This window comes from Varanus komodoensis, unplaced genomic scaffold (assembly GCF_004798865.1).
Source record: "Varanus komodoensis strain SLA01 unplaced genomic scaffold, ASM479886v1 scaffold16, whole genome shotgun sequence".
Classification (NCBI taxonomy): Eukaryota; Metazoa; Chordata; class Lepidosauria; order Squamata; family Varanidae; genus Varanus; species Varanus komodoensis.
In genome coordinates this window covers 4,272,127-4,416,305 of record NW_025335468.1, presented here as the reverse complement: position 1 = coordinate 4,416,305, position 144,179 = coordinate 4,272,127, and the positions used below count along the sequence as shown (strand labels likewise).

Sequence of the window (144,179 nt, the reverse complement as noted above, 5' to 3'; positions counted from 1 at the left end):
TTATTGACTATGAAGGCTACTCCATTTCTTCTGAGGGATTCTTGCCCGCAGTAGTATACCTGATGGTCATCTGAATTAAATTCACCCATTCCTGTCCATTTTAGTTCACTGATTCCTAAGATGTTGATGTTCAGTCTTGTCATCTCTTGTTTGACCACATCCAGCATGCCTTGATTCATAGATCTTACATTCCAGGTTCCTATGGAGTATAGATCTTTACAGCATTGGACTCTTCTTTCACCACCAGATACATCTGCAACTGAGTGTCCTTTCGGCTTTGACCTAGTTGCTTCATTCTTTCTGGTGCTACCAGTACTAGCCCTCTGCTCTTCCCCAGTAGCATATTGGACACCTTCCAACCTGAGGGGCTGATCTTTTTGCCTTTTGGTACTGTCCATGGGGTTTTCATGGCAAAGGTACTGGAGTGGGTTGCCATTTCCTTCTTCAGAGGATCACGTTTTGTCAGAGCTCTCTGCTATGACCTGTCCATCTTGGGTGGCCCTGCACGGCATAGCTCATAGCTTCATTGAGCTACACAAGCCCCTTCGCCATGACAAGGCAGTGATCCATTAAAGGGTAAGACAATATATTGGAGGTTATTTCCCTGCTGCAGTACAAAGGTATCAAGTGCCATTAATGCAGGTTTCTGAACTGATGCCATAATATTTTCCAAGAACAAAAGATAAAAATAAGAATACAGGAAGAGTTATGTGGGGTCATATCAATGGACTGGCTAGTCCAGGATTCTGTTCACAAAGTGGGGGCCATCTTGCCACATGTGGGAAGCCCACTATAAGGACATGAGAGCACCAATAGCATCTCACTCATGTTCATCACTGGTACACAGATGCTTACTACCTCTGCTGCTGATGGCAGCCATTGACAGCCTTACATTCTATGAGTTTGCCGAAGTGACTTTTAAAGCCATCCAAATTGTTGGCCATCACTATATCCTGGGGAAATAAATTCCACAGTTTAAGAAGGCTCCCATTGTACAGGTCAACATAACATAAGCACAGAAGGCTTTCAACAGACTGACTGAGAGAAAGGAATTGTCCCAGCATCTCTGCTGGGTTCTCCAGGCTCTCACTCACTCTTCTGAATAAGATGCTGCTTAAGCATGAGATCACAGTCATTCAGAATTATTGTGATGTGTTGTTGTAAGCAGAACACCAGCCTAAATTTATTTGCCAGTTCTGGATTTTATTTTATTGACTGACCAACCATATTTATTACTAAGAAGGAATTTACAGATGGTTATACCATAACATGCAGTGTGGGAAGTGACACTAATGGACTTCCCAAACCCAACCAAACTATACTTTGGATTTGTATTTTCAAGCCTGCTTCCTCTGCCTTAAGGCTGACCTTTGAATTTCAAGCCAAGAAGCTAGTGCTTTGTCAGCCATTTGTTTGCTTGAGGATCTCCCACATGAAATATCTGTGTGTGGGGGTCACTAGATCACATCTATTTTGACAAAAGCCAAGGGGAAACAGCCAGGAAGGATTCACAGCATCTTGACAACTTTAGTGACATGGGAGCCTATTCCTGCCACACCAGCCCATTTGTTGAGGTGCCTTCGATAACAGAATGATACTATTTGCCAATGTGTATTAATATAAAAACATAAAGTTTAGAACTATAAACTTACTATTTACATGGGCATTCTCCCCCCCGCCCCCCATCTGCATTGTCTTGCAGAAGGTGTCTAAAGGAAGTTTAAGAAGTTATTTCTTTGGCAGATATGTTGTGACTATTGGCCTGTACTAATTTTCATGTTGTAAATGTTCACAAAAATATGAGACACTGTTATAACAATGACAACAACAGAACACTAAGAGGACAGCGGTGTCTTCATTCATTACAGCAATTTCTATTTACAAAAGGAAATTCTGTGCCGCTACTTATATTACACTGTGGTTTTGGCCCCACTACTGTGTGACTTTGTTATGCCTTCTGTACACAGCAGAATACTGAGCAATGGAAAGATAAAATGGGACACTGCTTATATAATTAAGTACTAGACACAGCCTCTGTAGCAAAGCCAGACTCATAATCATCTTCTTAAAGCTGTAACTGGGCCTTTTTGTAGGTTTACCCATTCATTTGCATTTGTCTTGTGAAAATGCTTTGTAGATGTACCTGAGTAACTGATCTGTAGTATTCCTTTGTTTATTATGCACTGTGTGAGAAAGGGGAGAATGAAGCACAACAACAGAGCCGCTTGCTCAAGGGCAGAGTGAAGAGTAGTCTTGAAGAGGTAGGAGGCATTCAAGTTTCTGGCTTCCAGGCTAGTTCACATGCTCACACCCCGTACGTATGTCAAACATACAAAATGCAGAGACTCATAAACTCAGGTTTGTCCATTAGCTGGTTTCAGCTCTTATAAGTCTGAGGAAAAATTCATCATTGAAGAATGAAAGCCATGTTGGGAGAGAAAGAAAGATTATGCAGTGCTGCTACACAAGATAAAGTTTCTTTTTTTAGGCTTACACACAGAATGTTCTGGGGTAGGCAACACTGTGCCCTCCAGATGTTTTGGATTACGACTGATAATCCCTGTCCATTGGATATGCTGGCAGGGGCTGATTGGAATTGTAGTCCAAAACATCTGGAGGTCATTGGGCTGTCTACACTTTTCTGTGACCCTGTTATATTGTTCAACTTTTTTAAAAATGTAGCCATGTATTTAAAAAACCTGAAGTAGAAAAAAGGAACACCCTCTTTGTCTTGTGATAATCAAGCAAAGCAGAAGAGGCCTCAGCACAGAACTGCAAACCATGGATCAATTTACTACAGGGTGTCAGATCCACCTGATTAGCTGTTTCATTGACTAAACTGGCAGCAATAGCAGCTCTTCCGAGCTCTCACAGTTCTCCTTGTTCTGTTCCAAGTTAAGTGGCTGCAATGTTCCAGCATTAGGGGTGTGTGTGTGTGTGTGTTTTTTTTTAAGGGAAGAGGGAAATTTTGTTTGAAGAGTTATTTCTCTACAGGCAACAACAAGCAGGCCTTTCCAGGTTCACAATAGTTGCCCTTTCTGTCCCTGTGTTCCCACTGTGGCCACAAAATTAAAGTAGCCTCTTTAAAAGGTCAAGTTTGCATAAGATCTGCATAGATTCAAAATGTGAATAAAATTTGAATGCATATTCATGCAAATTTAGATGGCCCCTTCCTGCTCTTCCTTCTTATAGTATTTTGTTAAACTTTAAACCTGAATTGGACTGCTCAGAACTGCAAATAGAGGACTGTCCTATGTAGAGGACACTTGGCCACCCAATAAATGCATCCTGACTGAAAGCTCCAGTCCAAATTATTTAGAGTTCCTCTCTTGTGCACATCTCAAGGCAAAATGCTTGCTCTAGAAGGCTGTGTGGCAGAAGGGCTTAGTTGCTGACCTGTTGTAAGGATTGCAGTGGTCATTTTTGTGCTTGTTTGGTGGTTTTAAACTACAGCAATTTATTGGCAGGGTCTTAAGCTGAGTCTGGAAGGAAATCTTGTTCCAGCAAGCCAAACTGCCATACAGGGAAGGAAATTTGATTAAATCTATGAAGTTTTGCAGGGTTGCCACTTTTTCTAGCTAATTGCATCCGATCACAGTATGAAGCAGATTGTTGTTTTTGTTTTTATTTACCTTCCTATAAAAGAGGGGGAAATGTCAGATTCAGAGCAAGAATTTGGGGATGAATTTATCATGCACTTTCTATTTTCTCTAGAAGTCACTGGGAATTGGGGATCAGCTGTCATCTAGGTTCAACCACTGAACCTTTTAAGATATGCTTAAAAATAGGGCAGAAGCCGAGTAAACCTGCTGGGGCCTGAATCACAGTTACTGCAGCAGTCTCAGATGCAGAATATGGAGTTTGCAACACAGATTCGCAGGTCACTTGTTCTTCTGAGGCATCTGTTTCTGATGAAAACATTAAGAGAGAATGTGTTTCCTATTAGAGCTTTTGTCAGGAACTGTAAAGGGGAATATGAGCAGCTGGGAAGAAGAAGCTGACAGCCCTATCTGGGCTTCACTCACTCATTTCAGCTAACAGTACAAGCTTAAGCAAGTTTACTCAGAAATAAATGCCACTCAGTTCAGTTGGCATAAATCACACTTTCAGGCTAACAGTCCTTTAATATTAGACTCTAATCCATTTTTACATTTTTCACTTTCCTGCATACAGGTGCTTTGACTGGTGCTGAGCTAAATGAAGAGGCACATTCTAGCCATTTTTCACATTATTTGACCAAAAAATTTAAAAAATGCAATTATGTCAGAGATGGCACTCTCTCACATTTGGATGTGTACCCAAATATACTTCTGAACTAAATGAATACATTTGGATACACACCCAGATATTGATGTTGTTCTTCTGCACCACATTTCTTTCAGTGGGATGCACACTCAGATAAACAGAAGTGAAGAAGCATTCACATGTTTGTCTCAACAATGGGAAAGAGTCTTCTCTTGCCTCTGCCCCGTGTGCCAGCTGATTGTGGGAAAAGGCATGAGAAACAGGCATGAGGAAAAGTGGAAGGAAAGAAAGTGTTAATGAATCCTTTTGTACCCCCTGAAATAGCAATTGTGACTTATGAAAATTCAAGGTAGCACTAGATTTGGCTTACTTGATTGAGATCTTCTTGTACCAAACCATTTGTTAAGTGTCTTAGCAACTTGCTCATTCCTATGATGAACTGAAGTTACATTGAATCCCTTTAGGTCAGGTCTAGGCAGACTGCAGGCTTGTCAGCAGTACTTTAGATTTTCCTAGAAGCCTAAGACCTGTGAACCAGATCCAAGCACAAGAAGACATAAACTTAATGAACATGTTGTCTCTGAGCACATCCTGAACCTAGGAATATGTTTTCAAAACACACATGCACCTTTCATGCAGAAATGCATTTCTGCTTGGGGTAAACAAAAGCAGTCTAATTTAGATGATATGGGGGTTGGGCAGGAATAAATTGGTTGCTACTATGGTTCAACAGAGGAGAGTCTGAAATCCTTGCCAATCCACTCAAAATCATCCAGAGATCTATGATCTGCCCATCCCTGTTTTAGGTGAAAGTCAGCGTACAGAAGAATGATTCAGAAGAATAAACTTAGAATTTCCAGGGTTGCTTTAGAGGGAAGCAATGATGGGGTGTGGACTTACCTCTGCACATGGAGGATCCCCTTCTAAGGTTCAAGTAGCTGCCCTGCTCTCCAGCCTAATAACTCTTAATAGCAACGTATTTATGCACGCTGCTGCCTTTTTCAGACCATGCCTGCACCAACATTCTTGTACACTATATTTTTTAAATTTCCTTTCTGTCCAAGAATAATCTTTGCACATTCCAATACATACAGAGGCAAGATTTCTGTGTGAATGGGTGCATACAAGCATAAATAATCACCTGCCCCCAGGAAAATACCTCTTATTAACAATGGCCAAGAAGCTAACCTGAGATCCAGGTCCATGCTAATTATGTAATACAACTAGAACATAGTGACAAGTTATAGGATATGGTAGGAAAATTGCTGCTGCAGTTACAGCATAGGCATATCTTACTAAAATAGCACATCTTAATATTCAAAATTACACAAAGCAGATAATTCTGCTTGCTTAGTTTTGACAGTGGAAGTTGATTTTAAATGCTTCCGGCATCATATACTTTAAGGCTGTAAGAAGACTGTCTAGGAAACAAATTCTTAAATTTGTTAAACTCAGTGGTACTCCCAATTTTTTTAAAAAACTAAATTCATGTGGCAGAAATGTGTTAGTAACGTACATTCTGTGCAAAAGGTTATCTCAATGTCTTGAAGAGAGAATGAGCAAGCTTCCTTTAAGCTGCAACACTGCTTTAAGGCTTGGATTTCACAAACATCTTGCATCATAGTGCTGGAAGAACAGCCAATAAAAATGGAAATTAATGTGTAACTATAGACAAGCACAGATATTTATACAACAAGGCAAAACGTTGGTGTTGAGAAACCTGAAATAATATGCTGTGCCACCCTGAAGAATGATTGCCCTGGGACAATTATATTTGTAGTCACATTCAGCTTAAGCTTTGGTGTACTCATTTGCTATGGCCACATTATAGGATCACACCATTCTGAACCTCCTTGTTTCTCCTATCTTTATTGCGTGCATGCCAAATCTATTTATTTACCACAAACAGAATTGCAGTGGAAGGAATACCTATAGAATTTAAGAGATTATTTAACAAAGCACTTGCAATTGCAAAGATAACCTTTAAAGACAGGATTTGCCAATGTTTAAGGAAAGCTTGTTTTCTGCCAGACTCGGACATAGTTACTAAATACTAAAACATTCCAATCAGTGTTTTGAAGTACTTTTAAAAATGTTATAATGATATCTTTTGGGGTAATGTTCAATTAACTTGTTTTCCCCAGTCCCACTAGTTCATCATTACCAATTATACCAGTATATAGCACAGTCTAAACAATCTTGCTACAGATGTACAACCATGAGTAATCAATAGGCTATATCATCATTAAACTCTTTGGAAGCTAATTTGGTACTGTGCACACCATTGTTGCAGTAAACAAACAAACCCAGTGCAGGATTACAAATAACAGTCTTTATTTCAAATTGAATCAATCTCAGTTACTGATCCATAGATTTTTATTACATATGGTCGCCAGGCTTCTTGGCATGAAAGCCTGAAGATACTCTTTCTAGTATTTTCTGTGGCATAGTGCTGTTCCTTTAATAAGTTCAGCCTGACACCTGGTATAAAGGCAAACCCAATGGGGGCTCTGCCAGCTGGAGTGGGTAAAAGGCCCAAACAAGCAATCATGGTTCATGTTATGAGGTCATTAGTACCTGGTCCCTGTAACTCAGCTCTGTAACTTAATCAAGCCACTCCAAGCTAAGTGCCCCACAATTAAATTAGAGGCAGTAATCAGGGTGATCAAACAAGTCTGAATGTACCCTAGGCAAAGTGTCCATACATCCATAATTAGCAATACCTCTGGGGCTAAGGCAGAAGCCCCTCACCCTTAGGCACTACTATCTCAGAGAAGCACAACTATCTCTGAGATGTCTTGATTATATTTAGCCCATCCTGAGTCCACTGAAACTCATGTCCACTCTGAACAGAATATTCCCACTCCTTGTCTACTTTCATAGAATCATAGAATAGTAGAGTTGGAAGGGGCCAGAGGGTCATCAGGTCCAACCCTCTGCTCAGTGCAAGACTCCAAGTTAAAGCATCCCTCTCAGACGGATCTCCAGTTGCATCTTGAATGCCTCTAGTGTGGGAGAGCCCAGAACCTTCCTAGGTCATTGGTTCATTGTCATACTGCTCTAAACAGCAGGAAAATTTTCATCATACCTAGCTGGAATCTGGCTTCCTATAACTTCAGCCCATTATTCCATTAAATTTTGTCTAAGTTTTGCCCAAAACTTGCTGTCCCTCTGTACCCTTGGTTAAAATTCTAGAAGAAGCCAGGGCTTCAAGCCTCAACTGTCTGGCCTGCATAAAGGTACCTTATATTTCTGATTGTGTGACAAGCCTAGTGTCTCTGATTGATCCTGTTGCCTCTCGCTCTCTTGCTGGAAGTACTTGAAGCTACTGGATCCAAAGTCATCCTTCTTTCTGCAAACTCCTGTTCTGACCACCTAGATCTCCTCTTTAGCTAAACTAATGGCCCACCTGCAGACTTTTTTGGGGATTTCATTGTGGTAACCTCAAAATTTCCTCTAAACCTCAGGACTGTCTTCAGGAATGACCAAACATACAGGCATCTTTCTCTTCTATCCCACCTTCTGCAGGTCTTTTCCTTACACATTGTGGCTCCATTCCACTCATCCTGATGGTGATATGAAACACAGGACTTGTCCATGCTCACTCTTCATCTGCACTGCTATTTCTGAACTGAGATCACTGGTATTAGTGGGAGTGGGGAGATAGCAGAACTTGCCTGTGCTAGGGAAAGCAACTGTTCTTTCTGGAGCAGGCAAGTCCCAAAGCTCAGGCTGCCCTACATCTTGGATCAGAGATTGCAGAAGGGATGTGGGGCAGCCTGGAACTTCTCCATACCAGCAAGAGACAAGAGGTAATGTTCTGTGTGTCTTTCCAGCCTAGAGGAAGAAAAGGGGTTAAAAGTGGGGTTGATGTCAGGCATGGGGCTTTACCCATGACATCCGGGCCCATGGAAAACAGGCTCGGAGACATTCTGGCTCTTCACAGAAAAACAATTCTGCATCTCATTCTAGAGGGTTTGGTTGACACAACATAATCTGGGCTGTCACCTCAGTGGGATGGTATAAATTGGTGTCCTGCAACAGCCTTCTTGGGCCCTTCCAACTCTATTATTCTATGATTCTATGAATCTGGAAGCTCTGTAAATTCCTGGGTTGAATGGAAAGATTTGGAAGAGGACATGCAAAGTCACTGGCATAAGAGCTGCTTGAAATTGCTGTGCATGCGCTTAATATACGTACTTCCATCTTTTGTATCTGATAACATGACATAAGGATTTGCTTCTGTGCTTGCAGAGATGAGACAAACCACTGTAGGTCCCCTATTCTCTTTCCCACAGCTTTTCTCTGCCCTATCATCATAAAGGCATAGAATCTAGATTTGCTTATCACCAACTCCTTCAGCACACTCAGAAACACAGATCAGCCCATTCAGGTCCTGAATCACAGCATTTCCATGGCACTTCAGTGCACAGCAATCCTTGGTTGAGGCATTGATGGGCTCTTGAGCCACTGTTCACTTCCCCCACTGTTCAAGCTGCTTACACAGATGTCTTAAAGATTCATTTTGTTTTCTGTCTTGTACGTTTAGGTATTTTTGTGATATGCATCCTCTCTAGAGTTGATGTAGTATCTGTTACTGAACAGACAATTCCCAAAGCAACTATTCTGAATATTTTTTATTCTTGTGTATCCAGTACAAATAACCCATTTTGACATTGACTTGTGTGTGAATATACATCACCGGAACAAATCTGCGAAGTTGTGCTACAACAAATGTTAAAAGATACTTTAGACACATGCATTTCTGAATAAGGGTATATTCAAGAGCATACCTGAGTAGACTGCCTGAGGAGAAAAAGATCAAAGTCCAAGAGAGGAAAGAAGAGCAGTAAAAATGTAAAAACAGGTCCCATGTCAATGGCTGGGTTGATAATGTGCAAGCGTAGACAAGCAGAATCTCACTAATACAAAACACATCTTCTGTTCCATCAGCAATTTACTTTCTCCAAAATGATTCTACTCAACATTTAGAAATGTACAATTTGTAGCAGTTAGGAAAAAAACTGAATAAAATACAGTCCAACAAGACCATCAAAGTGAAATATGGTCATACCAACCAACCAGAGGAAAATCTCTGGAACCAATTAAGTTTTTATACTACGTACTCATTGCAAGATTTCTGATTAGGGTCAGCAAGCTGGATGTACAATGGACTGCAACAATAATTCTGCATAATATGCTCACCAGCTGTTCTATTATCTTTGCAGAAAATTAAGAGCTGGCTCTACAAATACTGCCTATACCTTATTAAGATCATCTTTTGAAGCCACCTCAAATGCCTCTGAATCTAGCAGTCAAACTCCAGTTACTCACCAACAATCTTTAGATGCAACTTATATCCTTCCCTTCAAAGATGAGGATCTCTTGTTTGAATATGAACTTTACTGTGCTGCCCTGTTGTAACTCAGAGCAAGAGGTCTGCTAAGTTTAGGAGGGCAAAATGTAAACATTTGTGTTCTTATTTTCCATAATGTCATTTGTATTTTTTACATTTCAATTTTGCATATTCCTGCAAGCATAGCTTCAACCCTTCAGCTTGTCTGCAATTCAGTAAAAGAACTTCTCACTTGAAGATCTTCAAATTAATTCGCAGGTTTCTAAATTTCTTTGCAGTATGTTCTTCTCCTTAACCAGCAATTCCCTCCTTTTAACTGCCATCTGCCCTGCCCCTTGCATTTCCCCCTTGATGGCCTGAAGGTGAACAGAAAACAGCTTTGCACTAACAGGTTTCTCTTTAGTATTTGAAGGTGGGAGATTATTTTAGAAGCTGTGCACTTCCTGCACTTCCGTATGCTGTTATAATATGTTTAACAGTCCTGGATCAACTTTTAATTCTAGTTCTAATTCTAGTTTTTCTCTTATAACCAAGAGAAGAGTTAAGAAAAAACCTAAACAAATTGATAGTTTTAAAAAGATTTTTTTAGAGGAACCATACTTGACATAGTTATGAAGTGTTATGCAAATCATCTTATAACTATATGGAACAGCTGCTATCCAGTTAGTAAGGTGGGACATTACTGCTAGGTTTGCTGAACTATGGCAGTTTCTATCAGTATCCCAGAACTGTGTGTTAGATTGCAATATCCTATAAGGTAGCACCAAGAAACACTGCTGAGCCTTCCAAATGGAAATCACTGGAGCTCCCAGTCATTGAAGAATGGAGAAATAGATTATAGAATATGCAGTCGTGGCAAAGCGAACTTATTATATAAATAGAAGACCTGTTAGAAGATTTTAATGACAAACAGAAATTTTATTGTGCTTAGCATGACTAATGGAAGTTCAGGGAAGTTTGGAAAAGAAAAAGGGGAAACAGCAGAATTTGAACTGTTCAGAAAATCTGCTGATGTATAGAATAATTATTTATTTTTTTGTAAATTCTCATAGAGCAGAAGATAGGAAGAGAGTCAGTTTTGGGGGTTGCAATACATAGGCTGTATTTGTTTAAAATTCCCTTGGCCACTTTGTCTATTTTGTTCACTTCATTCGGTTCTGTTTATATTAGTTTTTTCTATTCTATATTTTCTTCTATGTATTTGTATATGTTAAGAAAATAAAAATTAAAAAAGAAAGGTTGTTGAGCTGCAGGCACTTTAACAATCTGAGAAAGTGTTCTGGGCACCCCACAAAATGGCTGCCATGAGAAGTGTGGCAAAAGACAAGGAAACTGCTCAAAAGACTAGGGACAAGGCAGAGGTGGAATCTGAGCACTTTACACTAAACAACCCCTTTGAACCCGCACCTTTCAGCACCAACAGAAACTTATTTCACAGCAATGCCAGTTGCCATTAAGAAGTGTGTTCATTTTTTAAAAGTGGGGCAGCTAGGCCACCCTGTCTGGTGCCAAGAAAACTGTCAGGAGCACATGTGTGCTTCATGCACCATATTGCGTACCCTAGCAACAAGGTCACTTGATATAGAAGTGAGGGCTGCAGTCCACACAGGGGTTAAATCACACAGTAGGTCTGACTTCTTGATAAACATACCTAGGATAGTGTTGTGATTTCCCCTAAAAAACAATGGAAGTTGCTTCCAGGGAGATACATTTAGATCAGGTTATCACTGCAAGATCTCAAGGATGCTTTCTCAGTAGTGAGCTTGCCCCTGAGGACCAACATAGATATGACAGAACAGCCACTTGTATTTATTCATAGAATGTAAATGAAGAGGTGAAAGGATTGGGTGTTTTTTTACCTGATATGAAGCAAGCAGTTGAGTGGGAGGAAAATCCATCTTCCCTGCATTATCTTGCTGTTTTCCATTGCTTAAAACAGTTTTCTCCCAGTCCATTTGTGAGACCAGATGAAGCTGAGCTGACAAGGAAAGTGTTTCAAGCAGTAAAGCACAGGTACAGCCCTTTCGTGCAAAACTAAACAGACTCCCCTACATGCATATACATCCTGATTTACATGAGAATAAATAACATGTAAACATATGTATAAATGCATGCGGATGCACCATCATGCTTAGTTTGACATTAGATGACCAAATTTCAGAGGGCATTGCCTGACAATTCAGAGTGAAAATCAAGACTATCAGAAATAAGTTTCTTTTTCCATATGGATAAACCTGCAACACCATAATTGCATCTTTGGAAGCAAATTCCACTGAAATGAATTTTGTTACTTTCAAGTTAGGTGTATCTATTTTGGACTGGGGTATAAATCATATGCCTTTAGGCCACTTCTTACTCTGCTTTGGTAAGTCACACTTCATGGTGCTAAGAGTTAAACTAGTGTCCAAGCAGTCAGAAAAAACATAATGACTGAACTATAATTCACACATAATTATACAGCTATATATAACTATATAAATATAGCTGGGCTATAGTTATCCTTTTGGTGAACTATATACAAACTATTATTTCTATGAACAATGAGATAAAATAATAGAAGCAGGACCATTACTTGCTTCTCCTCCTCTAACAGATGGGTAGTTGGTAAAAAGCTCATCAACATAATAGTGTTCACAGATATTTAGGCACAGGTGCAACTGCAAAGGAAATATCAATGTCTTGGGAAAAACTGTCCTTATAAAGCACAGGGCTGCATAACTTTCATGTCCTTAAGCAAGAAGATCCAACACACACACACAATTGTTTGCCACATAAAAGTTTGACCAGAAAAGAAACTAACAGTGGAACGGTACCTCAAAGAAAGTCCTGCTACCCCATGGGATGGATGCTGTGTGCGGCTGATCTTTCTTCTCTCCGTGCTGCACTTTTCTGGGAGGCCGGGGAAGTATGGCTGGCCTGCTTCTCGTTGCCACGGACACCTAGGCGTTCAAAAAGGAGCCGGTGGCCAATCAGGCCTCTGGGCTGCAGCGGTACTCAGCCCTGGGTCATGTGATCCTTCAGTGTCTGGATGAGTGAAAAGCATGACAATATCCATAAGGACCAAAGGGAAGCTGTCTTTGTATGACTTCAACACTCCCCCCTCCCGCCACAGCCCTCATTGCTGGAATCTTATTTAAGCTGTGCCACAAAGCTGCAAGTGGTGGTGCGGGTTAATAAAGGGGTCCAGAAAAAGAGAATAGGCACGGCTGTTGAGTCATTACCTTGGACTGCCTTGTTCCGTTGCTCAAAACCTTGCTTTAAAACATCACCCTCCCTCATCCCGTCATTTCACATCTGCCTTGAACTGTTGCTTCCTGTGCAAAGTTACTCAGTCAGCTAACCTGATCTGAAATGCAGGGGCAGTTACACAAAACTCTAGGAGGTGAATCCTAGGGGCTTTTCATACAAGGGGTCAATGTGTGTTCCTGCTATATTTTGCTTTTGCAAGATACTTCCTGAAGTGTGCATTTCCAAGAGTGACAGTGCTATTTCACAGCTACATCTACAAAGCTGTATATATGGACACACATCTTTTCTTAAAACTAGGATAGTTATGCGCTCCACCACAGAAAAGGAAAGGTGCATACTAATGTCCAAATAATGCAAATGAAGTATTTGCAGAATGGCAGGATATTATTCAGGATAAAAGGTAGGGCACAGGCTTGCAGATGCTCATCCCCCTCCCTATCAAAATATGGTTAAGTAAGCAGAACTACCAACAGGCTTCTCTGGGCCTAATATAAAATTTGTACTCAGCTCTCCTGACTAGATGCAATTTGTAGCTCCCAGAAGACAAATGGAACAGAAATGTAAAGAGTTAAGAAAAGGATAACAGAAGGCAAGATACCACAATTGCACACACAAAAAGAAAGACCCTGATCATTTCAAGCCCACTGCTGCTAATATGCCATCATGGTTGTTCCACAAAGTGTCCATGGTTAAAGTCTGCATGATAACAGGTGATGGTCTTGGAGGGTGGGTTTCTTACAAGATGCAGAGCCCTACAGAATTCTCTACACAGACCCCACTCTAGGGCCCATCAACAAATGCCCCTACCCGAGAGTGCTACTTCATGGGATTTGAGAAATGCATAGCCTCCAAAAAATTAAAATAAACTCCCAGCCTCTTTAAAATAAGAAAAATAACAGAACTTGGCTAAGCGGGGAGAATACTGTGACTGATCACATCACAAGCAATAGCCAGTTAGGGACCCATGGCACTTAGACAACCAAAATATAGGCACCCACAATTTCAGCATCAACAAGAGTACAGCGTTGAGCAGCATGTACTTGGACACGGTATGAACATTCCCCCAGATATTGCTGTTCAAATTCTGCTGCAACACAGTATCTCCACAATGAAAGTGCATCCTTCAGAGAAGCTATGTAGTAAGCACACAATAAACTGTGGTATGTAGGCAATAAACTGTGTGAGGAAAGGCCCTAATCTTGCCTAACATGATCTAAGAAAGAGAGTGACCACCTACTGTGCATTCACTCTAGTGCCTGCATATGCATTCTGCATCTATATTTGCTCCATCAGCACAGAAGCATATAATTACACTACATGGGAGCTGTACCTGCCTTTCCCGTGGGACAAAGAGGCAGGATGGGTGCAACCAAACAGGTTGCCATATTGCTCCTCACAGTAGCATCAGGACAATGTATCAGGGAGTCTGCCATATTCCCAAAAGGGAGCCAGATGTTACAGCACTGGAATAAAATGCTAGTGTAGAATCAAGGGAGACCTGTACCTCCTGTGCCAGTGGGGCTCCTTATCCACAGAAGCTTTTTTCCTGAACTTTATGGAAGCTATCCATGGTGCTGAACTCTGTCCCTGAATTAGGTTCATCCACGTGCAGCACCATGATAAAGTGAAGTATAAAGTAGGTATGGAACCTTAGTGGCATAAGAGTAATCTCCTGTGAAAATTAAACCTTGGAGACACCCAGCATCAGTTATTTTATTTTCTCACTTTGAGATTCAGTATCAGGTCTTGCATTGAATGGACCAGATAATCTGATCCAAGATTTTTACCTGAACCCATAAGACTCATGGCTCCATCCACAAACCACATTTAAAAAAAAAAAAATCAGAAGCTAGTGGACTTCATTTCACCTATAATGTAGTAACAGCTTTTTCCTTGCATTTCTTAGCCAGCAGTGTCATTTACAACAACCAGGAAGTTTCTCTATATTGCTCCTGACTTGACAACATTTCAGCTTATATTCCACCCATCAGAAACCATGCTGACTAAGCTTCACCTAGAGTTGTGTGGTCTGAGATAAAAAAATAAGGAAACTAATTATCTCATATGATGAATAAAATATGCAGTTTAAAAACTGAAAGGGAGATAAGAGAAACACACAATCCAGTTTCCAAGCTGACAAAGCAAAAGGGCAGGAAAGACAGCAGGGATGCCTGAGGCAAAGGACAAGAGGGCGCTCTCTCCAAATACCATTCCATGCTTATAGCATCTTTCACCGCTTCTGCAGGCAGCTAACTAGCATAGGGGGTATGAAAACAGGTTCTGTAGCACACAGACTGTTGTCCTCTACTGAAAAGTAATGGCTTTCTGGTGCAAGAGGAACTACCAGGGGTGGTGGGACTGCCAATGGAGAAAGAGCACCTGCATATCAGAAACATCATGCATGACATGTGCCATTTAGATCTATTTTTGTGTCATGTGATCTTTAATATGTGTAATGTGCCTTCATGTGTTCAGGATCCTTCATATGTGTGATCTAATTGTGATCCTTACAGCAAGCCTGTGTAAGTAAGTCTGTATCATTATCCTTCATATTGCAGATGGAGGGCTGAAGTTGAGAGCAACTTGTCTAAGACTTCCTTGTGAGATCACAGCAAAGGCAAGATTTAGACAGAGGACTTCCTGATCCATAATGGTACATCAGCTCTTTAAAGGATCCAGATCGTAAAACTGTACAAAAACTGGTCAAGTTACTCTAAGTAGAGGCATTCAAGGAGGCAGTTCTTCAAATCCTTGATCTGGAGCTGTCTCTTTGATTCTGGCCTCTAGCTAAGTCTCAAGCCTTCTCAGCAGCAAATTTCCCTCATACATAGAAATTTTATTCAGACATACTAGTGAACCTAGATGATTTACCCAGAAGGCCTTTTCTCATCCTCCTCAGATCTATCGTGCCAATTCTGTGATCCTGCTCTCTGTGTACATATGCTTGTATGCACTGTTTAAGGGTGTAGCACCATGCAAACTGAACATGGGAAAAGGTTATCCAGGACATGTGGTTAGTCCCACACCCTAAATTATTTATTTATTCTTATCCCACCTTTTTTCCTTCTAAGAAACTGAAGGTGGCTTACATATTTCTCCTCCTCCTCTCAATCTTATCGTCACAACAGCAACCCTGTGAGGTAGGTTGGGTTGAGAGTCTGTTTCTGGCCCAGAATCACCTAGGGAGCTCCATAGCTGAGCACGGACTAGAACCCAGATTGCCTGATTCCCAGTCCTGCGTTCTTAAGCACTACACCACACTGACTCTCAAAGTATGCACCAGCAGTGCAGCTGTGGCCCATGGACATAGTAGCATCTAGAAAGCAGAGCTAGCCCAGCCCTTCTGGATACCCCTCCATGCTTTCAGTACCTGTGTGTGGGGAGTGTGACTACTGCTAAGCACTGCCCACTTCACCAAGCAGAGAAAGTTCGAGGAGTAGTGCTACTCAGACTTGATTTCTTTTGGATGACAGAACAGTAGAGGCCTCATGCTCATTACCTTTGCTTTATTTACAGATATGCAAGCAGAACACCTGCAAAAGTCAGTAACAGGCCTTCTTGAAGGCAGATACCCAGAAAAAGGCCAGGAATCCAAAGATGCCTTCAGCCTATTCACAGTTTTTTGTCTGCCTCAATATCCACCAGTTCCAAACTGCAAACTGCACACGCTATATCAGCAGACGTGGGGAAGGAAAACTACCTTTTTCAAGCTCTGTCTCCTTCAAAACACTCCAGAGAAATCTCCAGGTATCTGTAGACCAGCAGTTAGCTCCCACAGACATAGAAAACTATCAAGCAAGGCAAAGGAAGACAGCCAGAAGATATAACAACACAACAGGATCATAACTGAAGCAAAACAGTATGTTCCTGAACAGTTCCTGTTTTCCTTTAGCTCTCTCCCTGTCACATTACAGCAGGGGTCTCAAACTCACAGCCCAGGGCCACTTGCCGGGACGGGCGGGGCCCGGGGGAGGGGCCCTGCGGCCTTCGAAGCGCCCAGGCCGGCCTCCGGGAGCGACACAGGATGAGTGGCCCACCCCCACCGCGGTGGGTGGTGGAATGCTTGATGCGGCCCGGCCTCACCCAGATGCTACTTCCAGCGGCCCCCAGGTAAGTTGAGTTTGAGACCCCTGCATTACAGCATGCCCTATTACAACTTTCCCTGACCACCTGGTACCTTTTGGACACCACCTCCCACCAATCCCAGTCAGCATAGCCAGTGGTTGGGGTTTATGAGAACTATAGTTCAAAACATTTAGAAGGAGCCAGGTTGGGCAAGGCTGCCCCATTAGCAGTTGTTTCATGTACACAGAGGAAAGAGGGCTATTCCTACAACTATATGTAATGAATTGTGCCATTCATTAGTAAGTCGCATCCATCCGCTTGGTTCCCTTTCTCACCCTTCCCTAGCATGGAAGAGATAGCTTTGGCCCCGCAATGGGTACCCACCTGTCCCAATTAGACTAGGGATTTATAGTTCCGTCAGAGTCATGACCCATTTATGTTGAAGTTGTGTGTCCAGTATGAACCTACGTGAAGACGATATCTAGACATCAAAGAGCAGTCGCGGCCATGCTATTACATACTTGGGTATTATAATAAAACCACCACAATTAAATTATAATTATAATGTTTACACAAAACTGACTTGCAATAACAGAGCAGGTGGGGCATTATGGCTTTATTACCAAGGAGCAATGCATCATAATAAGGCATCTCAGCAAGTGTGAGGTATGAGACTGAATAGCAAATGGACTAGTATCCATTATAAGAATGGGATAAAGAGTTATATGTTTTAGGAATCCAGTTTTGACCATTTTGCTGCTGGGGTGATCATACCTCCATGTTGGTAGATAAAATGTAGTTTCTCATTTTTGAATGTGTATTAAATGAGAAATATAACCCAAGCTACTAACTGATGCAATCAAAAGGTGCTGATGTAACAGAAAAATGTCATCCCTCAGCACCATAAGCCAAAGCTTTTACAAGCTGAACACTGCATTATGTGTGGGTTTGCTTTAAATTCTGCAATCAAGCCAGAGAAGATCTACTTCATGCTACACTGCTATTTAGTGTGGATGATTTGCTTAAGGTTTATATTGCAAGTCTGAAAGTATTAGTTGGCTTATAAAGCTCATATGTGGACCAACCACTATATAATTAAACAGAAGCACATGCTGCTCTTGGGAGGAATTACATTACCATTACTTGTTCATGATTTAAATTTCCTGATTAAACAGCTTTACTTCAGGTTTGTTTTAACTGCATAGTCAATCCAAGGGCATTTTACCCTGTGCCTCTCACTTCTGAGAAAGTGGATCCTAGTAAATGAATAGTTATGCCATATATATGTGCTACAAGATCCTCATTTTCATTGCTTTAGGTTTCATTGCTTTAGGTTACTGCTTTTTGTAATTTGGCTGCATCTAGATCCAGCTTCATACATGCTTCTTACTCTATCAAGGCCACAGAGGTGAGAGAAACACTTATTGATTCCAGATTGATCTCCTGATTGTGTAAATTAATGTGTAAGATGAAGCAAGCCAAAAACTCATGGTAGTTTACTGTGAAAGCAAGCCTAAAAACAGTTCCTAGCTCTTCATCTCGAGTTTGCACTTATAATGGCTTATTAATATCAGAGAAGCCAAGAGAAAGGTGCCTTGCTCACTCTACTCTTCCGATGCTTGCTGTGTGCAATCCAGAAAAGGAATATAGCAAGCTGCCTTATACTAAATCAAACCACTGTTTCATAGATCCCAAATTGGCAGTGGCTCTCCAGGATTACACATATGTGATTTTTTCCTAACCCTGCCTGCAGATGTCAGGGATTGAACCTTAAACCTTTTACATGCAAAGCATATGCTGAACTACTGAGGTACAGCACCACATGGCATGCAAGAAGGAACTTTATATGGACAAAATAAAGTGGCCAAGGAAAGAGAGGATCAGACAGACAGGGCTGTGTCCAGGTTTGTGGGACCCTTAGCAAAGCCATCTCTGTTGGACCCCTCTTGCATTGGCAGGTAGTAGTGCCCTGAATACTCAGAATTTCCCACTAGCATTACTCTGGGGCACTGGGAAATTTGAATGGCAGCTCCAAGCTGCCTGGTTCAGGACAGCACATTGGTGGACCCTACAGGACATGGGACCCCAGCTGTTGCCCAAGGATGCTACCTGTCAATGGAGGCTGGCGATGCCAATGTCAGTGGGGCTCCTTATCCCTTGCAGCTTTTGTTCTGAGCTTTATAGGAGCTATCCCTGGTGCTCTATGGCGGCTAACATATTTTGGGGATCATGGGTAGCTCTTATACAGCTACAGCATATAAGGAGCCCCACTGACATAGGAGTAACCAGCCCTCCTGCTGACACCAGGCCTGGGGAGCACAACATAGTGAAAGGACCACTGGTTGTGCCACCTTATCCCCAAATAAAGAGGTTGAGAGTGAAACCATGAGCCTTATAAAACGCTTCGGCCAGATGAGCTCAGCCTGCTTATTTCCAGTCATTATAGAAGATTGATGTTCCTGCACAATCAAGAGCAATGCCAAGGCCATCACGGATTTAAGCAAGTCACCCAAGCCTGATACTTCGCTTCTTCCCAATTAAGCGTTAAGTGTAAGTTAAGTACTGTTATCACAAGGATGTGCTTTCATAATTTAATCATACTGAAACAGCATGAGGTAAACTTTGTGGTATTTTAGTGCAGTACTGCAGAGTGATTAAAAAAGAAAGATTTGACTTCCAGCAAAAAAAATAAAAAAAATAAAAATAAAAGCAGGTCAACCAGCAAAGTGGAAAAGTGTAAATGGACTGCATGCTATACCTCCAGTCCTGGAACAGGGCCCAGAAGTATTGATTTACTTCTTAGTGCAAGGCATGTTTATCTGGAGTGATTCAAACTTGTTCCATCAATGCAAGTTCGTGTAATATCATGCTCTGACATACTCTTCCCAAATGAAAACCATAGAACAGATCAAAGTTCTTGTTATCATTGGATGCATGTACTGTTGGCTTCACCCATGCAAAGACACTCTATCTACATCCCTTTTACACACTAAAGCTAGAATATACATTGCAAATCCTAATCCTTTGTGCCAGTACTTGCAAATAAGTTGACATTCTCACCAGAGAAAGTAACACACTCTCTTCAATATTGCTCTAGTTGTAGATGTTACAGAATGGTATGGAACCGTCAGGTGTTTCTTCTGTTGTCTAACACACACACAGGAAGGTAAGTACACTGGCAAAGGTAGTCTACTGGCTGGTAATTTAGGGGCTTCTCAGATTTCCAGTCCTTGGGATCAGCACTGTGAGTAGTTCAGCTGTTGATCACAGCCCTTCTCCTAGCGGTGGGTTGCAATCACAGTGCTGACCTGTCACAGTTACAGCACATACCTGGAATGGGTCTGGCTGCTCCCTCCTTTCACAGTTACAGCACATACCTGGAATGGGTCTGGCTGCTCCCTCCTTTCGTCCTCCAGATTGTCAGTACTGCTGTCAGAGTTCTGGCCATTAGAGATTGTTTTCACACAGCTCCAAACTGCTGTGTGCAGGCAGGAGGAGACCTGAGCCCTATATCTAGAAGGCTGCCAAAGGCCTGCCTTCTCTTTGAAGGGCTATCCTGTCTGACTGCAGTTTAAAAATAATGAATCAAAAGAATTGTTGTGCATTGACAGAGCACCTGGATTAAAATGTTTTAATAAATAAATAAATAAATAAATAAATAAAAATGACAGGCTGAGCAGAGGCACACAGGTAACCTGGGGGATAGGGAGATGTATTACATGTACCAGATCTCAATTTACATTGTAATAATTACTTCTAAATTTGCATCTACACATATAAATTAGTATATGCAAATGTGATACAAACCACTGTTTTTCTTCTGGATGATGCATTTCCTCTCTTTTGGTGATTCATAAGTGGCCACCCAAATGGGGTGGAGGCCAAGATGTCAGTCTTAAGCATGGCTTTAGTGCCAAGAGTGGAACCCTCTATTAATAAACTGTGATTGGTTTGCTATGGTAAGTCTAAGGGATGCAGAACAACAACAAAACAAATTCCTACAACAATCAGGTCAGTCCAGAGAAAAAGCTTTGTGCAATGCAGTATCTGCTAAATGGACAAACAACAAAATAAGCAAATAACATATATGAGGGAGGAATCCAGAATCAGCCCAGTCATGCATAAGGGTGATGTTCCTCAGTGAATGTATGGTTTTAAATGGTGGAACACGAAGTAAGAACACACCTAATTCAAGGGCATAGTTTACTTTTGTAAATGGTAAGCTGCTTTAGCTCAAAGCTACCATCACAACAAATTGAATTTAAAGATGGCTTACAAAATTAATGTCTTAGTCTGCACTGATTTAAATAGGAATTTACTTCTGTTTACCCTTCATATAGAAACTCAGATGTAGATCAGCTATGAAATCTAGTGTCAAAGATCTAGCTCTAGTACCAGACTTCTGTTAGACATTCGGCAATGGAGAAAATTGGATATAAACTGGAATGTCTTAATATTTATTTGTTCTTAGTCACATTTTCAAAATGTTCACCTCTCCCTAATATTATCAGGATGATGATGACGACGACAACAACAATAATGGTGAATCTTCTCATTAATTTTATAACACTTTGATTTTATTCCTAGCAACTGCCTTTATACCAACATGCTAACCAACACACACAACAGTATAAATAAATACATGTGCCCTTAGAAACTCCATTCTCTTATCCACATTAACTTCTAACTCCTTAAATGCACATGGATTTCACCCTTCATATATATTTTCAGCAGCTTAACTTTCAGAAAACAGCTCCTCTTTATCCACAGGGGAGGGTCTCTTTCCCTGAAATAGCTGTCATCATTATTGCTAGTAAGCAGAAGGCACACAATGCAAATCACTATATATAGCTACAGTCTCAGAAAAAATAAAAATGCTGTTTTGAATTGCATCCATAGCAACACACCACCAATCTGTGAAGTACAAAAGCAGTGAGGTCACAAAAATACAAAAAAAGCTAAGTACTAAAGCAATGAGGTCACAAAAATACCAAAATGAAAGATATAAAAGAATGGGGTCACAAAGATAGAAAAATGAAGACTTCAGAATCTTATGATGAACGGTTAGATGAAAAACAGGCTATTAAGTATGTTCCAAGCAAATAGTGGGATGAACCCCACTCCCCATCCCATGGGTGACTAAAAGGAGAGGTCCTGTTGTCCAGCAGGTCATGTCTCCTCAGTCCCTGTGCATTGTTGTCACACTCCTTTCTAAGAATGTAAATATGTTGCTATAGCCAGAGTAAAAAAGCAGGCCTTTTATACCCTGGGGATCAGATAAAGGCATGCTGCAAAGAAAAGAGAGAACTGTCTAAAAATAAATGGTACTGCATCAGTGTGGTGGTGGTGACATTAAAAAACACACACAAACAAAATAAGAAACCCACCACCCATCTATAATAAATGTTTGGCTCAGCTGCTTTATTCCTTCTCACCTCCCCACACCATTGTAGGGAGACTGCCGGCTTAGAGTAACGATTTCCAATATCCTTCCCCCACAGTTTGCAGATTCCTTCCGTGTGACCTTACATTCCTTTGCCAGACACAATGGAGTAGGAGTTGTCTGCCTTTCAGCACTTAGGTAAAGTTGCCTGCCTGCCAGTCAGTACTGAAAAGATTTAAGAATAAAGACTGCTTCTGTGTTCACATGGGATGGTTCATTATGACTCAGTGATACAAGGATGAAACCGTGCAAGCTTCCGGCAAGCTCCTGCCATCCTGTTTTTCAGTGCAGCTGTGAGGAGAGTTCAGAAGCTTCCGCTTCTGTTTCTGGTTAACTGCCCCTTGGTGCTACATCTGCATCCAGTCAAATTGCAGTTAATCTCAACATTGGTTTGCTAGAACAAGCCAACTTTAAATTGCAATACTGAGCTGTGGTTAGTGAAAGATGGCAGCAAAGTCTTTGGAATTCCTTGTACTAGTTCAGGGCAGGGGAGAGTATGTGATCCTTCCTGGAAGTGTACTTCCAGATGAGGTTTTTATGGTGTAATTGTTGGGAAAATTTGGATAAATCCTGTCTGAAAAGCATTACTTCTGTGTGCCTTTGCATTGTGGGATCAAATCCTGTCTACCTTCTCAAAACCAAGCTGTCACTGTTCAAAATGGCATTCATCCCCCGCTCCTTTCTCTCACCTTTAGCTGTGGGCTATAGTAGACAGGCCATTCAGTCCAAATATACATTGTAAATAGTCATTGTTGGAATTCAGTTTACAAGGAAGCATCTTTTGATAGCCCAGAGGCTCCATGTGCCCTGGTCACTCAGAATGTCTAGAGTCTAGATAAGAGTCTTGAGCTTATCATGCATGGTTTCTCAGTAGCTTGAATTTACATGTTTTAAGCAGACCTGGAGATGGGTTCAAGCTACTGAACTAAAGTGTCAATATAGGCAATTAGAAATATTGTAATCTCATTGTTACAGTGTGATTGACTGACATTTCTTTATCTGTTTTGTATGTGATGACCTCAGAATTTTATTGTAATCTCTGCATTCTGTCATCAATTACCCTGTACCTGTATGTGACTGGGAGTGTATAAAAACTCTCTAGTTGTGTTGAAGTTTTGCAGCAGAGTTCATCTCTGCCTGCCCGGTAATGCATGCATTATCATGAGTACCGCGGGAACCTTGGGGTAAATACAATAAAGCCACAGATGGTCTGGACGCTTGGTCTTTCCCACGAACCCGAGTTTTATTCCCTCTTCTCAAATTGAGATTCCGGGATTCTGACATCATTGCCTTGCCCCCTTTAATGATGGAAGCAGGACAGGAGAGGAATAAGATGTCATCTTCTGTGCATAATGTTCCCATGTTTTCTCATCACTTCTTATGCCTTTTCCCCCAGTGCAGAAAATCATTTATGGAGAATAAGATGAAATGGATATGCAATACCAGTTGTTACTGCTAAGAGCTTTGTCTGGAAACACCATACAGTTCCTACAGTTTTATCTTTGTAATGCTAGACCAAGACACCTGTCTGTCATGTGGATTATTTATTTACCTTCTTCTAGGCCTTTGAAACACCGATTCAGAACTTCCTTAGAACTCAGTTAGAATTCCTTAGAATTCTATTCTTAAAAATATGAAAGAGAAATTGACCTGACTAACATCAGCAAACTCAGTACTAATCCTTGATAATCTTTCTCAGTGCTTCCATATTGATGTTAAGATGCATGTGGGACAGACATAAATCCTGAAGGCCAATGGACAGAATACAAATCCCTCAGAACTACCCCTCCCACTTAAATTTATCAGTAAGAAAGGACAGGAGCCACTGAAAATGTCTCTCTTTGCCCTATCCTAGCAAAGTAGCCCAGAATATCAAAAGAATATCAAAAACAATGATATCAAAAGTTCCTGAGAGTGTCAGACAAATCAAAAAGGGTGGGATATAAATGTAATTTAATATTAATAATTTCAGTCCCAAAACCAAATCTGAAATCAGATGGAAATTGATCCAAATAATCAGTTTATCCAGGAATTCTTAGAGTGGAGCCACCACTGTGTATTCAACCGCTCTATCCATACACTGAATGTCTGACACTGGATGATAATTATTTAAAAGTGAGTTTTAAAGATGGCTGCAATTTTTAGACAGGATGAAATAGGATCCTCACTTAAGATCAGCTAGCATAGATTCCAGCACCCAATCAGCCAGTTTACCTCTGGCTGCCTTTACACGCTAGGATGGGCAAAGATCATTAAATATGTGGACAACCTCACTAATCCAAGTATCTTGTTACAGAAACCAAAGTTAAACAAACTGAGAGGAATTCCTAATCACTGGACAAGCAACTGCAGAAGGCATAATCATAACTCATTGGTACCTGCACTTATAAACTTTTTTTCTTATTTTGTGAGACCAATTCCCTGTATAATATTAAAGTACAAAATGCTCTTTTGGCCAGATTTCTCAGCTACTACAATTAGTTACAGAATTCAATTAAATTATAATAACTACAGTTTCTATCAATCTGGACTGTCATCTTAAAATTACAAATTAGATGTGCAAAGTTTCAACATGCCAAAATATCACTAAAATATTCAAGAAATCATTGCCAATTAATAACATTAAACACTTGAAGACTGGTTTAATCTCATTGTAACCAGTTGTATATACTCAGTGTACAGAGAACTTTCAAATAGGTGGATATAGGGCAGCTGTTGCTAAAGTGAAAAATTAGAATTCTATAGCATTGCAGTGAAGACATACATGGGTCAAATGTGGATTAAAATACATTGCAGACCAACATTTCCGTAGGAGACCAGGTACCCTCATATCTTTCCTAAGCACCTCTGTCTAATAAGTTTGGCAACTGGACAAAGGAAAATCCAGGGAATAAGACCAGGACTGCAGTGGCGCCAATGTTGATTAAGCAAGCAATAGAGCCTTGCAAGTAGTTATTAGCCTACAATGAGCAGTATCCACTGGGGTTGTTCCATTATGTAAATGATGTGCTAGTATAAGCAACCTCCAGTGTGATGCCAGTAGTCTTAACTTGTACAACAGATTTCCTGGAAATTCCTGTTGGGCAAGCTATTTCTATTGGCATGTGCTGGAGCTTTTACCTACTAGTGTAACTTCATTTGTATTAGCAGAATGACATCACTGGACACTGCCCATAATTTTTACTAGCCTGCCAGACAAATATCCTGTTTTAGGCATATTGGTGGCTAAAACCATGGAGAGAAAGAAAGAGAAGGAAAGAAGGGCAGAAGCCTTCCTCTGCATTAGAAAAACTTTCGTGGATAATTGCCTGAAGAATATTCCTACTTTCCACAGACAATGCTGCAAGCTGATGTTTACAAGCTCGTAGCCAGTCAGCATGTGACACCCATCTAGTGCTAGTGACATGACTCTGTACCGCTTAGGCTGGCACACTGCTTTTGTAGCTTCAGAAATATCATAACATGAATAAAAAGCGGACTTCAGTGATCTCTGTACCATTGCACAGGCTACAAATAGCAAAGAAGATTAGAACAACACAACAGACACAGAATGAATGAGATTAGAAACAGTATTACAGGCTTAAAAGCGCTTTCTTTGGCACCTGTCAAAGGAGATATACACAACAGCAACCAGCAGCCCCCTGAAAAAAAGTTAGAGTAGGCTGGAGAAGCCAGCACAAAGTTCCTTTATGCATGAAGTCAGAGGCTACAGTTTGAAAGTAGTTAGGAACTACAGCAGGAAGGAGACTGCCATAGCTTAAAGGTTCACGTTGTGCACCTATAGGCAACTAAATAGATTCCAAAGTAAAAATCCAATTAGCAAATCTAGCAGTAAGAAGCCAGCAAGAACAAAAGCATTAAGAGCAAAAGAACAGATCAAAACCTAGGGTTGAAACGGCAGCTTTCATGCATGGAGTAGATGAACAAAATACAAACACTGAGGGGTATTCAAAAACCTATACCTTGACTCACCTTAATTGGTCTCAAAACACAGCAAAATGTTAAGAGAGATTCCATCATGATTCAAACTGATGTCCCAACCCTACTGAAACAATGAAACAGCTCTTAAACTCTTTGAACAGTTCCCATTTAAGCTTGCCTTAAAGGAATCAAGAAAAATATATCATGAAGTTTGTCTTTTGTCTTTCCATTTTCTAAATATTATTTTAAGTGAAGAGAGTAATTATGTTCTCCACTGTATTCCCTGCAACCCTCTGTCAAGACAAGATTGACATTATAATGAATTCCTCAGCTTCATATACCTGAAAAAAATACCAAAAAGCCTTAATTACAGGAAAAGCATTCAATTTTTTGTGCTCTGCAGTTACAAGATGGCAAAACGTCTAGACAGCTTTAAAAAGAAACATAGTACATACAGCACCCTTTCTGGGGTGGGAGGAGAAAGAATATGTATGTGTATTACACACAGAATAAATTGCCTACTACTTAAATTTAACAGAATCTTGGGAGCTGGCATGTTGCCAGAATGAAAAAGAAAACTCTGGGCAGGGAAGACTGCAGTGAAGAGTTAACTGACCATATATTTATCAAAACTCAACCATACTGCTTCTAGAAAAAGTTGCATTGCCCAGTTGCAATCACTAATAGATATTCATATATAGAGACAGAGAGAATGAGAGACCAAATGCTGCACACAGAAAATCTAAATTCTGAGCTCAGAATAACTTATTCCTTGTTTGCAAAATTTCAGCAAAGTTGCAGGGTTTAGCAATTCATTTTTAAAGCTCTGTAGGAAAGAAGAACCCCTATTTAATTTTCATACAGTTACCATATTTTCTACACATTCATATTTCAGTAGGAACCTGAGCGCTTGTATATGGCAGACATACATTCGTATGGATAAATTGTCACACTCATGCTTGTGAGTAAAGAATCCAAAATCCCGGGGGGGGGGGGAATACAAAACCCACAATTAGTTGATACTTTTATTAGGACTAACCAAAATGCCAGAAAAGTTTGTGCAAGCTTTTGAATTCTCAAGAACTCTCAATAGGACTAGGAGATGGGGAAGAAACAGAAAAGTTAAAATATGTAGGTCGGTTTTTGTGGCTTTAACATCTGACAGTTCCACAATGGTGATAAAACGGCTGAATAAAGTCATTTAAAGGTGTTGTAAGTATCAGATAGGATAGGGCAATTTAGTTCCATAAGGACATAATGTAAGTAGAACAATGATAGCTAGGATATCTAGCTTTAAGAATAAAATAAAAGAAACCCAATGTACTGTAGGTAGCAAATCAAATGTCAGATTCCTTAGCTAGTCACAGGGCAGAAATGAAAAGCATGCTCTATTTATGAGGTGGGAATCTGTGGTCATTCGAGTGTTAAACATCTATTGTTATACATACAAAAGGAGAAAAGTCTCATTCAAACCAAATGTAAATTAGATGACAAATCTCTACAAATATGCTTTGTTGTACTTTCCCCCCAAAGATTAAAGGCAAAGAAGTATCAAGAGAAGACAACTAAAGTTAAAAGGTCATATTATGTCAACCGACTTCCATTCTATTTTGAGACTAAAAAGCAGGGAAATACCCAAGTAAAAAAAATAATACACGTATTAAGTGGTATGGATCATCCTGCCTAACCCCTACAAACACTGTTAAATGCGCCTGGAATGTTCCAACTGGTAGTTGTGCAATGCAGCAAGATTCAGCTTCCATAGAAGGCCCACAGATTGCTTCATGACTAAGGCAATGATGCCCACATTGCAAGAAATACTATAGGAAAATCACTTCCTCTTTAATAAAGTCCCTGCAAAAATAGCCCCCAAATCAGGGTCACCACCTCAAGATGTCCAGTCTCTTGTGCCAGCCCCCAAATTTGATGTAAGGCAATGCTGGATGGTATTTGTGATCTTAAGCTTTTGGCTTTCTGTAGGCAGCTTCATGGACACTTTGTAAACAAAATGCTGGATGATTCATTTATTTGTAGTATTTTTATGCCACTCCTCAGCCAAATTGGCTTTTGGAACAGTTTAACATATAATCAATTAAACAAGAGAGCTCCTACATGCAGAGCTTACTACATGCAGACAGATGACACAAAAGGAAGAAAGGAATAAGGAGGGAAGAGGAGCAAATTCATTATTTCCGCAGGACTTGCCCCTCTCATTTCCCTCTGTCTCATCTCAAGACTAAGGCCATATCACGTCCTTTACATGAGGCGTATCACTGGATACTTTACTGAGGCTTATTCTTCTGTTTTCTTTATAGGAGGATTAGAAGGATTCCCCACCCGCAGGAGGATTTCCCCTCTGCCTTTCTATATGTTCCTATATGTTTGTTCTATTACAGAACAGAAGTGGTGCTGTCACATACAACAGAATTGCAAAAATACACTAGGATCTGTAGCCATCAAGAAAAATAGCAGACTCTTCTCAGTCTAAAAGAATGCTGTGAAAATGACTGGAAAACATGAGAGAAGTTCTGGAAGATGATGATATCATGAAATGGCCCCACAGACTTCTGTGACTGCGGGATCATGAGCACACAAGAAAAACCTAATGTAGCAGAGCTCTACAGAGGCAACTGGCCTGATCCAGCAGCAGTCCTCTTCTGTTCTGTAGCTGTGGTTTACTGAGAGTTATAGGACTCCCCACCCCTCAAAATCTGCACTGGATTTGTGCCTTAAGCTATTTAAAGACACCCAAGGAAACTCCCTGCTTGTTATTACTCATTCATAGAGCACCACCCATGTTCTTGGCTCTTAAGGAAGAATACAAAGAATGCAAAGGTGAGGAACAAAGATAAAATCGGTGAGAGAAATTATAAACCAAGGATTTGGAGAGAAAGAGAAGAAGAGAAGTTGGGTGGTAGCTGGAAAAGGAGAATGGATCAAGGGTTGGTGGTCTGAAAACCAAGGTATGTTTGACTGTGGAAGATAAGGAGTCAAAGGAGAAAAAAAAGTTGATCTATCCTAGAGCAGGGGTCAGCAACCCATGGCTCTGGAGGCACATGTGGCTCTTTCATCCCTCTGCTGTGGCTCCCTGTCCTCAAAATATGCGTCACAACCGCCAATGTGCGACACCCACCGGCATGCAATTTATTGAGCTTTTTGACCCCCGGTAGGCCAACCTTGGATAAATCCAAGAAAAGAAAAGTTTCAGAAGAAAACAGAACATTTTCTGATGATGCTGATGAGACTGGTTTACCAGTATGCTTAATATGTGATGAGAAATTGGCAAACAACAAAAAGTCAAATGTTACAAGACCTTTCCAGAATAAACAGCCTTTGCTGAAAAATATCCGGATGGAGATGAGAGAAAAAAAGCCATTTCGGAACTGAGGCAGAAGGTTGATCTGAGCAAGAATCATTTCAAGAAGTGGATTAAGTCTGCAAGTTCAACTGCATATGCTAGTTTTGTGGCTGCTCAGAAATAGTCAGGCATGGGAAGCAGTTCATAAATATGAGGAAGACTCAAATAGACATTGAGTATTTTATTTGAAAGTAACCTTCAACCCAGCATTTTTTTTTCTTCTGGAGTTCAAAATGTTTTTGTTGCATGCAGAAACAAAAAATTGTTTTCTCTGTAGCAGTTCATTGATTTCATAAATGCAACACACTTTAGTTTTTTTATACATAGCATAAAGGTAAAAAACGATTTATGCAGTGTTATCTTCATTTTAAATGTCAAAAGGTTTTTGTGGCTCCCGGTGTTTTCTTTTCTGTGGGAAACGGGTCCAAATGGCTCTTTGAGTGTTTAAAGTTGCCGACCCCTGTCCTAGAGAAAAGAGACAGTGGTGGAAGAGAGAGATAGCAATCAAATGTCATGAGAAAATAGCATCAAGAGGGCACATGGAAGGGTTAGAGGAGAATAAGGGGGCAGTCCACATATTAGATGAAATGAAGGCAGGAAAAATTAAGGGCTGAAAGGAATGTGGGAACTTTTACTTTCATATGGCAAAAAGTAAAGTTTTCCCATAAAAACAATGAATTTTGGCTTCATTCTCTTCACTTGGAGAACTAATGACTATGCTTTGATAAACTATTAATAATTTATTGTCTTTGCTTTTTGGTCAATACAACATGCTCCCTTTGCAACCTCAGCAAAATTATGTGCCCTGGGAATCCAGCCAAGTCACAATTTACAAAGGCTGCATCCGATATGGAGAAGACAGCCCTTTATTAAACAGACATCTTACTACACCCTGTCCATGGAAAATCCTACTATCAAAGCCTTGGGGCACCTTGGCATCCTTTCAGAGAAAGTTGCATTTACCTGTTTTGCCAGACTTTGGAGTCTGTGAGCCACCTGCACTAAATTCTCACTTTTACTTCCTTCAACTACCAAACCATTCTGTTTGGGTCTTAGTGTTGATATAGTCCTACTACACAGCAATATGCCCCTCCTCATTTTGTTCCTGACTATACTTATACTTAAATATAAAAAGAGTATTTTTATATTTAGAATAAATTAATGATTAGGTAGAGTTTGTTTGACGAAAATTCTCTTCTCTGGGATGCTCTGCATCTTAGGATGCAGAGGCCAAACCTGGCCTTCCAGCAGTGCCGGTTGAGTCAGCTCCCCAAAGACCAGACCTCCTTCCCCTGACCTCACACCCTTTCCTCCATCTGTCAATCATTACACAATTTCCTGGCTTTTGTGAGGTTTCCCCCTCATTATCGCATGTAGAAATGTCTCTCCTTTGGTTTAGTTTCTGGCAATCAGAGCTTTAAGCTAAAAGAGTTTGTTGTTTTTTTGGCCACATGCATCACTGGAATGCAGCCCCTAGAGTTTCTCCAAAACAGAATTTGGCCCTCAGGCTGAAAGACCTTCTACAACCCTGATTTACAGTGTTAGATGTATAAATCTCAGATCAAACACCACAGACAGAATGTTCAGATCACTCCAAGCACACTATTCTCACTGGCATCCATTCACATATTCAGGTGCAAAGCATCAAGTGTGAATGCTGTGTGGTAATGTTCAGGTGCAGGTGTAGAGGCATGCATGAAGCAAGAATGCACCTCCATACCCCAGTCTCCACTCAACCCATTCATTTTTGTGTGTTTGGTGTCTCTGTCTTTATGTAAGGTATTGCTCATTGTGTGTTCAATTTATAAAACTACTGTCATTATTCAAAACTGTCAAAACAATATAGTTTTAAGAAGTCTTACAATGATCAAAACAAAGTGCGTTGCTCTATAGGAAAGAGAAGGTCACATACACTCCAACCAGCCTAACAGTGCAATGGTTAATTCCTCCTCTCTTGTCTTCCTCTTCCTCCTTAATCCCCCACCCCCTCCCACAAGTTTCATTGGCTCCTCCCTCTCTTTACTATGTTACTATGGTGACCTTAACAAAGACCTTACTGGGCCCCTGGGTCAGAGAGATACACCCAATTGAACTCCAGGAGCACAAAGGCCTCCCTTCGCCCCTTAGCGTATAGCAACACCAGGAGAAGGGCAAGCATGTGAGTTATAGAACTGGGAGCAGGGTAAAGCAGCTATTCATTGTGAAGAAATATAGGCAATTTATTTGCTGGTTATTTGACTATAACAGCCTAGGTTAGGAGTGTCTGTGTGGGGAGGGGGGAAGGATTTCAAAGGGTCAATTATAAGAGGTTGCAATTTTATTGCCACAGCAGAAATGAAGAACTTTTATTTGCTCAGGTTTTTCTAAGTGCTTTATAGATTTTCTCTGGTGACCTTGTAACGATCCTGTGAGAGGACTACTGTTTCTCCCACATTTTTTACATGGGGAATAAACGTGAGAGAATGTGCCTTGCCCAGGATCGCACAGGAACGAATTTTGACCCAGTTCCCCCAGACCGAGTGCGTATGATAACCCGCATGTGGGAAGGAGCCATCTTAAATACAACTCCATTAGCATAACTGCTCATTGTTCCCCATAGAGTCAGTTCATACATTTAGCTGCCAGGCATTGTGCAAGAAAATTAAGTGATGGACCTGCATGCACAGATCCATTCTTTAAGTACCAATGAATTTCTATATTAGTACTCCTTCAGCTATTTTATCTTGCTCCTCTTGCACAGTTGCAGTTTCTTACTCCTCACCCAAAATGAAACTTAACTTTTTTTCTCCAATGTTCTTCCCTTCATTGTCTGTTTTACTTCCTATAAAATTCTGAAGTGAATTCAAACCTTGTTTTACTGAAGTTTTATTACTTTTCTAAGCCACCTTAAGGGGACTCTCTTGTCCTACAGACAGCCTCTAAGCTTTCTTAAATACAAATATACTCTCCATAATATTCATTGGCAAGATCGCCATCCACCTTACTGAACAAGCTTTATTATCTTTGCCCCCTTTCCCTCCATGGCTCTTCATACACAGTTTATTGCTTCTCCCTTTACAGTGGTATAAAACAAGACATTTCTCCCCAGTCCATTAACAAAAATTGTGATTCATGACTTGGTCAACTCTTGTATTGATTATTGACACCCATCTCCATGCTGGTCTTCTGTTGTCTCACCTCAGCCCCCCGCACCCCAGTAGAAATTTGCTTCCAAAATGATTAATTGCTCTTGTCCCTCTGACATTTTTAAATTTTTGCACTAGAGGCCAATGCAGATGTTACGTCAAAGCACTTCAGCTGCATCATTCCCCTTCATTTTTACTCTAGAGTAGGTGTAGGTCCTGAGTCCTAATCAGGACCATAGCATGGAGGGGGCAAGGAGAGGGGAGCATTTAAGATTCAGTTTGGCCCTCCCATGCCTATTCCAAAGTAAAAAAGAGAAACCACTGCTAGACACATCTGTTCTGGCTCAACTTTTCTGTCCACTCCTGGATCCAGCACAAACTTCTTGTCCTTACCTTTGACCCCCAACATGGCCTTGTCTCTTCATGTTTCTCTGCTCTTAATATCCCAGATACATCTCTGCTCAAGACCTTTGCTTCTCCTGCTCTAGCACCCTCAGCTCCTACAGTCTCCTCTTCCATCAAACACCATCCTTTATCATTTCCGGAACTTCCTGACAGAAAGCATGCTTAATTTCACCAACACCCATTAACACACCACTTGTCTTCCCTTCCTTCCAACCCCTCCTCAAACCCATCTCTTCTCTTTGGCACAATCCTTTGGCACAATCCTTTTCTCCCCATACCATGTTGTTGTTAAGCCCAAGTATGTGTAACTGAAACAGATGCATATTTCCGCCCTGTTTACTCCGCCTCCATTTCCATCACCTCCTTTGGCTGCTCACTTCTGTCGAGGAATCTGCCACCTTGGAGTTTGCAAGGCTCCATGCATATTGATGGTGTAATAATAATCGTAACAATGTCAAAGCCTCCAGTGTCACTAGGCACAGAGCACACTGTGCTGAGCAATGTGATGTGGCTTTGCCTGCTATGAGCCACTTTTTGATGTTGTTGCCAGCCTGGTCTAGTGATTATAGAGCCCTGAACTGGGGAGATCTGGGTTCATGCGACATTCATTGTGCACTCTGGATTCTTGACATGCTGATATCTCCCATACTTTCCAGCGATTTTTTCCAACTGCTTCTAGAGAAAGAAAAGTCTGTTAAATTTCAAATCTGGAACATAATGAAATGAATATTTGTGTATTCTCAAAATTCTGCTATGGATACCACCTTGTGGTTGGATAATGGACTATGTGAAAGGCAAAGATAAACGAATTTGGGAAGTGGTGGGAACCATGCAAACGGACACACTCTTTTTCCTGAAAAGAAAATGGAAGAAGCAGCCTCAGTAAAGGAGGGGGTTAAATACTTCATATAGAGAAGTCCCTAGTCCTCTGACTTGGACTCAGACTAACCTACTTCACAGGGTTCTTGTGAGGATAAATTGGAAAGGAGGAGGAACAAGAGGTCATGTGCACCATCTTGGACTTCTAAGAGGAAAAACCAGGATATAAGTAAAACAAACAAGCAAACAAACAGCTAAGGGTCCCAGAGCATTGTTTGGTGTTTCATCAGGCTACCTGAGTGAACCTAAAAGGGGAGCTGGGGAGAGATGAAACAAGCACAGGAAGGAAAGAACATGAGCAAGATACATAAAGGTACCACTTATACTTGCCTGTACAGTGGGCAGAGTCATAGGTAAATGTCATTGCTTTTTTTTTTTTTGGCATGGGTACGGCACTATTCCAGCCTTTAAGTGCCTCATCTCCATTGCAAACCGATATTGCTATTCTCCCCGCAGGCTTTTCTCTCTCTCTCTCTCTCTCCCCATCCAGCATGACTGCCCTTGCAGCATGCTTTCTGCACAAGAGATTCTGCAAATTGAAGTTCATGGATGCTTTAGTAGTATAAAAGCTACAGTGTAGTCAATAGATCCTTAAAAACATTCCATTTTTTAACATCAACAAGTAGCATTGAACAAAAAATATACTGTACAAAGCATTCTAAGTGCCGATAGAATCAAGAAGAATTCACTTTAGGTGGAACACTGTCAGTACTTAAACCTTAAATAACGAATGTTTCTGTTCTTAACCTCTACTATAGAAGCAGAGTTTAACACTGTTTCAACTTAATTTAAAGAAAAATAACCCTGAACTGCTTTTTTTTAGTATGAGTGCCAACTATGAGATTCTATTTGAAATGATCATCTTTAGAATTTTACCTCTGGTGTTATTTGCGAAAACAATTGTTCATGTTATTTGCTTGCATAAAACTCGTATGACATGATACCTGAATGGTTCTTGCAAGAAAGTGGCTTTTTATGCAACAATAAAATAAAAACATGCATTCAATATACTTGTAAAAAGCATTTGGGAAAAAAATGGTTTTGAAATATGTCTTATATTGTCAGCATTCCCATGCAATTGTCAATAATCTCATTTTTGAACATTCTCAAATTGTATCTTGGATTTCCAGTGCTCCTACATGATTGTTAATAATATCAGTTTCTGATGTTTCCTGTAATTGTATTTTGCACTGTTAATTATTTACAATATTTACATTTTATCATGATTAAATGTATATAAAGTCAAATGTTTGATAATAAACACTTATGGTTGCCTCAGTGGTTTTCTTCCTCTTTGTCTTGAGTGGTACACAGCCAATTCAGGTATAACACCCTCCCCCATGGCAAACCTAAGAAAGAAATGGATGTGAAAAATATCAGTATGCAAAAAGATAGTCATGTGGAGTTTGCAGAAAGAGATCAATAAACAGCAGTGTTGGACCAAAGATATTTTGCTGCTAGAGGCAGATTAGCAAATCCACACATCCCCTTTCCACCTTCATAGTACTAGGTCTAGGAAAGTTAATTTGACACTTGAGCTAGAAGAGCCCATAACATCCCTGACAGTTAAAGAGCAACAACAACAACAACAACAACAACAAATTAAGTAATTTACAACTTGCATGACTGCTCAAGTCAACTGTCTGATGTAGCAGCCTCATTCTGCCTAATGGTAGGGTCTGACCCAATAATCAGGAAACTCATTTGTTCCCCATACACATTCTGAATTTTTTTCCTGATTTAGGATGCTTATGTCTTGTTATAAAGACTATTCTTCCCCACTTTTCCCTCCACATGTTTTGTCAGAATCAGAATATTTTGTTTTGAGCTGTTCCTAGAGTTCCCAGCTACATGTACGAGTAGCTATCAGAAATGAGGGGACTGAAAGAATAACGTAGTCAAAAAAATGTCCACTAAGGACTAAGAGGCACGTCACTCATGTTTAAGTCTACACCAAACATCTTTACCAGGTTTACATTAAAATGTCACATGTGACAATGACAAAACATCTTAACTATGTGCTAAGGCTCCTTGTCAAGTCAAGGGTGTACTTAGTACTGAATCGGTCAAGAACATACTTGGTGTTGAATTCAGATTTGCTGGTGGTTAATGTGAAAACATTACTGGGACCAGTGGTCACAGCTGACATGAATAGAAAAGGAGTAGAAAATAATAGACAAACCCTGCACTGCATGGCTTTTTCTTTTCCTCAGGGAACAACGTTCCAGTGTTAAATTTAAGTGCGTGGAAGAAGGAGGAGGAATAGATCATGATTATGTGAACAGCCTGTTCCAGGAGGAAGACCAGAGTGAAGTTCCTGTCATTTCCAAGGTCAGCATGATGTTCAATCCTAAGAGTGACACCAGAAAGTATGACAGCTTCTCCAGTTCTCGTATAAGTCCAAATGAACTCATGAAGCAACAGTAAGTGTTGTTCACACATCAGCTCCTAAAGAGACTTTAAAATGTAAGGTTTTTTGCATGTAATTGTCACAACAGTAATTAGCATGCCTATTAAAGCCCATGGTGCCTTGATAGGTTTGAGTTAGCAGCAGGCTCTTCAAGCCTGGGAGTTTGGCATTATATTATCCTGGTCCAATGGAAATTTGCAGTACAATTTTATCAGTGCCAGCCCCAGGTTTTTGAGGGTCCTTCAGCAGGCCACCTGTTGTGGGTCCCTCCCTCAATGAGTCTGCCTTTTTCACCAGCATTGTCTTCAGGTGCTCTTGTTCCTCATCCTCTTTCTCACAGATGCTCCTTGCTTGATAGTGTTGCAGTTGCCCTAATAAAAGTTACAAGTTTTATACTTTAGAATATAGAAAACTGCCTGTTGTGTCCACAACACCCCCCCCCCCCCGCCGCCCCACAATTCTGCAGGAGGAAGTTCACATGTCATGATAATCCAACCTGGCAATAAGCCAAGATGGAATGGTGTTTTTTAAAATAACCTACAGTATGAGAAACACATCATCAGTCTCACCATGGGTTGTTTTTCCCCTTCTTCCCCTTTGGTCCTTCAGTAAGTATCTCAGGGGACTTTATGGCAGACCTGACTTGTTTCCCTCTCCCTGCCACAATCTTGAACCTTTTCTGGATTGCTCAGATCTTTTTTCCTTTTAATTTATTTTTCTTTTTTGGAGATCACCCTTTCCAATCCTTGATTTGACAGGCAACGACTTCCCTTCCAAAGTGCCCAAGGAGCACACTGGAGGGGCTGTCACTGGTTGGCTACACCTTAAAAAACCTGCCCCAAATATGTGCCACTGATTGATTGATTGATTTGGATAAGCTTTAGTTGGGCTTGTGTAAGTGCAGAGCTTCATACTTGTGGATATGAAAAAGGGAAAGCTTAGCTGAGTCAGTGTCCTGGAGGGCACCTGTTATCATGGTGTATCAGATATCAAACGTAGACATTTACCCAAAAAAGATACAAACAGGATTCTCACCCAACTTTTTGCTTTGTCCTGACAGCTGTCAAAAGGTGAGCTGTCAAAGGAAAGTAGAGGCATGAGTGATCTTTGCTTATGAAATGGGCTTGTGGACTTTACATCCCCTTCATAATGAGATCCCCATGTTTTTCTTTTTTGACCTGATAATCCTCAGGGCAGTGTACGTTTTGCACTTGTTTTCTGAAATTCTAGTTGCCTCGGAAAGTGTAAAATTGTATTTCATCCTTTTTTGGGGGGAGGGGGAGAAAAGTAGTTTTGACAACTAGCTCTCAAAAATCTGATTCCCTTTTAGATGGCAGGTTTGACAGAAAAGGGTTGTTGGGTTTTTTGTCATATGGTACTTGCACTACTGCAAAAGATTTCCATTGTGCAACTGCAGTTATTTTTTTCAAGAAATTAATTTAAAATGTTGTGCATTTTTGTGCACATTTTTGTTTTTTAAGTCTGGGCGGCATGTGCAACTCTTCCAAGTTGCCACTGTCTTAGTTGTCAAACAGGAATTGGGAAACTGGAATCAAGCTTTCCTGACATCTCAAGGAAAGGGGTAAAAAAAAGGGGAGAAAAAAAGAGCAAGGAGTGAAAGAAACCAGTGTCAGCTGTCCCCAGGTGCTGCTTGGGCACTTTAGTGGTGGCTTGAATTAGCTCTCACTGAAAACTGCATGAAAGAATGGCAAGGGTATTTTGTCACTCTCACCAGGGGGCCTGCTAGGCAATTACCCCTACTCACAATGGGGTCGGTGGCCCAAGTTTGAATGATACGATAACCCGTCATAGGTAGAAGAGCTTCTAAAATGAGCCATGGGAGTGGCTTGTTGCCCACACACAAACCACTCTGAAGAAATTGCTCCTGGTTTGTGTGGCATGATATCCCATCATGAGTAGCAATCTGTGCAAGGTCTTTGTGTTGTCCAAACCCAATCTGTGTTTCTTTCCTGCAGTAATGCCCAGAGCTCCTTTTTTTAAAGTAAATTTTATTATTATTTTCTACAAACTAAAAAAAAGAAACTAAAAAAAATCAGTCATCAGAGACATCAGACCTGCTGGGTCAGCCCCTATTTTTTTTAAATAGCAGTCCACAGACATATTCAAATCTATGCATAGTCCCATTTCTCTAGCCAACAATAAAAAGAGTTCCAAGTTTGACAGCAGTATGTATCCTCTTTCTCCTTCAGAGACAAAGTCAGCCTGTCCATTTCAGCACAGTCCACAATCTTTTTTAAAATCAGTTCATCAGTGGGTGGTTCTTCACTCCTCCAATGTTGGCAAATACAATCCTTGCTGCGGTAATTACATGTAGAATCAAATACATTGCTTGTTTATCAACATCATCAGGCACAATGCCTAGTAAGAAGACTTCAGGTTTAAATATTAAAGATTTTTGTAACATTTCCTCAAGCCATTTATGTATTTTAGCCCAATATTTTTTTGCCTTATCACAAGTCCACCACATACATATGATAAAAAGTACCCTGTTTATGTTTGCATTTCCAACATCCATTTGACATATTTGGAAACATCTTTTCTAATCTATTTGGCGATAAGTACCATGTATAAAACATGTTATAAAGATTTTATTTATATGAGGTTGCTAAGGTTACCTTGATATTTCTTTCCCACAACTTTTGCCACTACTGTAACTCAATATTATATCCAAAATTTTGTGCCCATGTTATCATAGTTTCCTTAACTTGTTCATCTTCCATTCTCATATCCAAAAGAAAATTATACAGTCTTTTAATCATTTTCTCATCTGATTTTAAGATCACTTGGTCAAATGTTAACTCCTTATAAAAACTCCACATTTTATAATCTTTAACATATCTCGATTGTATTTGAACCTTATGCCTCCAAGAGATATTAATACCCTGCTCTTGTAATTCTTGATTCAGTTTCAATCCTCCGTCGTTTTCCAAAATATCATCGTATCTCACAATCATATCAAAATTCCATGTGTTTGGATATACAAGAGCTTCCATAGGCGAAAGCCATCTTGGCAACTTAGTGTACAGTTTTGTCTTTAATTTTTCCCACACCGACATTAATGACTTTCTAATATAGTGATTTAAAAAACAACCATGTGTCTTACACTTCTCATGCCACTTATAGGCGTGCCAACCCATTTGTAGATCATGCCCTTCAAGATAAAGGATTCTCTTATTTCTTAAGGTTATCCATTCTTTTAGCCACATTAAGACAGAAGCTTGATAATACAACACCCAGTCAGGAAGGCCGGAGCTCCTTTTTGAGGATGTACAAGGAATAGACAGGAGGGGGAGCCAGAGGCATAGCACAGCTCTCCTGGAAAGAGTGCATGCACCACAGGTTTTTCTCCCAGCAGCAACTAGCCTAGCCAAGGACACAAAAGAGAGAGTGCCAGTGAAAGACTGAGGCACCTGCACCAGTTATCTGTTTAGATAAATTAATTGGGAACTATGATGGATGGTGGTGACACTATTGTAGGTGTGGGAGGGCGGGCACTGCCCTTAGTACAGAAAGAATTGGACCACCAATAACTTGGTCTCAGTCTTTGTCATGCCCACCCTGAGAGAAACCTATCCATGGGTTAAAGAGCATTATATAAACACAGTAGCTGAGTTAACCCTGAAACAATCCAGAGTTTCAGGGTTTGCACATCATGAAACAACCCAGGAATGGGATGTTCCTGAGTTGTTAATCAAAAGCAGAAATTGTGACCATTTGGGCAGCATCCTTGTGGCTTCACTTGTCCCCATCATGACTGACTGTAGCAGAAGCTTGTCTGCAAAGCAAACTTTCCTGCCTCTCCTTATCACCAGGCAGGAAAGAGAGTCTTATTATTTCTGAAGGATATTATAGAGGTGGAGTGGAGGGGGATAATTTCTTCCATCCTTGTATTGCCTTTACCTAGCAGGCAAAGTTGCATATTCTAGTTGTTAATCCCCTTCCCGCCCACCCCATGGCAACCAAAGGAATTCAAACACAAACAAAACCACTCACTTCATTTACTGCTTATGCAATCAAGTGGAAGGAATGGGAGACAGATGGAGACAGGTAAAAGAACCTCCAGATCTTAGAGGAGCCAGGATATCACGGGAATCCCTGCTTGCTGCAGCCAGAAAACCTGACCCCTGGGTTGTGAGGAGGAGGGAGGAGAAGAGATTGGCAGCTGCTGAACAGAGCCCTGCATAGCAAACATTCTGTAATTATTCTAACATATGGAGAGTCAAAATCAATTCTGGGAGGACAAGTGGAATTGGCTTGATGCAAAACACATAGAAAAGGGTCATGCAGAAAATATACGCAAGTTGGAAGAGGACTTTATACTACAGGTGAACAGCCATAAGAATAAGGGATGAATGCATTCATGCTGCACTGAGTTACAGAGGTTGGTTTATATCTAATTTTGTCTGTAAGCTGGAGTAAGAAACTGTTTTTCTACTGATACCTACTTTCGTTTGGGATTATCTACCAGGTGCTATATGCCTGTGGTAGGTTCAGCAAGAGCCAAAAGTGGCCAGGGCCACACCTTCTCCCTCTTCTCTGCTACCTTTCTCTGTTTAAAACTTTCACTCTGTCTACCCAGGGGAGAGGAGGGGAGCAGTCTATCTAAAATGCCTTTTCCAGGAAACTGCCTCATACCAACTTTGATCTCATTCCAGGGTGAGGAAAGAGTTTTTTATTTCCCAAACATTCTGGCATGTGGTATTGTTTCAGTTGGTACTTCTCCTGTTTTACCTTGCATTGCCTTTATATGTTTGTGGTTTCCATCATAAGCCACACTAAGTGTTTTTCTGGAAGGCTAGCATAGACATTCTCTGACTAAATAATAGCTATGAACACAACAGCCTGGGGAGGTAGGCCACTACTATTCCCATTTGAATATGTGGAAACTGAAGCTCAGTTAGTGTCATGTACAATTCACTGGGTGCAGTATTGAACAACTACTGGGCACTGTCTGGGGTCAGGGTGGTTTTGGATGGGTTTGGGCAATTCACTATGCTACCTTTCAGATTTATTGTCAGTAACTTCTAATATATGGCTTCCTGAGTTCCTTGGAAGGGTAGTATTAGAAGCTGAGCCACAGACCTTTTCCTTACCAAGGGTTCTTTATTTACCAAAAGCACAAAACACCCAGAGCAAATCTCTGAGCGAGCACAGAGAGGTGTGTTGAACCCAATCTAGTATTCACCTCCAGGAGCCCTCCTTATGAGCATGCCTGGGCCCCATCCCTTCTGGGCCCCATGGGGCCTTCTGAGAACAAGCACACCGTCTTACTGCATACCAATTCTCTAGTTGGGCTGCCCTCCTCTGCTAACAACACATCTGTGTCTGAGAAACCACTCTGCTCCAAGCCCCCTCCTGCCAACTGTACATCTTGGTCATTTCCAGAGACTGTCTGCCCATCTGGGGAATCTGGCCTTGAGATAAGTGTCTCCACTTCTCCCATCTCGGTGTCTTGGGATGGACCACATCCACCCACCGCCCCGCTTCCCTCCCCCTTCTTCTGATTCTTCTGAAGCCCCGTCAGCAGCCCTGCAGAATATGTGCCCAAAACAGCCATCTTCCTCACTCCCAACTGGTGGGATCAATCTATAATAAACATGAATTTCCCAAAGCAAATAATGCATTTAATCGCACATTCCCTTTTAAGGGCTGCCATATCTACTGGACGTGCACTTAGATAGAGAGCATACAAAAGTCATGTGTACTTTGGTCCTTATATATTAAGGGCTGCATATGAATCAGCGGCCCCATGAAATTTATTTTCTTCCAGCTAGTGCAAATAATGCAATTAGACTGGATTAATTAATTAATTATGAAGTAGAATGAGAAAGAATTAGAACTGAAAGAAAGAAAGAAAGAAAGAAAGAAAGAAAGAAAGAAAGAAAGAAAGAAAAAGGAAGGAAGGTGATAGTATAGAAAGAGGTGTGTAAAAAGAGAGGCATGCATGCAAGCAAGTTTTTGATCAAAGGGTCCCTATATGTGTTTTACTTCCATTTGATGCTTATGGCTACTTTCAACTCAGAACTTCCAGATGTGCAGGAAGATGTATTACACTACAGATAGCAGAGCACTGTAGGTCCCAGGAAAAAAAATCTACATCACCATTGACCAGCCTTGGAAAATTGCATTTCACTGGCTGGAGGCAGCTGATAGTGTGGTAGTGTTAGAGTGCATATTTACTTTCTCTGATGTGTACATGCTACTTTTTTCTTGGTCACCTCTAGTCAAACAGGAATTGTAGGGTTTTGAAAGGATACAAAAAACATTTACAAGAGGCAAAAATGTGCATTCAAACCAGAAACAGCAATCCTTCTCTCGTGCTACTTTCACTTATTTGGGAAAAAATTGTCGGCAGCTTCTCATATAATTAGCTTCCCTGCCATCTGAGCCAAAGTGGTTTTCCTTGAGGTCACAGAATACAAACCCAGGTCTTCTGACTCCTTTGCAGGGAATTTACCATGTCAGAGCAGAATCAGAAGCTGCTGGAAAACCCACGTGCCCTGCTCCTGTTGCTTCATCAGAGGGATCTGGAAATCAAAGGGCTGAAAAGGGCTGCCCAGAAGGATCCGTCTGACAGACTTAGCTGCATTTTGCAGGAGCTTGTGAAGTCAAGGCAGAAAGTATCATCCATGAAGTGAGTCACAGAAACCTGGCTGACACTGGGGTATACTTCAAAACACATATAGGTTTAAAAAACAAGGCCTTGCCAAATTTAGGTGACCACGGAGGAGGGCTCTGTCTTTCCAGTTACATTCAGGGTGGCTGAATTACCTTGCTGAGAAGCGCGGGGAGTATCTAGTGATGGGTAAATGTTGTGTGACTGTTCCCATAGGAACTAACATTCCAGCATGCCTCACAAAAGTGAGATTGTAAACATCTTTAGCAGGTTGATCTGCTGAATGGAAGATCAATGTCCTGTAATCAAGCCAAATGGTGATGTACTCCAAGTGGGTAGCTAGAGGTTGCCATCCCTAGCTGGGAGGGGATCTCCAGTGTCGTGCCTGTGCAGTTCCAACTCACACCAGCATGTCTCCAGTGGGGGCAACAGAGGAGCAGCTGCTATGTGGGTACTTCCTCTGTAGCCCGAGTTCTCATGTCATCCAAGCAACAGGGGAAGGAACTGGACTGCAAGAGACTAGGCTCTGAGCTGGTCAAGAGCTTAGGCTGTGCCATTCAGGCTGTAGGAGTGGATCTCTACCACAGTAGAAAAGAAATATGCACATAAAAGAACTAACTGAAGGAAAGGCTCAGGATAGTGTGCTAGTTTTCTGCATGCAGAGATTTTTTTGCCATGGGGTTCCTTGAAAAAAGCCAGTGATAGGAAACTACCACCTCAGCCCACCACTTCATAAATGGCAGAATCACTGTAAATGAGTCAAACTTAGGTGGTGTAACTTCCACATGAAGAGCTAAGAAGTCTTACTAAATGTCTGATTCCATTCATGTCCCTGGATTGTAAGTCACCTCTTGCAGGAATTCCTTCCATGTTTCCAGCTAAGGTCTTAACTAGATTGGTCCCATGGGGGTCTAGACCCTAATAAATTTACCAGGGCCCCAGCTCTTCCTCCCCCCCCCCCCATCCATGAGTATCTACCAGTACTAAAGAAAGGGTTTTTTTTCCTCCCCTCTCAGTTTAATTGCCATGCAAGAACAATTGTCAAGGGAAATTGCAGCTAAGAAGGGTAAGGTTAACCTTTCCTTCCCTGCAGACTCCAATATCCCCCTCCTCAAATTCCCCCTGCATAGCGGTTAAGTTTAAGAAAAATATTTCTTCATGTGCTGCTAGCAGAGTTCCCACCCCGCTAAACTTAATTTTGTGGCTGTGTGTGAGAAATGTATACATGTATACATGTGTACATTTTATGCAGATTTGTGCCATACAGGCCTGAGCTTCAAGCCTTTTAAGCCCCTAGCAATGTCTGTTTCTAGCAGTGATTCTTAAGTGTCACAGAAACTTAAAAGGGATACCACTTCACAGTTCCTTGGTTGAATGGCTGAGCAAACAATGCAGTTCTCTATCTCTCTGAAGGAAGCAATGGAAACAAAAGCATGCCACCCATTCAGGCTTTGTCACCCATATCATGAATAAACTGATGAGGGCAGCCACCACCGGGCTTGTCATAAGAACGGCCTTCCTTTTACCCTAAGATTCCAAAGTATATATTGTGCCGTCTAGCTGTGGCTCAAGTCCCCTTTGAACTGCTAAATGGCAAATAAATCTCATCAAGTCTAGGGCAGGCTGGGGGTAGGAATGGATAGAACAGGTTCACTATTCTCTGAAGGCCTTCATTATTCAAAATCCTGTTTATTATATAGTTGTTTTAGGAATTGTTCCCTGCTTTTCCATCCCCCAAAGGAAGCCTGAATGGCGTTACTATTTCTTTTTACCAGCCTCTGTGCCTATGGTCTTAACCATGTTTGGCCTGAGAGCATTAATAGGCGAGAATGGATATCTCTGTGTACTAGCTGCAGGAAGAATCATGTTTTCACACACTATAATTCAAGTTCTGGCTGGGAAAATGTGAACCTCTCCACAGCATTTGTTGCTGATAGCTCATTTTCTGTGAAGGAAGACATCCGATTCAACACAACAAATGTGTAACACCTATGCAAGTAATATCCACAAAATGAATCCTGGAAAAACTGTTAAATCATTTTCTCATTTGGCTACCCAATACCGTCAGTCTTGCTGTTTCTTTGCTCCTCTGCTTGAGTTTCTAAACTGAAATTAAAGCTTGAATTTAAGCTGCACAGTGTGAAATGGAGAGCCAAGCATGAGTTCATCATGCCTTGCAGCAAAGTTGCCACTGAAAAGACATGCTGCTATCCTGCCAGAACAATCCTGGGGAGAGGAGACACCAAGAACAAGCAAGCCACAACCAGTGCAGGGAACCTTCAGAGTGACCCTACCAGTGTTCTCAAGAGAAAGAAGGTATTCAGTGCTCATCAGTACTGAGAGAACAGATCTGAGAAAGCACAGGCAAATCTCATCTTTATGGGACATTCATGTAATGGAAGGCACATAGCATCTAGCATTCCTAACCACATGTGGCCTTGATCTGGAGAGCATAACCTATGGCCCCCGTGGCCCAGATGGTGGTCTCCTGTGTGTGCCACGATCCCCTGCTGCTGAATTCTCTTTTCCAACAACCCTGATACAGACTGCTCTGTGTACTAGTAGCAGCAATGAGGAAAAGCAAATCCGTGTTTGGGTTGCAGGCGAACAGAAGGCTTTCCACTCCTTCCCTGGGTAATCTTTATACAGATTGCTTTTGTGACTATACTGTGTGTGTGTATGTGTGTGTGTGTGTGCATAAGCACACAACTCTGCAACCCTGAACTAGCATCAGATGTGGCCCTCCTGCACCCTGATCTAGACCCAGCTCTCTGTGATGGGTGCCTTTCCAGATGTTTTAGACTATCACTTCCAGCATTCCTGAATTTTGACTATGCTAACTGGAGCCAAAGGGAGTTGGAGTTCTAACATCTGGAGGGCAACAGGTTACAGAAGCCTGGTATATGTTGTGTTACCTGATGTTGTGCTTTAACCCCATTGCTCCTTATCATTGTGTGCACATAGGAACAACAACAACAAAAATTAGCAGTTAACTGCATGGTCTCTATATTTCTAGTTTTCCTAAATCTGAAATTAACATTCACCCCTTTTCCCCAGACACCTGTGATGCATAAGTACCCAGTGGAGGGATTGTATATCTTCCGGAGCTATAGCACTGAGTGGATGAGCTGGAGGTGCTATAAAATTTATTGTAAGCTGCCCCGAGGTGTTCTGTAGGGGACAGAATAGAAAAGCTTTTAATGAATATATAATAAAAAAACAAATGTGAAAGCACAAGGGGCTGTCCACCCTTCCTATTTCCCCTGGATCAATGTGACACCCAAAACTCCTTTGAGCATGGGATGATGCAGGAAGAGCTGTAGTTAGCGAGGAGGGGTTTGGGCTTTAGTTTTCATCCAGAAAGCTGGAAGTTGTAACTGATGTAAAACATCTGCTGGGCACCAGGCTGGGGAAGGCCAGTATAGATATAGTACATTTGCTTGGGAAGTTAACTGCATGGGTGCTACTTTGTGTCCATATGTGCAGCCATGCTGTGTGTGGGTTGGGCAGAATGTGACCCTGTAAGTTTGTCACTGCATTCTGAGTCTGCTTTGCTCAGCCCAATCTGCATTTGTTCTGTTTCGCGCAAACTTCTAATCATGCATCAAAATGGCTATCGTGTTGCCAGGATAAAGAAAAAAATAAACCCAGCTGGAAAAATCCATTTGCATTCTAAAGAAAGGAAGCTGAATGAAGTTTTGTTGGTCTATAATTGAAGCTGAAGAAGGTCATCCAATAGTCAAGTTATTTATCTGTCATGCATTTATTGGTTACATTTGCATCCTGTCATTCCTCCATGGAGCTTAAGGCAGCATGGATGATCCTCCTCCTCTTCTCATAACAACTCTGTGAGTTGGTTAGGCTGAGAGTAATTACCGCCAAGTCATTCAGCTATCTTCATGGCACAGTGGAGATTAGAACCCAGGTCTCCAGAGGCTCAGTCCAGTACTCTAACCAGTACAGCACACTGGCTGTCCACAGCAATATGTAGAATTGTTTGCTGTGGTTATTTTTGGGTTGGCTCCAGAGTTTTATTCCTCCTGCAAAGTTCTTCTCAGGATGCTCCCACTGGTGGAAAGACAGTGGAAGGCCATTTTCTGATTCACCCTTTCCTTTGCAGCTTCTAGCATCACCTCCCCACTGCTCTGGAGGTGCCCAGGAGCAAATTTTCAGGGAACATACAGAACTGCAGTGGAAAGTCCATGGCCCAAGCCAGAGACAGCGTCACCTCTCATTTCATATACAAAACCTGAACTGGCAGTTAAACCTTTCTTTCACACAGGTGATAGGACAGCATCTTCACCAGAGCATAGGAATCTGCCTTTTACTGAGACAAGCCATTGTCCCATCTCACCCGGTACTATTGACACTGACAGGCAGCAGTCTTTCCAGAGTATTTCTTTCCAGGATTTCCAGAGTAAAAGGCAGCATTCTTTCCTAGCTCTAGCTGAAGATGTCAAGGACTTATCTCAGGACACTCTGCATCCAAAGCAGGTGACCTCCCACTGAGCTGTGACTTGCCTCCACCACACATAAGGTAGCAAACTAACTTAGGAGCTAACTTCATTGCTGCCTTCCAGCATCTGCCACCTAATGGTAGAGCCGGCAAAGATCTGTTCCTCTCCTGCCTCCAAAACGCTCAGAAATCAAAAGCCTCCAGCCAATGGATGGGTTCCTTCCATTGGCAGGAGGTGTTTGCTGAATGAAACCTGTTATTAGAATGAGACAGCATGCATTTCAGTAGTATAATTCCAAAGTTTATCCTTGTGGTTTTTTGTTCCTGACTGCCATTGAGTATGCCGGTGTCTTTGCCAGTACTATCCCACCTCCCCAAATTCAGGTACTCTTCTAATATTTTGCTTTTTCAAATGCAAGCTCTTATATTTTTTTGTCTCCAGTCACATGTGTGGTTGCTGGGAATCCAAAGAAAAAAGCAACTTCTGCAGAGAGTGAGAATGAAGTTTAGGCAGCCTTCCCAGCCAGATCCTCATATTTTATTTATTTATTTATTTATTTACAGCTTTTATATCCCATCCTTCCATGGAAGTGCTCAGGATGGCTGACATAATATAACATTATGAAATACAATATAAAAACTACAATTATTAAAATATCTAAAATTGAACATTATAAACGAAACAATAGGAAAAATTGAAAGTGCAACTGAAAACAAAAAGAAACAAACACACAAAAAAACTTAACATGTCTAAAAAGCGTATATTCATGATAGGCTTCTTCTAGAAAAGTTTCCTGAAATCTGGGGTCCTCCAGCTGCTGGGCTGCAATGCCTGTTGACCCCCCGTCAGCATCGTCATGTGAGGATGATGACAGCAGCACATCTGGAGGGCACCAGGTTGGGAAAAGCTAAGTTAAAGGCTTCCAGGTATATACAGAGCATAGATCAAAGAGCGTAAGAAACTATAAGTTTTGACATAAACCAATCTGTATGATAGTTTATTTATTCTAGGTTTTTAATTTTCTCCAAACATGGCTTGGATATAAATGAAATGCATGATTCAAGAAGGAGGAAGCCATTAGCGCAGACCTGGGCATTGTACGGCCCGCGGGCCACATCCGGCCCGATGGCTGACCCTGACTGGCCCGCATGAGGTCACTGGCAAATTAAAAGTCAATGCAAATATATATCGTCGCAATATAGATGCGAGCAATACAACTGCTTGGTCCGGCCCTTAACAACTGTCGAAGTTTCTCATGTGGCCCCATAGGAAAATTAATTGCCCACCCCTGCATTAGCGGCAATGAGCCTTGCTGGCTATTTGCTACTCCACTACCGAAGGTGGCCTGCCTGCCTGCCTGCACTGGTTGCTGAGGAGCTTGGGCAGGCAGAGATCTTGCAAGATCCTGTGGGCAGCTGGTTGCCACTGTGTGTACAGAGTGCTGGACCAGATGGACCTCTGGTCTGATCCAGCATGTCTTTTACTATGTTCTTACATTCTTATGACATGTTATCTATATTTATTTATAGAAGTGAAAATGCGCTTCAGAAAGAAGTAGATCAGCTGAGTGCTGAACTGACAGCTGTCAAGGAAGACCACAAACAGGTGAATGACTTATGGATGCAGAGAACGCTGGGTGGCTCTTTGACTTTGGCAGGCTCAAGTATTACAGACACCTAGGCATGCTGACTTACAGACCAGTGCAGCAAATCAGGATCCTGAAAAACTGTCCAAGCCATAGTCAAATCTTGCTGAAACCATTCATTTATTCACTAGAGATGGATTTCAGGGATCATGTTATTCTTTGATGAGAAAAGCTCTTCATCATTTATGATTCTGGAAACCAGAGCTTAAACACCAGGTTGAATTTTGTAGAAATTAGCAGAAGCCCTGGTGGATCAGACTGCAAGTCCATCTAGTCCAGCATTTTGTGTCCCACATTAGCCAGCTAGATCCCTTCAGGAAGCCCTCATGCAGGGTTGTGGAGACAGCAGCTGTCTCCATGACTTTCCAGCCACTAAGATTCAATGACATGCTGCCCTGGTCCGTAATTCCATTTTATTGGTATGATAAGAAATCACAGCTTGTTCTAATATCTATCACCAAGATGGCCTAAACAAGATGGTGGGAGGCAAGCCCAGGACTGCCTGAGCTACCTTTGTGTTGGGATAGGATCAAGGCTCTGGGAGGCATAAGGATGCTGGGTCAGAATGCACCAAGTTCAGGACCTTGGGCAGCAGCTGAGAGCAGAAGGGTGTTGCTGCTGATTTTGCTCAGATTACACAATAACCCATACTAAGGTGTTGAGTTTGGGCTGAGTGTGGGTTGTTACTAAGCTAATGATGGTTGTTAAAATGTGGCTTATCACATTGTCAGAACCCAGTAGTACTAACAAGCCATGGCTTGTTCACTAGAAACAGCCCATGAAGAGAACTTATACTTCATTGTTGGGTTGTGTACTGTGGATTTTTCAGGGTGGTTATCACAGTTGTGTTCAGACAACATGATAATCCTTGCCTCAACAAGAACTCAGTGTTGAGTGACAGCCCACACAATCCAGTGCTTAACCTTCCAAGTGCTTCAGGGACTGGGGATGCCACCACAAGCTCCTCCTGGGCAGCAAGGAGCTGGGTTGCAGGGACCTGGCCCATGGAGACTCTATAAAGCTTTGGTGGTCTTCCAAGGAGATGATAGTCTTTCCCTCAGCATAAATACACACCCCTGGTATCTGAGGGGCTTTGTGCAGAGTCTAATGCTGGAGAATCCCCTCAGGTTGGAATGGGAATTAGGCCTCCTCAAAGCTACTCAAATGACAGATCTCAGGGTCTTGGGAGATAATATTAATTAGGATTGACAGATCCATTCTCTGTAATTTTATCAAGTCCTTTTCAAATCCATCTAAGTAAGTGATGCTTCTTGCAGTAACACATTCCATGCATCAAATATTTATTGTGTGAAGAAGTACCAAACTATTTTGCTTATGTGAAATATCCTGCCGATTAAATTTGCTTGTTGGCCCTGATGGCTATTGCTGATGTTATGAACCTGATACCTGCCAGATGTGTTGGATGTAGATGGGACATTGTGGGCCAACATATCTGGGGATAATGGGATTTGCTGTCACACACATCTGGCAGGCACCGGCTTGAGGAAGGCTTTTCTATCATGTCCTATCAAGTGGCATCAAGTCACTTTTTTCTAAACTAAAACTAAACTTCAGGTTGTCTTTCCAAGTGCAGGTGTCCTTATTTTTGTTGCCCTTTTCTGCAGATTTTTCAGCTTTACAATATCATTTTTGAAGAACTGTAAGCAGCATTTTAAGTAAGGCAGCATCATAGATTTGTTGCATGGAATTATATCACTGGCAGTTTTACTTTTAGATTCTTTTCAAGTAAACTGTAGCATGGAATTAATCCATCATTTTATTTCTCCCTATCCACTGCATCCCTAAGATCTTATTCCTGGTCACTGGTAGTTCAGACCATTAATGTATGTATGAAGTTAGGATTCTCTGCTCCAATGTCTACCACTTTGTATTTACTTACCTTAAACCTTATTTTGCCATTTTATTGCCCATTCGTTCATTTTGGAGGGAACTTTATGGACTTTTTCTAATTGGATTTCATAATCTTGAGCAGTGTACTGTCATCTACAGTCATCCCAGTGCTCGCCTCTCCCTACAGATTACTTATGAACTAGTCAAAAAGGACTCATCCCAGAACAGGTTTGTGGCACACCCAACTCCTTACATGTCTTGGTTGCAAGGACTGGCCCTTTATTCCTACTCTATTTCCTGTTCTTTAAGCAGTTAGTGGTCCATAAAAAGGACTAGCCCATAAACTGGTAGACTCTAAATTTACTCAGGAGCCTTTGGTGAAGGACTTTAAAGGCTTTCTGGCAAACTGTGCATACAGTGTGAACCAAACTGACCCTATCCACATGTTTGCAGACTCTTTCAAAGAACACCAGAAAGCCAGTGAGGACTTCTTTCATACTTTGCAGACATCCTGATTCTTCTTCTTCATTTTATCCTTATTTATGCTTTCCATCAAATTACTTGTGACAAATATTAAGCTTATTAGTCTGTTCTTGGATTCCTCACAGACAGTTTGGGGAAAAGGTGCATGTTTTTCCTTAGAAGACTAGCAATTTCATGTTTGAATTTTGAAAGAACTCTGAGGTGGTTACTGACTAGATGCAGTAATTTGGGTAAATTAAAATTTGAATTTATCAGTAAGTTTTGTCACCTCTATTTGACTCAGTTCTTCAGACTTCCTTCTGGAAAATGTCGGTTTGGGTAACTGTCCTACACGTTCTATAGTTCTGCTAAATGGAAAATTTGGGCTTTGACTGTTCAATAATAATTTCTTCAACATATTCTCCCCTACTTTTCCTTCCAAAAAGGAAATGCAACAGCTAGAAGATAAACTCCTGAAATCAAAATTACACATCCTGCAATTGCAGAAGACTGTGAAAACCCTGTCAGCAAAACCAGAGGGAAAGATAGATTCTGACTCCAGCACATCACTGGATGAAGGGTCAAAATTAGCACGTGAATGCTTTGAGGTAGGAGCAAAAATGCATATGCCAAATATATTGTATTGCAAATAATGATTCCAGTGAATGAAATTATCATAATATAATATATATAACAATAAGCAAATGATCACCATATGTGCTCCTGCTTTGTTTATCAGTTGCTGGCGTTGGCTGGGACAGACACTACTTTTTTAAAAAATCATGAAAGCAAGCATATGCATGCTGTCAAATATTAGAAAAAAGAAAGGTAGTAGAGGAGTTTTTACTCTGCACCACATCACGTAGCGTGACTTGTTTGCCTGCAACGTGCCCCACAGAGGATCAGGCACAGCGGATGCTGAGGCGCCTCCCTCCCTCTCTCCCTGCTTGGCTGTTCCGCAGGTATCCTAGGGAACACTGCAGGGACACCAGGGCTTCCCCCTTCCTCGCTGCTGCCTGATAGTGGTACAAGAGTGGGGAGGGAATGGGGACATATCCATTGCCTCTGTCTGCTCATGGATAAGTTGGGGTGCTGCCCACCATCTTGCCCAGCCAAAAGTGCTGGCAGCTACAGTAGCTAATGGGACAGCCTCTTCCCTGCCACCACCACCAACTCAAAACGGCAGACAGGGAAATCCTAACCAACTGGGATCTGTGTGTCATTCTCTTGGACCTCCTGCTGCAGAGTCCCATGCAAACATGGTTTATCCCCCACCATTGCTTGGCATCTGCTCAGTGGCCATCACGGCAAGCAATGAAGGCATGATGTGCTGGGTCTGCTCTGTGGGGATCTGGCAGAATGCGCCAACATGATCAGCCCTGAGCAGGGGCTTTGAGACAGAACACATGATGGATACTGGTGGCACTTCCTCCTCAAGCCCCAAGTGGGCAGTTCATCCCCTTGTCTTTCAGCACGTTGCCTGCTCAGAAGTGTTGCCTCCCATGGACGTGTTAAGCGGAACCTCTTCCAGTGGAGACCCAGCAGTTTGTGACTCTTCCAGCCCTCACCAATGTAGGCTTTCAAGCTTCCCCGGGGCTTGTTGTGTCATCTGGGTTTAGACAACTTGACAAGCCCAAAGGAAGGTATGAAACCCCACAACACCCTGGAGAGGGGTGCACTGGGTTTGGGCAACACACTGAACCACCATGGCTTTGAAGATGCGGGAATTTAGTGCATTCTGCAAACCAAGCCATGGATTCTTAAACCAGCTTAAGCTGTAGCACAGGTGAACTCTGAACTAGGGCAGTTGTTTCGAGACTGCCAAGATGCATAGATTAAAAAAATAGCTGGACTGGAGTTCTCAACTGTACCACTTCATAATACAGGTGTGTGAGGGGGTCATGTTCTGTAAAGTTCTCACACTTAAAAGCTCCCTGCTTATAGTAAAATAGGGAGAGAGGTGTAATAAACATTCTCCCTTTACCTTCCATACGTAGGAAGGGAGTTGTGTTTGACTGAGCATATAAAAATAAGACAGCCCCCTCCAAAAAAGTGGCATTCTGAAATGATATAGTCTAGTTCTCAACTTTCTCACCTGCCTAATGAATAAAACACCCCTAAGGAAGCATATTGAAAGATGTAGATGGGCATATGGGGAAACTCACATTACTCTGTACGGTGTAACACTTGGGTTGACCAGTATCACAGGAAGCTTGAACTTTAAAAAAGTTTTTATAAGTGCCAACGCCACATAGATCCACCCATTTTGAAAGGACCACTGTGCAACTTAAGGTGCAGCCTCTTCAATGAACAAGCTTGCGTGCTCTTGTCAAGCAAGACATAGAAATTGGAGGGAAGCTCATTTCCCCCCCTTCTTTCTCTTCTTAGCGATTGAGTATGCCCCTTGGCTTATCTGTTACTCCTTGCTGTCCATGCCTGCCTAGGCAGTGCTGAGGCATACAAAGCCTGTGAGAAAAGCTCTAAGTCCAGACTGATTTTTTGTCCCTTGGAGATGTCGATCACTTGGAGACTGAAGGAGTGCCGGAGCAGCTCTACAGTGGCAGCTTAACAGAAAAGGTTAGGAAAGGTGTTTGATTGAATCAAGGAAGAACATTGCCCGTCAGAAGCAATTGCTTGATTATCTTGACATGGTTTCAGAGAACTGGAGAGGAGTATGCCAAGCAGCCAAACTGTCAAATGCAGAAGTGGGAGAAAGGAGGGAACAGGGTGTGGGAAAGCAAAGCAAAACACCTTTTCCAAGTCACGTACCCAGTGACCCTGCAGGCTCATGGGCAAAGAGCTCCCCAGCATCTCCAGAGTAGCTTAAAATGACAGTGATCAAACTAGCTGTCATTTCAGACAATTACAAAAATTCATCCCATCACCATTCTTCTCACTAAGCTTAATTATAGTAGTGGGTCAAATGTGGCTAGATGGAAGCCTCTGAAAGCCCATGTAATAAGAGAAATGAGTTTTAAACTTTGCAGAGGAAAGTCCAGAACTTATGTTAGTACTCGCATAAATAACAGCTCCAGAGATAGGGAGGAAAACAGGGAGGGTTGGCAAACATGCTGAGAATGCTGATTAGAAGGAGCAGAAAACAAAAAAGGTCCCATGGATGCCAGCAGGATGATTCCGAGCAGGTGGTTAAGCACATCAGGTGTGAAGCTGCATCTGAACTTGGAGGTTTGATGAAGCCATTTGGAAAGTCATGGATGCTTCCGCCCCCTTTAAATCTGTTGAATCTGCTTAAAGTTGTTGTTGAGGCTTACAGCATGCAAAAATAGTTTATGTTCAAGCTAATTATTAACAGGATCTAACCAGTTCATACAGACAGAATACTTTGCAAGTTTAAAGAGAAATAAGGTGCTCAACTCTCAGACACTCCGGGCCTTTTTCTGCATAAAATTTCATAGACTTTCACCCTAAATATCTTAACCTAATAGGTATCACAAAAATTCAAATGAACAAACAGTACCCTATCCTTGATATTTCCAATAATTAAGAAATGCTGGGGTTTCATTCATCCTCTTATTCTCCTCCTTCATGTTCCCCGTCCCCCCAGTTCTGCTGCAAATCCTCTGGAGCAAATTTCAGGGATGTGCAAAGGTGGGGGGGGGGGCGTTCTGATCACACAAGGCTCCAGCTCTCAGGGAAGCTATGGATGTGCACAACCTCTTTCAGCCTGGGCACCAAATTCCATTTGGAGGGCCACATTTGGTTAAGCTGGAGGCGAAAGAGGTAGGCTCAAAATACCAGCAAAGGGACACAGTCATCTGGAGAACCCCAGAAAGCCAAATTTACTCCCTGGAGGGGCAGATTTGTCCTCAGGTTCTGTGCCACAGTCAAATTATTTTGCACCTTCACAGAATTAAGTATCTTGTGTACCTCAAGTGTCAAAATGCCAGTTAAATCCATTTCCATGCCAGGTTGGAATGTGACAAAATTCGGCAAACCCGGTGGAGTGTGAATATTTCTGCAAGGCACTGTGTGCTAATCAAATACACAACTGACCAATATAAGCTTTTAAATCCCTGGGCATGCTTAACACATGGTTGATTTTTCAAACCATCTAGAAATAATTTCCCAGTTTATCCCCTGCACATCAAATACAGTCTTTTCAATTTTTTATTATGATGTTGTGATTTTTATTGGTCTTTCTTTCCTCTTTTCTCCTGTTCTTCCTCTTTTTATTGGTCTTTCTTTCCTCTTTTCTCCTTACACTGACTCAGAAGAGATGCACTGTGGCCCAACAGCCAAATGGAAAGCAGGAGCAGCCTGCAAGCGCCCTCCTCCTCTCCCTTATTTATTGGTAGTTCTGGACGATGTTCCATGGTGTTTTTTCTCCCCCTTTCTCAGTCTGTTTCTGAATGGCTAATAACATTGCTGCAACTTCCTACCCTTTCACTCTCCTTCTTGCAGTGTACATCAGAAACTGATTACGTATAAAATCGAACTAAGTCTGATTGCGGTATCTGGCCGCTAGGGGGCACACTCCACTTGCCAAATGCTTGATTCATGCCCTCTTCTCTTCTCTTTTTCTGGGAAGCGAACGCCTCGAAGTCCCAGAATATTTAGCACGGTCACATAGACACACACATTCTACACACTCTTTTATTTATATTTGATTTGATGTAGAATCTGCTTCACTGCAAAGACTCAAAGTCAGATAGTTTAAAAAAAAGACAAACATGTGAAATAACTTCAGCCACAAAACTGTCAGCACAAATTAGATCTTGAATCCTACAGAAGATACTCCATTTTTGCTGTGTGATGGTTAGAATGCCTGACATTTTATGGCTGATTGCTACATCCAAGTATATCCCTTTTCTCTGGCTGAGTTCCTAAACTGGAGTGTCTAGATAGCATCATTAATCTTTCTGCCACTCACCACCTTTCACTGCAGCGTTGCTCCGTGTATCTCCACCAGTACCATAACACAGACATGTTGTGCCCTGCTGGGGTTCTCATCATTTTTAAATTTAAAGAACTACTCAACAAGAATCAACTAACTGGTATCAGTTGTAATGCCCAAACATCTCCACCAGCAGGACTGGTTGACCTCAAGGCTTGTCAGGTATGAAAAGGACAGATTCTGTTTTAGGGCTATTAAGAAAAGAATAAAAAACAAAACTGGCAGTGGTCACAATGTCTTTGCGCCAGGAGTGCCAAATTGTATCCAAGTGGTGCCCCCTGCAGATGCCTTCACAGACCTGGTGGGGCCACTCTATGGTTGTCACAGAAGTCTGCCCCAGCCTCTGCATTCTTCAGCAGATGAACTTTTTTTTTGGGGGGGGGGGTTGGATAAGTGCTAATTTGCACATATGCTAATGCACAGTAGCACTAATGCGATTAGTGAATGAATGCTAGTATGCATTAGCACAAGTGGGTCATAATTATTTCATATAATTCCCTTAAGTTAAGTAAGATTCAGTCAATAAATGAATAACCTGTACTGCATACACCCTGACCTCACCCAGTCCCTGACTGCGGTGACGCCTCAGTCCAGCTTCCCCAACTGGGGAAGGATACAGGGTGTTCAAAGCACTTAGCACGCCCATCCCCTCCCAGGTAAGAGAGGAAGCAGCATCCAGGGGAATCCCCACAGCTGTCCCCAGTGACAATTGAAGGCAACAGTGGAGTTTCCTCTCCTGAGCATGGGGCTTGTGGGGGGGGGGAGGGGTCACCACATGCCCTGTTGGCTGGATGGGCTGGCCTGACAGGGCCAAATTGGCCTGCAGGTCAGTGTTTCCCCATGAGTGCCTTATACAAATCTATGGCATTCTCAGGGCCTTTGGTTTCCTATCCTTAGTTTCATTGGACCAAAAATGGTCTTTTACTTGTCAATGGAAGAAGATGCTGCTCCTTCATCTCCTTTTCAGCCAAATGGAATTGCTTGGAGATGAGATCTGGAAATGGACGGTTCTAAGAACTAGTAGATATAATCAATTCCACTTGTTTAAAAAAATTGGACTTTGAATTCATTCCTGGAAGCATTCTAGGCTTGTTATGCAGGTGAGATATTTAATTGCAACAGACTCCATTGCACTCAACACTAGTCATAAATAGCAGGTGGGGAATCTTAAAATGGAAAATAGAGCCCTTTGGATTGTGCTACCCAGCCTCCAGCTCTGAAGAACAGAAGACGTTCCCTTCTAAATCAGACTATAGGCCAATCTAATCTAGTATCCTATGTCCCATGCTGGACAACAGCAAGATGCTTCTGGGAAACTAACAATCATAGCTTGAAAGCAGTAAAATTCTCTTGTTCTTGCTCTCCAACAATTGATATTAAGAGGCATGCTGCAATTGCCTTCATAACTCATACCCATTGATGGATCTACTCCCCAAGAATGTGTCTAATGCCTTTTTAAAGGTAGTTAATCTCCTTTTGGAGGATTCTTGTTCTGAAAGACAAATTCTAAGCAATAAATTAGCACCTGTCAGACTATATTGTGGCATTAACTTCCAGAAAATTCTCACAGACTGCATGAAGCTAAACTTCCTTTTCACTTTCACATAATTAATCTAAATTCTATACTATCAGAGAATCAGAAAAAGTTTGTTCTATCCACTTTACATTATGCAGAATTTTATAGATCATGTCCTGCTATGTGTTGCCCATTTTAGTTCCAAACATTCCTTGTAGGGCAGACACTCCAATCCTTTGACCATTCTGGATGCTCTTTCCTGCATTTTTCCCAGTGCAGAAATATATACTTTTTCTGATGCTGTAGCAAGCAATGTGATATTATATGTTCTGAGCAGCTTGGGGGAAAGTCCAGATTGTATATGTAACCCCAAAATACTAACAAAATAGATCTCTAATTCTAATTCTGTGTGCTTTTTTCCCTTTCCTGTATAGATGTGGTCAGAGACGGGAAGTAGAATAACATCCACCAAAAGTGATCTAAGGCTTCGGAGAATACCAAAGCACACCAGTTTTGTTGATGCCTTTCATAAGGTTAGTGTCATGAAGACAGAGGTTGTAGCAGAATACGGAAAAGTGTGAGCACTAATTGCCTGAACCTGCAAAGCCCAATAGAGATATGTTGTCGTCTTTTACAGAATTGCTATAATCTACTTCACTTAAGCCTACTTTCCTGGGAGTAAGTCTCATGGAATTCAGTGAGTCTGACTTTTGAGTAGGCACATAAAGTTTTGCATGATGCAATTGCTATGGGCTTATCATTCCCCACTTCATGAGTTCTTTCTATGAAGTTATGACCTTCCAGTTTCACCTCTGTTTTTAAAGAGCACTTTTGGTGAGGATTTCTTAGAGCAGGGAAAACTCAGTATTTGTTAAAAGTGAAAAATTGCTTTTTCCACAGATCTAATTGCACTAGTCCACTATACCACAGTGCCACCTAGTGGTTATGTGGCAGGGAAAAGGAAAGGAAATGCTTTTTGTGGAGTGCTCAGAGCACTCAATTCTGAGACAAAACTCAAACTAAATAGAGCAGATTAATAATCTTGTGTGGAAAAGCTCATACAGATTGTGTTGCAAAGAAGACAGCTTGGAAGCAGAAGTCTCTTAAAGTGAAATTAAACAATGCAATAGGTTCAATTGTTTGCATTTTACCTGTATTCACACTTTGTATCCTGATACTTTTCAGTTCAAATGGGCAGGATGGAGACGAAAATTATTTTAGTGATCATTGGACTGGTGCTTGAGAATTCTGGGTTCTAATTCTCATTCAGCCATGCTGCTCAGAGGGTAACTTTAAGAAGGTCACTGACTCTCAGCCTAACCTACCTCACAGGGTTGTTGTGAGAATAAAGTGGAGAGGAGCCACCTTGGGTTCTTTGCAGGAAAAAGGTAGGATAATATATTAAAAAAAAAATAAGAAGATCTGCCATTTAGAGAGTCCTTAATTTCAAAAAAGAAAAAAAAAATGTTGCCACTTCTGCTGCAGCTGGGGTACCCAGGTACCAGGTGTCTTATCTGGAAAATCTGCTCCTTAATTCATTCCTAAATATTACGGGGCTATCTGGTCACTCAGTGGGGATGCCTGAAATACACACTTCTCTGTAACTTCACATGTGCCTTGCCTAGTTCCCTCACATTCAAAGTGGGTTCTGAAACTGAGTTTTCATGAGCCCTGTCTCAAATTTAGGTAGCTCAGGAAAGAAGTCAAATGTGCAACCCCTCAGGTGCACAGGCCCTGAATCAGGTAGGGCTTGTTCTGACTGCGTAATATAAAACCACTTTACAAAGGTTTAGTTATGCTGAGTCCATGTGCCCTGTGGTCCTGGAGTGGATGGATGAAAGACACGGTGCACCCAAGCTCCCTGGAAGGCCCACTGGGTAACATTCTTCTAGATGTCAGGATGTCAATTCCCAAAGGACAAGAGCAAAATGAAGGCAACCCTTCCTATTTCTGGGCGTAGGTATAGGCTTGCACATGGTGACTGGGGTGTCTAAGAGTGGGAGAATTTACTGAATGGGTGAATATCTGCTTGAGTTTGTGGTGTACAACACCGGAGCCAAAAGCTACTCTCCCCAAGTTTCTGCCCCTGCCTTTCTGCAGCATTGTCCCCGGTCTACCTACAGAACTTGTAGTATCCTGCAGGAATGCTTCTGGGGCTGAGGCTGTCCTCTTGCTGCTAGTCCACTTTTAAGTCATGCTCAGCACCCTAAAGGAGCCTTCCCCAACTCCAGCTGCTGTTGGACTGCAGTTCCCCTCTCCCACAACCAGTGCAGCCCATGAGTTGGGTTGATGAGAGCTGGAGTCTGAAACATCTGGAGGACACCACTTGGAGGAAGGCTGCCACAATTTTCTCTCCCTGATACTGATTGGTTGCTCTGGTTGTTGGTGGGACTGGGAGATTGCCTTTTCACCAGTCAACATTGGTCAGATGCTGGATCCAGAATAAGCTTTCTTACAGGCACAACCCTGGGCATGAGTAGGCAAGAGAAAGGTCTACATGAGAGCCAGTGAAGCTCACTCTCAGCCTGATCTACCTCACGGGGTTGTTGCTAGGATAAATGGAGTGGGGACGGATTATGTATGCCACCCTGAGTTCCTTGCAAGAGGAAAAATGGCAGGATAATGATGCAATGTAGTAAGAATAATACAGTTTCCAGCATGCTTCAACCAGCCATGCTGGGGCATGACTGCAGATGCACACCCCTTTGTATTCTAAATTTGCATAGGATTGCCCCTAAATTAGTGATTGTCTTTCCATGCATTTAAATTATTATATTCCTTATAATCTGTTATGGAGATTTCCCTTTAAACTACATGCAGTTTATCAGCTCAACATGACAGAATGTAAACATGTCATAACTCAGCCTTAGAATCTGAACATGCTTGTCTTACTGGCTTTATTACTCTATGTTCTTTTCTGTCATTTATCTTTTTCATTCTGTGTATTCTCTCAGGTTGGGACTGTCTTTCAGTACTTACATGAATAGTGTCTGGATCAGTGAAAGCCGGTTTGTGTGTGTGTATGCGTGCATGTGTGTGATATTGTATTTGCTTGCCAATGTGCACAAACACAGATTGAAACATACACATGCCCACATACTTCAAAACATTATTTTTCCAAAATAAATAGGCAGTTTCCTGAAGAGGAACTCAAGCAGGCAGACACATAAAGTGACGGTAATTTCAAAGGACTGTGGGTCTTACTGAGAAGTTCTATGCACATTGTACTGCGGGTCCACAGTTACTGCCTTTCAGACCAATTGTTATCCTTTGCATGTGGTGTTTAACAGCTTTACCACCTTTCTCTGTTTTAGTTTGGGAGTGTCACACAGCAAGAGAAAGATGAAATAATCACTCAGTTGGAATCTGTAGCTGGAAAAGCACAGCTTCATCATCCCATAGAGGGAAGTTCACAGGGAAGGTAAATGCAAATCGTAAGTCTTCTGACAGAAGGTGTCCAAAAGGGGCGTGGGGGAAATGAACCAACCACTCTGAAATGAGATGGCACAGAAGGCACCCAAGAACATACTTAAATACAACAGATAATGCACTCAGCTCATCCTAGAACATCTCCCCCAAACAGGTGCCTTCCAGGTGTGTTGCACTGCAGCTTCCTTCATGCTCAGTATTCCAGGTACATCCAGCATTTGTAGAAGACTACGACTTGAGAAAGCCAGGCCCACAAAGGCCCAGTCCCAAAGGACATGTTCCTTTCTGTCCTGCCACCTACCTTCCCACTTGGAAACCTGCACTGGTGCTGCCTCTGAGAAATAATTTAGAAAAAGATATTCCACTTTCACAGTTATTGCAGTTTCTTCAGCTCTTTGGAATAAGCACTAAACAAAATGAGCATGCCTGAAATAGAGGCAGCTGTCAGTAAGGAGGCTGCAGTTTTATGTTTGTCATGTTCAGAAATGGATCACTGTGGTGATACACTTAGTCCAACCCTTTTTAAAGCCCCATGATTTCCTCAGTCAAGGCAAAGGAAAACCATTTATTTCAAGTTGTAGGTAATTGGTGTCCATCCACTAGTGGAAAGCTCTTTGATCCAGCCAAAGCTTCTGTCAGCAGAACGGAGAGGAAGGTGATTCCCCCTCTGCTAAATCAAAAGCCTTCACTCGGTGGAGGGGCAACAATTGGTTACAAGCCATTGTGTCTAAAGTGATTCTCGCACATTAGCTCTGGTATCTTAAAATAGCTCAGTTAAAGTATGCCGGTCATATTATCCTAGTATTGTGGATGGGGGTTGGAGGTGGGCTGAAGCAGAGAAAGAGCCCTTTCAGCAAAATTGGAACTAGTTATCCAGGGGTGGCCAGACTTGTTCAGTGGAACAGCCACATCCAGTAAATGTCAGATGTTTGAGAGCCGCAAGTGGGTGCCCGTGGGCAGTGACCGCGGGTGGAGACCAGCAAGCAAGCACCTGTGGACGCCCACAGTAGCGAGTGGCGAGCCCCAAAATAAACTCGAAAAGCCGCATGCAGCTCCTGAGCCTCAGTTTGGCCACCCCTGCAGTTACACACCAACGGAACTGCACGTGCTATAGACTCCCTGCCACAGTTTTTAATAAAGTTCTCAGTTTGGCCTCATCACTAGGCAGCACCGCCTCAGCTATTAAAACCTTTTAAGTGCTGCCACAGGAAAAAAGCTGCTCTACCAAAAGAATCCCAGTAGCCCAGCTCCTATAGCATAGGCAGGCATAGGATTGTCCTTCCCAATAGAAACTACCTTCCAAAATAAATAAAAGATGTTTGTTGGCCTCTTCGCTCGGACCGCTGCAATGATGAGATTATGCACTACCTGCTATCTCTCCTTCAGTCCTACATTGCATAGAGTCTAAGATTTCAGAGCATGTGTAGAGTGCTCTGCAGGAAAGATGATTGGAGAAAGCATGGGAGCATCTTTGGAGAGCATCACTGTTGGTTCCAAGGAGAAAATATAGTTGTTCAGACCAATGGCAAGAGAAGTCATGTATCTCTTATGTACATGGTTTAGTTAACCAGTCATAAATGTATTTAGAGGTTGATTCTTCTTTCATAATTATTCTAAACTTTTATTACAAAATACCCAGCCAGTTCCAACTGTGAAAAAGAGATTAACTTTGGAATGTGTAATGGGGACAAAACCCAGGCAGCTGCTTCTCGAAAGAGATGCTGAGTTGCTGTCTAGGTGATGTTGTTGGTCTATATCGGAATATAGTAGCATTTATTACAAATCGTTTATCAAGAAGCCTTGTGAGACATACTATATTGGCATCTAGAGTTTGCCAGTTTCTTGCCTAACAGTAATCTCAGTGCTTGTAATCTCAGTACCAGATTACTGCAGTGTGCAAATGCTGGGCTTTAGGCTGGTCTGGAAGCAGCGGCCATGCAGGATGCAGCAACTTGACTGCTGTTAGGAGCTGGTCATTTTCCAGATGTACCTCCTTCAATGAGGGTATTGCAGTAGCTGACTATTTGCTACCTGCCCAAGTTTATAGTTTTGCTATTACTGTATATAACCCTAAACAACCTGGGACCACATTATCTGAGAGAGGAGTTTCTCTTTTGCCAATCTACCTGGGCAATAAGATAATTAGATGGGGTGACCTGCAGGCCATTTGGAAGCCATCTAGAATAGATCTTTCACTGTTTTGGCTTTCTCTCTCTGGCATTCCCTGCCTGTTGATATCAAGCAACAAGACTCTTTTGCCTTTGGCACAGGCAGAATTCATTTTTATTTAAGTAAGGCTTCCCTGACTCGCCAGCCATTCTTTTATTGGCATAATTTGGTTTAAAATATTTTAATTCTGTATTTTGAATATTTTCTCCTTCTTTTACTGTTCACTGTCCAGGAGTCTTTTTTAGATGCACAGCAGCATATAAATCCATAAATAAATCATTTGAAAAAAATAAATAAAGGGAAGAAAAATGAATAGTGCAGTATCTCCCAATGTGGCTTTGTGGAAAAGAAGTAAATCAAAGGTTCTGATACTTTTTAAAAGGGATTTTTGACAGGGTTCTCCATGGTTCTTAGTTGGCAGGATTAGAGGTCATTAGATGCGGTACCACGTGTGGTTCCACATGGAGCTGCAGGCCATTTGGAGCCCATTCAGAATAGATCTTTCAAGTGCGACACAATGCTTCAGACCTGCATGTACATGTCTGACTGTCAAAGATTGTACACATTTGGGGCACAGTTTTAAAAAAACAAAAAATGGTGGCAAATTAGCAATGGCACCTCCAGTGTGCCACTCAGGCGTTTTGAAGGGGCTATTGCTGACTGTGAAAGTGAAGATGACAATGAGTGATCTCTGAAAAAAAGAAAAAAGGGCAAACGTATGTGGGGAAGCCTTGGTAAACACGAAAGTCTTGGTCACTGCAAGGGATGCTGAGCCATTGGCACTCACGCCACTTGGCCACTTGGGAGGTGGCTTGCACCTGGAAAACTTGCAAGAGAAGCATGTTTGCCAGTATGGACAGTCACGTGATTGTATAAAAAGTCATGCAGTTTAGCTATACAATGCCTCTGGTATCGCTGGTATCACTCGTGATGAGCAACACCCACCCCATCCCTTGCCTGTGCCATCTTAATTTCTTAAAAGAATAGGGGGTGAGTGCTAGAACATTGTGAGACTTAAACCAGCAATAGTCACAGTGTAGATAGATCCTTCCTTTGTTATGGGCAGAACACACTCTTCCTCTGAATTGTGGTTAGTATAGATAGAGTACTAAGAAGAATGTCTGAATTTTTAAAAAATCTGGATGAGCCCAAATAATATTTTTTCCTCACCTATTACAGCTCAAGAAATGAGAGCCTTTTGCCTTGTGTGCAGTCTTCCGTGGGTGCCCTCACCCCTCTGCAATCAGATCTCTCTTCATCTGTAACGGAGACCAAGACAACAGAATCTTCTTCAAGCCTTCCATCATCCCAGGATAAAATCCAACAAGCAAAGTGTAAGGTCTAATTTTCCCTCTTTAAATATGGTCTGGCACTCGCTGGTGGATCCAAGTGCCACACATGGGATGTGTGCACATGTATGCACACACATATATTGGAGCACCTCCATACTGTGAGAGCACAGTAGTACAGATTACGCACAGCCTGTGAGAGTTCACTTCAGCTCTCTGGCCATGCAGGAGATCGTGACGGCTTGAGGCAATCCCCGTGTGTGGGTGCTGAAAGGAATCACTCATCCCCTTATAAAAGAGCCATTTGGGCATGCCCCGTGATGGACTAACAGTACCGAAATGGCTCAGGGGGACAAGACATTGATTTGGTTTACACATAACAAAAATTAAGCAGCAAAGGGTGTGAGACATTGGGTAGAGGAACAGGCTGGCATCTTGCATCCCAGTCCAAGCAAGGCATGCAAATGACATAAATCAGATATATTATGTGACAAAACTGGAGGTGCTCACCTAGATCTAGCACATGAGGAAAATTCCAGAGAAGTTACAGACAGGGTTTTCACAACCCACCATGGCTCGTAGCACGTGGTGAACTCTCATGTCATTTGAACCCACGATGGAATATTTAAGTTTAGCTTATTAGTGCCCTGATAAACCATGGCTTGTTGCCAGCATTGCTCCGTGCACGGCGGATTCTTGTGTCATCGGAACCTGCCCATCATGGGTGAGCACACGCTGCTACACAGCTGCTTGCCACTCTTGCTGGGCAGTTACTGAGTAGCTTGTCACTACCAGCTGCCCCCCCCCCCCAAGTGCCAAAGCAACATTCGGTGGGGTGGCTGGCAAGGGCTTCCTCATTTCTGTGAGCCTGGCTGGGCGTGCTGCAGCTTTTCTGCCCCTTTAATTCTCCCTCTTTCGATCACTGAAGCCAGCCTCAGTGATCTACGTGTAGGAAGACCTGCCAAACATTGGGGGCCGTCAGAAAGTAATTTCCCCCCCTAGAGGATCACAGGGATTTTGACTGATACATAATCAGACATAATCAAACTAACCTTCCTCACAAGCCGTCCATGTTTCAGGGACCTGTGAGCTAGCTATCACTTCCAAGAAGGTTCACGAGAGATGTTTCTCCTTTCCCCAAGCTCACTGGCACATGAGAGAAATGGGAAACATTACCCACCTGAGAGATGAAAGAGGGCCACCCCTCCAGCTGCTGCTGCGATGGGAATGTAACTCCTCCAAAATACTCCCTTACTAAGGAAAGATCCATCATGCCTTGGGTTTCTATTGAAAATGCACCTCAGAGAAACCAGGTGGAGAGTGAATTTCTAGCTTCTGGGTAGGCACTGGTGAGCCCAGGTGTCTGCAGCTTCAGGGACAGGGTAGGGGGAGATTTGCTGCTTTCATTGTATCCTATGGGATACCCATGGGAGAACTGAGAGGGAAGTAAGGAACTGGACTGCATAGTTGACTCACACTGACTGGTTTGTGCTGCAACAAGGGTTCTCGTGTTGCCCCAATCTGCCCATACTCTCAGATTGCTAGATATTAATGAATAGCATTTCCTATTCTCTCCGGCTGTCAAAAGACTAGTAGTATTCTCACTATCAGCGACAGAAGAAAAACGAATGAGGAAATTCCAATTAAATATTTCTGCACATTTCACGTCCTTCTTTTGAGTCTGAGTAATTTGCAGCCCATAGGTAGCCCATGACCTGGCAGTTTCTTCTCCAGGTACTGCCCCTCTCCCAGGGAAGGAAAATCTCATCTTTGGATCAGTCACTATTAAAATTTTTAAAAGCCTCCATTGGTGCCAGTGAAGGCTTTTTAAAAGCCTAATTGCCACACTGGGGCTTTTTGGGAAGGAGTTCACTGCTGCGGAGGAAAAAGCTAACTCTTCCCTTTCCAAATGCTGAGTCACCCCGCTCAAAAATCCTCCCTTACTGTCTAGTTGAGCTTTTAAAAATCTTTTATTGGTGCCCATAGGGGCTTTACAAAAACCTAATTGCTGTGAATGCAACATTTTGGGGGAAGTTACTGTTGGTGCAGGAAAACCCAAACCTTCTGTCCCCAGTTGCTGTGACCCCCTGTGTAAATTGCCCTTATTCGCCCACTTAGATGGCCGTGTGTCCCATTAGGACCGGGACTTAACACCTGAGGAGACATGCATAGAGTTGTACCTTTTAACTTTTATGTCCCTGATTTCAGTGTAGTACAGGAAAAACTGCAGTTGCTTGCACTGTAAGATGGCACAATCTTACAAACAAGTAACAACAAAAGAATAACGGTTTATTTTACTAAGTGGTGAGATTTCCTTGTAAAAAGCTAATACGAATTTACCCCTAGAAGATGTTAATCAGTGTTCTTGTATACAAAGCCAAGAAAATGAAACCCATAGGCCATCTCAGAGACTACCCAAGGCACAGAGTTAGCTCAGGTCAAGCTATGTACAATCTTCCTTTCTGAAATTAAAAGTAAAACTATAGACTTGGCTGATTAGTTCAAATCAAGATGTGAAATTTGCTGCCCCTTCATAGCCCCCATGGTGCCCTAGTCCTCAGTAATTTCATTACCTCAAAACTACCTTCCAATTCAAAGTGCTCATATAAACCTACAAAACCCTAAATAGTTCTAGTCTTGGTTACCAGAGGGATCATCTCCTTCCATATTTACTTGCCCAGACCTGAGGATCATGCTCAGTGATTCTTTTCCGTGAGGTGGGGTACTATTAAGAGCCTTTTCAGTGGTGGCACCCTACTTGTGGAAAAACCTGCAAAAGGCTCACCTGGCACCTACAGTGTGTTATTTTCAGTGACAGGTGAACCTTTTAATTTTCCCCAGCACGATAGCCCTTCACTTTAAGAACTGCATTAGAACATGTTTAGATGTTTTGCATTATTGCTGACTTTTATCTTGGCTCCCACCTGGTTTTATTCTGTTTTAAACTTGCTTTGATACTATGCTTTAAATGATGGCAGTGCTCCCTCTGTGTCCTGCTTAGTCTTCAGCCACAATATTTCTCCTCACAAAAGCCTTCATGTGCCACATGAGGATGTTACATTTCCACTTTCCACAGGCATCTGCATGGCTCTTCCCCTGGGTCCTTGGAGGCTTGCTCAGTCTGATTTACCACTGGGACCACCATCCAGTGGACAAGGATACACCCCCGATGTGCCCTCCTCCTTCATCGAAAAATGCAAGTGGTGAGTGCCACAGAGTGGAGGTCTGGAAGAACTCGAAGAGCTCACCTCTGGGCAGAGCAGTTCTCTCGTTTCTCTGCAACTCAGGGGGACAGTGAACTCTCTCTATTCCAGGTTCATCGGAGTGAAGAGGGGACTGCAGCTGGCTTTCTCCCATTTTTAGGCCTCCAGTGTTATAGGTCACCTTGGTGCACTTGTAGAGCTTTGCAGTCATGCTGGCATGTACCCTGGCAGTCGCTTGGGTTTTATTCTGTTTTAAATGTACAGTTTTTGCATTAGGCTTTACTATGTTAATGCTTTCATGCTTTGATTTGTGAACTGCCCAGAGCACTTTGGCTGTTGGGTGGTATGGAAACATAGCACATCCATCCATATATAAATTGCTGTCTCCCATGTAAAAGTGAGCGTTATTCCTTCTCTCTAGACGGTCCATATGCCATGGGGGCATTCCCTGCAGTGCCAGTAAGAGCTGGTGGGCTGCATCTATCCAGCTAAAGGCTGAGGGTTTGGGAGCAACTCCTCTTCCCACGAAACAGTAGTAGTTGCCCCTGAGCAGAGGCTACAGGCTTTGTCAGGCAGGGAGCACAGACACTTTTATTGCTTGGTAAACTACTAGGTTTTTTCCTTTTATTTACAAGTTCAGTTTGGGGCAATGCACAAGCAGCCAGTCCTCACCTTTTCAGCCCTTTATTCCACATTTAGCTGCTTTTTGGGTCCACATTTTTCCTCTTTTTTTTTTTTTTTGTGTTGGGATTACCTCTCGCACCTCCTCACGTACTCTTTTCCTGAGGGAGCATTCAAAGCCCCCACTTGCCTGCCCAGTGGTTGATACTGAGGAGGCACCCAGGGATACAGTGGGATATTGCAAATATTTAAATAATGCTCAGTGTGGAATAGTTAACTTATTTTATTGAAGATTGAAATAATGTTGTAAGCCATTGAAAGACGATAATAATGGATGGCCTACGATTTTTTAAAAATAAATAAATATTCAGACCAGCTCACTGAGCCAACTCCCCCACTGTGTGGAGGGCCAAGAGCTGCCCAGATGACATTAGATTGTAAGGACTCTGAGGAGCAAAGCTAGAAAGAATGCTACATCGATAGCTCTGTGCTTTAGAACATCTGCTAGTCAGCCATGCGGTAGTCAAGCAAGCACTACCTGTTGCTGAGCTGTCAGCAGATTAAGTCCACAACTTCTCAGACCAACAGGTCCGCCAGACTGTATTGTTTCATCGCTGTGCAAACATCAGCTGAACCCATGACATCACAAATAAACGCATATGCGCACACACATGCTAGCTCATCAGCTCTTACTGTGGGTTGTTTAACTCTCAATTAACACATGATGGCCAGGTTTAGATTGCGCAATGGAACTCCCGATTGCCCCAGTCAGAGGTTGCGTATTTGAAATGGCAGCCGCACGTAGCCCACATTCACTGCAGCTAATTCTGGGTTAATTCACCCATGATAACGCCATCATGTCATGTCAACCAAAGCACACAAATGTACAGTCATCATTTTGCAGAAAAAATCCTTATATTTATGATACAGATGCTTTTATTTAAGGAATAGAATTGCCTCATCTAAGATGACCAGCACATCGTATCTCTTTCATATGCACTACTAAATCCATGTACTTCAGTTACCTTATGTACCTTCCCCATGCGCCTTCCTTCCTTCCTTGACTCTTAACTCTCCAACTGGCATATTTTTGTTTGTTAAATTAAATGTTTATCAAATCTTCTGGGAACACTTAGCTGTGATTAGTTTGCCTCTTCAGCGATGTCTTGCTATGTTTCTCTGTTCTTCATCCACAGATCTATTTACTAAGACATTGCAGAAGACCAATTTGGATAAGTAAAACCAGAAGTACAGTAAAATATCAGAGAAAATCATTTGTCTAACCAACGAAACTATGCTTCAAACATATATGAAGGCTCTCACATGGTCACACCCACACTTATGTGTGTCATTTCTGGTTCTACCATTTTTCCCTCCAACAAATTCACCGCTACCTAAGCTGTTGCAATTTCTTTTCAGACTTCCACTTGGCACTAAATGCAAGGGTTTACTGGCACCAGCCCTGCCTCCCACACTGTACAAATCGTCTCACAATTTTTGTTGTCACATGCTGTTAAGTCTTCTCCAGTGTGTGGCAATCCTATGAATGAACGCCCTCCAAAATGTCCAGCCTTCTACAGCCCTGCAAACTCAAGGCTATGGCTTCCTTTATGGAATGGATCCATCCCATCACTGGCCTCCCTCTTCTTCTCCTGCCTCTGGCTTTCCCTATCCTTCTTGTCTTCTTCAATGAGTCTTGCTTGCTCATGATGTGCCCAAAGTATGACAGTTCCAGTTTTATCATTTTTGCTTCCAGAGCATGTTTTGGCTTAATTTGACCCAGGACCTACTTGCTCATCTTTCTGTTGGCTTAGGGTATTCACAAAGCTTTCCTCCAGCACTGTACATAAGTTAATAGTGTCAGCTTGTTGCATGTGCAGACTTGTCTCTTGCTCTCTTCACAAAGATTCGTCCTTCAAATGTGATTACTAAACCATCACCTGATTCCTTTTAGCAAGATTGGGTAATCCAGAAAAGGGATTATTTTCTATACTGTACCTTTTCACTTCTGTGATGCCTTTCCCCTCATATTTCTTCCTGCTTTCTGCTTTGATCCTTTCAGGAGGTTTACACTTCAGCAAACGCTGGTACTGCTTCTGAGGAGTTTCCTTACCCTTTGAGAATTACAATTCTTATTCAGTCCCATGCCTGTTAAAAAGGTCAAATGTTTTCTAAACTAATAATAACTAATCTTTCTATTCCTCGCACCTTCTCTGTTTCTTCCAGGTGTCACAGTGGCACAGGCTCTCTAAGGATTGTCAGTGTGCATCGTGCAGGCTTCTTTATCCGAATCTTCAATGCATTGTTGAACAAGGAGGTGGACCTGAGCAGCTACATCATTCAGCAGTGGGTCGGAGGGTATCCCGTGTCTATCTACCACTTCCCCAGTGGCACCGTTCTGCCTGCGCAGCACCACATCACTGTAAGCAGCAGGGACCTCTCCATTTCCTAATCCTTGTTGGAGTGTGCACTCTGCTGACAGGTAGTATAAAAAAGAGTGCTCATATATTAAAGTGGGAGAAATCTGAGAGGGCCAGGACTCGCAGAGCCCTTTCTATGCAGTTCAACCAAAACTAGGGTAGAGGCTTTCTATACAGAGCATTTACCTTGAGCTCATGACTCCTTAGTCACAGCTGTTTGTGGGCTTTTTAGACAATGGCATGATCCCCAACTTTCCTGTGTTTTCAAAGCCTGTTTTACAACAGGAAAGATGGTGTTCTATTTCCCCTGTATTTCCAGGATAGCACAGCTCCATCTAGAGACAGTGTAGCAGAAAACTGGAAACGAAGCACTCTTGGAGAAGAGTTTGGTCTCAGTGCTGTTTAGAGGAAGTGCCAACACAATAAAAGCTTCATTTAGAAAAGCCCATAGGATTCACTTACTGGATCTAGCCAATATTTTCAGTGCCAAATTAAAATGTTTCTGTTTGTCCAAGCATCTTGAGAAGTTTGAAATTGTAAATTTAATTCAGTCTAAATTCCTTTAGATTGAATTACTGATTTAGCTTCTTTATTTTCTGGTTTTATTTTTTATTCCTCTGTCTAATTGTTACCCCCAGGACTCCCCTGGCTGCCTTGAGGTCTGGCAGACAGGAAACAATGCAGACTTCTCTCCATCTAAACCCTACTTTGCAAAGTTTCCTAATAAAAGAATATAATATTAATACAGTATTCTAAGATATTAAGGCACAAACTATATCTTTAATGTAAAGATGTGTCACTGTGGCCTGATGCTCATTTCAAACTTGAAAAGTTTCTTAGGGACATTGAAGAAATGTGTTAGGGAAGGGGTATTTATTCAGCCTTTCCCAGACTATCATTCCCCTTCTCCAGATTGCCTTCCCAGGCAGCCTTTCTCCTTACAGAGTTTATATTCACAAGCTAAAGCAAGGATCAATGGGGCAGAGTTTGTACCACCGCAGATGGAAGGCTGTGGACGAATAAAAGCGAATAGCCAAGATGCACAGGTGTAGTGTGGCTTATTCATTGACACGATGTTTTGTAGGTCTGGGCTGCAGGGGCTAGCCTTGCTCACGAGCATCCCACCGACAAGTTGTCCAGTCCATGTTTCTTCAGAGCAGGCCCAGAATGCATCACTATTCTCCGTGATCACAATGGCCAGGTGAATTGCTTTATTGACTTGTTCGGAAGGTAAGGCCAAAGGGCTGCTCTGTACTTTTCCTTTGTTTTTGTTTTTTTAAGAATTGGGTGAAGTGTATTCTAGAGTTTTTCATTCCAAGGTGAGACTTTATCAGAATAAACATCAATACAGAATTTTAATAAGAGAGAGAGAAAATATGAGTCTTGCGACTGATCAAGAGATGTTGAGAGTTAAATATTCAGGCATCTGGGCCTCAGTTTTCCAAGTCCACCTTTCTACCTACCATGCTGCACTGGCTTTTGGTGACCAGGCAACTGCCAGGGTTCTCAGTGGAAAGGCCCCTCTGTCATGTCCAGTTGGGGACCTAATTGAGGGCCATGGAGTTGCGAGAAAGACACTTGCAGTACTTGGTTTGATGGCATATGATGTGTCATAGGTGCTACAGCTAAGCAGACCTGGGTCTGGTCAGGGCCTAGCATGGCTACTTGGGCATCACCAAAAATAGACAAAAGAGGCCACCAATTTGCATGTTTTTGTAGGTGCAGATTTAGACCTAATTCTCATAATTAAATTGGAAATACAGTGAATGTCACCATAGTATGGACGACTGTTACCAGATGACCTGTGTGCCTTGCTCAGCCTGTGGTAGAGGTGATATGGAAGGGTAACTTTCACAACCCGGGTCTCATTTCTGCTGGTTCCTTCACTTCCTACCAGACTTGAACTAGATAGCTCTCCAAACAGAAGGCTGCCCCATGAAAGCCCTTCAAGACACTGCTGGGGAACCTGATATGTATGATCTTGAGTTCCGTCAGGAGAGAAAGGCAGGCTATAAATATGGGGAGTCCTACTGTATGTTCTCCCACCCCTGAAGAAATTGCATGGGAGGGAGATTAAATGAGCAATGTAGATGGGGCAGTGGGAGGGAAAATGATGGCGTGCTGCTTTCGCCTAGAAAAAGGATGCCCTGGATCTCCCACAGCATGGCTTTCCTGGCCCTAAAATATATTTTAAGACTGCAATGATTAGTCTGCATGTTAAGAACAAATTATTGCAATGATTAAATGGAACTATAGTGCAGAATGTGGCAGGAGAGCTAAATCACAAAGTGAACTTTTAACAGGTGCTTTTCTAGCACTGCTGGAGGGAGTGGGCATACTGGGTTATGTTTCCCTATGCTACAGATGTCGCTGCAGCTGGCCCCTCTCTCTCTCTCTCTCTCTCTCTCTCTCTCTCTCTCTCTCTCTCTCTCTCTCTCTCTCTCTCTCTCTCTGCTTTGATATAGTAGATTGTATTTTGACTGAGAGCATTGGCAGAAAAATGGCATGCAAACATAAGATAAAAAATAGAGGGTTGGTGAATAACTTTGTTTTCCCTTTGTCTGCATCATCCAAGATTGTGTCACAATATAGAAACCCTCACCAGGTAACAACAGCCGCAATAGCCTATGATGATAACGTGGATCTTTCAGTGGACAAGTTTCCACTCAACAGCGACGATGACACTGATGCTGATGCTGCTGAAGATAATGAGAGAACTGGTCAGCCTAAGCTTCCCGTAAGGAAAGCTTTGTCCTCACACAGTCATAAGAAAGAGAGGGATTGTGCCATCCTGATGAAGAGAAGGTGCGTGTGCCATCCAGAAGTGAGCTGATCAAAATAGGACTGCAGTAAAGTTTCATGTAATACAGAACTTGGAAGGGCATCTGTCCAACCTCTGCTAAAGACCGATGGTGAAGGAGGACGCATTGCCTCCTAAGGCAGCCTGTTCCACTTTTGAGATGCTCTTCCCATTAGGAAGTTTACCTGCTTACCTGCAGTTTCCAGTCCTTGGCTCCATCCAGAAGGGATCCTTCCATTCATGCCCTTAAGGCACTGGGGTTCTGTGGAGATTCTCTGTTGGAGGAAGGCAACAGGAAGCTGATCTTGGCAGATTATACTGCAGCCTGTGCATTAACCGTCATGCTGCTCTGGAACCCAGTGATTGCCTCTCCCTCTTCCTCCTGTGTGAGGATAACTCTAGTGCTTATCAGAATCAACCTATTGACTCTAGTCCTTCCTTCTAGAGCAATAGAGAACAAGTCTGTTCCCTTTTCAGTATGATGACAACTTTATGGACGTCTGAGGAATGCTATCATGTCTCTCCTTTATCTTCTCTTCCCAAAGCTAAATGTTGCCCACACCCTGCTGGTTCTAGCTTCAAGTGGATGCTCATGATGTCCAACCATTGTGGTTCTCTGAGTCCATTCGGATGCCAGCAGTGGCTTTGGGGACCCTGGGCCCTATTGCTGCAACCATGTAATGGTGACAAAGCTCATTCTGCGGCCACAGAGGTCTTCGGGGAAAGCAGTCATTGCCTTTCCATGAACACCGATGGCAGTGCAGAGTCATCTTAGGGAAACGGAGTAATAACTGGGAGCTTAGATTTTCCTGGCTGTTGCTGTAGTATATAACCTCCAATCCCAGTCGAGGACAGCAGAAAAATATTTTCAGTACATGAACTTTTTGGCTGTGAGAGCTGCTTAAGAGTGCTGTGTGTGTGCACATGTGCATGTTCACATACACACACATCGCATCAGTCATGATGCAAATCACTCGTTTCTTACTACACAAAGGCTTCTGGCAGAGGCGGAACCTGGCAGGGTATGTTTGGGAAGGGTGCTGATGACGCTCATTGGAGGCCACAGTGAAGGCCTCTGGACGGTGCATGTGGTACACCTGTTTTAACTGGTCTGTGCAAGAGCCAGGGGTGCAGGCTGCAGGGGTGTGCCTGAAGACACACCCTAAACTTAAAGGAGAGCCACTGGGTTGGTGTGGTGAGAGTGCTGGACAGAGAATCGGGGAGCTCTGGGTTTTAGTCTCTGCTCAGCCATGAAGTTCCTTGGGTGACTTTGGGCCAGTCCCTGGCTCTCGGCCTAACCCACCTCACAGGCTTCTTGTCATAAAACAAAATGGAGAGGAGGAGGAGGAGGATTATATAATCTGCCTTGAGTTCCTTGACAAGGAAAAGGCAGGATAGAAATATAATAAATAAATAGAGCAGTTCTGAAATGTTGGTGCCCAGAGAGGAATTAATGGGTGACAGTGACACAGAGAGTAGTGGCCAACAGGCCAGGTGCCCTAAGTCCCTGTGGCCCTTCTAGAAAAGGATGGAGATCATACAGCCTCGCGAAGCTGTGCAGCTGCAGCTCCCATCATCCTTCGGTGCTGGCTGTACTGACGAGGGCTAATGGGAGTTCAGGTCCAACCACAGCTGGAGGAACATGTTTTTCACCACTGCTTTTAAAGCATGAGGAACCAAACATTGCGTGCTTTGCCAACTAGCAGAAATGCGACCATGTGCTACATAGATACCTGCTCTAGCAGCAAGATTCGGTGAAGCAGTGTGCATAAGCCCATGAGCTGCGAACTGGGAAATCTTCAACACAGATCTCGACTCCGTTACAGATTCATTATGTGGCCTTGGGCTGACTATGAGTCTCTCACCCTTGTCTCCCCTGGCATTTCCTCTGCAACATGGCATAATAATATCGCCCTGTTGTGCCACTTTGTGGTAAAGATTGCTGAGCTAATGCACACAAACTGCTTTGAATGTATGAAATGAGTGGTATAAATGCTAACATTACTGTTGCGTTTCTTAATCTGTTAAATCCTGGGCACATTGCTTTCAGCGCTGAATGGAGATCAGTGTGAAAGAGCAGCAGCAGCTCTGCAAAGTTTTCAGAGTGATCTGGAGGTGTTATGTGCTAGTCATAGGGAGGTGATGCTTGGTTGCATGTTTCTGCAGGATGAGGATGGCCTTCCTACGGAGTCAATGTGGCTTTTCTGTTCAGGTACACAAGACACTTTTCCACTGATTCTGGAGCAAGCAGCAAAATGCCAAATGACTGTTCCACAGGAGCCAAGAAACGAACCAGAGGTTCAAGTGCTTCTTCTGACTTATCTTTGATTTCCATAAAAAGTCTGTCTCCAGTTTTGGGTATGCAAGTCAGTACACGTATTAACTGTTGCAAAGTTATATAGTTTTTAAAGCTCTTTCAGGACTTAGAACATACTTATGAATGACATTAACAACAGCCAGAAATGTATGCATGGTGAACAGAATCATTTAAAGTGAAGCATTCATGTCTAGTCATGGTGGATTTACTTTACGGGAAGCATTTTCATCCCACTCCTCAGCTCAAAGCGCTCCCAAAGTGGCTTTCATGGGGATGGGAAGGGGAAAGAAAGGAAGGGAATGGGAATAAAACAAGTAGCCCTTCGGTAAGGCTAGCAGCGCGGCCTTGCTTCCCTTCTCATTTCCTTAGGTAGGGTCTTCCGGAAGGTCTCCTGCAGGTGACACTTGAGCAAAGAGGAGCTTTCCAGGGGTGATCAATAAGCGACTATTTATTATATTCCAAGATACGCATCTGAGCCCTGAACCATTTCTCAGAAAAGAACCAGGGATTCTTTGAGCAGAAAATCAGGGGGAAAAGAGATGTGCTTAATTCTTCCCTATCATAATTGTTCTAAAGCACCTTCCCAGCAGCTCCCACTATCAGAAGATGGTCAAAGTGCATTTTTACTGTTGCTGAGAGAAAGGCTGGGGGAGGAAGCATCTTGAGTAGGGAAAATGGGGCATTCTGTCCCCACTCCATTCTTTTAACTGTTATTTAAGACTGTTTTTCTTTTAAAATGGTTTCAGGTCCCCATTTGCTCCATTTGCGCAGGACATACAGCACATAACTCCCTAAGGCAACCCTGATCCACACCAGGGTAATAGCTCTGTTGCAGTAAAGCAGCAACGCTTCTGATCAGTCCTCAAAACCAGTGTGGGCCAATAGACAGAAGGGAACTTATTTCCTTCCTCTAATAGTTTCTTCATGTAACTTTTTAAAAGGGCACCTTGCAATGCTCAGATCCTTCCTTCCTTCCTTCCTTCCTTCCTTCCTTCCTTCCTTCCTTCCTTCCTTCTTCATAGGTAGTGTGTTCTTTGGGCTGAACAACATGAGCATCATGGCTGCACTGAACCTTTCCTATCAGAAACTCTTTTCCCAGGAGCTGTGAATTCCCAGTGCTATACTGCTCGCTTCTGAAGTAGCTGAGTGTGTTTTTCCTTATGTGGCATCTGCCTTGCACCCATTAGACTTATCCTGGTGCTTATGTGGCTACAACTTACCAAATAAATAAAACTCCAGGCTCATCCCTGGGAAAAGAAGAGGAGCTTGTGTGGGGCAGAGGGACGTGTCAGGGGGAATAAGCATTTCTAAAGCAAAATTCTCAGCATCCTGACAAAAATACAGCCACCACTTTTCTTACTGTAGACGTGTGTTCAGCTGTACCCACATTCACTAAGCAATCAAATTGCCTCAATTATCTCAGGGCTGAAGGGCAGAGACATTTAGGTAATGAACGCCCTTTCAGTTGTAGGTTGCAAAGTCTGCATTCCCTGATTGTTGGTTATGCCAGCCAGGATTGACAGGAATTGCAGTTAAAAACTTGCGGAGGGTACCAGGCTTTGCTGGTGATCAACTTTTTACCTTGATTACTGCTTTATTTAGAAGGTAGGTGATGGCCCCATTCTGTTCTTTCTCACTTCCTGAGAAAGTTTTGGATTCACCAGTTGCTCCCCACTTACTCGGGAGGGACAGTCAGTGTCAGCTCACCCTTCCTGCATGGCCTCAGTGAGCACACAGGTCCCTTCCACTTCAGTTGCATAGCCTTTCTGTAGACAGCAGGATCATGGCCAATGAAGTCCAGTGATGGTGAGTGTTTGTGTTTTGAAGCAAGGATAAATGGAAGATCCAATTTTGCACTGAGTGTTTCCAAAATATATTGTACCACATCATTGCTCCTTGGAGCTACAGGAAGGTATTGAATAGCTTTTTATTCTATTTAAGTATGGGAGAGTTTTAGACCCCTTCTGTACTTTGGATGAGCTCATGAACTCTGCATTTATTGTTCCTGGCAGTGAAGGCAAGCCCTTCTTCAAGCAGTGATGAAGAATATTTTAGTTTGCAGTCATTGGAACCCCAATATGAGGAACCAGAAACTCGAGTAAGTAAAGTCATTTAGTAAAACACACACATACACAGAGGATACTAGCAGCCTCTTCAAACTTGGGCATGCTGTGTTGGTTGCGCTCTCACGCTCTGTTTCCCTTCTCTTCTCTGAATTTGTGGTCCCTTGGGGAAATGACGAGATCTGGAGATGCAATCTCATGATTATCATCATGAAGTGCTAAATTCCTCTTAGCATCTGCCTCTCTAATTGAAGAAACCAGACTTCGATGGCTTCTGTTCCAATTCCAAACTTCATCTTCACAGTGTTCTAGAATAATCAAGCTGATAATAAAGGGAAGCCCCTTTATTAGAAAGGGAGAAAGAAGCAAAGGTACATGACCAAAATCCCTAAATGACAACACTGTCTCACTGGAACAACACTGATAAGCAAGTCCCATCTGAAAAGCCTTCCTTTCAGTTCTGAGCTCTAACTGTGGCACTCTCTTTCCCTTTTCTCCTATTTGCTCTTAGATAAATATCTGTGTATCTACTTAAATAAGCATTTGATCATGTGCAGCAAATCCCATTAACTCCAAAACAGTTTGAAAAGCATCCCTGCATCATGGTCTCTTACAAGCAGGAGCAGAGGGAATGCTTAGTAGCATTATTTGATGGTAGCGTTTGACTAGATCAAGGGACTCTGCTGTGAGTAACAAGAGCAGAATTGGTTATGGAAGAGGAATACCCTCTTCCTTTCTCCCTGGGTGGTGGTGCCAGATTTTAACTGTGGGGTGCACCACAGCTAATGCTACTCATGCAAATACGACCACAGAGGTGTTTTACACTGGAGGGCAGAAAACACAAGCACACACAGACACATGTCCACATTATGCAAGAGTAATGGACCTTTCTGTCATTAAGTAAGTTAAAGCTAGTTGTACCTACTATAATTTCCAATCTTCCTACACATTTGCTAATTCAAGTCACTCAGTTAAGTCAGTGTTTGCTGGCTGAAACGACTTGCTGTGGCAACCATCTCCAACAGATAAACGAGCTCACCAATCTTGCGCATTTGCAGGCTCTGGGTAATTTCCTTTATTTTTTATTAATTTAAGAGAAGGCTTCCTGCTATTGCATTCTGTCATTTATGCAAGCCTGCAAGTCATATCAAAACTGACTCTGAGAGTGCTGCCATGTAATACATCTTTTTCAGGAGCCTTGAAAAAGGGATTTAACAGGAAAACATGAGAAAACCCATGCAGAATCAAACCAAAGGTCTATCTAGGCCAGCATTCTGTTCCCATAGTAGCCAACGAGCGATCTGTGGGAAACTCACAAGTAGGTCATGAGAGGGTCACTTCCCCAGCAACTGGCATACAGAGACACACCTTGACAAATTGCAGGTTGAACTGCAGCTTGTGGTTATATGTGCATACAGAATGACAAATTAACTATGTGTTATTAACCATAAACAACCTACAAAGGGAACCCATGATAACAACATGAGTTCTTTGGTTGCGATCTGTGTGCTTTTTAAACCATGGGTTGTCATTGTGTATGAACTCAATCATGGGTTGTTTCACCAGGCTGTAGAGACAGCAGGTAAGAGTAGTAAAAATCTCCAACTTTTTTACATGTCAGTACTGCAGTGCTGCAAAACCAGTTGGCCTCCAGAGAGGGAACAGGCAGAGAGGAAAAACAACCCAGGGATTGAGAAAACAAAGCATGGTTTATTCAATCATTTGTCAGGCAAACCCTAGCTAGGGTAGCAAATCATGGTTTAAATAACAATAGGTTATGTGTTATGTGTGAACCAGGTCCTGTTGTCTCTCTCCAAATGCCTCTCATGTGTGGGTTTTCCGCTATGGCTGTTAGGCCTCTTTGACTGGCTATTGTTTTATCATATGGTCAAGACCTATTTCTATCCCATCCTATTTGAATAATTGGAAACAAATTCACCATCATCAGCTTAGGGTGATTCAGTCAGTTCTTGTCAACGTTCCACAGCTAGGTGGCACGTGGTACACTAAAGACAAAATTGTCATTGTTAAGCTTTAGTGGAAGAATGCCTTGGCTTTGGTGTTTCTCTGCCTGCACAGTTAGGATTTTACTATCACTGTAAGAAAATACCTTTTTCACAGGTTAAATAAATGGCATTTAGTTTCTTAATGTGTACTTGGCTAACTAGATTGGATACATTTGCTTCCAACCTCTGCCGGAGGCCTACTCTCAACTCTGTAATTCCACTTTATTAAATCCAATGGGCCAATCACATATCTGCTTTTAATGTTGATACCTTTTTTGACCTTTTCTTCAGGAGTTCAGGACTACGTTGGATACTACGCTTCCCTTGGTGTCGCTGATAGGGCAAAAGAGCGCTCGCTCAAAGTATGGCTTCAAGTACATGACTCACCTTCCTACCACCACTGATCTGCATTTAAGGCGCTACTGCCCTGCCAGATGACATGCTGGTGAACAGCAGCAAAGGGAGTTTGTGTGACTTCTTGAAATACACAATGCAACCACAGTACTTGTCTGACTGGTCCCCTTACTTTTATGAGTTGCAGCTCCCATTCTGAGGTGCCTATTTATCTTGAAAGGTGGACGTACCACACAAAAAGTGAGGAAAAAGGTGTTAGTGGGCAGAGAACACTGGCTCTGAACTGTTCACAGTGGTGTTGGGCTCAAAAGAGTCGTTGCTTTGGTAGGCAAATGGGGACTGGGCAATAATTAAACTAAACATGTCTTTAAACAGGGTGGTGTTATGTTTAAATGTAAAGACCTAGCTCCAGAGTCAATGTAATGAGTAGTGAGTAGTACTGCTGGAATAATGACTAGGTCAGTTCCCATTGATTCCAGTGGATCTACTCTAAGCATGACTAAATCTGGATCCCATCTACAAAATACTTTCTGTTGCATCTAGTTTTACCCCAAGGTAGTACATGCAATATCAAGTGTCAGACTTCTTTATCTGCTCCCCCTACCACCATTTATATAGAGAGAGACAGAATATTAATCATGGCTGGAAAGTAGAAGAATAAATTAAAGGAGGAAACTGGTTTAAATGGTACATCTGTTCATGAGGCTAGTCTTCCACACTGCCTGTGAGCAACCATTCTATGAAGTCTGCTCCGGTTCCTATGTAGACATGGCATTCCATTTGCTGTGGATATTAATAGCACCCCTCTTTCCTATCGCAAGGAGAGACGAGAAGGCACACTTCTTGGTAGGAGTTCCCCAAAGCTTCATTTTTGGGGTGAGGCGCTGCCGGTGCCGCCAATGTTTTGGAATGCATTTGAAGATTTTGACTGAATCTTGGTGGTGCCATTTTTGGTTCTATGCAGAATCCTCTAGCATGTTTTTGAAAAGGCCTGCTCCTGGGAAAATCTCTAGTATTCGTTTTTTGAAAAGCCAACTAGGAAGAAGTGGCCTATACCTTGGGTTACTGCATACCCCATGTATTCTAAACAGAAAATATCTAAGTTTTTGCTAATTACACTGTTTGGTTTCAAAATATCCCCAGCAGTTCTGCACAATCACCTACCTGAAACTCAGTCTGCACAAAGTATTTGTTATACTCACAAGCAGTCCCAACTGTCCCTGGGATCTGTGCAGATAAAAATACAAGACATACTTGGCCATTACATATATAGCTAACACCAATTCCCATGATTATGGTAGGGTTTTTCCCCTAGTTGCTATAATTGGAAAATATTGCAGCTGGCCCCATAAGCGAATTGTTGGTTCACAGCATGATGTTATCCATCTGCCTACATACCTGGGATCCAGTGAGATTGCTTGCCTTGACAAGGGCTAGTTATGTGAAGCCACCCAGATTACAGCATTTCACAGTTGCAATCAGAGCACTTCACATCATAGTCAAATAATGTTACTAAAAAGCCTCCCCACCCAACTGTTCGCTTTGATATATTTTTTTACAAAGCTTTTATCTGAAACTGATCTAGAAAAAAGTTACATAACATTTCATTACAAGTGCATTATTTTTAAAAAGGCATGAAGAGATGAGGTAGATGAGAGATTTAGGGGAACCTTCCACTAATGCAGAGGTATTTAGTACAGTCATCTGGCTTGGAGAAAACTCAACCCACCCACTTAGGTACATCTGTATAACAGCAGTTCTGGATGAGAGCCACGAGTTGTTTCCCAGCACAAAAAGCTCCCCAAAGAACTCTCTCTGAGCCATTCAGTAACTCCCTGTTGAAATGGATGAATCCAAGCAAGAGGGACTAGTTTCACATCAATGAGGAACTGAGGTTAACACTTAAATCAAGGAATGTTCTGCAAGTGAAACTCCTCTCCAAAGAGAAAGGAAAGTAGACTCAGTCCTGTCCTAAGACAGTTGCAGCTACACAGGTTTCCCAGTCTGCTGGGCTCCTCACTTGTAGGAATGCATCCCTCTGATAGTGGGCTGGCACATGAGTAGCTGCAGCTGGATGCTGGAGGGAATGTGGACCGATCGCCTACACCAGCTTCCCACCAGTTGAGTCAAGTGCCCTGATTCATGGGGCTGCTTAACCATAATGTGTGCAGTCACATGAAGGAGAGAAGTGGCACAAGCTCTATTTCTCTTTCCTTACAGAGGCTGCTAAAATAGTTGATATGGGGAGTTGCAGAGTCTCTTTTTCCAGGTGCTGTCTTGCTTGAGGTAAATTGTTTCTCTAAACTGCTCTGCTTGCCTAGAAGCCTGCTTATATTTTGTGCTCCGGATGAATCAGAGAAACCAGTCTGTGCTGTTCATAGAAAGCTGAGACGCACAGAAAGCAGCCGAGGGCTTCTGTGACTTGGCAGCAACGTATGCACAGCTGCTCGGGGCATTTCCTACAGTCTGGGAGTCTTGCTTTGAGCTGTCATTGAGATATCCGGCCTGTTTGGCAAGCTCTGCAGGGCAGCCCTGGCGGTCAGAGGGCGGACCACATTCAACACTGCAAATCTTTCTGGTGTTTTTGTGCACGGACGAACAACAGGTTGATGGGTGTTGATCATCTTGGGGAGGGTTCTGTCCATGATGGCTCTGAAGAAAAGAAACACCACAGTACAGTGAGTTGGCACAAGTATTTTCGAGAGACCAAACTGGCATTTCTCCATTTTCCCAAGGAGCCCCTGCACTGGATGCCACAAAGAGGAAGAGCATTTCTATTTGTCTTGGCCTTCATATGGGGAATGTAAGCTGTTCAGCTGTAGTGTATGGAATATAGTGGTGAGGAAGAATAGATTTGAATGGAGAGCAGTTAGACCAGAGAGTTATCAGTGGGTGGGAATAGAGGTCTAAGGGATGGAAAAGAGAAGGAAGCACAATGGCTATTATCTAGGATAATTAGGCTAGAATTATCTAAGATGCCCAATACCATGGGCAAAGTCTTCCTGAAAGTCATGCTAAGGCCAGTTCTGTGCAGATGGATTTGTGATGACTTTTTGGAGAGGCAAATGCAATCTCTACATGCACGCACACATACTTAATGCCACTTCATGTAGGCGAGGCTGAGGTTTATACCACTCTGTACAGCAGATACAGGTCTATTTCCAAAACTCTCTTCCCATGCCAAGCACCACCATTCTGCCATCAACTGCGGCAGACATATTTCTCTGCTTGCATTACAGCATTAGGTGCTGCTGAAGATAGAGTGCGTGTGGAGCAGGGATGCGAAAATGCACAATGTTACTATGTCACATCACAGATACATGAAGCATGTCATAGGCAGGAAAAGGAAAGAGTGACACAGAGAGTTTATTTGGAGACAGCTCAGTGTCTCATGTGACCTCTAGACAGTCCTGACAGATGGCACTGAAAACACATTCTGGAACGCTGTCCTGCTTCAAATGAAAAATTTGACCAACCACAGCCGAGCATGAGATGACTGCTCTCTAAAACTTTAGAGATGAGAAATACAATTTTTTTCCAATACAATTCAACAAGCATGTTTGCTGGAGCAAAATTAGTTATACTCACACCTGCTTTAGAGGAGGCGGCCACTGAAAGGTTCCCAAAAAAAGCACTACAGGAAGGGTGGAAAGAAATGCACATCCCTGCCAGAAAAAACTCTTTCCACCTGCCAGTTGCTGAGGGACTGCAGGAGTGACTCGAAGTCCTCTGCTGTTGGCTGGAGAACTTACGGTATCCAGCAGCCCCACCTCTAGCTAAGCAAAAACACCCAAAAGGGAAGCCCAGCCTGGGTTCAACTGGATGTGTATGCCTATTTGCAACACACCACTTCCTCCTGGCACCGCCAGTTTGATCCTCCCTCTTCTGATCTTTCCCCCTGAAGCTCCTTATTCCCCTGTGCATCCTCTCTTTTTCGTTTGTAAGCTTTGGGACAGGGCCTGGGTCTCACTTTCATTTGTGTACGGTGCTTGTCCCCAGCCCCATGCTTATGGGAGACCATTTTTGTCCGAAAGGATAGATGGGAGTATAATCAATAATGAATATACAAAAGAGAAATGCATACTGGGCATGCTACAAAAATGCAGCTAATCTTAGGTACAAGTTGCCTAAACGTTTCTTAGAAATTTCTAGTTTCAGAAGGGCAACATCATTTAAAATCAAAAGGCAGTAAGCAAATCGGGAAAGTATCAATACATTTTAGCCACCCAAAGGTAGGCATGCTTAAGCTGCCACAAGTAGACTCAAAGCATGCGTGACTCAGACCTAAATAACAGATTTGAACCAGCCTCTATCACATGCAAGGTTTTTTTTCTGTTTGCCTTAGCAATCCCGTTGAAATAGTTGCCTAAGTAGCCAGACCTGTTGTTTGTTGGTCCAAATGCTGCTGGCCCTGAAATGGGTCTCCGGGACTGCTTGCTGTCAGTGCTACAAGTCCTGTGCCTCTGTCTCAAGGACGACGCGTTAGACAGGGGATCTGATCTTCTGTGGAGACTCAGAGCAGCAGTCTTCTCAACCATGTGTTGCATGGCGTCCCTGGTCACAGGTAATGGAGACTGTGGCTTCAGCTGAACGGCTTTTTTTGAATTGGCTACTTTCAGCCGTCTGGTTCTGGCAACTCCAGCTGCCATACCCTGCACAGATGCAGGCGAGGGAGATTTTGGTGGGGAGGGCATGAGACAGTGTTTTACAGCTGTAGGCAGAACATTTTCTTGGATGAGTGAGGAATCTGAAATGCAAGGGGAGAGACACACCAGTTGAGGAGCAGAGCAGCTCCCTCAGTGTAAGAAAGTAAGCCAAGAACTGCTGTGGTGGGTTCTAAATTAGGAAATCTTGCTCTTAACTACAGAGGCTTGAACTCCTGCTTATTTAAGTGTGAAGCATTACAAATCTCTGAAGGACAGACAGTAAAATCCTAAGCTTGTTTAATCAGAAGTGAGCCTAACTAATTTCAAATGATTTTTTAGCTTCATTCCTACTTGGATGAGTGGAGCCTTGCCAGAGATATCCATGCCCTGGTAACTTCTCACTTGAATTACTGTAATGCCCTTTATGTGGGGCTGCCTTTGAAAAACGGTCCAGATACTCCAACTAATCCAGAACAGAGCAGCTTGGCTTTTGACAAGGACTGGATCTTGTGAACATATTAAACCAGTCCTCCATCAGCTACACTTGCTGCCTGTTGTACTCCAGGCCCAATTCAAAGTGTTGACATTAAACATAGAAACAGAGTGAGTCAGAAGGGGTCTACTGGACCATCTAGTCTGACCCCCGGCTCCAGCCAGCTCCACTCATGACATGCCTAATATACAAACCCCTAAATGTCTTGGGGCCAGGATATCTGAGGGAACACCTTTCTCCATATATCCCTTCCGTATCACTAAGATCTTTGGCAGAGGCTGTTCTCTGTGAGCCATTCCCCAATGAAGTGCGGTGGGGAATGGCTAGGAGAAGGGTCTTCTCTGGGACTGCACTTCATTTGTGGAACACTCTTTCCAAGGAAGTGTGCCTGGTGCCATTGCTGCTGGCATTTGGTGCCAGGTAAAGACATTTTTATTCGATTAGGTATTTTAGCAACTGTTGGTTTTAACAGTGTTTTAATTTCTTCTACTGCATGCCTTGCTGTGATTTTTGCTGATTTTGTTCTGGCCCTTTGCAGTACAGCCTGGACTGTGTCTCCCTGTCCTTTTTGAACCTCTTTCCAGGGGGATGGGCAGAGAAAACTGAATATTGCCAACCAACTTTTTGATGCTAGTGTTCTTTCTTGGAGCAACGGGAATGCACCCCGTTGTGCAGATTTGAACTGGAGACCTTTTGATCTACCAGCCCAGCAGCACAGCAGTTTAAACCACTGCGCCACCTGCAGTCCCGTTCCTGATGCTAGTGTGACTCTATTCAAGTATCTTGAATAGGAAGTCAGGCAAAATCAAGTCCTTCATTTTTATTAGATATTAAAATTCCTGTGTGTAGTGCACCTTGGGAGGAAATAGCTGACAAGAGAGTTTAAGGCCACACACATATTTCTGACATGGAAAACTGAGATTTTCCAAAGGGAAAAAAAGGGGGGGGGAGTCATGAAAGGAGCTCATGAGAAGATCAAAACTACTTCTTTGATAACCATTTTGCACTGCTTTAAATGGTGCTTTGCATGTATTTAGAGATTAGAAACTTTCCCTCAGTATCAGTTCAGCACAAAAATATTAATGGAACCCTAAAACAAAAACAAAAAACAAGGAACTCTGGCAAGGTTATACCCTCCTCCTACAGCGATCCCACCAGCCACTCAGATTTGTCAATTGTTTTCTCTGATACGGTTTTTTGAAAGCTGCACACCCTGCCTTTCAAATATTAAATGCCCGATGATCTTATGATATATTTTTAAAATGATAAGCAGGAAAATGACCAACCTATTCTACTCCCTAGCAGATATTGCATATTCAGTTTGACAGTGGGCTTCCGCCATTGTGACTATCTTCACAACACACCCATCCATTTATAATTGGGATAAGAGTTCTTTACCTGAAGATGACTGAGGATGATGGAACTGACAGGAGGAATCTAATGATGTGGTTTTCAGGATGTCCTCCTGAGGGGCTTCTTGCATATCTTCATCACTGTTGTCGCTCAGGCTATGGCTTTCTGCCTTGTAACTATATCTTCTTGTTAGTACCTGAGGGGAATTTGCCCTTTGGAGGGCTTGAAGGTGCCTGCCAGGGGTTTTATGCATTTAGATTTCCATTGCGCCCTATTTCTAGCAAATATTGCAAAATATTTAAAAACCAAAACACAGTGCATTGCATATCAGTATCTTTCGATCAAGATACATAATGACCGTACCTAAGCAAGAATAAAAATCCCCCAAATCCCGAAACTCCCGCATGAGCATTAATTCTAGCTAGAGGTGAGGTCCCAAGGCAAATCTAACTCTTACAGTACATATAAACACCGTTGAACTTTGGGCTTTTGCAAGACTGTCTTAGGAAGAAATGGCACAAATAGGAAGCTGCCTGCCTCCAGGAGTTCTGTGACTCCCTTCTGTGAACTGCTCAGTTGGGCCTCCTTTTGCACTGCATTACAGAAGCAAGTAAAGATGAACATGCTTTCTTCTGCTTTTGGAAGTTAGCCCAATTATATGTTTTCATTGTTTTAGCACTGATACTGATTTTTAGTCCTAAATTTTAAAATGTGTTGACAGTTCTCTAGACTGCTTTCTAAAGCAACTGAGACATTTCGTAAATCTATCCATACAATGAGGATACAGCCCTCTGTGCAAGACCCTGATGCACACATATGGTGAGTGCATAATACCAGAGTTTCTCACATGGTGCATGAATGTTACATGGAGTATTTGAAACAATTCTCCCTGGAGTATCCACTTGTACATTCCATCCAGCTCGCAAGTGATGGCTCTTGTGCTGGCAACGCTATTTACCGCTGTCACCACTGAGAATCATCGAAGGCATTAATGTGAACAGTGTGGTCTCCTGGGGATTTTGTTCACATGACCTTTTTTTCTTCTTTCAATCTGTGAAATAAGCATCGACTTTCCCACCCACAGAAGAAATGACTTGGCTTAAAGGTGAAAATCGATTCTGTTAAAAGATTACATCTGCATTTACGCATGACTGGCAATTCTGCAGTCTTGCCACAAGATGGCCAAACTGTTTGTTTTATGCCTGTGAGCAAGGGTAAAAAGCTAAACTCTTGTTTTACTCACAGATAATTCAGAGTGAGTTCCTCAAAGAAAGAAGTATTCTTGGTGGGGAAACTTATTTTCCGTCTCTACTCTCTTAAGATTTGTGCATTTTTTCGATGATCAAGGAGACAATGTATGATCCCTTCCTTCTATCACAAATGTTACATAAGTGACATAAACTGGACAATAAACTAGTTGTTTCTCCCCTTAGAGATTGTATAGAATACTATACCATGCAAGCCATTTTATGAATGAGAATTCCATATAGGGAGGATAAAGGCACTCATTCTTTTATCTAGACAAGTTCATTTGACACTAAAAGCTCCTAAATTAGAGACTAAATCTGAATCCTTACCGGTAATGTTGTTCTTTCAAGACCTTAAGTTCAGCAAAGATATCCTCCCCATTTGTATAAACAGTGTCTTCAGAGTCAGAGGAATCTTCTAATGGATGACATGGTGGCTGGAACAAGGTCATTACTGCAGACTACAATAGTAGTGGAATTATTTCAGAATGCACCTGTTATTCACCGAAAACTGTTGATGTTCACTTTAGAGTCCCAAATGGCTTGGGACCAGAATATCTAAACACACATCTCTTCCTGCACGTACCTGCTCAGACCCTTAGGTCATCTTCACAGGCCCTCTCAGGGCACCCCTGCCAAAGGAAGCTTTGGCCTTTTCAGTGGAGCCACCTTACTTGTTGAATAAACTCTGCAAAGAGACTAATCTGACTTTTGCGTTGTTGTTTGGCACCAGGCAAAGATCTTTGTTTTCTTCCAGGTGTTTTACAGACCTATTTTTATTAATTCCTGTACTGTTTCACCATATTGCATTTATTGTTTTGCATTTTATACTTTAACTTCATTTAAAATGGAATTTTAGTTTTTTAATTGGTTGTAATCCACCCAGCAGACATTAGTTATTGGGTAGATTGGAAATGTACTACATAAATAAAATAACAGTCTTAAGGATCAGGGATTGTGGTATGCGATTTGCACAACTTAATTTCTCTCTCAGCCATTTTCTTACTTAAGAGAAATCTGCACAGCATGCCCAGTGCACACCGTATCCCAGACCATTGTGTTGTGCCACAGAGAGTGTGTGGGGAGATGGATCAGTGAACTATGGAAAGTTAAAAGAAAAGAAAGGCTATGCAACTTCTCTGTCCGAACACATCTGTGGCTTGCCTCCATCATCCCTGGGCATTCCTCTAGGAACGTCTATCTATCCATCCATCCATCCATCTCTCTATCAGAAGCAGGGTTCCCCTGTATGTGCCTCCCTGCAGAGAGTTCCTGCTAGCTTTCCAATGGGTTCTCAGTGAGTCTATGTGTGCAAGTTCTTTGTACAGAGGGGAAGGGTCCACTTCAAGTACAACAGGGTCAAAACCCAAGAACAGGTTATTGTGATAAACTAACAAAAGACTCGTCATTACAACAAGAGGGTAATATACATATATGGAGGACATATATGCAAGAGCCAGAGTAGGTTATGTGTTGCTGATCTGTGTGTGCGCACACACATGTTTAGCACACTTTTGAGTGTTCTGAGCACATGATGCTCTCCTCATGAAACCCCTGTTGCAGACCAGGTTGCCACTCACTATGGGTGGGACAGACCCCTTTGTTACAGCAGCCTCCCTATGCACGAGGCTGTATTTTCTCCATAAAAGTGGATAAAAACATTAATCTCTATGGGAGAAAGTCAAAGGAGGCACTGAAGAGCCTTTTGGGGGGATAGGATATATGCTCCCTGCCCTAATGACCTCTGTATCTGGTGTGCGTGTGCGGAGGGGGGAAGCTTTCTTAGCTTCCAGTTGTTTCAGAGAGCAACCATGTAATTTTTCTCAAAGAAAACAATAGGAAGCATTTGATTTTGCTTTTACATGTATACTTCTGTCTAGATTCTAGTCTTCACTGAGATTCAAACAGGTAGAGATGCCTGCTAGTTCCCAGTGGTCCCCATCTATCACCTCATCAACAAACAAGGTTCTGCACAACCTTTGCAATTCTGGAAACAGACTGTACAGCTGTGTTCTCCTAAACTTTACTTATTCTGATAATGCTTCTGTACAGACAGCAGAAATCTACAGAATTCTGTTGGGCTCTTAGTTTTTCCACCTTTAGAGTGCATGTCACATTGACTTGCTCAAGTGCCTCCCCAACCCACCTGCCCAAATGCTGAAAAGCAATAATATGTATAAAAGAAAATGTACACTTAGTTTTTGTCTCCTTGCATGAAGAGCCTTGATAGGGTTCCCACATATAACTCTACTGACACCTGCCAAGAAAAGAAAAGAAAAAGTTCCAATTTAGCATTACACAAAAGCAGTTTGCTTAACTGTTACTATAACTGTTGTTCTTTGGTCATTTGTGCGTTCACACATATGGCCCTGAACCTGCATGGAGCATATTACCAGGAAGACTAATAGGCTAAGAGCATTTTTGCTGGAACCCTCTCCCATCCTGGTGTCATTATAAAGGGGAAGAGCCCTTTTCTTCAGTTCACATTAGATCACACAGGTGGCCTTGAGACTACTTAGGGAAGATCAGTAAGATTGACCTCAACTTAGTCAAAGGCAATACAATCCTGCAAGGAACAATTCAGTTAGTATATGACACCAATTGGGGTCAATGGATGGGCTGTGTGAATGCACAGATGACCACTCAAACAACAGTAACGGGTAAGCAACCTGCCTTTCTTCTTTGTGGCTCTGTGCATCACAGATATGGGTAACTAGCAGGCTTACCCATTCTTATTCATGTATTTAATCTTATTTCTATACCCTGAGGGTTCTCTTGGGTTTATTCTTGGGTGATGGGGCAGTGTCATCACTGGAGTACTGATGAAAGGACCACTCTCCCAAAAGCAGTCTGCCCTGGCGTGAAAATCAAGTCTGAAATGCTTTGCAAAGGTCAATGGGGTTGAGCAGGCTGCCATTTGGCAGAGGTCCAGCAGAGGGATCTCAAAATGTAAAGCAGTCGACATCACCATTTCTTGCATCAAATGGGCTTTCAGTCAAAGCAAGACTTGACAGTTCATACACCAATGAAATTGTCCACATCACCCAAGCTGCAAGTCCCGGTGGTGAAAGGGGCTGATTTGCTTTTGCCTCTGTAGCAGATGAATAGGTTTCATGTTTAACAAAGGGATTCACACATCCAGGGTGTGCAGGGTGGACAGGAAAGTAAAGGTTGGTCAAACAATGTCCTGGTTTAAACGCAATGGAGAAACAGCCTCGAGGAGGAAGAATCTGGACACAACACCACTTTGTCTCTACAGAAGACAGGGAATGGAGGGCACACAGTTAGCTTGATCAGCGAGCTGACAGAATCAGCACCCAAGAACGCCACCTTCCATGACAGCAGACAGAGTCAACTGTAAGCATAGGTTTGATTTTATTTTTGTTAAAGTCTGTAGAAACAAGGATAGGTTCCAGTATGATGTTAGTGACTGAACAGGCTAAGCAAAAAAAACACCAGAAAAGCTATGCCAGACCAGGCCAAAGGTCCATCTAGTCCAGCACTCTGTACACACAGTGGTTAAAGGGGTGCTCACAGGATCACTCAGACAGGATGGGTGCAGGATCTTGGTCTGTCCAAGCTCCTCGGCAACTCATATATGCAGGCATGGATCCTCTGGTGAAGGAGGTCCATGCCACACAAAATGGGAAATGCAGCTTTATGAGAAATTGCACCAGCTTGGATTTACACCCAGCAGCCTAATAGCATCACGGAATGACAAAGGAAGCAGTGCCATGAACAGGTGTGCCCCTGTAAGAAAGGAGGAGTGAAAACTGCAGGGCATGTTCTGCCACACTGCACTTTTTATCAGGACTTGCAGGATTCACTTTTAAAGGATTCACTTTCGCATTATACAGGGGTTTCTGGGAAGTGTGAATGAACAACATTTAGCATATTTACTGTTAGATCATAATCCAAAAGTCACTAAAGAAGTGGCAAGCTTTTGTGCAGCTGCTATAAATCTACATAAATTGAGATTATTAGGTATTAATGGATTGTAATAATTTAATTTTATGCTTAGATTCTTTTACTTCATTTACTAGTTTTATTGCAATTTAAGTACCTAAGTACTTTAATTTTTCATGTTGTTGTGCTTTTACCTATTTTGTTGTATAATATTTACCACTTATGCTGTATTTTACTGGCCTATGACTGAAATGAAATTAAGTTACACTGAAGAAAGGGGGGCTGCTGGTAGGAAAAAGTGGTTTAGCCGCTTGAGAAAAGAAATGAAAGTACACAAAGAAGAGAGTGGGTTTTAAGAGAAAACTGGTGAAGGTTTAAGAAAAAGGAAGAAAACGCTCAACAGCTTACAAGGAGGAGAGAGAAAAAGAACTTCCTGAGGCAGTGGAGGTAGTCAAGAAAGAACTGAAGGAAAGGGCGGGAACTCCTCCCTTTTATAATGGACACCAGGGTTGGGGAGAGTTTCCTGCAAAAGCACGCTAATAAGACTTCCCAACAACAGACTGCATGCAGGCACAGAGCCCACAGATGCACAAAGACCACAGAGATGCACAAAGACCACAGAGGGGGATCTTAGAAATCTCGAGGTGAACGATAACTTGGGGGTCCTCCCGTCCACCCTCTCCACAGTGCAGTATCATCTGTCAGGAGTAGCCCAGATTGCTCAGCAAACAACCAATCCATGGTAATTTTTTAGCGAGAAGCTTTAGTGTGGCATGAGCATCTGCCCATTCTTTTAAAGAGAGACTTGAGAATAGGAACCAAGCAAGAATAGCATAACATGTTCCATTATTTACTGATTATTCATTAACATTTGCATACCATCATCAAACTCAGTTCTTTTGGATTGCTGCCAACGGGATGGAAGCCTTTGACATCAGAGGTTTCTGAGTATACAGTGGCTCACCAAGGTGCTGCCAGCAGGGCAAATGGTAGGATGGAGACGATTTTCATTCCTCTGCCTACCCCACGCCCCCTGGAAGAACCTCTGAACCCAATTAGTAGGGGCACACTGGTGGGGACAGGGCAGAGGCTGAAGAGGCCACGGGATTTCTTGTACGCTGGCCTCTCCTCTCCTTGCCCTACCCACTGGAATGAGCCCTTTTTGCACTTCCACTTTTGTGACCCCGGAAAGCAACCAGAGTGATTATTTCTGTAGCACTTGTGTGAAAGCAGAAGAGTGGGGAAGGATCAGATCATATAGTTCTCCCTCCAAAGTGGTAGGAGTATCTATGGCTTAGCGAGGAGGTCTCCAATAAATCCCTAAATGCTCTTGGAGTTTTTTCTTACTATTTATTTGGGGGACCACAGTTTTTCAGCACACAGCTGAGAGGGACCAAGTGCTGAGTTGTCAAGAGAAAAACACCAATCAATTGCAAAAAAGAGGAGCAAGAAGGTGCACCAGAAAGGGAGGGGACACCATCACCCCTGCTGACAATGTAATCCTAAGTCTTGAACAGAGAGTCTACAGTAACTCCAGAAGGAGATATTAATCCCCCCATTTCAGAATAGCTAGTGCAGGTGTGCAAAGTTCCCCTCCATTTGCTTCCTAGCCATTACATTAGTTCAAGTTTCCCCTTCATTTACTTCCCAGACATTAAACCTGCATATCTTTCTATAGGAGGTTTTTTTTGGAACTGTCCGGGAACTTCAGTAACCACAGTAGTAAGTATACTGAAAAGAAGGCACATTAAGCAGGGCTTAATATCCTCCCTTTTTCAGGCAGCTGGAGATCTGGAAATGGTGGAAGGCACTGAGAACTCTCAATTCAACACTTAAAATTGAGAGGATTATATTGCTCCCCCTACCCTCAATTTTCAGTGCACCTTCTTTTGCAGTTTATTCTTCTTTCCTAGTTCATTTCAGTTAATAGGGTAGCAAGTGGTTCCTGACAACTGTGCATAAATTATCCTATATGCTGTTTCACTCTGTCCTCCATTTGACAGCTGAAACAGACAAGAAAATTGAGCAGGCAAAACTACACATAACAGACAGCAGTAAATGTGCACATGCAAAAGACCAAAAACTTAGGTTTTTAGATTACAACCACAATTTTGTGTTTTTGAGGCACCATTTTTTTAAAAAAAGGAAAGGAATGAATAAACTGTCCCTACAAAGTGCTGTTTCACAGCATTAGCAGAAGGGCAGTCACTGGCAACATTGTGAAAAGGAGCAGCAGGAATTTTGCTGCTTTTGACAATCAGCTCTATAGATTATCAGAGCAACCTGAGCAAAATTGCTATCGGGATCTACAGAGCTTTGTCCACTGCAACACAAGTTTCATGGCAGCTGCTTCATGTTCCTGACCTGGCCCCCCTCCAGTCCTGCAGTGTCTTTACTCATGTCTTGGCTCCTAGTTGTTCAGGACTCTGCTTTCACCTCTGGCTCTCCTACATCTTGCCACATTGTCCACTCCATCACCCTTGGTCTTGGTGTTCCAATCAAAGATGCCTCCCATTTGGAAATTGACAATTGCTCTGCCAAGTTTCCATGACACAACAATCCATCATGGGAAAGAGCAGCCCAACAATAAGGCATAACTTTGCAGGGTGGCTTGATTGTGAAAATAAACCACCCTGCAGAAACTCCCAGGTTCAGATGACACGACAACCCACCGTTGGTGTTTACCCATGCTAGTTTGCCACATTGTACAAACCAGGTCAATAAAAATCAGAACATTAAAAACAGTAAAATATTGTGATGTTAAAGACTAAATTAAAAAGAAATGTGTCTTCACACATTACCATGGGTCAAGTCACTGGCATTATCTTCAGGCAGTATCTCATCACAAACAGTAGGCTCCAGGAGTACGCTACAACCAGAAATCAAATGAGCGCTGGGAGGTTTCTGTGCCGTCTGAGGTCTAGAGACTAAGAAGAAATTAGTGCAGAAGGTCTCACAGTAGAGCAGAACCTTCTTGTCACACATCCTGAATCAGAATCTAAACTCAGGGTAGGGAGATTATATTAGAAACACAGAAACAGAGCAAGTCAGAAAGGGCCTCCCAGGCCATCAAGTCTGGCCCCCAACTCCTGCTGGCTCCGCTCATGACATGCCTACCATGAAATACCACAATATAAAAAAGATATAGTGCTTGGCTTATGAGATCAGCAACAAAATAAGGAACAGGGAAAAAGTTACTTCCCTATCTTTAGGTAGTTTTGTACTTCTTTTCTCATGCAACTGTTGGAACAAGTGAGAGTCACACACGTCCCTCAGGCAGGTACAACATCAGGAATCCTGTTACAGCCTTGGACGTGCTACCTTTCCTTTGAAGATATCACTGAAATTAGCCACAATGGTGGTACAGCTACATGGACAGCTTATGTCAATGTGGACAAACACCCTCATAATGTAAGAACAGGCGCACACATTTCGAATGAGCTTTGAAATCAGAATGGTTTTAAGAACACATTAAATTAATTAGAGCTAGTCCAGGTTTTTCACATTTGGGTGAAATTTTTCAGTATAGAAGTTTTACTAAACATATACTACCCATTCTGACTTGGCACCCACAGCTTTCTAATTCTTGGTGTATTTCCAAGATGGGCCCACATACTAGGCAAGCTGCTCATCTCTGTTTCAGCATCTGTCAACTGCAACTGTGACCAACCATTCTTAATTTTTTTAAAAATATACACTTAGCAAAGTCTTATGATCTTAGAGTTTCTCAGGTTCTACAGACAGTTTCTTAAAAAGGAACAGAAACAGTTTCATCAAAAAGCATAGCATAATGCCAGTAACTCCTGAGTTGTATGAAAGATAAAGGGGGGGGGGTTGAGTCTTTATTCACTTATTTTATAAATGAATGGGTAATTCAAATAAGTATTGAATTACCTGGGAATTTTCAGGATGCCTATTTCACGGTTACTGAACTTCATCACAAGCAATATAATCAAAAGACCACAAGACCTGATCAAGAAGCTAATGTTAGGCACTGTTCCAGCTATGGACCTAAAATCACCTCAGGCAGCTTTATGGTGGTCATGTGTCATCAAATGTTGCTTTGCTGTGACCGGCTGGAAAGTGGGGTGGGTAATTTCGAGTGCTGGAGCAACGCATTGGAAAAATGCTTAAACTTTCCATCGTCAGCTGTTGCCCCATCCACCTGCAACTACTTTTTTCTTAGCAAAGGTGAGGGAAAGAAAGCTGGGGGAATTACGTGCAAGACTTCACAGCCCTCTCACCTCTGGAGCATCTCTACTAGAAGGGGCCCACATGAGCCCTTGCCTGCCCCACAGCTGTGTGCATGCCCCATGCATGGGCTCTACATGTCTAACTCTCTCCTGCTGCTCCCTCTTCACAGAAGCAGGTTCCTGCCCATTCTTATCCCTCACCATTGGGATAAGCCCCTTACCTATTTATGAGCATCCCCCCTCCTTCAGACCTTACCACTAGCAAAAATGTGCCTTGCAAAATAATTTAGCATACCTAAACCTGAAGCCTCTTCAACTAAATTTCCTTCTTTGATGGATTCTTTGACAATGAGCCAGTCTTTGTTCATCTTGCATGGGAAAGTAAGAACAGTTTGGTCTGCTGGTATTTCATCCAAATATTTTAAATGAGGAATGAGTTTCTTCACTTCAGCTCTGTAGTTGTAGTCTGGGGACTGGAAAAAGCAACAAACCAGAAAATTCCAGAATGTGGTTATTTTAGCCACAGAACAGAATCTGAGAAATAGGCATGAAGCATGTATGAAAAGTATGAAAGTAACACTTCTTTCTCAGCTGAACCAAGCATGCCTTTGTTGCGTAGGTACCAAACATTCAACTCAAACCTAAAGTATTCTAGCTTCATTTGGCCTATTTAACTATTAGTAATCAGATACTGGATTGTATCTTATATTATTCTTACTTAGGGAAGAAATAGGACTTAAGTTAACCATGATTAATGTAACTTTTATTCATGTTAACAGGCCTATTCTAAATGGGAATAGCAATGGATACAACCTAATATTTCAATGAGCTTTTACTGAGACACTCCTGACTCTTTACTTTCAGTTGTTTAGGAACTCGTTAGATGGCATCATGATTCTCCAGTTTCACTTCTGTTTCTGCTCCCACCCTGCAAAGTACTTTGCTGTTTGTTTGTTTTTTAGAATGGGGAAAATGAACTATTAAATTAGAACAGGGAAACTGGCCCTTGGTCTCCTGGTATATTTCTGCTATACCACAGCTCCACCTAGGAGAAAAGCAGGAAAGGAAGAGCTTTCTGTGTAAACCTCAGATCTCAATGCTGCAATGAAACCAAACGTAAATACAGCAACTGCCAGTCCTATAAATGCCCCATGTAAAAAAAGCCCTAACTCGATGCCCCACTGGGAGTGTTTGCATACACACAGAGATCACTGCTGCGCTTTAAGGATATGGCGGTGCTCTCCATCTCCTTGGCTTGCATTAATGACTATGCTGTTGACATTATTTTATGTCTGCTTCTTTCCTCTTCATCCTCAGGCTATTGCCATGCCCTGTAGACCCTTACTCTCCATCATCTCAGATTAGCTCATCTAGGTAAAAGGAGGGAGGAAGGCTTCGTAATGGATTGTGGCAGATTGGCAAGCATTTCTAACTCTCAACTGTTCAACAATAGCAACTAAAAAGTTTGTCTTTTTCTAAAAACCAAACAGAGCAACAGGGGGTGGGGAGCTGATCCAGACGGGGGTTATATTGGGGACAAAGCTTTAGATTCCTTCTCCTCCTCCTTGCCCGGATCCCAGTCACTCCACACCATAGCTGCTATATACTAAATAAAAATGCCAAACAGTCACACACTTCCACTTGTACGATCATTGCCACACATGGTTTGGTCTTAAAAGTGGCTGAAACAAAGAATTCTTGCAGGAACCTCAGGAACTAATTTCTGTGTAAACAGACTATTCTGGTCAGCTCCACTACCAAACAAATTCCAGGGGTGAACATGTACTCAGCAGCACTCTGGGCTTTATTACATGAGGCTTTTAGCATACCAGTTTACTAAGGCATGTGCTTTCAGATTCCTTGATAGATTAAGACCAGCTCTTTAATGCATGTTTTTCCCAGGGTTTTCTTTCTTTGATTTCCATTGCAGAACCCACAGGCAGCCCAGTGGTATAGCAGAATTGCATAAATGCACCAAGTTCCGTGGAGCTCTTCACCAATGATCTGGACTTTCCTTGAAACTATGGAAATGGGCGCAAAGAACTGAAGGAGCCCTCGAGATTGACAGCATCACATAAAGCCCCCATAGGCTACCATGAGTGTGGAATTTTAAGGGCACTGGACTCCCTGTTTCCTCATTTTAAGTGCATGGCAACTGCCCTTCTTCCATGTCCTGCCAATATTTTGCACTTGCCTCTGGTTGGTGGTCTTTGGGATCCTAGTAAAAGGGCAAAGATGATCCTGCAAGGTTAGCATCCATCCAGTCATGATATGGATTATTGCAGTTTCTTCTTACTGCCCTCCCTATTTTCTTGCACCTTAAGTCACAGGGACCTGTTTAGCAACCAATGGCCTAACTATCAATAATCTATTGACCTATCCCTTCACAAGCTGAGGTGCTGCAAAAGGTTCCTTGGCAGTCTTCTCTCTAGTATGAATGACAGCTTTCTCTGCCAGGGCTCTGTTTCCCCCTTCATGCAGCCAAGGCACAGGCAAAGCATAAGCAGCTGGCATACCTACAGGGAGGGTTCTGCAAAGTCTCCTCTACACTGTTCGTGCCAGAGTGGTCCAGGTTCCTTGGATATGATTCATCTTGTGCAGAAGAAATGACCAAGCTGCAGAGCTCCTTGAGCTCAGGTGCTATGCTATAGCCAGGTGGGATGCTCCAGAAGGTTGGAGGGGTCAAGATATGTGCATAACAATTGGTTGTGCCTGAAAGAGCCTTTAGACTATAAGATCAGTGAGCAAATGCAGCAACTGCTTTAGGTTCTGCATACAGACCCTTTAAACCTACTGGTACAAAAGAAAATTCTAGCATACACAGTGGCACTAAATATATACACCTGGGTTATTTAAGAATGTGCTATAAATTGCCATTCTTTTTTGAGGCAATGTGATCTGGCAGAGAAGCTGACTAATTTTCAGGCAACATTCTTCTTCACAAGTGAGTAAGCACCTCATGCAGGTTCACAAAGACAAAATCATGTGCTCATGTAGTTGTGCCTGCACTTTAGAGGATGCATCAGCTGTGGATTTTCAAGCTGCAATACTGTCCCAATTGGGCAGTGCATCACATTACATATCACATTACAAACACATACAATGCTACTGCAACAACAGCTGTGCTAGAGATCTCCACATTTATCATTAGGTTGTTGCTTTTGGTTTAGAAGACAGGAAGAGATGAGGTCATCTGGAAATCAAATTACACTGAGCAAACAGACAGCCTGTAGAGAGAGCAGTAAATTTAGTTCAATCAGTATATGTAATTTTAATTTCAGCTTTGTTACATGGAGGTAGCCAGTCAGAGTTAGCAGATGTATTTGTTAGGTCAAAATCTATATACTTGTACTTCTTCCACATTCAAGAAAGGATGGGTCTGGGATCAGCATTTCTCTGTTTGCCATTCCAGAATCTGCCTATATTTGGCAAAACTACATTGCTTACTCAGGCATTCTATTATGTTGTAAATTTTACTATTATATTTTGTTATGATAACTGTACACCATCCTGAAATTCTAAAAGCGTGAAAGACAGTATAAAATGTTTTAAATATATACAATAAATGGATTCAGCAATACCCTCCCCTCCATACTGGTAGCTCTCCCAGTTGCTATGGCTATTATGCTGACTACTTCAGAAGCAGACTTATATATGAGGCTTTGTTTTCTTTAGGTTCCTCTGCCTAAGTAAAATATTGTCATAATTTTAGTGGGCAAAGCATTTCTATTTATTTATCTATAGAAATAATTGGACCCAAAACCTAAGTGGCAGCTAATGGAATTGAAATAATGCTACAGTTCTAGATACATTTACCTCCCCTGTCCAGCATTGACCACAAAATAATTTAGTAACTAGATTCTACTTGCTACATGTTGAAGTCAGAGTGTCCCTGTATCTTCAAATGCAGCCCAATATTACAGTAATCCAGTCTGGATGTTACTAAGATGAGTTGAATTTGGTGAAATGGTTTCAGGCCCACAGTTGTCATGTGGGCATTCAAGCACAGTGACAAACTTGATTCCAGGGGAGCAGAAAATACATCCATCCCCAGATCTGCACAACCCCGACTGGCACCTCCTTAACTCCTCCACCCTGCCTAGATTATACTGCAGTTTATTCACCCACAGCCAGCATGTCACTGACCCAGGCCCCACTTCACTGTCACCGTGCAACACGATACAAGATTGTCCATGCAGCAGAGGAGTATACCCCTGTGGTGCGCGCAGAAAGGCTCTTTGCTTCCTTCCAGCACAGCGGTCCTCCATGTGACACTGCAAACTATCCCTGAGGAACTTGAGAATTCCAGAAGTGGCTTGCAATGCAGCACAAGTGGGTTACTGTGCTAGAAAGGAAGAAGAGTTGTACGGACAAGGGATTCTGAACTGCAGCCACCCAGAAGAAGGATGTCTAAGAAAGTAGTAGCTGTTTTTAAAAAACAAAATGGGCAGACATTTTCTGCTTCTTCCTCACACATCCTCATTCAACGTTAAATCTTGCTGATTTCAAAACACTTCCAAATAATTGTGCTCTGAATTTCATCGTGCTTGATTTCTCAAGTGCTTATTAAAATCCTAGGTTTCCCTCAGCTTACCAAACTGAAGTATGAGCCACCTTGTCTAGGTTGCACTAGCAATACTGCCACTTACCTATTCTTCTGGGGTGAGTATCTGTTGCGTGCTGTAGTAAAACCTTAAGCAACTTCCCTCTACGATTAGATTTTGATAAAGAAACAAGATGCACATTCTGGAATTAAGCCTAAACACATACCTCTGATGACTGCGGGCTTGGCTTCAAGCAAATAAGGTTTCCTTCCACTGTAAGAGTAGATAGTTTAGTGCAGAGCCCCAAATACTGAATCTGACTGAGGTCTTCAATGTTGTTCCCTTCTAGGTCTAGAATCTCAAGATGTTCCAACTGGCTAACTTGAGCTATGTCAGAGATATTGTTGTAGGCTATGTAGAGTTCCTAAAAGAAATCAAGGGATCGTATCAACATTAAAATGTAAACATGGTATGTTGTGTAGCAATACTGAATTAATCAAATCCCTTTTTTAAAGCATGCATCATATTTTTAGATTCTTTGATTTTGAATTCTGATGAGTCAGATTTCTAATGTATGATAACATTCTGAGGGTGATCTCTTTTAAGTACACTGCATGGCAGTAGTATCTGAATCAGACTTAAAATTAATACATAAACAAATCTAGTATCATTATAAAACAGATATGAAGCATTAATTTGTTGCCCCACTCCTGTCAAAAAGCTAGTGAGAAGCACAATGAAGTCAGACGTTAAATAAGCATGGCAACTGAGAGAACAGATCCAATCCCTGATTGTCCTACCCTCAAAGAGCAGCAGGATGAGATCCCATCTAAATCTGGAAGTCCACAGCGAACCATCCACAAAACCTGAAGACGAGAGAGAGCTGTTCCAAGGTCCCTTAAAAAAAAGCAAAAGTTGGGACTTTATAGACCTTTACTTTTCCCACTGCTATACTTGTGTTCAAGAGCTCATACAGGTTAGCAGCATAACCTGAGAGAAGGAAAGACAGAAATTGCACTTCAGCTTCAGTGATCAAGTGATTGAGAGCACAATGCTATGCACATTTACTTAGAGGCAATTCCTACTATGCTCCGTCGACTTACTCCCAGGTGAGCCTGGGACTGCAGCCTGAAAGAACTGCCTCACTGGTAACTTCCCAGAATTCTATATTCTGCATTGTAAAATTCCTCTTTACACATGGGCTTAAATATTCATGACATCCAATTCTCCAGTTTGGTGACTCTTCTTAAAAACAAGGGAGAAAGCCAGTATGGTGCAGCACAGAGTAGCATTGCAGGGGAGAATTTATTCAATAAATTATCGATTCAGAAATACTGGGAATGGGTCCATTTGAGACAAAAATAAGTGGATAGATACCAGGAAAAGTTTCCTTTTGGCTTCACCAGCATAAAACCAAAGTATTTCCAGATGTCATGTCAGTGACCCTAGTTCTCCACCCCTTGCAAGAATGAAAGAAAAATGGGAGCTCAGCCTCTTCTGTAACTGATGGAGATTGCTAGAGAATTGAGGATCTCAGGGCCATGTTCATACACATTCTCTTTTTCAAACCCAGAATAATCATCTTGATTGCCATCCTACTCCCTCCATGCACTAGGAGAGTATTCTAAGGGCCTAATGAGAGAATGGAACTCCTCCAGCCTTGACAAGTTGCCCCAGCCCTGGACATCCCACAATGGACTAGCCACTAACATCAAGCTGCAGCCTCCCTTTAAAGTGTTCAGTAGCCTGGTCCTCCCTAAGCCAAGCTGCTTGGAATAAGAGCAGGGTACAAATCTATTGTTTGGCTACATTTGGAATAGTGTGTACAGTTCCGACTGATGCACCTAAAAAGATATTGCGGAGCTGATGCAGGAAAAGGTGTGCATAAGAGCAACTAAAATAACAATGGGATTGAATCAATTTCCCTAGGAGAGACTCCTAACTTAGAAAAAAATACTAGTAAGAGGAGACATGATAGAGCTGCTCAAAATTATGCATGGTTTAGAGCAAGTGGCTGGGGAGACATTTTTCTCCCTTTCTCCCAGGACTAGAACCTGTTGGGGAGAGGCTGATTCAGGAAAAATAAAAGGATATATTTCTTCACAAAGGGCATAGCAAAACTATGGAATTCCCTATTATAAGAGGTGGTGATGGCCACAAATGTGAACAAATTTTAACAGCAAATTAGACAAATTCATAGAGGATAATGCTATCAATAGTTATGGTGGTTATTGCCTCCAATATCAGAGGCAGCATTCCTCTAAACTCCAGCTGCAAGGGAGCACAAGTGGGAAGGTGCATGGCCCCCTCCCCATGTCCATGTAGGCTTTCCCATAAGCAGCTGACTTCAGGATATTAAGGGGTTGAGGAAAAACTTCAGCGAGTTATGTTCAGTAGAGATAATCACTATGCATTCTGATTTTCACCTTTCCTGCCCCACCACCGAAAACAGGTGGAGGGTTCAAGCTAGATTCTTGACACACAGAGCATCATTCTGAACTTGCATAGTAACTTTCCACTGGAACTAAACTTGAGAAATCCAAATGAAATACTGTTTATCATGCAATATACATTTCTAGCTCCTTCTGGAAATGGTTATGAGATCAGTATTCAAATGTGAAATGTACAACTAAGCTCTGAATGTGCGCACCCAATCTCATTCTAATACCCCAGTGTTTAACAAAGTTATTGCATTAGAAGAAGCAAAAAGAAAAAAAAAGCACAAAGAAATGGAATGCAAATGAGCATGTTGAAGGAAAGCCCTTATGTCATTTGGCCTATGTGTACTCCATGTTTGCTATCCCACAGGGAAGCAGCACACACGCAGAAGAAGCAGGCAGCTGGCTGATGAAGGCAGCAGCGTGCGTACAATCCTGTGCTGTGCCAGCAGTTCAGTGGGATGGGAAGACAAGCGGAAGTATCTGAACTATATTTGTCCCTGGAAATCTGTTTTAAAAATACTGAAAGGCACTTAAAATATGCTTGTGTAACTACACACACGCACATGTGTAGTATATATATGGAGAGAGGGAGATGTTAACTGGATTTTTATTGAAGTTCTTTATACAGAGTTGAAACTGTCCTTCTAATAAAAACAGACATGCATTTTTTGTTCTGAAAAAAAAAAAAGCTGTCTTCTCTCTTTCACTCTCTTTTAGGGCTAAATGAGACATGCCATTTGTCATGTGATTTGCCCTTCCTAAGTTTTTTTTTTTAATAGGATTGGGACTGTGGCAATGAAGTTTTCCCTTTCAGCCTACAGTCCATTCTTGCAAACTACTATATGCATCCCTAGGTAACATCACAAGTAACAGTTTCTACCTGCATCAGCCTCCCATCATGGCTATTTATAAAGGCAAGGCAAGGCAAGGCAAGGCAAGGCAAGGCAAGGCAAGGCAAGGCAAGGCAAGGCAAATGCTGCTTTGGGATTTTTGCACCCCAACAGTGGGTGCTGGGCAGCCTGAAGCCTTGTGGCAGACCCTGCTTTCAGACCTTGTGCGTAGGGGAGGGTGAGCTGGCCTCTCTGAAGCCACCACGATGTCCCTGCAGTTATTTGCTTTTTGCTGCCTTTTGTGTATGGGCAATGCAGGGAGCATGGTGGCCATTTTATCACGATTGAGCCATGGGATGATGAGTGAGTGAAAATGTAGTGGCCAGAGATTCCATAGGAGTTGTACTTGATGGTACTATATCAGGGGTCCTCAAACCTTTTGAACAGGGGGTCAGTGGAAAGGTGCGAGGGATGGGCGTGGGCCGCCAGGGCGGTGTGGACCGGGGGTGCAAGCTGGGGGGCGCATGTGTGCGCGCGCAGAAAGGCAGAGGCATGCATGTGCAGAGATCATTTTCTCCGAGCGAGTCCAAAATGATCTCCTTGCGAGCAAGCTGGCAGCTCGCCACGTGCGTGCGCATGCATGCATGGTGAGCTATGGCGGGCCGGATCAATGGGCATGGTGGGCCGTAGTTTGAGGACCCATGTACTATATTATCACTTCCTTTCTGTTGCTACTTGTGCTGGCAACATTGTTGTTGGGAGGGCACAGGATTATAACTGTGTTATACTGTGAGAAAGTAAACTGTAAGGGAAAGCAAAGCTGTGAGTGATCTTTGCTCTCAAAAGTGCAGTGAGTGCTAGATCATCCAGTTTGCATTAGAACCTCTCCTTTTCTTGGCCAGACCTGACTCCTCTCTTTGTCTTCTATCTTTTCTAATCAAGAAAGGGGAGATATTAACCCCTCCTTTTCCAGAACAATTACTGTAGGTATACAAATTTCTCCTCCATTCACTTCTCAGCCCTTAACACTATCCATATTTCTCCTTTATTTATTTGACAGTCATTAAATTTCTACATGTATCTACATGTTTCCTATTTTTCTTCTCAAACATTCTTCCTGCAAGGCTCAGGGCTGAAGGACTTGTGGCTGAGAGGAGAAAAATCACCTTCCAGTAATCCTCTTCTGTTTATGCTTCTCTGGATCCAAGCCTATATATTTTACAATGCAAGGTAATTAAAGATGCCATATGTGCAATTATGTGCAACTTTCATAAGTAGCCAGAAAGGATAACTTGCACACAGCTAAAATGTAAAAAAATCTCCAAAACCTGAAACACACAGGGCCAGTTAATGTTGGCAACTAATTCTGATGTGTGAAACATAGAAACAGAGCAAGTTAGAAGGGTCCTCCCGGGTCATCTAGTCTGACCCCCAGCTCTAGCCAACTCTGCTCACATATCTTCATGTATGAGACGTTATCCCACACATGAAAGTACCCCACATGAATACCTCAAGTTTAAAAGTAAATGTCTTCTTGTTTGATACTACTGTCAAGTGACAAGTCAGAGTAAAAAAAAACAACTCTAAATTGATATAGTTCTTGCAGAAGATCATTTTCACCTCATTTCTGTAACTGCTTGATGACTCTTTGGACCACTGCTGCCATGGAGACTGATAAGGATGGGCAACTCTCCTGGCAGCTGCCTAATTACATTATATTTCCCAACATTCAATTCTGTGCATTTTCTCAAAGGTGAATGGTAATTATTCCTCTCTCATTTCTGACTAAATCAATCACTTAGAACCTTCATAACCTGTGGCAGCAAACTGTTGCAGGCACATTTAAAATTAGATATTTTAAGTATCTGGTTTCAGTCAAACAAAATTATTTACCATATTGCTTGTTATGACAGAAACCGGGAGGCTCACAAAGTGAGATAAGCTCTCTGGTTTGCAATTATTATATTTCTAAAAACTGCAGAGAAGATGTAGGACAGGAAATATAAGACACAGTACCCATCACATTGAGGAGAGGAGAAATGAGGAAGGTATCAGATATACCTTAGAGGAGAAAGAAACTTCTTTACTAATGAAAGCTCCCTTCTTGCCTACTGGAGTCCCTAATTCTCAGTCCTCAATACCAGGCTAAAGCAGGGGAGAGCTGTTTTGATTCTACTTGATCCCTTGGGTTCAAAATCCAATGATTTACTTATATTCTCTATCAAAAGTCAGGTCAAATCATCTTGGAATTCAGGGCACAATTAAGGACAGATAAATAAACGATGAAATTAAATAATCCTGTCAAAGAAACAGGCCATAGTTCGTTAAAAATAAAACTCAGTACAGGAAACATCTCAAGTAATTTTTGATGTTATAATTAAGATTGTGAATACTGGAATTATTTCTAAAATCAGGTACCAATGCAGGCAAAAATAGAAACATGTACTGGGGAACTAAGAGTTTTGTAGCAGGAACAACTGATAGTTTACAAAAGTACGTGCAGATCACAGTTCTCCTGGACAGACACTAGAAGAATACCTTTTGAATGCAGATGCTGCATTTGTAGCTTATATCACACTGAAAACACAGTTCATTACATGTTAATCTGTCCTCTGTAAACTGACCCCAGAGAGATATTCCTGAAACCCTTGCTATCATATGGCTACAGGAATGCCTTGGCAAAAGCAGCTCTTTTTCATTTACGTAATATTAATAGTCATGTGACACATAAAGTTTCTTGTTTGCTTTGGCAGCAAAAAAGATCAGGAAGAATTAGACAAACTTGCTATAAACTGCACTGGAGATTCAATGTTAAGTTAAAGAATAATTTCTGCTTACAGTTTAATTTATTTATATTTAAATATTATTAAAATTCTTCATTTTGGTGTCTATGTGCGTTCATTTGCTTTATTTGTCATGGCCTTTGGCTAGTGCAATACACTTTGAACAGGAACACTAGATGACATTGAAAGCATACTTACTAGGAAGTTAGTCCCACTGAATGTAGTGGGACTAACTTCCAAGCAGGCCTGCACAGGTCTATGCTGCGTGTCACAGAGAAGACACAACAGTATGCATTTCTAGGCAGATGTCAGTTTACACCAGCTGGACAATAATTATATTTTTGAATGCTCCTACTTGAATAATACAGTAGACATTATGTAGGGGATGGGATAGAAAAGCTTTTAATAAATGAATAATACCAAATTAAAAACAACCAACCACCAAATTAACACTGTCTTAGCAACAGTCAGAAATTTCATCTCAAATGTGAAACTACTGCCATAGTAATGTAAGCAATAAGCAGATTTGTTCAAGAAACTGGATGCAGTACATCATTGTTACCATATAGACCTATGCCAGTCTAGTGAGCGGTTATTCTTATTGCGTTCAATGGAACTTACTTCCAAGTAATCATGTTTTGCAAAATGTTAACACTCTGATCTATGTGTAGAATAACTATATGACAGTATTTAACAAGTGTGCCTGTTAATTCTAGAAAACTATTAGGCAGAGAAACTGTGTTTGGTAAAATATTTATCCTGTATCTGTGACTAATGAAAATACATCTTTAGAAATACATTAACCAGAAACACTACACGTTAGAGCACTCCTAGGTCTGTGTCTTTTTCCCCATGTAAAAAAAATCATTCAAATGAAAAAGTGCAACTGCATAATGAAAATTAAAATTCCATCTCTTGCTTCATTTGCATGATTTCTATTGCTGAACTCAATGAACCCACAGAATGTTCCGGTCCTAGCTCATATAAAAGATTTCCTCCTGCAACCTAGAAGCTTCTTTGTTCTTGCTGTCCGGAGAGATTTCCCACATGTTTCCAGACAGCCCCAGTGCATTAACTGCTAAAGCAGCGCAGAGGCCACCCAAAACAACAGGATAGTTTTGTGATACTTTAAAATGGGCAGGGGGGGGGGCATCTCTCAGCAACTGGGACTACTGCTTGTGCCCAAAACATAGCTACATACACTCCATCTAACATAACAGTCTGCCTTTAAAAAAGTATTTATCTTGGTTTTTACATATATCCTTTTACTCATCCCTGAAATTAGAAAGCAGAAGCAATTAGATTAAAAATTGTGGCTGTTAGCCAGACTAGAACGAATACCCCATTAGCTTTTGAAATATAGTCCTTTTTGCCAGAATCATTAGGAAGATAAGTAACATATGTCATCATGGAAGAGTAAAAGATAGTTTTTTAACTTGCTCTCTTCAGAGAATGTTCCATGTTTCTCCCTCAATTATTACTTCATAAATCTGAGATTACTTGGCTGGAGAGAGATAAATGGAAGCAATAGAGTAAAAGCCCCATAAAAGAAGTGTAAAGTAGAAAATTAACAAGGACCTAAAGCAATACCTTTTCTTCCCATGCTGTGTATATAGTTTCCTTCACGACCACAGAATTAGCAGGCCAACCTCTATTTTTTTGAGAAATAAATGGCAACCTGCAAGTTACATGCAAATACTCACAGCCTTTGATATCCTGGTATAAAAAGAATATGGCTTCCCACCGCTTGGATCCTGCCTCCTAGCTACCAAACCAGGAGACTCTTCCACTGAGGACTGTGAGTTTGCTCTGTCTGACCTCTGCGTGAACAGGATCCAAGACATGATGTTCAGAAAACTCTTGCACAGAGTTCAAGAGCTAGCATCACACAACCACTGCTTCTTAAAAGATGAAAAAGAGATGCTGGTGTTTCTCACATTTATTTCACAGTAGGAAAGTTTTCAGGCTTTCATCCTTGGTTCCTACCTGACATGCTTTTGCTGAACTTGGTCATAAGGTCACCTTGTCACATGAGGATGAGGGAATACACCCTTGCAATTCAACACCATGCTTAGCAATATTGTTTGAAAGAAGTGACTCCCACTGAGAAAACCTTGAGGATAGCTGTCAGTTACAGATCTTCACTCATTCCTCTGTCTTCTTGAAAAGACAGTACATGCTCACTCTTTCCATGTGATGTTTCAGATACAGGGACTCCCTGGGTTATGGACAAGTTCTGTTCCTAAGAACGTCCTTAAGTTGAATTTGTACATAAGATGGATCACATATATAAAGAGCATATAAAACTCTTAAGAAACACTTCCATATACACTAGAACATCTTAAACACAACACAGAATTTTAATAATGATAATAAAGTAACTACAGGTACTGGAGAGAGAGAGAGAGAGAATCTGTGTAAATATATAGTACAGTTCCTAAAACAGTTTCAATAGACAGACAGACAGACAGACAGACAGAAAAAATAGTGCAAAGATTATAAAAGGTTAACTTGTTTTGAGCTAACATTAAGTGTAACATTAACTGGCTGATCATGGAGATGGGACTGGTATTGGAGAACATGGACCTGGTGCTGGAGAGTCAGGGTTTCATTGTGCTGCTGGAGGGGGTGGGGGGTTACCACTGAAGTTGCTTTCTAGTTTTGACTTCGCAAATTGCTAGCGCTGCTTTTCCCCTCCCTCCCTGCTGTATGGCTTGAGTTCTGACTTTGCAGCTTCACTGGCAGCAAGCAGCAATCAGAAAGTGGGTGCCTGAGGGTGCTGCTTGCTACTCAAGGGCAAGATGGGACTTCCAGGTTTGCTCATTTGTAAGTACAGGTTGTTCATAACCCAGACGTTTGTACAAAAATACAAGCTGTCATGATTAAGTCAATTTGTATGTAAGTCTAATTGCATAAGTTGACCCTTCACATTCACGGGGATTAGGGGTGCAAGACCCCTGTGAAAGTGGAAAAACTGCAACCCCCCAACTCACAAGTGCCCCCTCTTTGCAGCAATGAAACACTGGAGAGATTTCCCTCTGCGGGTGCATGGGGCAGGAAGGCCTGCTTTGGAGGCTTCCCTCTCTACCCTTTTGCATCATGTCTCTCTACAGTGATGCTTTGGAGGCTTTCCTTCTCTCCCCTTTTGCTTCTTCCCTCTCTCTATGGTGATGACAATTTCCTGCAACAGGCCTTTAACTCAAATTTTAAATCATTAGGTTTTATGGCAGTAAGCATTTGCAAGTATGGGTTGTTTGTAACTTGGGGACTGCCTGTAACTTATGGAATTGATCTGCAAAAGCAGTTTCCATTAATATTTGACACAGTCTTATTGTGATACCCATAAAGCCCTTGAACACAAAGATTTACAGTCATCCTATGTAAAACAGAAGAAGCAGTTGAGAAGATCTTTGCCTCCCTGTATTTTTGCCCAGCATTTTCAATTGACAGGGTATTTTTTGCAGGAACTGTCTCTGACCTCAGATCTGAGAATTCATAATGTTTTAGGGCCTCTCAGATGCTGTCTGGGAATCATAGAACTGCACCCTAAAGGAGTAATACAAGAAGCAGCCAATAGCAGCACATCTCCTGGCATTCTCAGAGCAATGCTAAGACCACCCAATGAAAATTAATTGACTTGTTCTTTGGAGAACACAGCTATGGGTCCATTAGGAATGGAAATAACTCAACATTCAGAAACTTACAGTAGAAACAGCATCCATGACACAGGCTACTACAAAAGATTGAAAACAAGGGGTATAGAATACATCACAATACATTAATTTTTAAAATTATACTACTAATCCCACTCCAGAATTTTGATTTGACATGTAGCAAATGTGGCAGTGTTGGTGCCAAAAACAGTTTTAACTATTCTGCCCTTAGCCAGGCTATACCTTTGTATGTTGGTTTACTGTTTGAGTAATTTTAGGCTGTTTTATATTATCTTTTGTATGTCTCTTTGAGAAAATTTTATGACTGACGAAGTGAGACTCAAGTTAAATAAACTATCACCAGCAAAAACAAGCTAAACCCTGCGTCGCTGTTACTGGGTTACTCTTTCCATATGGCAAAGTAGAGTGCACAACATTGACATGAATCTATCCTAGGAAGCCACCACTGCCTTGAGCAGCTGCTGTTACCATTTCGACCTAGGAAAGCTGCCCAGTTCTAGTTCTTCCCCTTTTCGCACTTCCTACCATTTCATTTCACAAACACACAGAAAGATAAGTTATCTCAAAGGAGGCGTGATGGGGCTTCTAAAAGTTCCTCTGTGTCTGCCAACTTTCAGAAACACATGAAAAGCACTGCCTTGCATTGTTATACTGAATAATACAACTAACAGGAGAAGGCAAAACTCTTGGAATCTTATCTGCACCTCATTCATTTTCAGGAGACTCAGTTGTAAACTGTCCATAGAGCTTCATCTACTGGACAATAAAGAAATAAAATTAATAATATCTCCATGGTTATGAGCTAGCAGTGCAGCACCAAAACAGATCCTGGCAGAAGCAGGAAAGAGATAGCCATTATTTTAAATTAACAAAAGAGCATATTCATCATATCTCTCAAAGGCTTTGCAGAAACTCTGAGGAAATAGAAGCAGGGTGAATTAACATTTCAGAAACCAAAGGCTGTCTGTGTGGATTTTCCACAGTACACTTTCTTTCCTTTTTTCTCTCAATAATAACCCATGCATTATTATTCCTTTTCTCCAGTTTGGTGAATTTGGCATTCCTTGCCCATATAACCTTTGCTAGAAGTTCTTCATTCTGGAGAGGAAAAAATTATAAATGAAAAAAGAAAAAAAAGATAATCATTTTAAAAAGAGGACTACAGCCTGGGAGGGTTTTTTTCCCCCACGTGTATACAGAAATCTAAACCCTACTGGACTCACCATTGTAAAATACAGAAATTATGCATCTTTGCAGTAAGGTCATCTGACTAACAAGGCTCTCCCTCTGGAAGGAAGAGTTTTGGCATGTCTGTCCCAAGGATCATGCATTAACTTCCTGTGTTTCCACAGGCTACATTTAAGTGATAAATCACGTAACAAAAATTTCACATTTTAAGTCAGGAATGGGGATTGTGTGGCTGCCAATTCCCATCAGTCTTAACCAGCATAGGCGATGGTGAGTGATGAGTGACAGGCATTGCTGTCTAAGGTCTGGAGTGCCATGTATTCCCCAATCCTGTTTCCAATGCTTACTTTGCACCTTGTACCATATAAAAGAACAATAGATCTCCAAAAAGCTTTCCCACTGTTCAGAAGATGAAGATCCAAGTCAGCCTCTGTGGGGTGATAAGGCTATTTTTCAAATGTGCAAGATGGAAAAAGAGGAGCAGGAGGAGGAAGAGGAGAGTGAAAAGGTAATTTGGACTTTACTATTTGAGAGAGAACTCCTTACCTCACAGAAGTAAGCACACTGTTATTCAGTTTCAATTGCTTTAGATTAGGAAGGTAAGTACCTGGAAGGAAAGGTAAGAAAGAATAATTTACAGGCTAACATACTAGTCCGTGTGACACTTTCAGACTTCTAATTTCAGTTGTGTTAATACTACAGCGTATATATTTGTTCCCATAATATTCAGTTGACTCCTGTGGTGTAATTTATTTGCTTTGACATGCCACAAGAAGAACTCAAACTAAGACAGGGCTGGCCTGAGAGTGATCACAGACTGCCAGACTATATTTTACACCACTAGTAACTGACATTTTAAAAATTATGGTTGATAACATCTCCCTGTGTTCAACATCTGTTTCTACTGAAGCAATTTTTTTCACAAAGGAGGTTTAAGTGTGCATATTCATACAGCTTTCACCTCTGATTTAAAAAGGTTTTGTATTTCAAAACTCACACACAATTGATCAGACAAAATGCAGGTCAAAATTAGTAACACAGAAAGCAAAAACTCTCTCAATCAACTTTCAGACTCTCAAAGATTGCTTTCTGTATCCAGCCTATGTTTGATCATTTATCCTTCTGATCTCTGTTTCTGTGCAGGTTTATCCACATAATCTCACTTCACTTCTTGAAGCACTGTGTCCTCTATGAACATTGCACAGTCTAGAGCTTCATACTCTTAAGACAGGATTTCCCACACACATTTTTACTTGTTTTCATGAGTACCGTATTTCTGGTTTCCGTACTGTCACAGTACAATGCTACACCTGGTCAAGTAATCCATTTCATTATGTTTTTGACTGATTAATCTCCCTCTCTCCTTCTGCTTCACACTTGAGAAAGAAATAAAAGGGAGAATGTGTCCAGAATTACTACATTTGACTAGATAAAGGCAATGGCAGTAGAAGCATAGAGTAGGATATGCCTCCTTCTCCCATACACTCATTCAAACTTGATTTGAATATAATTCCTGATATGTCAGCATCCAGAAATTAGGACAAACACACATACACTGAGGGACTTGGTTTGCGTGGCATGTTAATCCAATAGATTGCTACTCACAATGGTTTGTTATGTTGTAACCCGGACCACTGCCCACAGGAAGGTTTGTTTGAGGGCAACAAGCCATTCTGACAACCCATGACTTATTTTAGGGGTTGTTGTACCCATGATGGATTGTCAAGTTATCCAAACCTGGAAAACTAATCCCATTGTGGGTACAAAGAATCAGCTACTGACTCTCAGTGAAAGCAGTAAGAACACTTTGCTGCTTTTACCAAACATGCCCTTGCATCTGCCAATGCCAGACACCCAAAAAGTGCTGAAGAAGCACTTGGTGGGCAGCTGGCACTGGCCTTCTCTCCTCCCTGTTGCAGTCACCACAGCTATTTTGCACTTTAAACTTCTTTTCTGGAGATTGCTAAAGCCCCTTCCAAGCCAGCTTTCACAATCTCTGTTTCAACAGCTATGGACAGTCCCTTCAAAGTCCCCCAATGGCACCTTTGAGAGGCTGCCTATGGTAGCCAAATATTTTGTTAATTATGTTTTGCCCCTGATTATTATTTTAAATTTACCCTCAGTTATACGATTACAGTTGCATTTTTAAAGGGCAAAAAAGCCATAGCAGCCCTGAAGAGCTTATAATTACAGTAGGCCTGGGGAAACAACTTGATCCTTCCAGTGTCCCCTGGGATGCCCACGAGAAGCGTCAGTGAGGAGAAGAGGCCAACAACCCAGAGTGAATCCAATCACCTATTGGGCACACCACAAGTTGTTCACACATCTTCCCCCAGTGGCACATTGCCAGGGTGGGTTGTCATTGCATGCAAATGTGCCCAGAACAAGAAAGGAAACTACTCCATGTAGGAAGTTTCCATCACTTAAGAGACTTTTGTTCAGCTAGGAGAGTTTCAGTGCAAAGCAACATTTTCTCACCAAAGTTTCCCAGGGTGTTCTCTCTTGTGTCAACACGCATCTCTAGGGCCCTCACTTGCTGCAGATCATCTAGTCCTGTCAGTGCTCTCTGTAACAACAAGCAAAGGGTAGGTAAGAAATCTGCATATTTTTCTCATGGTATTCCATGAAGACATTTGCATTCTGCTCATAATTCATCCCTTTGTCAAGGGTTCTCAGAAGGCCCAGCACTTGGTTTTAAGTTCTAGTTCCTTACACCAAATCTCTGTATAGCAGTCCATTTCAGCAGTAGTGGTAAACCACCTCAGGATGAATGTATGCAGCAATACCAAACAGAATTTTGAAAAACACAGCTGATCAATAGCAATGCTGTTTGGCTAAAGGTTAAATTTCCCAGTGTTGACCAGTAATTGGCAATACTAAAATTGAGATACTGAATCTCTGTGGGATTCACAGTGACGTTTCACGTTAAGCAAACCTAGTGGCCAGGTCTACAGGATCACTAGAGAAGAAAAAGCCACAGGGGCTTCTTTTCCCCACCCTCATATGTGCCAGTTGCGCACTGTGTGATTTCCCAATTACCCTCATAGTGTGACAGTTGCTGTGTTGTCCCAACACGCAGAGGTGAACAGTGTGGGAAGAAGCTTCCAAACCACTTCAGAACACTACAACCCACCAGGTACCTTGTCTGGCACAGATGGCAAGGTAAGCTGTGAACTGTCAGGAGGAAGGGGAAAGAAACCACTGTGACTTTGTTTTCCCCAGTGATCATTTAAACCCAGTCACTCTGTGGGCTATTTGTTATTAACAAACCACAGTTTATTAGGATGTTTGGCTTTGGACAACTAAATAACTCACAATTCAACAATAACTCACAGTTCAACAACAAACCACACTGAACTGATACTCAACCCTTGAGTGTGAATTATTGTGTTATCTGAACCCAGTCTGGATTGTTTGGCATAAACCAAGACTGAATCCTTCATCTGAATATCATATTAAACCATGGCAGAGAATCTGTGATTTAACTGCTCCTGCTTTCAGGAAGAGCCAAGTGGGAGAGATTGGACTGCATGTAGCAGCACACCTGCTTAATCCTGATAAATCAGAGTTCACCAGAAGCCCAGTACATCCTAACATTTACTCAGCATATGCCAAATCTGTTCCTTGCATGGACAAAACTCAATCCTTGTGTAATTGGGCAAATACTGGATAACTTCAATTATGCTAGATGCTACAAGAGTTAGTAGGAATTGATCAGAATTATTCTTTGTTATATAAGGAAAGTCTTTTAGGTGGTGATCTATGTATGTTTATGTTCCAGAAAACCAGTCAGCAAAGGTACCAGTGCTCTTTCCCTCTTAATTAATAATGTCCTTTAAAATGCCCAGTCCAACAGTTTTCATCAGGGACAGGAGACACATAAACAATGTGGTAATCTGGCTCTTCCTAAGAAGCTGCTAAAATCACATGGTTCTCCAAGTTGCTTGAAGTTATACTTGTCTATCGTAAAATAAGAAGAATATCTTGACAGCTGCACACTGCTGGATCATGCAACTCTTTCCCATGATTCCACTAACGCACAAGGAGACAGCATGACATCATACAAGAAATATGTTCCATTCGACCTGGAGATTTCCTAATGCAAATGCTATCAGCGCTGACTTCCAACTGTTTTGCTGCAGCAAGAAAATCTAGGTGTGGCAGAAATGAGCCACTGTGGGAAAACCAGTGAGGTGTGGTGGTGAGACTGTGAGACTGGGGACATGGGAGATCCAGGTTCCAGTGCCCACTCAACCATGAAGCCCACCGGGTGACTTTGGGTCGGTCATTGACTCTCAGTATAACCTACATCACAGGGTTGTGGTGAGGATGCATGCAGTGTAACAACAACAATAAACTAGTTTGGGGTCCAATTCAGTATGAAAGAGCATTGGCCTTTCACAAAAAAATATATTGGGTGACCCAGATTGCTTTAAGTCAGGCCAAAAATAAATAAATAAATACATAAATAAAAATTAACAATGTGGTTTTCAATTCAACCCTGCTTTTGGACTCCACATGGATCCAGCAACTGTATACTTAATTGTAAAAAAAAGGCAGGGCGGCATCTTGTTCCATAGAATAAATCTGCACACCTCACAAGGAAATGTTAGAACTTTTCATCTATGAATTGAGGGCAACTACACTCTTCCTTGATCTGTCATTTCTACTTTTAGGAGCAAGAACACTGTGTGCCTACAAGTCATTGTTTGCCAGTAAAAATAAAGAAAGTTGTCAAGGCAGGAAAAGTTCCATAACTCTGAAAGCACCACAATGGAATAAGTCTACATGCAATTCTGCTAGATTTAAAAATACAACATGGAAGCTGGGATAACGCCTTTTGATTAGCTCAGAGAGTGAGTATGCTCTCCCAAGACCAACATTTTGTAATAAATGTAGTTCTATAATTTTTCTTCAAGATTTTTTTTCAGTGAGATAGAGAAACATGCCCCTCAGTCCTGTGCAGTTGTTCTTATGGAAATGCCCCGTTACTGCTATTATCACATCTGAGGAAAAATTAGTCACTTGTACAGGTAGTTCTTGGGTTATGAACAACCTGTACTTAAGAATACGTGGACTGCCATAAACCCTGTATGATTATCTCTAGAAAAAAGTCATGAATATCTCTAGGGAACAACATAAAACATTTCACATCTTCAGTGGCTGCTTAGTTCCTTAGAGATACAGTATCAACAGCTTTTTGTTCCATGGTGTCCTGACCCTAGACTCCACTGTTAAACCACCTACCCACTCCAGCAGCACAATCAAACCCTGACTCTCTAGCATGAGCTCCACCTCCATCAGCATCAGTTAATGTTAGGCTTAATGTTACCTCAAGAGTGCTCTAAACTGTTTTATGAACTGTTTGTTTTTTACAATACTGTATACCTACACTCATGTACAAATGCATACAGGTCAGTACCTGTAGTTATTTTATTATTACTGTATTATTATCATTATTACAATGCTGTATTGTGTTTAAGATGTTTTGGTGAATATGGAAGTGTTTCTTGTTTATATGCATAGAACATTTAAATTTATGCATATGCTAAGACGAACATTTGACTCACTCATGTGATCCAACTTACATACAAATTTGACTTAAGGATGTTCTCAGGAACTTAACTCATTCTTAACCTGAGGACTACCTGCATTTTATCTTCTCCAGTGGGAGTAAGAGCAGGTAAGCATGATGAGGAAAGAATTAAGTACCCTCTTTCCTACCAATCTTTTATTTCCTATGAGAACCTGAGAGACTGCACCATGTATTTAAGAAGGCCCAAATACCAATCATAGAATTGCATATAACATGCACTTCTACCTTAAAATAAGCAAGAAAGATAATCTCTAAATACAATCTAGAGCTCTAGAAGTGAAAGCAACAAAAAGTTAAGAGTGGACAGGAGTGAGATTTAAGTGGTTTAAAAGAGCTTTCAGTTTCGGTGATGTACACACATTTCTATTTGTGTGACTGGAAGTTCTGATCAAGCATGCAACAATCTGCTTAGCAGAAGCACAGGAGGCATAAGTGCACACATCATGAACACTGACTCATCTCTCAAAACACAACTGATGCTGAGGACGGGGGACTGGAAGAACCCTCTCTTCCCACTTAGACATTCCCATGCTTGGCAGGAGAGAAAATACAGCATTTTATAACAGAAGTTCCTCAGGGGCATCTCCAACAGAAAGTACATTGCAGTAGTCAATCCTAAAGTTTTCAGAAGTATAGGATATGGTTGCTAGATCCCTTTTAGGCAAGGGAAAGTTAATAGACCAGAGGCAATTGGCAAAAAGTGCTTCCAACTTTGGGCACTAGTTGATTCTCCAAAAATATTGATAGATCTAGTAGGATACCCACATTACTCACCTGAGATTTATAATCTGTTCTATCCCTGTCCACCTTGTTCAATCCAGCACTGAGAGAACAAAGCCGGATGTGATTAGACTTAAGAATAGTCATCTACTGAGTGACAATGTATGCAAAGATAGTTAAAAAGCTAATCTATTTCTCCAATAATAGTTGTTAATGATAATAATTTTGGAAAAAATGCAGCAGTGATCACTGACCTATAATTAATAGCAGTAACACAAGTTGAGGGGGAAAGGAGGGAGGGTTGCAATGTTCCTTTCCCAAGACAAGATACTTTCATCTGCACAGCTATGTTAGTATTATGCTTTTTCTTGTATTGTTCTTGCTTTCAAATTTTATTTGTGATTGTAACCCATGCTGAGCACCATTTTATTGCAAGAAAAGCAGAGTAAAAATCAATATCAAGGCAGGTGTGGGTATATATTGCTCCAAATCTCCAAAACAAGCTGTCTGGATACATAGGGACCATTAAGCATTTTTAGATATGAATCCACATTGCTGGTCCTTTAGAGTTCAACCATTCTTAGCTTCTTACCAACAGCTTTTGTTTTTTGAAGAAGCTGTTAATAACCCTGATACCTGCAAGGAGATACCAGGCCTTGCATTTTTAAATTATATTTGAATTTACAGAAATGCCAGAACATTTTCTAACTGTTTTTACACATTCCCTAGCCAAATGCTTACATTGTGACATCAGTAATTTATTTTATCCCAGACCATCAGCCATATACAGAGCTGAGTTAACATTATGCACTTGCCTTTTGACAGCACTCTCCTATGCATGTATGCTCAGAAGCAAGACCCACTACGTTCAATGGAACTTATTCCCAGTTAAATAGGAATAAAATGGTAGCCTAAGCCAGGAGTAGCCACAAAGTAGAGCTCCGGATGTTTGGGACTTTACACCCAGAAGGTCCTGCCAGCATTGTTAATGGTCAGGAATGGTGAGAGTTGAAGTCCAAAACATTTGGAGATTTAATTTCTGCCCATCCCTGGCCTAAGTTGTTTTTCACATTGCCAATTTATGTTACACAATAAACAGCTCTTCAGTACATCTCAGCACCAGTGTTTTACTGGATTGCAACCAGCAAAGATTCCAGCTAGCACAGCCATGCTTACTAAGAATGATGGGAATTGCAGTCAAACATATCTGGAAGGCAACAGGTTAGGAAAAGGTGATTTAGAAAGAATATAAGTCTAAACCAGACATGTTCAAAAGTCTAGTAACAGCCACAAGAAATGGACCTGTGCAAGCCAGAACAGCTAACTATAGAAAACACACAAATGTTTTGCAGGTAGGGTGGAAAAGAGCAGGAAAAAGAAGTGAAGATCACCTTAGCAGATTAAGTTGGCTGCACACGGAAACCTCAGCTGTGAAACTTAAATCCAGTTGTAGATGTTAGCCCTTCCTGGCTCTGGCATTTACAGCTTTTGTCCAAAAACACACTTAAAGATAGGCAGTGTAAGACAAAGCAGCTATAAAACTGCATTACTGATACTTGAAACCTTTTCACAGCAAGTGTTTCCATTTTCATCTTTCAGCAAAAGATGTCAATGGACTTTAAAATCCAGGCAAAGTTCTGTTTACTTTGCTGAACCTGATACTGAAAGAACAAATGCAACTACATGTTTGAAGAGTTTCTGCATTACCAACCATGAACTATTTCTGTTATAACACATATCAGTCAGCTTTTAGGCTATTTTGATTTTTTGTTCTTCCCTCCCTGAAGCTGCTCAGTATTTTTTGACTCTCAGCTGCACTAACAGATTGCTCTCACATTGCGACTCTCAGATTGCTTATGTCAAGCTAAGCAAATAGAGGCTAATCAATGACACCTCTCACCCTGCAACTTCTTTCCTTAAATTTTATCAGTTGTCAGCATGTGTTGCTCCTGATCACTAGGGCTGTACAGCCCCCACCCCAAATTAATTTATCTTTACTATTCAAAAGTGAGACTCTACCAAAAAAGAGAGAGGAAGTGACTCACTGAAGATATAAACGGTAGATACAGGACATGCCAACTTTATTTTTCCCCACAGATGATCACATAACACAGTTAAGTGCACATCACCTATCTAGTATCCATACTAATTATTCAGAAACAACCGTTACTTCAAAACCTAACTTTAAAAAACTTTGTACTAATAACTTAAATCTAATAGCAGGAAATAAATCAAGGAAGGGGTGCTGGGATGGAGTTTCATGGAGAGTGACAGTAAGCTGTGAAGAGACTGTCCTGAGACATAGTAAAGGGCAGGATATAAAGGCAATAAATAAATAAATAAATAAATAAATAAATAAATAAATAAATAAGTGTTAAAAGATTCTGACACTGGATCCTTAATTAGTAGCCCCAGATCCCAGTCTTTAACTTTTAAGATTATATCCAAAACCATGAGGACTAGAAATTTGTTTTTAAAGCTGTGGTGGAAAAGCTGAGAGAACCACAGCATCCCAGAATCTCTGAACATCATATATAGGGCTGATGGGAGTTTGATACCCACAATATTGGGAGAGCCACAGTTTTAAAGGAAAAATGCACAAGGGATTGCTTACAAATTTAGTATTATTATTACATTGCATTATTTTCCTTCTTCTTTCTTCCTCTTGCAAGGAACTCATGGTGGCTTACAAGGTTCTCCTCCTCTGTTTCTCCTCTTCTTTGAGATAGGTTGGACTGAGAGCCTTTGACTGGCCCAAAGTCACCCAGTGGACTTCATGGTTGAGTAGGGGCTAAAACCCAGATCTCCTGAGACCCAATCTAACACTCTTCATCAAGACACCACATTGCTAAATGTGTACCTACATTTAGCAGAATATTTTGGTATATTTATATTTCTTAGCTGCGTGGGACAGGTGGCTTATAAGGCCAAAAGATTGGTCCTAAATTAAATAAACTTTAAAACAATGCCACATACTAGCACCATCTTCCATTTTCACAAGTGACTAAGATAGGAAATGAAAGCAAAAAAGACAGCTGCAGTGCAGGGGGCCAGGAGAGACAGGAGCGAAATCAGATGGCAAGAATTTGTAGGTATTTCCTGGTGGGTGGGGGGAAAGGCAAAGTGTGGGGACTGCTGAATATTTCAGTTAATTTTGAACTAATCTTTCAAGCTTTTCTGGTCACTTGGATTATACCTTTTCAATTCAGTAACTGATATCAAATAATACTAACAATGGCCTTATTTAAATGGGATTAAGACGGGCTTGGGCACTGATTTATGGAAGAAGGATTTTACTACATGAATTACAATCGATCTCCTGCAAAATTTGCTGAGTCAAAACATTCACTGCACCATGGAGATTAAAAAGACTCTTCACTGCAGGAAACAAATATCCACACTATTGTACCCAAGGATAAACAGGATCTGGACCTTATGTGCTAACGGAAGTAGTCAGGTGCACATAGCAGCAATTTGAAAAGACTGCTCTTTTTGCAAGTCTAAGAAGCAAGACAAACAGCTCCCAGATTATCAAAACCATTAAGAATGATCATGTAAATGTGCTGAGGAGAAAATTATTTCCAGCCACTGAACCATTAAGGGGATCTAAGCACTAAGAAGACATAATGAACATTTGTTTGTAATCCATTGTTTCAACACCAGTACTATTTATAAAGTTGAAAAAGCTAAAGGAAATAACCATATGGAAGCAGCTGCTGCAACCTGAACAACCAGAGGTTAGATAATAGACACATCAGGCTTGTTATGAAAGTGTGTTGCAAACATAGTTAGTGTTTCCTTGACAATGTTGTATCTTAAAAGAAGGTGGGGGGAGGAAGAATCTGTTCCAACAGTGAAATGAAAGTCCATATTTGGCAGAGAATAATGTAACTGTCAGCTGCAATTATTGCATTACGGCAGGTTTTTTGACGCAGGGAACCTTGAAGAGTTTGAATCACAGCTAAAACCAGTGAAGAGGAAGGCTGATCAGACACAGCTCTTGCTTGAATGCACCACTTCAGTCTGTCGATAGCGGACCAAAGGTTTCAGTACTGTCGATACATATAAAACTAGCATGTTTCAAATGTTTAGCTAGCTTTATAGCTATAATAAAATATTTTTGTTTTTAAATGCAACAGGGAATTTAAACATCTAATCTCCAATCTTTAGTCTAAAATAGAAGAATCCAGTAACAAATGAAATCCAACAGGCCTTTTGTTAATCTGCTATACCTTTCAGAAGAGGCTGATAGGACAGAGCTATCCTGATAGTCTTGTGCCCCAGATTTTCACAGAAAAGTTCTTTCATTCAAAGAGTAATTGCTAGCTTAGAGAAGATATTTCTCTCTACCACACCTTTGCATCTGTCAAAATTTTTCAATGGCTCTTTAGTCAAACAGCACCAGCTTTTCACTGATGGATGCATGTCTCCCCCCACCCCACCTCACCCAAAAAAGAAGTCCAGCCTATACACAGTAACAATCACCCAATTTTATTTAAAATCAAAGTAGCAAGCATTTTTTCTTTAACTGCCATACAGAGAGGAAAAGTGCAAATGCAGCCTTGCTGAAGTTCTTTTCCCACAGAGATTGCTGTGTGCTGTGTACTATGCTTGAGGCTGCCTGTTTCCCACCTATGCTAATTCCCATCTAAATGCAGTCTGTCCTCTTGCTATGCCTCTGCCAACAGAAGGGAGCCATTTCCAGTGTACCTCAGGCCTTTCTCAGCCCTTAATTAGTAACCAAGTAAATAATGCATACTGCAATGTAAAAATGAAATAACCACAAGGGAACCCAGCCTCATTCTCATCCAAGAGGCTACAGCGCTGTTATATCAACACAAACATAAATCAAATATCAACAAATATGCACAGCTTTGCTGTATATGTATAAAACAGCAGGGGGAAATCTCCTGTTGGTAGAAGGGATGCTTTCTGAGACTGGGAGACTTTTCCTCCAGAGAAGCTTTTCCACTTGCTGAATGGGGAGATGCTATCTTGCCAAATTTTCCCTCCCCCAGCAGTCCCTGAAAATTTGCTCTGGAAAGCTGAGGAGAATCAGTGAACATCCCTAGTTCTTCTATTGGCAGGACAGTTCTCAGTGAAACTGTGCTCAAGGGATGTTGTCTATATTCCTTGAAGCAGGATCCAATCTACTATATTGTAACTGACTTCCCTGTGGGCAAGGGAAGGGGAATGAGGGAGAGACTTCAACTCAGTGGAAGGTCCAAAAGCAATTCACACCAGCAACTAGCAAGCTTCAAAAAACAGTGCCTGAGATATCTGAAGAACTGCACTGACATTTCAAGTTGACCATACCAAGTTTAATGACCCTTACTAGCATGAAATGTACAATCATTTTCTATGCCAAAACTATATGACCCATATACTAAGGTAAATCTCTGCCTCTCATTCAGGAATGTTAATTATATTTGTAATGTTAAAATACAATTTTAACTTTTGTAATATTTAATAAATCAATGTATTGTACAAAAGTTCTTAAAGGTTAACTGTGTGTATTGAAGTAGCACACATTTTGGTCAAGTGGTATACAAAAATGGCTGAAAAATGGCCAGAAGCACTAAAGCATCCTTCAGTAGCCACATCTGATTGGAATCTACCTGATATAAGGTGGGTTCACATGTAATGAAAAGTCATGGTCGAAACCACCATGACTATGTGAATCCAACAAGAGTAGTGAAATGTGGTAAAGATGGTCTCCACAGAACCACAGAGAGAAGCGACGGCTTGTTCTATGGCTTCCATACTTCACCTTTGCGTCCGAACCCCATTTCCATGTGGTTTCTACCTTTCTGCCAGGGAGGTTTTAGCAAGAGCAAACGCAGCAGCAGCAGACACTCCAGCTTGCACTCTCCCATTCAAGTCTACCTAGCAACTACTGAGGCAGCTGCGGCCATGCTGTGATTGGCCACTCTGCCCTCCTTTTCTTTTATGCCTGGGTGCTGCCCTCCCAATGCCCACATGCAGCTTTGGAACCTTGGTGGCAGCCGGGCATCGTGCCATGCTGTCCCCAGCAGCAGCATCCTTGGGGACGGCTGTGCAGGGCCCTCCTCCCTGGCCAAAACGATGCTTTGAAATAAATATGTCCTTGCTCTACTGTTAGAGCCAGCATTCTCCTTCCGCGAAAGCTGCACTTCTTTGGAAATTTCTTCCCAGCAGGACACACCACCTCAGTCCCTGGCACAGGTGCCTGCGCTGCTGCCCCCCATATGCCTGGCTACTGGGGGGAGGTGGCCCCTTCCAGTGAATACAGTGGAGGCAGAGACACACCTGCAGTGAGGGAGAGGTGGGGAAAGAGGTGTGGGTGTGGCTGGGTATGCTTGCATGTTGGCACATGCAGAGTGTGGCAGCACAGAGAAGGGCTACAGTAGTGCTACTCCAGAGCAACAGTGAGCAGTAGGCAGTTGCTTCTTCCGAGCAGCAGCAACAACTAAGAGCAACAGACTGAAGCCATGCCTAAGGGAGTGTGTGAGCCAATGAGTGAGAGACGGGTAACGCAAGCAGGATCATCGTACCCTGGGACTGATCTTCAGCTTTGAGGGTTTCTAGGATGCCAGCTGACATTAGGAGGAAAGATGGAGAAATGTGGAAACCATGTGACTGTCTGAAACCAGGATCCAAGAAAAGAAACCACACTGTATAGTAAGTTCACAGTACGGCATGGTGTTACATGTGAACACAGCCATACTGTCATAATGCAATGTTGACTAGTAAGATTAATAGGGCTATTAATGTTCTAGAGTTCTCATTATTGATGCAATAAAATGGCATCTACTCACTAGCTTATTGGGAGAAAGATATTCATCCACAAGTAGTTCTTCATCATCTTTAATCAATGGACTGGGATTCAGACTTTGCCAACCCAAATCTGTGACCCGAACTGTTGCAGAACTCGGCCTCGTGATTCGGGCTAACTTCCAGTTTAGCTCCATCTCAGAGTGCTCTAAATGCTGAAAACACAACAACTCAAGCTCCAGTTCTTATTTCATGCAACATTAAAGCAAAGTTAGTTTTTTTGTATCCAGGGCTGTACTAAAATCTTATAGTGACACTGAAAAGTGATATAGATACCTACAGTACAAACACCAGGAATCTCACATTTGGCTTCACGATACATGAGACATCAGCATTTTAAGCTTATGATTAAAGATCACCTCTCACTGTTGCTCCTTTTAGAAGACCTTTCTACATTCGTAAAGGTTTTATTCATGCATAACTGCTTTATCACTCCAAAATCCCAATGATAAATAAAAGCATCAGTTTGTTTTAAACTACCAAGTAAGTACCAAGAAGGAATTTGTTCTTTGATAGTAAGAATAGAACAGCCTTGATAGATCTCACCAAAGAAAGTTAAATTTATCCCAGCAACCCATTTCCATCTGCAGCCAATCAGATGCACTCAGGGAACCCACATGTAAGCCATGAAACAATGACTTTCCTCTCCCCCACCCCCCATAGAAATTAATGGTATTCAGAGGTCTATCAATTTGGAACATTATGGCCAGGTCTGGACAACACAACAACTGATCTTGATTTCTTTTCATAGGTGGGTTACTGTGTTATAAAGACACAGCCCAGGTTACCGAGGGTGGTATTCCCCTGCCCCCAAACAACCCACTCTGAGAACTCATGGGCTTTATTTATCTGGAGTACTTTAACCCATCCAATCAGTACACATCTCTGGATGGCTTACAACAATAATACAATAAATACAACAGTATAAATTACTAGGTTGTTGTCACCCACAGTGGGCTGTCATGTCATCCGGACCTAAACAAGACAGCCCACTGTTGGTGAATCCTGAAAATCAGCAAGCCATTGGGAAAGAACAGCAACAATCCCTTGCTACAGCTGCACATGCCCCCCCTGGCAAGGAAGGACAACCTTGCCAGCAGCTTGAGAGTTACTCTTAAGCTTCTGACAAAGATGACCAAGATCTACTCCTACTTGTTAATGGGGCATGTGCTATCTTGCTGAGGAGGAGCTCCCAGCCATACTTGCTGGCAGCTCAGAAGCAGACCTATCCAGCCACTGATGGGGATCCACTCAGTGCTGTCCAGTGTTTGAGGCAACAACACAGAGCATATTAGACACCTCCATCTCCTCCAATCAGCAAGTAGACCTCACAAGCAGGAAGCAGGAGCTGGAGATCAACTCAGCTACACTACCCTGCTCTACGGAGTGATACCCACCAGACTGGGCATCCTTGCCTCCTTCTGCAGAGGAAACAGGAGCTGGGGTGCACCCCACATCATGTTTCAGGCAGGGCACAAGCCCTGTTTGCATCATGAGACATAGAATAAATGCTTTAATTCTTCCTTTGTCCTTGTAGTGCCCACAGAGCTTGTGCTCTGAAACACAGTGAAGTCAGCTTCCAGCCTGTCTGGGGCCACATGCAGCAGGTTGCCTGCACCAGCGGGGGAGCAGGCAGCCCCCCTGATATGGCCTCAGCCAAGACTGGAGATCGACTTCATTGCATTTAAGGCCACGGATCCTGTTTGTGCAGCATCCCTGATCATGGCTGCAAGAGAAGAGGCCTGTTCCTTCTCAGTCTCCTGGGACAGGAGGGGAGGGGGAGGGAATGAAGTACCCACTATGAGCCTGATTGCCTGTCAGTCACATCATAGGTATCTGCAAAAAAACCAACCCACTCTGGCTTATTGTGTGTGTGTGGGGGGGGAGGGTTGTGTCACTCAAACTCAATTTAGTCACCATCTCTGTTTTCTCTTTTTTACCTGATAAGAGCAAGTAAGCCTCTTATTTTTGGAATGTATCTATTTTCCTCACAAACTGCTGAAGGTGTCTTTATTCCAAAATGAGTAGAATGACATCAAAGATTTCTGTTATCACTCAACACATGACTCCTTTCTGTTCTGCCTGACTGTAATGAAACTTAAATTCTAAGCAAACATGTTTTAAATCACAGCAGCAACAAATTAACTGAGTGGGCTTGGGACTCAGGAAATTTGGGTTTTAGTTCCCACTTGGTCATGAAGCTCAATGGATGACTCTGGGCCTGTCACAACTCTCCATCTAACCTACCTCAAAGGGCTGTCAGAAAGATAAAAAGGAAAGAGTGAGAACTATTTAAGCAGCCTCAGATTCCTTGCTATGCAACATATATAAGAAATGTTAGCCAGCTATGTATAATGTCAAAAAGTCCAAACATGAATACTACAAAATACTACAAAACTGAACCAAACAGAATACTACAAAACAGTCCAAACCGAATACTACAAAACTGAACAAGAAATAATTAAATCATTCAGAAGAAAAATAATCTACAGTCTAGAAAGGAATGTAGTATCCAGGATTTTACCTTCTTCAAGGAAAAATGGAAGTCAATCTTGACCATGGAGTTGGGCATGGTAGGGGAAGGCAGGTGTTAGGAGGTGGCAGAACCAGGTGGGGATGTCTGCTGGGCAGGGTGCCCTTGTTATAGCCACAGAAAGCTCCAAAGCACAGAAACCCTAACCTTCTACCAGCACAGTTATTATTAGTTTAGAAGTCTGGAGATGCACTGCTAATTCCCTCTGAAATTGATTTTAGCAGAAGGAAGATTTTTGATTGACAAAGATCCATTGTGCTGAAAAGCACAGCAAAGTTGTCCCCACCTCCCATCTTAAGCAAGCAGAGCTTTGGGAGTGATGAGTGATCCGCTACTTCACTCCTCCCTCTGGCCCCAGCACAACAAACTCAGTTCAAGGTGCTCTGTTAGTAAGATTTATTTATTAGATTTATATCCTACTTTTTTTCTTAAACTGAACTCAAAGTGGCTTATATCATTCTCCCCCTGCTGTTCTCAATCTTACTCCCACAACAACAATCCTGTGAGGTGGACTGGCCTCAGAGTCTGTGACTGGTCCAAAGTCACTCAGTTAGCTCCATAGCGAACTGGGGACTAGAACCCAGACGGCCTGAGTCCCAAGTCCTGCACTCTTAACCACTACACCAAACTCAGTTAATTTGTTGCAGCTGTGATCTTAAACATGTTTGCTTAGAATGTAAGTTTCATTAGTCAGGCAAACCAGAAAACTTGGATTATCTATTAAAGTAAAGGGCTTACAAAGCCTTATGAAGGGTATACAAACACTACCAACAGGAATGAGATTTGCCTTTCTGACAAATGAGTGGCAAGGGAAAAAAAGCTTTGAATTACTTGGAATGGAAGAAGTGCTTTATTGTTGTGTAATAAGACGACAAAATCCAACAGTGCTTATACTGTGAATAGCCAGACAGAGCTCCCAAGCAGTTAATCAACACACGTGGAATAAAATGAGTTCTCACCACTTCTACATACTGCAGGTGCACAGAAAATGTCTTCTCATCTCTGAAACATGTCTTAGTGCAACACTTACTTATGGTTTGACAAGCAGATCAATTTGTGGTTTAATATCCAAAGTTACACTCCTGATTTTATACTTCCCATTATTGATCTGTTACTTGTAATTCTTGTAGAACAGAATTAGCTAGCAGAACAGTATTTCATGGCCAGTACCACAAGTAAGCGTAAACAGAAAACTATTTCCAAAACTGAAGAGGCAATAATAAATGTAGCTGTGAACAATTAAAAGGTGATTTATATTGAAAACCAGTAATACAGAACAGCTGCATGAAGTACCATCCCTGCAAGAGTGTTATATAAAAGCCACTATAGTCTTCTCAATGCAACTAACCTGATCCCAGGCAAAAATGAAGAAAAAAAAAAAAGAAGGCGGGGTGCATACTAAGCTGTGTCTTGTTTTGACTTTTATCACGTCTTTCTAGTATGAATTTAAAAATGGTAGGATGATACTTTAAATGTTTAACAATACACATAATAAAACTATTTCTGGTAGGATCACAGAAATATAATGTGGCAGAGGATAAGCATCTGAAGTTATTTAGACCTAGTGAAGTAGTAAGGTGCCAAAAGATTCCCTGTCAAATAAGCATGAATACTTGATCTTCTTTTAAAAATTGTGTAAGTATATTTTCAATTTCAGCTATCCAGCATTGCTCCTAGGCTCCAACCATCTTGTTTATTGGCAGCTCAATCTTATGGCCACTAGATCCCATTTAAACAGCCATAGGATTTTCAGATTCCCCCTTATGAGATCAAAAAAACCACTATGACTTTGGAGCTGTGGAAATGTGCTCAGATACCCCTCCCTGCACTTGCAGCCTGCCTAGAAAGATCCAAGCTGACTGCTTCTCCAAGCATATTTGAGCCACCTCAGAGAAGCGCTTTTGAGCATGAGGAGAGGAAGAGAGAGGGGCCACCAAGACACAAGTTATCTTGGTGGTGCTTCGGTCTCCTTCCCTCCCACTCAGAAATTTAGTACTTAGACAACTGAATTCAGCTCTCCCTGATTTTTGCAGGGTGAGAGGAACACAGAGACAATCTTCACCTCTGCACTCTTCCCACAGGATGCCCTTAATCCTCTGTGTTCAGAGAGCTACAGATATCCTGACTGGATTACACCTATGATGTATTTACTTAATTTATACCTCTCCCTTCTATGATAAAAACCTCAAGGCTGCTTACAAATAACTGAGCAAATTAATCCCAACAAAATTAAAAACAACCTTAGCAAACAAGATGTTAATTAAAAAACACCATCTCATTAGCAGCCAAAAATATCACTAGAAGCTCTAAATAAAAAGAGCCAAAATCTCTACCAAACAGGCTTAGGGTACAATCCTATGTACCTGTATATTTAGATGAACAACAGCCCTATAACTCACAACTTTGGCTGTCTGAGGAATTGCAGCCAAGGAGTTGCAGGTCTTTTTTTTCTGCCTAAGCATGCATAGACAGAACACCTTAAGAACCTGTTTCAAAGCAGGTAAAGATGTTTTTTACTAAGGAATCTTTCACCTCTTGGGAACCTGTTCTGCATTTTAGGTGCCGCAATGGAAAAGGGCATTTCTCTTGTCTTCACTAGCCACACCTCTATTGGCTAAGGGATGACAAAGTAGGACTCATACTAAGAATACAGCCCAAGCTGGTACATAGTGGAGGAGGTTATTTCTGAAACACAGTGATTCCAAGACACTTAAGAATTTAAAGGAGAAGGCCAGCACCTTGATCTGAACCTGCAAACAAATCGGAAACTCATCAAGATGGAAGGGAGTTGATCTAATGTGGCCCATCCTGCTGCCCTCAGGCACATGTCTGGCCACAGCAGCCTGAACCAAATGAAATTTGTACACTGTCTTCAAAAGCATCCCTAAGAAGTGCTTTATAGGGACTAAGCTGGTAACGCAAACAAGCAAGTGAAGGTCTTTTTAACTTGTCTACCATTACAAGATTCTACGTACTGAACACATGAGAAATTAAAAGGGTAAAGAAAGATTAACACTTATAGAGCAGTAGGCCTGTTGGGAAGTGTTGTCCCCTTTCTCAGTACAAATACACCTTTCTCTCCCTAAAGTAAAGTTGTGGGAAAAAAGGGCAGGTCATGTAATAAAGTAAAATTGAATCCACAGAGATATCTACCCAAGTATCTCCTTTTGTCCTCAAAGCATCACAGATGAGGACCAACCAAATCTGGAACTGCACATGTAGTAGCAGCAGCAGCAGCAGCAGCTGTTGTTCCAAATGCCCTTCCTAAACCTGAAGCCTGAAACAAAGTAGTAATTTCTTCAGTAATATAGCACGTATTCTGCAAAACCCCCCACAGATATCTATTATAAAGAAATACCAACATAAGCCTCTTTTCTATATTTCAGCTCTAAAATATAACTTTGAAAGTCTATTGCTCTCTTCTGGGTTCACAGTACCTAAATTAATCTATTGATTTTTGCTGCAAATCCACAGCAATTTGATTATTCAGTGCCACACTCCCAAATAACAACAGTCATTCAAGCACTAATACTACCACTAAATGAAAAGTAGTGGCAGGGGAGGGGAGGGTGGGTATGCACAAGCTAGAGGCTGTATACAGAGTTCGGTTTCAAAAGTCCTTGGAGAGCCTTTAATGACATTTTAAGTGTAATTTCGTGAAAGTGCCCTGTAGATAACCTCTTCTGGGGAAAAAAAAAACTTTAGACAGCTGAGATTTACTATGATGTCACCAGGAAACTACTGTTACATCAATCAATTCTTAATGTTAAAAACCATTCTTGCCTACATTTATGTATCATGTTGCATCTTATGGAACTCTACTTTGTTTTATCAGATCTGTTATTTAAACAAAATGAAAAGCTAAGAAAAAATAGAAAAGAAGCTTATATTAGGAATACCAGTATTTCAGCCAGCCTCCCCTAGCCTAATGCCCTTTAGATGTGTTGGATTACAAGCCCCATCATGCTAATCAGCATAGCTCTGAGCATGATGCTGGTTAGAGATGACGGGAGTTGTAGTCCACCAAATCTGGAGGGCACGACACTGGAGGAGAATGGGTTAAACAAACCTTTTCACTCACTAGTTCATAATTTAATCTTTGTACACATTTGCAGTCAGCTAAATTGCAGTCTGAACTCTATAGCATTCTTATGCTTCCACATAATAGAACAGGCCTAACCTGGCTGCCAGTGACATGAACCCATTTGCTCCAGATATAAGATGATTTTGGATTATGGCCTCTCTTTCCTTAGTGTTGGATGCCAATACAGCTAGCTCTGCCACTACAGGCTCTAATCTTGGGCGGATGAAAAAGAGCAACTACCATCAGCACGGTATTTGGAAAACCGGCACCATGGTGATGGAAGATGTCCCTCTTGGCTTCCATTATCTTCTGGGTGCAGTGGGGAGGAATGCTGGGAGGAGAGAGTGTGTGCAGGCGGGGACACCCCCTCCTGGTTCCTTCTCCCCTTCTCAGGTTGCAATCATATGCATACATTTTATTTTATCTAAATAATAAATCTAGGAAAGCTCCACTGAAAATGCTATATGTACGCATACTTTAACTATGTAAGCACACATAGGACTGCAGTGCTTGTTACTGAGGAAAGCGGTGGTAAAGGCTCCTTCGTGTATCAGGAAATGAGTGTTCAACCGCTGAGATTAAGCCCTATACTAGAAACAGCTTGTATAGAACAGAGATGAGCAGAAGGCACATTGAGATCTACTAAAAGATACGCAGATAATTTGAAGTAGAGCAAAAGGGCGTCCAACTCCCAGTAGATCAACAATAGCAAAACAAAAGCCCTTTTCCCTCCTAAATCAAGCTACTGAAATCAGCAAAGCTGAGTTGCAGTTATAGCACTGAAGTTTGTGAAAGGACCTCTGTGAAAGCTCCAAGTTATAGCAATGAAAACACATTTCTAGGCTATCAGGAGGAATCTTATTCCGCAGGTCTAAGTCCACTATCTTGAGCCACTTTTTTTTCACTTGACTCCAGTTGTTGGATCTTGAAAGATCCTGGTACCTAATTAGCCTGCCCCTGCTCTACAAAACCTTGATACAATGTGCACACTTAGAAATATAAACTTTTGAACATAAATCAATCCTATGCTTTTTTAGCCTGACTGGCTGGAGAATGCTGGGAATTTAGACTTTTTCTGTCTAAACATGAATAGGATTGCACCCCAAACAAGTTTAGGAAGAACCTACATATTGACATTTTATACACTTGGTAGAGTCTCACTAGGTCAGACAATGGAAAATCAGATGATACAGTAATATTACATAAAATTCACCTCTGTGGACTCAGACTTTCCTGAATGATAAAAAGCCTATTATTTTGAAGTGTATCTACAAATAAAGTATGTTGAGCAGAACAACTTTTTAAAACTAGTTTTAAAATATCACTTATCTAAACAATTTAGATAAGTGATATCTGTCCAGATTTGTCCATATCTCTTTTCAAGAATATAAAGCAACAGCAAAAAATATTTCATAAACTTTCAGTATTTCAAAGGAGAAAATAGCTTCAATCTAGACAGTATCAAAATTGGTTCTGATATTTTGAAGCAAATTTACCTAACTTAACATTAAACAGAAACTCTTAAAGCTTTTAAAAGATAAACACAGTGATTCTTCTTTAGGACCCTGCAGAACTAAAAAGAAAAGAAAAGCCTGCAGAATTACTAGTGCTTCAGACTGGGCAAACTGGTAGAGAACATAAATGTGAAAGCAAGTTTGGTTTTTTTTTTTTTTTTTTTACTAGCAAACAGGCAGAAGCAGATGTTCATCTAGTATTAAGTACCACCAAGAATGTTCTAGAAATGAGAAGATATGATCTAAATGAAATGACATGATCAAAAGCAGTTTCTCTGTACTTGATCAGAAGTTCAATGGAGCTTACTCTCACTTGTGGGTATAGGATTACCGCCTTAAATACAATCCATCACCAGTGGAAGAAAAAATACTAGAAGGATATTCTAAAGGCAAGTACAGTCCTTTACTGATGGTGCTTTGAGACAAATAGCTGCTAGTGCTACCAACAAACAGATACTGTGTAGCGCTTCCATCTTTTTCTCTTTAATGATTTTTAAATAATACGAACAAAGATAGAATAATTTGTAGGAAGAGATAGGAGGGCTAGAAATGGAAGATGCTGTCCTTATGACCCCACATAGAATTCTGTATTTGAATCAAAGCGGTTGCACAATAAAAGCCTTTTCTAGAAGAAACCTGGATTAACAGAAAAACATGGAGATTAGATGGATTATTGCTTTTCCCTGCATGAATACTAATTTAATCAAGATGAAAAATGCCATTCCAATTTCAACAATGAAGAAGCCGTTGTCATTATGTACATGAAATAAAACTTCTTAGTCATGAGAACTTTAGTTTAATTCTTGTCATTTATGGTAGCAGGAACCAAGGGTGATGTCCAAAATGTTGTTGTTCTTTATTAGATTTCTACCCCGCTTTCCCCCCAATATAAATCATACTTACATCTGGAAAGGAAAATATTGAAACCCATAGGCTTTGATCCTAAGGAATTTCTGGAAGGAAAATTTCCCCCCTGCTCCCCTTAGGCTCCCCTTAGGCTCCCCTTAGGCTCTATCCAACACTGTTCAGGAGCCTTCCCCCCTTCATTCTCTGGAGAGGCCTTTTGGGGTCTTAGAGGGTTTCTGTGGGGAGAAGGGAATGGAGAACATTCCTTCTGTGTACTTACCTAAGTGAATTCATCTTAGGATTCAAATCATAGAGTATAAAACATATTTTTAAAATTGTTTTATTTAATATGATTTTGGTTTTTACACTTGGTTGTATTTTGGAAATAAACCCAAATGAGGACTACAGTTGTACCTTGGCTCACGAACACCTCAGTTCACGACCAAATCAGGTCGCGAACAGAAATTTCATAAAAATTTTGCTGCAGATCACAAACTCTGCATCGGTTGATGATCGTGAGTGCGCCCGCCTTCCCTGCATGGGCACAATCGCCTTCGTGCTGGGGGGGAGATGGGTGCGATTGCATCCATGTTCCCTGCCCAAGCACACCTGCGCCCGCCTCCCCCCGTGCACCTGCCTCCCCCCACACCTGCCTCCCCACCAGCGCGCCCACGATCACACCCATCTCCCCCCACCCCCCAGCACGATCACTGCAGGGAGGAGATGGCTGCGATCTCTGTTGTTCTTTGCCACTTTGCTTCACATTTTTGTGAGTAAAAAAAATAGTTGCAGAATGGATTAACCTTATTTACATTGACTGTTATGGGAAAATTTGACTTGACTCACGACCAATTTGGGTCACGACCAGAGTCCTGGAACAGATTAAGTTTGTGAGCCGAGGTGCCACTGTATTTTGTTAGTTCCTTACTCCCTTCAGCTTTTAAAAAGGCCTTAGAAAGTTATCTCTTGTGTACCTTTACCTTAAGTATAAGAATTGTTTTTGTGATTTCCCTCTTAGTAACTGTATACATGTATCTTGTATCATTCTTCTTTATACATTGCTTCATGAAGACTTGGCCTTAAAAAAGCAGCTTATAAACAATTTGACCCACTTTGAACATAACCACAGCAAATGGTGGGTTAGTTAAACCACAATTTATCACAGTGCATGCCAGGTGCATTTCACATCCATATAAAAAATCCAACCTCAAATCAAGTCAATAGGGGGTTGCTACATGACAGTGCAGGTTATCTGTGGATGAAACAATTCACAGTTTACTAAAATTAATAGTTAAGCTAACTGTAAGTAGTTTAATCCATGTTTAACATATAGTGACAAGTTCTAGCCTCATATAGGAGTCAGCCCAAACAGGAGTTGAATTTTTTAAAAGGTTGCATAACACAGGAGGCACACACTATGGCAAATTCTAAGTAAATTTACCCATAATTTGCCAGCATTATCTGTAAACAATACCTTTAAATAAATAATAAATAAGGTAGTTATTTTTCTAGCAATGCATTTATCCAAAATGTCCTGAATTCTATTTACCTCCGTTATGTCTTCTTGGTAGTTGTAATGGTGAGATCATTAAAAGTATAGCAAGAATTAACATCAAATGAATTTTGGTCTTTCCAGGAACTTAGTATTTAGACCACATATGCCATGTTTTCTGTCTTTATTCGTCGTCCTATAACATCTCTGTTGCTTTTAAATTACAATTATTATCATTATTCCATCATTTACTTGCTATACCATCCACAGTATATATCACCAGCAATGCATTTGCTTGCAGTATATTGGGTTGATTATCTTCTTGAAATAGTATTAAAAACCTTTCCTGAAATAAACAAGAGAAAGATAATTCCAAATATACAGGAGCAGACAGTTGTCAAGTGTATCAGACAATACCTACAACAAATATTAAGTTATTTCAATCATAATCAACTGTTTGGGGTTATCGAAATGTATTCTCCACAGAACTACATGTAAAGATGGTCCTGTTAATCATCTACACTGAGGAGATGAGGCACGGAGAACTGTAAATCACATTTAGCTAATCTTCCAACCACAATTTGTAGTGTTATTATCTAACTTTTGGGCCCTGAATATCCTGGATCCCATATACCATATGAAGTACCTTTTTTCCCCTTTCTGTCCTTAGATTTGCTGAACAGGTTCTGATCTGTATGTCATTGTTTACTCACAATGAAAGTTCACAAAATATGTTGTGACTAGGACTGTGGAGATTGGGGTCGAAATTCCCACTCAGCATGAAACTCAGACTTCTGGTTAGTTGCAATTTCTTAGTCTAACCTACCTCACAAAATTGCTATGCAGATAAGTAAGTTGCAGTGAGGAAGCAAAGGCCATGTATGCCACCTCAAGCTCCTTGGAAGAAATGTGAGCTATGTAACAAGTAAGGCTGAGGTTATACACACTACCTAGGAGTAAGTCCCATAGAGCCTAACTTCTGAACAAACAGGCATAGGATTACATTGTGATTTTCTAAAACGTACATCTCCTCCATTTTATATTTTAGTCTAAGAAATGCTCATTGGTTAGCCACTCCACACATCTGAAATAGAGCAACATAAATATTTAACTCAGTTAATTGAGAATAATCTATTCTCTTTATTAACAAACAGAGAGAGAATGCTAAATGGCTTGCATTTGCATCCAATAAAATTTCCTTGGGTTTAACTCCATGAGCTTTTGACTGTCAGAAGAGGCCAAATATGGGATTAGTAATGACTTTATCATCAGGGTAGGATGCCCAGTAGCCTCAGCCAAGATGTATGTGCTTGCCTTGCTTTTTCAGTGTACTTTGTTGCCTTGAGTACATGGTAGCTATTAGATCTGCAAGCACCAAGAAATCTTTAAATCCTGTAACTGACAAGCAAACAAAAGCCACTGCCTAAGTATGAATGTGTTTATTTGGAAGACAGTCTATTTTCTGTGACCATACTCTAAAATTCCACCTAAAGAGTCCAGTCCACTATACAAAAAACCTTTTTTTTCCATTTCCCACTCGTCATTAAAAAAAAAAATCCAGAGCAGTTAATGCTATTAAAACAATAGAAGACACAACAAACCAATAACAATCAGCATAAAGAAAGAAATACATAGAAATCAAGTCATAACCATTGGTGACCCTAAGTACCCAGGGAAAAAGAACAATTTTCCTCAACCTTCCGCCCTTCTGCTGTTTTGGACGGCAATTCTTAACATTTCTGACCACTAGTATTAAATATTAACTACTACGAGGGGCATTCAATGTATTCTCGGTATCGGGTTGATTTGCTATTGATGTGGGTAATTTAATTATTTCATTAGCTAATGACACTATCTAAGGGTATACATGCAAAATTTCAAATAAATGTGATCATTAGTTCCCTAGTAATCCTCAGTGAAAGATGACCATAATGACTGACACGACAACGCTGAAGAAAAGCGAGCGCCGCACTGTGATTAAGTTCCTTACAAAACAAGGAAAAAGACAAAAAATCATTCATGAAGAGATGGTGGCTGTTTACCAGGACTCTACACTTTCATTATCTACTGTTCAAAAGTGGTCAAGTGAATTTAAAAGGGGAAGAGAAGACAATCCTCGCTCGGGCGGGCTGGTTACTGCCACAACGAAAGAAAATGTGAAAAAAATTGAGAAACTTGTATTGGAAGATGCCCAAATAAAAATCAAAATGTTAGCAGAGATGACAAACCTATCCGTTGGTACCATATTTACTATATTTCATGACCATCTTAACCTTTCAAAGGTCTGTGCAAGATGGGTGCCATGAATGCTCATGGCGCCTCAGAAACAAGTGTGAGTCGAGTACCGTAGGGAGTTTTTAGAGCTCTGTGGTGAAGATCCATCAAGTACTTTTGACTGGATTGTTACTGGAGATGAAACTTGGGTTCATCACTATGACCTGAAAGTAAGCAGGAGTACATGCAGTGACATAAAAAAAGGTGCTGACCTTCCGAAGAAATTCAACGTCACTCCATCAACCAAAAAAATCATGGCCACAGTGTTTTGGGACTCAAAGGGAATTTTATTGATCGAGTACATGAGAAAAGGTGAAACCATAAATGCAGCATCTTACGCAACCACTCTGGATAATTTAAGAGAAGCGCTTAAAGAAAAAAGGCGGGGACAACTGACCGCAGTTGTGTTGCTTCTTCACAACAACACACCCGTTCACATGGTGCATGTTTTGAAGGCTGCTGTGTGAGAGACTGTGGTTTCAAAGAAATAAACCACCCACCCTATAGCTCAGACCTGGCCCCCAGTGACTACTACCTATTCCCGAATTTAAAAAAAGATCTTCGTGGAAAACAAATTTCCGACATTGAAGAGCTTAAGGTGGCAATTAACGTACGTTTTTTAGACAAGGAGAAAGGGTATTTTTACAGGGAATTGAAAAGTTAATTTCTAGATGTAATAAGTGTATTGAAGTTATGGGGGATTACATTGAAAATAAAAAATTATTTCAATTTATTATTCCTTTTTCTTCATGCTGATACCGAGAATACATTGAACGCCCCTTGTATATTGAGGAGCAAAATATAAAGACAAGTATACTTGCATTAGATATATTTAAAGTCTTTGATTGTGTGGAATGGCCAACAATGAAGATTTTAATAGAGAAGATGGGATTTGGAATAAAATTTAAGAAAATAATAAAAAAATATTCAAAAAATACAGCAAAAATAATTGTAAATGATGGTATTACAGAAACAATAATCTTAAACTGAGGAATGAGACAGGGTTGCCCTTTATCCCCAATATTATTTGCATTAATGATGGAAGTACTGGCAAATGCAATTAGAAATGATATACATATAGAAGGAATTGGAGTATGTCAGAAAATTAAAATTAATTTATTCGTAGATGATACATTGTTAACATTTCAACATCCAATAAATACTACAGAGATAATATATTTACATTTAAAGATATTTGGGAAGTATAGTGGGTTGCAAGTAAATTGGGAAAAATCGTAAATGATGTTATATAACCACAATAGTGAAGAATTGGATATATTTAAAGAAAAGTATATATTAAAAATAGTAGACACTATTAGATATTTAGGAATTGATATTCCAAAAATTAGTCAAGAATTAAAAATGAAAAAGTTAAAGAAGGATATAAAAGATAAAATAGGAAGATACAAAAATGTAAAATTATCATGGTTTGAAAGAATAGCAGTAATAAAAATGAAAATTTTGCCAAAGATTATTATTTTTTGTTCTGGATGATTCCAATTAAGTTTTATGATCAAGAATTAAAGGAACCAGAGAAGTTATTAGAGGTATATTGTAATGGAGGGAAGACAGCAAGAATAAGTAAAGGACTATGGTATGAATCACACACAAAAAAGGGAGGGCTGGGTATTCCAGATGTTAAAAAGTATTGGGTTGCAAACCAATTAAAGATAAACTTGGATATTATAGGCCAAAGCAAAGAACTAATATGGAGTTATACTGAATTAAAAGAATTAACTGAAATAGGTGATCACTTAGAGACATACCGGTTTAAAAAGGATATAAAAAAGATTATTAAGAGAATTCAAAATCTCTTTTCAAAAAATATGATGGAAGTATGGGAAAAATGGAGACAGCAATTAATGCCAGGAATTTCCCTGTTAACACCAGTGGTCAAAATGCAGAAATTCCCAAAAATAGAATCAAAGGATTGGATTAATAAATTAAAAAATAATCAAATATATAAATGGAAAGACTGGAAAAATAAGATAAAAAATATGACACAATTAAGGAGTATATTGGCAAAAGCCAAATTAAATTGGTTAAATTTAATACAGTTAGAAAAATGGATAAAGATGGAGGAAAAATCCAAAGAGGAAGAAAGACAATTAACAAAATTTGAAACGATTGTAAAAGAATGTGAGATTAAGGAAGAATATACAGGTAAAGGAAGAATTGCTAAAATTTATTGGATAAATTTAATGGAGTTAGGGGATCAGACAAAAAGTTTAAAATCAATTTGGGAAATGGATGTAGGTGAAATAAAAGATAAAGATTGGAAGAATATTTGGTGAATAGAAAAATATATAACAGGAGTTGGCAACCTTTAAGATTCAAAGAGCCATTTGGACCCGTTTCCCACACAAAAGAAAACACCGGGAGCCGCAAAACCATTTTGACAGCTAAAATGAAGATAACACTGCATATATCATTTTTTACCTTAATGCTATGTATATCTTCATTATGATTTAGCTGCAGCTCTTGTTCAGTCATTAAAAACTGTTATTTTTAATCTTACATTATAAACTAGTAGAACTCCTTTCATATATTTTGAATAGGAGAAATATTCCTGAAGAGTCAAAGTCAGTGCTGAAGGGCTGCATGCATTAAACAGCAAACCCCATAAGTTCGTCAGCAGTAAAAGCAAATGAATCTACCCACGTATCATTAAACGTTTGGTTTTCTTCAGAAACTTTTCTTTTCTTCAATTTATCCATGGTTGGCCTACCAGGGGAAGTCACAGATATAGGTGTGTTTAGTGACTGATTAGCAGATAAAGAGTCAAGTGATGTGAATTGTGACAGTTCCCAACACAACAAGCGCAGCTTTTATCATTCAGAGAAAGGAGATTACATTTGGACAAAGAGAATCTTTTCAACAGCGTTTCGTGTAACATGAGAGCCTGCAGGAAGCTTGTTCCACTCTTTCCCTGCAATGTCACAATTTACTTAATCTGCTAGTGCGGCGTTCCTGAGTGGATGCCTCATCATCACCTATTGGTATTTTGTAACTCGGAGCCTCGGTCACAGATCGGCGGCTGTGACGCGTATTTTGGACAACGGAGCCGCAGCAGAGGGATTCAAGAGCCCCGTGCGGCTCCGGAGCCATGGGTTGCTGACCCCTGGTATATAAGAATATGTCAGTTAGAATTAAAGAACATGGATATAAGTGATATGGAGATAGTATTTAATGCCAGTTAAGTTAAACCAAATTGATGATGAACATTCTAATATCTGTTGGAGATGTGAAAAAGAGATTGGAACATATAAACATATGTGGCGGGACTGTGATAATATACAAATATATAGGCTATGGTATTTAATGAAATTAGATAAATTCTAGACATAAATTTAGAAATGTCACCAAGAATTGCCTTATTGTTGCTGATTGAAAATCAGGATATAAATGAAGCTAAGAAAGAATTGATTCTAAATTTGATAACGGCAGTCAGGTTAGTAATGGTTAAATATTGGAAACAGAATTGGGTTATACAAAAAAATGAATGGTATAATGAAATATGGAATATGGTTGTAATTGATAACAGAAATAAAAATCAAAACGGGATAATAAAAGTAAGTAAATATAACAAAATATGGGAAGAATGAAATATGGGAAGTAAAAGCAGTACTGATGGAAGGGAAAGGCTATAAGCCTAACCAAGAATATATGAATTTTTGGATGGGATATGGGTATAATTAAAGTACATTATATACTGTTAATTGTTACAATATATGAAGTGGAAGTACCAATTGGTCTTCTAGGGAGGGGGCGCACAGTGTGTATTGTTAATTTAGATGCTAATATTATCGATATATTTTGAACAGTATGTATTTGTATTTTGATTGTATTTGTGTTCTGTTTAAAAAAATAAAAGGACGGGAAACATTTCTGACCACTGGCCATGGTGGCAGGGACCATGGAGAGCTGGAGTCCAAAACACTGGAATGAAAGGAGGTTGGGAAAGGCTGAGGTAACTCTTAGACTGGCACTGAAATGGCATTAAATTTGGCTTCATGAATGCCACTTGGAGGAGGACATGTCAGGATTAGGGTGCCACCATAGAAGGCCTTGCCTTGTATCAATGTACTAACAGTGGGACCAGCTAGCCTACCCCCATCCAAACATAAAGACATTTGGAATGAAAGTCAAAGATGGAGATTACTTAACTTTAAAAAAATGTGGACAACTTGCTGAATAAGGCACAAGGTTCCTTATAAATCCACAGAAGCAATGATCATAATCTGGCCTGAAGGAGCCTGAAGCCCAATTCTATGCAAGATTACATGAAAGTAAGTCCCACTGAATTCAGTAGACCTCACAGTTCTTGGTAAGTATACATAGGATAGCAGCCTGAAGCTGTGGTTCTAAGGTCATTTATGAGAAATAAACTACACCAACAGGAACAAATGTTCCAAACAGACAAATGCAAGAGCAGTATAAAATTGATGGTGAACCCTTGAACAAAGTCTGCTTTTTTATCCAGTGTTCACAGTGTGAAACAAACACAGGATTTTTAAGACAGGTTGTTCTACCAGAGAAACCGTTCCTCTTATTGGGAATAGGATCATGTCTGTTTCATAAATCACCAACTTATAAAGTAGGCAATAACTGTCAACTAATGTTATGATATTGTGTAGTATTTGTAATGTTTAAAAAGTAAATATTCAATAACTTTACGCACTAAAGAATATTACAAATATATGAACATGTGTTTTCTATACTGTACCACATGTTGTAATCATATCCATCTTTATTTAAAATTAAGTCCAAATGAAATCAATGGAACTTATGCTAGGTAAGCAAGTCTCAGACTGTGCTCATGCAATGAAATTCTGTGCATGCTTATTCACGAGGGCTAATTCTACATAAAGGACTTTAGGATTTCAGCGTCTATCCAGACAATCACTGCTGACTCCCATTGTTACTTTCAATCAAGGTGAGGATTGCACAGCTACACCCTGATCCTGAACCGTGCTTGGGTTCAACTCTAAAAACAAATAGAAGCAGAAGGAGCCTCTAAGCAAACACAAGGTGCGTTTTGTCATCCATTAAATCGGAGCAATACTTCCAGAAAAGAAGAAAAATGCTTTTATGTGGATATGAATGCAAAAGCTGTTCAGAAGTGAAATAAGGGATGAAATGCCCTTTCCACCGTCTTGGACCTGTCTGCCTCTCTCGCCCACCAACCTATTCTCACTGATAGTGTCGCTCCTGAGATGCGAAGGGGAAGTCACCGACCTGCTTCAGCTTTCGCCCAGTTGCAAGCAGACAGGAAGAGACTCCGCGACGCGCTTCCCTTCCTCTGCAAGCTTCCCACCCCGCGCTCCAAAAGTCCCAAAGAAGGCGACAGTCCTCCTAATTTCCAGACGCGCCACCGCCGCCAGCTCCCCGGTCCCCGCTCCACCGCGTGAGCAGCAGGGCCTCAGGTCACCCTGGCAACCGGCTAATTTGAATACGCTCATTGCCTAGTCAGGGAAACGGAGGCCTTGGAGCCAATCACCGCCTCGCGAGGGCTTGGCGGAGCGTGGCGCGCCTCCTTTAGGAAGCGCCGCCCCTTCTCTTAGCACACGGCGGGGGTCGGTCGCCGATTAGGTCGCCGTCTTAGTTCGGCCTTCTGCATCGCGCCTCCCTCCAGCCGTGCTGAATTACAGCCCCACAGTCCTCCGTGAGTACGGCCATCGGCTGAGGGTTGTGGGCTTTGAAGCTCCGCAGAGCTAGGGGTCAAAACTGTTAGAGAGGGTCGCTTCTGTCCCGAATGCTGCAGGGATGCAGGCCAACTGGTCCTGGATATCTGTTCGGGAAAACGGGCTTTGATGCCCGTGCAGGTAGTTTCAGATCGGTGTGCCAAATAAATGGAATTGCAGCGTTTAATTAAGGTGTATTTGTTGTGTTGTCAAGTCATCTCCGGCTATGGCAACCCTATGAATAATGACCTCTCCCACTCAAGTCGTGTCATTAACAGCCCTGTTCAACTCTTTGTAAACTCCAGGTTGTGGCTTCCTCCTTTATGGAATCGAGTGACCTCATATTTGGTCTTCCCCTTTTCCGTTTGTCTTTGACTTTTCCTAGTGTCACTGTCTTCTCCAGTGTGTCTTGCCTTCTCATATACCCAGAGTACAACAGCCCCACTTTTGTCATCTTTGCTTCCTTGGCGACTTCTGACTTGATCTCCTCTAGGACCCACATGCTCATCTGTCTGTTGGGTTGGGATACTGAAATGTTCTCCTCCCGCATTGTATTTTGAACACATCACTTTCCTCACTGTCCCACTTTCACACCCACACATAGTGATTGGCATTACAATAGTGTGGATGATCTTGGCCTTGGCCTCCAATTGAGATGTGTATTTTTTTAATCCTTATAGGACTGTATTCAGTGATGGTATCCAATACTGTTCTG

General features: G+C 41.6%; 2 protein-coding genes across 2 annotated transcripts; one reads left to right on the top strand and one right to left on the bottom strand.

Moving 5' to 3' along the window:
* The first annotated feature begins 42,935 nt into the window (after nucleotides 1-42,935).
* On the top strand, nucleotides 42,936-80,694 carry LMNTD2 (lamin tail domain containing 2). Its single transcript, XM_044426072.1, has 13 exons — nucleotides 42,936-43,111; nucleotides 49,080-49,155; nucleotides 51,955-52,116; nucleotides 58,374-58,472; nucleotides 61,254-61,360; nucleotides 64,717-64,871; nucleotides 67,903-68,029; nucleotides 70,877-71,072; nucleotides 72,155-72,271; nucleotides 73,646-73,875; nucleotides 76,083-76,228; nucleotides 78,200-78,285; nucleotides 80,548-80,694. Exons 1-13 carry the CDS (start codon nucleotides 42,936-42,938, stop codon nucleotides 80,692-80,694), a joined length of 1,824 nt encoding a protein of 607 aa, XP_044282007.1.
* Nucleotides 80,695-83,069: 2,375 nt separating this feature from the next.
* LRRC56 (leucine rich repeat containing 56) lies at nucleotides 83,070-125,174 on the bottom strand. Its single transcript, XM_044426071.1, is given in 13 exon segments — nucleotides 83,070-83,262; nucleotides 84,991-85,357; nucleotides 87,148-87,335; nucleotides 88,680-88,810; nucleotides 90,542-90,606; nucleotides 95,057-95,203; nucleotides 95,206-95,253; nucleotides 96,750-96,921; nucleotides 101,219-101,416; nucleotides 101,793-101,889; nucleotides 112,455-112,515; nucleotides 114,387-114,474; nucleotides 125,022-125,174. Coding segments are annotated over 13 exon segments (1,908 nt in total).
* Between the last annotated feature and the right edge of the window lie 19,005 nt (nucleotides 125,175-144,179).

Coding starts and splice junctions, on each gene's coding strand:
- LMNTD2 (XM_044426072.1), top strand. CDS start 42,936: ATGTCAGAGCAGAATCAGAAGCTGCTGGAAAACCCACGTGCCCTGCTC. Junction 64,872..67,902: donor TAAAATCCAACAAGCAAAGT/GTAAGGTCTAAT, acceptor CACTTTCCACAG/GCATCTGCATGGCTCTTCCC. Junction 68,030..70,876: donor TTCATCGAAAAATGCAAGTG/GTGAGTGCCACA, acceptor TGTTTCTTCCAG/GTGTCACAGTGGCACAGGCT.